General features: G+C 47.6%; 2 protein-coding genes across 2 annotated transcripts; both read left to right on the forward strand.

Annotated features, from left to right (window-relative positions):
- The first annotated feature begins 40,754 nt into the window (after positions 1-40,754).
- Positions 40,755-112,133, forward strand: LOC144164091 (venom metalloproteinase antarease-like TtrivMP_A). Its single transcript, XM_077694654.1, has 9 exons — positions 40,755-40,918; positions 41,910-41,999; positions 46,798-46,921; positions 61,652-61,711; positions 61,783-61,901; positions 98,246-98,317; positions 98,412-98,551; positions 98,633-98,685; positions 111,959-112,133. The coding sequence occupies exons 1-9, from the start codon at positions 40,904-40,906 to the stop codon at positions 112,069-112,071; spliced, it is 786 nt and encodes a 261-aa protein (XP_077550780.1). The 5' UTR covers positions 40,755-40,903; the 3' UTR covers positions 112,072-112,133.
- A 25,171-nt stretch (positions 112,134-137,304) lies between these two features.
- LOC144163887 (uncharacterized) lies at positions 137,305-143,455 on the forward strand. The gene is made up of 5 exons (XM_077694557.1): positions 137,305-137,470; positions 137,680-137,839; positions 141,106-141,244; positions 141,390-141,527; positions 142,541-143,455. The coding sequence occupies exons 1-5, from the start codon at positions 137,305-137,307 to the stop codon at positions 143,453-143,455; spliced, it is 1,518 nt and encodes a 505-aa protein (XP_077550683.1).
- The last annotated feature ends 724 nt before the right edge of the window (positions 143,456-144,179 follow it).

Consider the following 144,179-nt stretch of genomic DNA (forward strand, 5'->3'; position numbering starts at 1 on the left):
TCTAATCGCAGTTACGTCATTCCCTACGCAGTTATCCGGTTAGTAGAAGTAGTAAACATTTATTGACAGAAGGTTGAGAGTTAGGGGATGTGTTCCGCCTACTATTCCAGGAGGCAGTGGGCCTGCGCAGCTTCCAGGTCCCGAGCGATTGTTTCTACGGCGGTGATTAGGTCAGTTTGGTGTTCCATTGGTCAAGGGGGAATTTGGTGAAGGATATCGGTTGTGTGGGAGAGACAACACGAAGTGAAAGTGAGGAGGGGGAAGCTACAGTTCTGGCATAAATGATTGTAAAGGGAGGAGCAAATGTGGGTGGTGATGGTGGAGTTCTATTAGCTTCTGGTTAGGATCCTGCGCCAGATTCATGCCTCGTACGGGGGAGAGGAAAGGGTGCAGGAGTGTCTAACGTGGGCTTGAGCCGGATGTTTCTTGAGTACGACGATGGCAGTTCCATGAGGGCATTGTGCTTGAAGAAGCAAAGCGGCTGAGGTATCGATGGGGTGGATTGAGTTTGTTGAAAAGAGCTGCGGCCTCGGTAGAGCAGGTGTGGCTTCCAATATATATTGCTTGCGCGCAGGACCGGCTAGAAGAGAGAGCGGCGATGACTAGCGACCGCTCAGGATCGCATACATGTTTGATCTCCGTGGCGTAGCGGGTGGCGTCGCTGACGCTAGAAGCAACGCACTGTTGATGACGGTCGTGGAATGATTAAGATGATGATGATAGTTGCGGCGAATGCGGATGGTATTGACGTTATTACAGGGCTTCCCGAATAGCGCGCAACGCGATAACGCAAAAAACAAAAGCAGAAACATTACAGCCCTATGCAGATAATAAGCCAGGTATATCTACATTCAAGTTCTGTACATGGTCTAGTTGAAACCGTGTTTAAACGACAGTAGTCCTAGTCAGCCCATCGAGGGGCTGTGGAGCATAGATTGGCCTCGGTAACCTTGGCCTTGGAGTGCAAGATGGCGCGAGCTTTTGTGTGTGCGGTGTAAAATCCCGAAGTGAAAAAAGGCCCGAACCACCCACGTTGTAGACATGGGCATGCCGGTTAAACTGGCGATTCACGCACAGCCTGTTGTGATGCGTTCACACTGGCATTCGGCTGCCGTTATGAGGAGGCTTGCGTCCTTCACGAGGAATTTTGGAGCGTGGTTTCAGGTACAGCAGCGTGCCGCAGGCTCGAATTGAAACCGGGGTATGGCGTCTATGCTGTCCGCAAGTGCAGCAGGATGCCGATGTCCCGGCACGCTGACACGAAGTGCTAGGAGCTGGAATCGTCAACAACGTGCATGCCAAGAACGTTGGGCTAGGCAGTATTGACGGCTCATTGGCGTGCGTCGCTTTTGAGTCAGTGACGAAGCTCGCCTTCGTAATGGGTAAATGCGACATCGATGGCGGTGTCGGCGCCTAATGGCGCAAGCATACTGAATTGGTTGCGTCATCGAGCATTCATGAAGGTTGACGTGTTTCTGGCGTGTCTGGCTGCGACAGCTCTGGTGGGAATACGTACAGTGCAGTAGTGATGGATGGTTTGTCGAAGTCCTCATCAGTGCCTATTTTGGGGCATATATCTGGTGGTTGTGAGGACCGAATTTAGTTGGCATGGTTAGTAGTTTCATGCGCTCGAGAATTCAGGTGCAGTGTGGACAGCAACAGGATGGGAGACTTTGGTCGTGAGAGGTCGCGCTGGGCGGTGGCAAGGCGGGGACGCAGTGGAGCTCAACAGGAAGCGTGTCCCAGGGGATGGAGTGCTTGAGAAGCGGTATTGTAGCGTGGTTGAGCCTCGAGCTTGCAAAACTAACCTCTGATGTTGCGTGGTTTGAAGTCCAATAATGGCGGGTCCCAAGTCGTCATGCCGGTGTACCGCTCGCAGGGCCAGAGACGCGGAACCTCCTGGTCACCACTTGTAGGAAAGAGCCTTGGACTCGGTTGAGCGAGTTTGGCTTCCTAAATTTATAGGTGGTGCACACGTCCGGCCAGAGCCGGGAGCGCCGATGACAAGCGACCGCCCAGGCTCGGAGACATGGTCTATCTCCGTGACGTGGCGCATGGCACCGTTGATGCCAGAAGCCACGCACCGCTGATGATGATCGAGGAAGGGTGCGGACGATGATTATGATAGTGCAGCTGAATGTGGATGATATTGACGCCACTGCAAATAATTTGGGGGCCAGTGCATCTGGAGTGTAGGTACGATGTAAAAGCTTAGCTCATGCTCGTTGTTGAAAGAGCGGAAGTTCGATTGCGAGACTGCGATGACGTTACTCGGGGAGGGAGGATGACGTTAATTTCATGTGGGCAAGGCCGGGTGGCTGGAGATATGATTGTATGGGAGTGCCGTTTCAGCTTTTTTTTTGCAGTGCCCGTATCGTTTTTTCGAGCTCAACTATTCGCAGTACGTGTTCCTGGCCTGCTGAAGATAGCTCGCCTACTGTGGTTTCCAGTCAGACGATGCGGGTGGTTATCAGTTCGAGTAGGCGGTAAAGGGTCACGGTCACCGCAGCAGTGATCACCGGAAATGGGGCACGTGAAATCGGTGTGTTTTAGCCATATTTTGGCCCCTGGTTAAGCTTTCCCGCATCAGCACGAGCGCTGTTCGGAGGAAGTGGTGCACGGAGGGACAGAACACATGCGCGTCTAAGTGGTTGACGATTGGAGATTTTACGGCAGCTTGTACGCCGAATAACCTGAAACTTCAATCAGCTCAGTCCGTCTTCGCCAATCTTGGTAGAAACAGCTCAAACCGACGTAGCACAAGAAGAACGAGACAGAAGACACGGCGCTGGTCCAGGGCCGTGCGCTGTGCCTCCTTCTTCCCTACATCGTCGGTTTGTGTTGTTTCTACCAAGATGAGCCCTTGCCGACTTGTCCAGTATCGCGTTCTTTTGCAAATAACCTCTTCGCCAATTTTTGTACTGATGACGGGTGAACTTGCTGTTTGTATATGACTTTTTTTCGTTTCAGATGTCTCTTGTTGACTGCTTTTTCTTGTCCTAAAAGTATAGCGCCAAACATTCTCAAAATTACTTCACTGGGCTAAAACGAATTCGCCATCTGGGCACGTGTGTGTTAAACAGCTGCGCCGATGAACGGCCGGTAATTCCTGTTTATTAAGACGGTAATCCTCGAGCCGTCTATATCTTTCTTTTTATCATGCAATGTCGGAGAAAAAATGCGGCACAAGGCATTAGCTGTGCTGCACAAGTCTGCAGCCTGCAAGAAAGTTCGCTGCATAGACGTCTGCTCCTGAAAGGCACAGCGCAAAAACTTGAATTAGAAAACGGAAACTTGTCTTATGCGTGTCTTTCGTTGTTGTGGGCGAGATGCCCGTAAATAGAACGCACTTTCTGCCGGCGGCGGAAGGCCGAGCGAGACATATCTTTGTGAAGTCCAAGTAAAAGTTTGTTGTTCAGCGTTTTTACTTGCAACGGTATGTGATTTTTGTGAAGTGCATAAGCGAAAATGTACACGTGAGTGATTTATTTTTATTCTTTTGTCCTGAATAGTTTCTGTTCATAGTCCTTGCAAACATAACATACGCTCGGCCAAATTCGGCATTAGACTTTCTTCCGAGAGTTGACCTTTGTCTGGGTCAACTCGGTTTCTTAGTCTATTGACGTACGGTTGTCGGGCGAATGGACGTTAATGTCGTTTCCACTTTCTGCGAAGACCTCATGTTCATGTCTTGAAGTACAAGAGCGTTTCTTCAGCTTGGCTGACTTGATACCATTGCGAAAATTTCGTTGCAGTACTAAATACCTGGGAAGCTCAAAGCATATGCGGAAACGTAAGTGCTTAACACAACGCAGGATTTGAACCTAGGATTTTATGTCTCAGTGCGAAAGCGCGTCGAAACGTACGCACGAGCAGACCAACGTAGAAATGCCAGATGCCACGCAACCTGATATTGCGCGCAATAAAATTAAGCGGACAGCTACTGACTCCTATTGAGAATGTCATATTGATGTTGCGCCTAGTATGTATAATTAGTTGTTTAGGAGTAGTCTGAACACTTGTTGGCATCTCTACGTGATGATACATAGAGAGTTGAGAGAAAAGTTTCAGAAGTGCATGCAAGCTGTTCTGTGGTAGTCATGGCCGAATCACATTACCTCCTCGTTTTCCGTTTCCAGTCACCGAAACATCATTCCCACTTTAAAAACTAAGAACTCCTTAAAATCTGCAGCGCTCCTGTTTCTATTTTTACAATGGTAGCATGTAACCTAAGCAATTGGTTTCCCTCTTAACGGGTTGACCTTAACAGAAAGGTGTACGTGGTACCCTTGTGGAACCAGTTCAAACAACCATGAATCGCAATGACTCTTAACATTTAGTACAATGCTGCCGGAAATGCCAGCAATTGCTGTTTAAAGACGTGTATTCTCTCTTTCTTTCTCTAGAGGGTGTACAATTATACATTGAGTCTACGCAACCGCTCTTTGACCATATTTTACAACCTTTATTTAAACATCAGTTCATGTTTTAAATTTATAGCGCCCAGCTGATTCCTCGGCGTTGTTAGGGTCTGTACGCATATAGTTAGTGGTTATGGATTAAAAGCAACACCAAAAACCTGAAAGGCTTTTCACATTACAAGTGCAAACAAAGACGAAAACACCGATTTCACGATCACTAGTCGACCCTTTGATGCGCGGCATTCCGTTACATACGGGCCGCCACGAAGTCCAGACTGCTAGCTCGTTCTAAAACTCGCATGCAAGAACCGGCGTGCAAGACTGCTTCTTTCTTCTCATCTGTACTGCTTACCTCAAAGCGCAGCCGGTGATGTTAAGGCCAGCGCGGACGTCCGACGCTCGATACGATAACACGTGCGCCCTCCCCCCCCCCCCCCCGCAACGTAAATGGGGTGCTGTTGGAGAATAAATTAAGCACTTTCCCTCTGCCATGATTCTTCGTACGTTGTTCACCCCGAGCACTGCGGGACCGTGTTTAATATTGACAAAATTGTCTATTTCGCAGCAAAGAAACAACAATACCCGAAAATAACTATGCTCTTGCTACCCACAGTAATGCCAAATAATCACCCATGATGTCCCTACATGCGCCAGCCTGTATGAAATCCGCAAGGCACCCGGCGCCGTGGCTCAGTGGCTAAGGCGTTGCGCTGCTGAGCACGAGGCCGCGGGTTCGATTAACGGCCGCTGTGGCCGCTTTTCTGATGGAGGCGCATAGCAAGAGCACCCATGTGTACGAAACTTCGGCGCACGTTAGAGATCTCCAGGTGGTCAAAATTAATCCGGAACCCTCCACTATGGCGCCCCTCATCGCCTGCGTTGCGTCGGCGCGTTAAAACCCTATAATCAATCAATTCGGCAAGGCCTATTTGTCCACAGCTCATGCCCATGTAAGCGCACATAGTTCAAAGGGAGGCTGGCGAGTTGGAGGCCTTATTGGCGAGGGCTTGACACATTGCATGATGACTTTTTTTTCTTGCTCTTTGGCTTCCTAGGTAACGCTATTGGAAGGTTTCGTCCCACGTCATAATCGACGAAGACATCCTCGAAAGATGAACTGCCATTTCTGTGGCGTTTAGGACTACAAGAGGACAAACGACGCGTGTTTGGTTGCTCCGCGACGTTGACCAGTCATTGACTGCGCCAAGTTATATTACTGACAGCTGCAGTGAAATTAATGTATGCCAACGTTTTTGCTTTTTTACGTGTGCTTGAAATTGAATTTTATATTGCTACCTGGTAAAGGTGCTCCCAAAATGTGTTCTACCCCCGAGAAAAGTTTATCCACCTCCACAAAATATCAAGACATTCTGAAAACGAAAGACATATCTCTCAGCTGGAAAGAGGGAGCCCAGCAGCTTGACTTTAAAGGCCAGCCACCGTGCAAGTTAGTTGCGATTCCTTAAAGAGCGTGTTACGTTTGACAGACGCGTAGGAATATGAAGTTCCATGGCCTAACGTTTGGATAAGTGTATCACTTTTCCTACTAAACGCTAGATTTTCGATACTGATTTTATTCTTGATCGCCTTCGGCAGCCTGTGCTGATCTTGTTATGATACCCATAAGGAATAAGTTTACTGCGGCCATTTTCTGCTTCAAACTTTTATGTGCATTAAGTTGGGCAAAACGTAAGTACTGAATCGGCATTACTAAAACATCATAACACGCGAAATTTATCACCTGTCAGAGAACAGTGGCAACAACCATAGTAACGGTTGAATACTTTCCTGGTGTAGAAATGTTCTGTGTGGATTGAGTGCGGGGTAGTAGCCAGCGCCAGAGGGTGGTAGCCAGAGGGTTCAACACTGGTCGACGACTCTCGACATGTCGTAGACACTCGAGTCACGGCCCGGCGGTTAAAAAGAAGGTCCCCTTCACCCCGAGTAGTCCGAGTGGCGCTGGCTACCACCCCCCAGCGCAGGAAACAAAAATACCTAACATAAATATTCGAGAAAGCGGAGGGGAAAATATCCCCGCCGGAAGCGTTGTGGTCGTCGCACCAGGCAGGTATTCTTGAGGTCGTGGGCTCGGATCCTACCCGGCGGGAATTTTTTCTCCTCTTTCTTTCTATCATTCTTTCCAAATTCTGGATACTTCCTTCTAAGAGTGCTTCCTCGTCAGGAAACCTGTCCACTTGCACCAGCAAGAAAACACAGGCCCGCGAAGGCAGCTTCATGTGCTCCTGTAACACCCTGGCCGAGGCAAAACTTGGCGCGGAGTGTCTCCGTGGTGCACCCGGCATCCGCAGCGTGAGGCTCTTTGTGTTCAGGTCACTGAGGGCACCATACTCGTACAGGAAGTCTACATCTGGAATGACGTATCGGGAGCATTTCTCCAGAGCGACAAACTTCACAGGGCATGGTTCTCTGTGGATCGCGACGCGGGCAATGCACAGTCCAACAGGCGCCACCAGGTGTCCTCCGGTGGTACGTATATCAGGGCCATCCCACGCTGTAATCACTTTACGTAGGTGACCGGAAAGCCCACCGCTCAAAACGGGGTAATCAGCGCCAGTGTCAATGAGCGCCGTCGCGTCGTAGCCGTCTATAGTGATCGACAGGTTGTTCAACGTCTTAGCAGTACGGATGAAGGGGTTGCTAGAGTCGGAGTGGGAGCGTCGAGGCGCTTGTGGAAGTTCTCGATGGCTTTCGTCGTCGGCAACACCACCTCCAGGCGTTGCCGTACTTATCTTTCCCGGCGAGGCACGGATGAAAGGTTTTCTGGGCGAGACGAGTGAAGTGGCGAAGGTGGGCGACGGGGCGACGGCGAACGAGGTCCACGAGGAGCGGCTGGGAGCGCGGCATTGAGCAAAGAAAATATTCTTCGATTTTATGGGGTTTATTAACGTAACATGGGCAGGGGTCGCTTGGACGGAACCCAGGAAGTCCAAGCTCACTGTAGGGGCAGCGAAGAATCGTATGGTCGGCCTCTCTATAGTGGAAGTAGAGTGGCCGGTTATCCGGTGTTCGTCAGACATCCGTTTTTCGCGGGCTACGCTCTGTGGCCCCGTTGGTGGAATATTCGGTGACTCACCGGCCACCCGCTGTGGTACCAGGTTTGAGTAAGGAGCGGCGACTGACGAGGGTGGCTGGGAAGCCGGCGCGACGTACGTCACAGAGGGACGTTGGGGCCAACGTCGCCAGGAATTCTCTGACAGCCTCCGGAACTGATACTGAAGCAGGCCGTCCGCGCGTTGAAAACAGCTTTTTTAGCTCCTCGTGGAGCCCACCGCGTATGATATCGCGGAGACAACTATCATAGGTGCTGTTCAGTTCAAGGCGAGATGTAGTAGTGCAAGCAGCAATTGTGGGGGAAGCCACTAACCTGTGGTAATGGCTACTCCTCGCCGCTAGCACCTGTTCAATGTTTGTGGTTTCCGTCACAAACTCATCAACGGTCGTCTGCGGATGGCGAACGAGCCCTCCTAAAATGTCGCCCCTTACGTCCCTCATAAGGGCCCGCACCTTGGTTTCCTCAGTGGCCAGCGGATACGCTCGTGTGCTCAACTGCAGAAAGTCTTTCACGAAGCTCGTCCCGCTTTCGGTAGGCCCTTGGGCCCGGTTCCGTAAGAGTTTTGTGGCCCTTCGACGTCGAAATCTGTTAGGAAAGGCTCGGCAAAGGCCCTCCTTGAAGGACTCCCATGACGTGAGACGCGCCTCGTGGTTACTGAACCAGATGCGAGCAGTTATCTCCAAAGAGAAGTAGACGCTCTTGCGGCACAGGTCCTCATCTAACCATTCTGGCGAGCTACACGCTCGTAATGCTTAATCCAGCCTTCTACGTCCTCCAAGTCTTCGCCATAGAACGGAGCAGGATTGCGGGGTGCGGTCGGCCAGGACATAATCGGAGACCCAAAAACTTCAGTTTTCTGCGACTGAAACGTCACACTAACTGCACGTGTCACCTGTGTCCTTTTGGGATCCGTGGTCAACTCCAAGAATTCCGGTGCTTGGCATTGGAGACGTCGACTGGTGCGAACCCCGGGCTCATCGAGGAGGGCTCCGTGGCCAAGACTCAGTATCGGGCTGGGTTTACGGGGCCTTGATGGGGTACTCAGCATGACTGGGGTGGATTCAGCTCCTCCGCAACTTCCGCGAATTACCCTTGGTACTTCCAGAGATGAAAGCCATAAAGAAGATTTAATGGGTCTAAACTCAAAGCTGCAGCCCAGAGTCCGTGAGGACAAGCGCTTGCCCCCGAGCGTTCTTGTCGTATTCTTGTATCCCTCGCTGATAGTGATAGTGATGATAGTGGCGGCATATATATATATATATATATATATATATATATATATATATATATATATATATATATATATATATATAATATATATATATATATATATATATATATATATATATATGTAGCGAATCAGCAAAGGAAATGAGGGGCTCGTTGAACTAACACAGAAATAAGAGTTGGCATTCAAGAAAACCTCGGAAAGCAAAGAGGAGGATGTGGTAGGTCATTGAAACAGATAAAGAATTTGAAAAGAAAGAAAGTCGAGACAAAATGCCCGCCAGGTGGGATCCGAACCCACGACCTCCAGAATACCGGTCTGGTGCGATAATCACTACGCTACCGGCGGGGCGATCTTCCCCTCCACTTTCTGGGGTATTTATGTTTAGGTGTTTTGGTTTCCTGTGCTTGTGGGTGGTATTCAGCGCCACTCGGACTACCCGGGGTGAAGGGGACCTTCTTTTTAACCCCCGGGCCGTGAATCGAGTGTCTACGACATGTCGAGAGTGGTCGACCAGTGTTGAACCGTCTTAAGCTTCCTATGGCACGAACAGAGGCCCTCGCTATGCATGTAGCTAATCAGAATAGGAAATGAGGGGCTTGTTGAAATAACACAGAAATAAAAGTTGGCAGTTAAGAAAACCTCGGAAAGCAACGGGGAGGATGGGGTAGGTCATTGAGACAGATAAAGAATTTGGAAAGAAATTGGAAAGAAGGAATTTGGAATTTTTTCTCCACTTTGTTTCTTTCTTTCCAAATTCTTTATCTGTTTCAATGACCTTCCACATCCTCCCCTTTGTTTCCGAGGTTTATATATATATATATATATATATATATATATATATATATATATATATATATATATATATATATATATATATATATATATATATATATATTTCAGTGTTTCGAGCTGAAAATAATACCGGTTCGGTTACTGTTCTGATTCAGGCGAAATCTTTTATCATTTCGTTCCGGTTAAGTTCTGGTTCGACAAAATCACGTACCGAAATGGTTCACAAACCAGTTCGATGACTTGAATTATCACTGAAATTAGAAAAAATACAGTAATTAATAGTTTAAAACGACAGTGAAATTAAAATAAAAAAAAATTCCAAGTGCTGCTGTTACCCAAGGGCAGTGGCGCAATTGCAAAGCAAACTCTAAACAATTACAGGATATGAGAATAAGAGATGAAGTGGCGACGATTTCAAACCTACTTTGTCGCCCAAATTTTATGTTCTCCTTGCGCCTATTCATAAAGTCACCGCCGAGAGATATGACGGTGGAATATACATTTACTGCCCTTCCTTTTTTGTTGAAATCGCAATCGTCGCTATGGAATCGTCCATCACGCTAACCTTCATGCCTTAAATTCGAGCAGCGTATTGGCGCGTTCAAATACCAGTGCTTAATACCAATGGCGCACATTTTTATATTTGTAACAACACAGAAAAATCCTGCAACAGGCGCATAAATACTACCAATGAAATATTTTTTTTGGTCACCCTGAATAATTTGTTAGCTATCACCTTATCGAATGTGTTAGCCACACTTTTGTTAAACGTAAGCTTTAGTTAACGCTGAGTCACTGCATTGTTGCTCTGCCCACTGCAATTCCTTTTGCAATAGCCATAACGGATGTGTTCATTACAATCAGTATGTCACCGAACCGGCTGACCTGCGGCGATCGTTCCGTGTGCTACATTGAGGAATTATTATAACGGATTATGCTGTTACAAAATGAAAGGGAAATTTGACGCGCGGACTTTGAAATGGGAGTTTTTGGGTAGACACTCGTTAATTCGTCAACTAAAGAGGAGACCTGAAAGAGGCAAAACTGCCGACCATGCAGAAAAGATGATCGCTGGGGGAATGGGACAGTGTGAGGTATCGCCATGCCTTTCAGCACGTTTCATCTACTTTATTACTGTTTCTGCTTCCAAGACAAGGTCGAGGGCTGCTGTTTCTTACCAAAGGATTAAGTGCGCACCTTAACAGTTTTCCCTGACATATCTGTTGTTATTTGTATCTGTAAAAAACGGAACTTGTCCACTGTACTGTCCTGAAAAACTGGCCACGCAACTCACTTCCTTCGCATTGATGACATGTTTGGTTGTGAAAGGCAGGACAAAAAAAGTATAGAGCAATATCCACGTTTTGGTGTTTTTTTTTTACTTATGCGGTTTTACTTACTTTTTGCGTAATATTTTAAAACAATGCGATTTCCCTTTTCGTTTTTGTTGTTTTTCGTGCAAACACATTAAATAAAAAAAACTGGCGCATTTGATGCCACGTGCTACATCTCTGCTCTGAGGCGTATCTTATGTTGCATTGAACCAGCTAGTGATAATAAACATGGATCAAAATCTCGGTGCATGGATGTCCTCGATTTCTATTTTCTTCTGTAAAATGGTCGTGGGGAAGGGAGATCGAGGCCACTTGTGGTCAGCAGCAAACGACGTAGCCACTGATTAGCTCCTGCGGTCACACTTGTCAAGTATCAACAATTTGCAGGTGTCGGACCTTTTAAACAAATTATGAAATGCAAAACGTTTGCACACATCGGGTGTTGGGTTTCGCTGTGGCGCAGTGGAGCACTCCTGGAGCCTGATTGCTCCAATAAATTCGTAGCTAGGGAAAGGGAAAGTCGTTTTATTTCCTCTGCAACCTGCCGAGAATGCCCTTTGGGATGGTCAGTTTGCACTACTCTCGCGCTTCCACCATCAACAAACCATTGCTACAGTGCTGCTCATTCATTTCTCCTGTTGTTACACGAAGCATGATAGTGTTCAGTTATCTGGAGGGGAAAGTGCGTGAACGGGTACGAAGTTGATGGTACGTGAACGAAAAAAATCCCTGAATTGCATTGACTGCAATATGAACAACGGAGGGTCGAACCGTTCTGGAATGGACCGGTAACCGTTATTTATTTTTTCGGTTCAGTTCCGGGTTTTCGGTTCGGTGACGGTTTGACACCCTGATATATATATATATATAGCGATGAATAAGTTCCGGGATTCGGTTTCAAAAATACACGAGAGGGTAGACACACGTATGAAAACGATGATCGAACTAACGTTTCGACCGGGGTCCGGTCTTCGTCCGGACCCTGGTCGAAACGTTAGTTCGATCATCGTTTTCATACGTGTGTGTACCCTCTCGTGTATCTATATATATATATATATATATATATATATATATATATATATATATATATATATATATATATATATATATATATATATATATATATATATATATATAAATATATATATATATATATATATATATATATATATATATATATTGAAAGGCAAAGTCACAGGGAAGCACAGACCGTTTATTCCGGCTTCGCGGAAGGAACAACCCGCAGAGACTCCAACGAAGACGACGGTCGCACGAGGCACGGGATATCAGGGTGGCAGCCGGTGGCGCGTGAATGAAGATGATGCTGATGATGGGAGTGTTTCTCGATGCTATGAATGGGGAGAATGACCACTGTAGCGATCGGTATGAAAACATCGGTCACACTATCTTCCCCGGCGGTCGAAGCGGCCAACCTGGCCGCAAGTCAGAGGGATGGCGATCGACGAAGAAAGCGTTTTAGACGCGAAACATGCACAGTCTCAACGCCACGGCACCGACGGTCAGTGACACCACACGTAGGAGTAACTAAGTAGTTCACTGGAGAGGTACGCTGAAGGACTGTGTACGGGCCAATGAATCATGGCATAAACGTTTCACATAGTCTTGGAGCACGTAGAGGTGTGGAAAGCATCACTTCGTCTCCTGGTTCGAAGGTGACGTCCCGGCGATCTGTATCGTATCGAGACTTCCGGTCATTCTGGCAGGACTCGGTGTTCAATCGGGCGAGGTTCCGGCAATGCGCGACACGAGAAACAAATTGATCTGTCATGGTAACTGTTGGAGAAACCGGGCAGGAAAAGAAAGATGCGTCCAGAACAGATGGTGGATGCCGACCATACACGGGGAAAAACGGTGAAAATCCAGTGGTACTTTGAACAGCAGTGTTGTAGGCGTATGTTAGGAAGAATGGCGGCCCAGTTTCTGTGGTCGGGGTTGATATAGACAGAAATCATATCAGACAGAGTACGATGAAAGCGTTCTGTCAGGCCATTTGTCTGAGCATGATAGCTTGACGTGGTCTGGTGAATGGTACCGGCCGCCCGAAGAACTTCCGCAAGGACTGCTGAGAGGAATGTGCGTCCTCGGTCACTTGAAAGAGTGCGAGGTTGACCGTGACGTAAAAAGATGGCTTGCAGAAAAAATCTGCGACTTCGGAAGCGGAGCCGGTACGCAGAGGAGCAGTTTCGGCGAATCGAGTCAAATGATCTACAGCAGTCACAATCCAGCGATGGCCAGTCGAAGTTGAAGGCAAAGGTCCATATAGGTCGATGCCAATGACTTCGAATGGAGCAGGAGGGCAAGGCAGGGGCTGTAGCATCCCTGCAGGGGCTGAGGTTGAGCGTTTACGACGCTGACAGGCAGGACATGACGCAACATATTTTGCGACGCTGGTGGAAAGGCCTGGCCAAAAGAACCGGCTCCTAATGCGGTCGTAAGTTTTGTTGAACGCAAGATGGCCAGCCATGGCGTCATCGTGAAAGACTTCCAGGATTCGGTTCCGAAGACAGCGAGGGATGTCTGGAACCCACCTGTCACCGGTAGGGTGATAATTGTGACGATAAAGCGCTCCACCATTCAAGAGGCGAAATTTGCTTAGTTGGAGGCGGGAACGGCCATTAGGTGGTGAAGCAGAACCATCGAGTTGTTCTATGAGGTGTCGGCAGTACGAGTCGGTTCGTTGAAGAGATACAAGGTTTGATGGAATATCTTGCTCTGCTGTGCGCAAAGGCGCCATTGTCAGCGTGGGTGAAGAGATGGCAGGGGCCGTGGTATCCTCGGGGGACGGCTGTGGGCAACGGGACAGGGCGTCAGCATCATTGTGAGTCTTGCCCGACTTATCGTCTTCCTGTAAACGGAGACCCCAGCGGCCAAGGCGTCCCGATAAAGTTTTGAGCGAGGATAACCAACAAAGCGCATAGTGGTCTGTCTGTCACTACGGAGAAGTGGCGCCCGTACAAATAAAGACGAAATTTTTGCACGGCCCAGACAACCGCGAGGCATTCTTTCTGAGTAATTGTGTAGTTCCGCTCAGCGGGTGTCAAAGTGCGGCTGGCGTAGGCGATGCCGCGCTCCAATGACGAATCATTGCGCTGCAGAAGGACCGCACCAAGACCATGCCCACTGGCATCAGTGTGGAGAATTGTCGGTGCCGACTCATCGAAATGGCCGAGGACAGGTCCAGATGTGAGAGCTTGTTTGAGGGTTTTGAAAGCTGTTTCTTAGTCTTCCGTCCAGAAGAATGGGATTCCGGATGTCAATAGTTTGTTCAGGGGCGAGGCTATTGTTGCGAAATTGCGAATGAAGCGACGGAAATAAGAAGCCAATCCAAGAAAACCGCTTAGTTCCTTTTGACTGAGAGGCCGAGAGAAGTTAAGAACCGCGTTGATCTTGTCCGAATCCGGGCGTATTCCATCCTTGCTTACAACGTGGCCCAGGACTTTGATGGAGGTACTGGCAAATCGACACTTTGTGGTGTTGAGCTGAAGACCAGCGTTGCGGAGGCAGGTTAATACTTCGTCAACACGTTGAAGGTGCTCATCGAACGTGGACGAGAAGATAACGATGTCGTCAAGGTAACAAAGACAGATCTTCCATATTAATCCACACAGGACGGTGTCAATCATGCGCTCGAAGGTGGCTGGAGCATTGCACAGTCCGAATGGCATGACGTTAAACTCGTAAAGGCCACCGGGTGTGGCGACAGCTGTTTTTTCTTTGATTCATTCATAGGGATTTGCCGATATCCAAATCGAAGATCAAGGCTCGAGAAGTATTCGGCGCCGTGCAAAGTGTCCAGAGCGTCATCAATCCGGGGCATGGGGTAAACTTCTTTTCTAGTAATTTTGTTAAGCGCCCGATAGTCCACACAAAAGCGCACGGAGCCGTCTTTCTTGCGGACCAAAACAACCGGTGATGACCAGGAGCTTCCAGAAGGGCGAATAATGTCCCGCTGAAGCATATCGTCAGCATTGTCCTAAATAATTTTGCGCTCTGAGGCCGAAACGCGGTAGGGACGACGGCGAATTATACACGAACTGTTTGTATACGATGAGTTGCCGCTGATGTCCGTCCAAGAGTGGAAGAGTGGCAGTCGAATAAGGCCTTGTGTTCCGTATGCAGAGCGAGGAGCGCTTCCCTTTTTTCCAAGCTGAGCTCAGGGCTGATGGTAGAAGTAAGGCACGAGACCGTAAGCTCTGGATAACAGGCACACTGCACTGACGCAAGATGGCAAAGTGCTGGAGAGGTAACGTCGTCCTGGGAAATACTGGCAACGGTAATGCCTTGTGGAAGGACAATCGGCTCAGAGGCAACATTCAATGCGGCGATTAGAGCTAATCCCCGCGAAAAGCGAATGAGACATGGGGGTATTATCGCTCCTTTACAAGCGAAGCTGCCAGCTGGTGTGACAAAGACATCCCCGTCGGCGATATTGTCGCAGGCCACAAAAAATAGTTTCTTCACCGGGAGGCAGAACACAATCTTCGGTAGCTACAAACGCTGTATTGGCGCATCTGACACACTGGCAATGGCTGTCTCGGTGAGGTGAATAGCCGGTTGTCGGCAGGAAATTACCGCGGACGATGCAGATAAAAAGTCCCAACCCAGAATGATTTCATAAGCACATAGAGTCAGCACCGCAGACTGAATGTGATGTAGAAGCCCGTCAATCATAACACGCACTGTACAGCATCCAGAGGGGCGAATCTTATTATCATTTGCTCCTCGTAAAGACGGACCAGTATAGGGAGTTCTAATTTTTCTCAGGCGGGAACTCAACTGTGCGCTAATAACCGAAACACTGGCTCCCGTATCCACAAGCGCATCAATACACACCCCTTCCACTTCTACGGATAAAATGTTCGACGGACGGTCCGGAGGAGTTCTGGTTTCTCGGGGCAATGCAGTTTCCCCTCCAAAAACTGCAGGCGCTAGTTTTCCGAAGCCTGGTCAGTGGGACGGGAAGCAGGTCGAAGAGGCGACAGTGAGCGGCGATACGGCGAGGGTGATCGACGTCGTGCCGCGCGATTATAAGAAATATCGGTCGAGTCTCGGGGAGGCGAAACGTACCCATTACGACGAGCCCCGTAGACAAAGTGGGTGTCATCCCGTTCATCATGCGCGTAACCTTGTCGCTCGTCCTGTTGGCATCGCCGGCAAAAGCGAGAAATGTGGCCCCGAATACCACAGTAGTAGCCGACGGGGCGGTCCCGCGGGAAAAGTTGACGGTCGGGACGGCCGTGCGAGTAGTATGGCTGAGGATACGGACCGGTTGAAATTGCTGTCAGATGTCCGTGAGAAGGTGGTAGTGGAGGAGCTTCCACTCGCATGGGTGCTTTCGAAGCGGCATCGCAGTATGACATGGCGTGGATGGTAGAAGGGGCGGGGTTAACAGATGGTACCGCCGTCATGGACGCAAGCTCCTCCTTGATGAGGTCCCGCAAGTAAAACGCGTTCGTGCTACAGTTGTCACGTGGGGGGCACGATGAGGTACGGTTTTCTAGCTCCTCACGGATGATACTACGTATCAGGGTACGTAAGTCCATGTCCCCATCCATGCAAGTTGACGAAGGCTGAGGTTGCAAGCGAAGAGACTGCAACTGGTCGAGACGTAGGCAGGTTGTTCGCACATCATTTACGCTTATGGGGTTCTGAAGAGCAAGGGCGTTAAATGCGAAAGGAGCAATTCCCTTCAAGATGTGGCGCACCTTGTCAGCCTCGGGCATGCTTTGGTCCACCCTGCGGCATAAGGCAAGAACGTCCTCGATGTAAGAAATGTATGTTTCTTCGGGATGTTGCACGCGAGAGTTCAGCTTTTCTTGCACAATCTGAGCGAAGAGACGGGGTGCCGAAGGCCTGGCGTATCTCATCCGTAAAGGTGGTCCAATCAGCGAAGCGTCCTTTGTTGTTGTAGAACCGCGTCTTCGCCACCTCGTTTAGAGAGAAGGGGACAATGTTCAGCTTGCAAACGTCATCCCACCTGTTAAACTGGCTGACGCGGTTGAACTCGTCGAGCCAGTCGTTGACATCGCCCCCGCGAAGACCAGCGAAGGAGGGAGGGTCACGCTGGGGGCTTGTTAGCAACCACGTCGACGCCGTTTGAGCGGCGGACTCCGACCTGGCTTCTCGCTGCATCGGCGGAGCTGGTAGCAGGATGCGTCGACCGGAACGGAGCTCCAGGGGTGTAACTGGGAGCGGCGGAGGACGGGGTCAAAAGGCAACTCCGCCACTTGAAAGGCAAAGTCACGGGGAAGCGCAGACCGTTTATTCCGGCTTCGCGAAAGGAACAACCCGCAGAGACTCCGACGACGACGACGGTCGCACGAGGCACGGGATATCAGGGTGGCAGCCCGTGGCGCGTGAATGAAGATGATGCTGATGATGGGAGTGTTTCTAGATGCTATGAATGGGGAGAATGACCACTGTAGCGATCGGTATGAAAACATCGCTTAGAATATATATATATATATATATATATATATATATATATATATATATATATATATATATATATATATATATATATATATATATATATATATAGGGTTTGGAAATGCGGGGTCGTTAGGAAATACAAAAAGAAATGCCGGCCGTCTACAACCCCAAAGAAGGCATAGGGGAATGGTTAGACTATTTTTTACCGTTAGTGACGTTACATTATTATTATGTTTTTAATTATTACCTGAGAAAGAAAGAAAAGCACGCGCCCAGAGTGGGGACCGAACCCATGCCTTTCGATTAGATTTCGAATGCCTTACCAAGGTAAGGCATTCGAGATCTAATCTCGAGCACACGAAAGCGTCGATTAAGACCATGGTCGTGCCATTCCTACTGTGCCCACTGAAGTTAAAGCTGTGAACAAATTTATTTATATGAAGAACAGTGGATAACGTCACACTCCCTGTGGTTGTAGATGGCATCATCGGCATGATGACGTACGGGGCGAAGCGGCATGTGGCAGTAACTCATTGATGGATGATAGTGGAAACAAGACTGGGGGGTTGACACCAAGCGGCGATTAGCAGTGTAGAGCCAAACTTGCTCCTCCGAGTGTATCGTGCGTGAAGAATACAAAGTAGTTGATTACGTACATGTTCGCAACAGACCCACCGTGCCCACACAGTTACTCGAAGTCTGGTGCCCATATGCCAGCCTCACTAGAGATAAAACTGTTCTACCGACGGAGCCACAGGGCCCAAAGGGGACCAGAGCAGGATTAGCTAAGGAGGAAGCGGTGGCTTGCAACTGCGCCTATCGGACCGAGTCTTCTTTATAAGGTTCACTGGCCAACACAAGCCAGATTACGGGCTTCGTCGGCACCACAAATAGCAACAGAAGCATACTAATTTGACTCGCAGGAAGCAGGGTATGCGAAGGAAAAGCCGAATAACAGCGAAATACTAGATATAGTGATGCAAGCTGAACATGCACTGGCTGCTGGTGTAGCAGAAAAGTTACATACAATAACCCATTGTGGAGTACTGTTTTCCAGACTGTACGTAAACGCAGAACGTGTCTGTTAGCTTGCAGTTTAAGTGCTTTGTGAATTCATTACTTTGTGCTTGATAAGCTCTAAGAATGCTGTAAAGGCATACAGGGCGTTGTAAATAATTTTTGTAAAATGTTCTTCCTTTCGCCTGTCAAATGCTGCATGGGTGCGCCAATGGGCCAAGAGACGTCGTACTGAGGAAAATCGATACGTATATTACACTACTACATGTAAGGGCTCGTGTGATTGTGCCTTTAGTTATCTAAAAAGAGGCAATGGTGATCAATCTGCCTCCCAAAAAAAGCCGTAGGAAAGAACCAAGTAAATTCAAGCCAGGACGTAAGAATGGTTCTCGGGTAGCCTTGAGAGTGCAGATCTCCACAAGAAATCTGGGCGGGCTTTTTCCGAGATTTTATAATGTACCCATTTACACGTCGCTGAAAACCAGGTCTTTGAAAATGGCAGATCCAGTGCATATATTAGAATCTTCGTAAAACCAAGCAGTGCGCCAAGAAATGCGAGACGGTACTTGAAACGTGACACCAATGTGAAAACGAATGGTGTCGTCTTGTCGAGGGTGAGGTAACCAGGAAGCACAGCACCTTCCGCCCTCATAACTGCGTGCACGGTGAAGAAGTCTGTAATCTGCGTTTGCGTTGCTTCCGCACTCTTTTATAAGTAGGCCAATCGCGATACTCACATCGTCAATCCTGTCTGGCGCAACCGCTCGCCGCCCGCAGGGTGCGCAAAAATCAGCTTTGCTTCTTTCTTGGCTGGCACCATCAGACCTACGCCTGCGGCGGCGGTGAGGATCCGCAATGAGAGGAGTCGGCACCATCTGGTAATGAGAGTTTTAGCATAGCGGATAGCGTATGCCCACGCTATGGCGGCGGACGCCGAGACTCCACTGGGAAGGTGCGAATGTGTTCCGCGGGGATGGGCACCCGTGCTTGGCCGAGCCCCTGCATTTGTTCCGGTGTGGGGCGACCTCCTGGCAGGACCCGCGCGCGCATGCACAGTCAGGTCTCGCCAACCCGCAGCAATAGGCGTTGCACATACTAGCCGTTATGCTAAAACTATGTTATGCATAAAATTCGGCAGTGGGTCAATACATAACACATTAGGAGCAGCAGCACCTAAAACGAATAAAACATAATAAATAATGTCCACTTTCAAAATCGCTTTGCAGATGATTGAAACTTCGTGCTACTTTGAGACAGCCAACTGTGTGTTGGTCCTGTAGTTGTAACGACACAGGGCAACGCAAGTGTCGTGCAACAAGTAAGCGGCCAGGACCCTCTGATCGGAACCTGTGATGACATTAAACGTCGGAACGGAGAACGGATCCAGCAGGGCTTGGTGTGGTCATGCATAGCTTCGACTGACTTGAGTGATGAAGCAATTTGTTACAGCACTGTTTAAAAGGAATGTTAATCGAAATATGGAGATCATGAAGACGCAGGCAACATCGTCAGGCGATGTGCTCTTCGTAGAACAACAGGTAAAGTGAAAGATAGTCGGAGGCCTTATTCATTCGGCCCAACCTGGAAGTATTGATTGTGTGGGGCTTAACACGCCGAAGCTACACGTGGGTCATGAGAGGCGCCGTAGTGTAAGGCTCCGAATTAATTATGGCCACGTGGGAATCTTTAAGGTGTACCGAAATCGGCACACGCGGGCGTTTTCGCATCTTGCCTTCTTCAGAAACGCAGCCACCGCTCCGGGATCAAACCCGCGTTTTTAGGTTCAGCAGCACAACGACGTAGCCACTACTCTACCGTGGCCGGAGGATTCCAACTTGTAAGAAACAGAAAGCATAATTTAGCATAAAATCCAGGGGAAGCCGTCTATTAGTACATTTCTAGGTGGGCACCAGCACCAGGCATGATAATAGGTGATAACAGTTGTGGTACCGGGGTTCTTGCACCCGGCCGCGGTTCCCCAGAAAGACACTGAGCTCCCTCGATCACACCTTTACTTGGAGTCCCGCTCCGCCAAGGTCCACTGCTCAGGCGATCCGGCTGCACACACGTAGCCCAGCCCAGTCCGCCATGTTCCATCCTATCTCATCTCGCGCCACATCTTCATACTCCGCCGGAACATCTCCATCGCGCGGGATTGTCCACCGCCACTATTGCCGGATTACCACACTCTCCCCCCCCCCCCCTCCGAAGGAAAGGCCGACGCACATTTCTCGAGCGAACCGACAGTTAAAGAGTAACTCGAAGCATCCGCATCGGAGCCCCAAGATGACGTCACAGTCCACGAAAGAGATGTCTACAGCAATCTTGGAACTCGGGACATCCTCCGGGACAGCAGCCACAGGATCAAATCAGCCCAGGAACAGCCATGGACGCCGCTGGATCGCTGGCGCCACTGGAGGAATCCCATGAACCGATGACGGTCTGTTCAACAGTACCAGAGGTAGCAGATAGGGCCTTCCGGCGAGAGGTACGCAGCGCCGGAGTGGAACCGAGAGCACCACCCAAACGTCCGGTTCAAGACCCACAGCACACACGCCAAGGTAGCACAGTGGAGAGTAGAGAGCAGGCACGGCCCGGAGCAAGAGCCGTGGAGCCAAGAAGGTAGCCCCAAGGTCAGGGAGTCAGGAACTCAGAATGCCACCGGGTCATGCACCACGCACATGTGGATGTGGCAGTGGGGAAAGTCCTCCACACGGGTCGGCGGTGAATGCGGGCGCAGCAGGAGCGAATGCCAAAATGGATTCTGGACGCGAAAGAAGCAAAAATTAACGCCCGGAAAGAAACACAATTCTAGCAGGGGGAAAAATAAAAAAACAAAGAAGCGCATCACGTGGTACTGATCAATCATCAAATTCAGGACCAAGAATAGGTAATCCGAAACAAAAAAAAATGCCTAAAAAGGATACTCTAGATACATCCCATAGAAAGTTAACATGACGGGTGCGCAGACGCCATTGAGAAACAAGAGGCGTTGCGGCCAAAAGCAGATCACTCCACGTGGTACTGTTTAAGGTCTGCTATATTAACCGGGCCTGCATGTTCACCTGTACTGCTGTGGCGTAAAAGATACGTTATGGAACACAGCTTCTCGCTTACGGTAAAAGGGCCCTCCCATTTAGGGGCTAGCGATGCGGCAAACTTGCGTGAGGCATCGCTCAGTGGATAAGTGCGCCGGAGAACCATGTCGCCAACCGCAAACTGAACACCTCGACGACACCGGTTGTACTGCTCCGCCTGCTGGAGACGAGCGACGTCAAGCTGCTCCCGGGCAGCCTGTATCGCGTCGCGCAGGCGCTGGCGGACGGCCACAGCATGGGGCGACAGACCAGAACCCGCCTCCGTTTCTGGAAGTGTCCTGTCAAGAGGAAATGGCATTTCCCGACCGTAGTTCAAATAAGCCGGCGTAAACCCGGTTGAGCGATTCACCGTGGTGCGAGTGGCAAATGCAATCTCAGGCAGCTTAGCATCCCAATCCTTGTGTTGCTCCGTATGAGCAATTAGTATCGCCTTGAGATTGCGATTCACCCGCTCAGTTATGTTTGCCTGAGGGTGATAGGTGGTCGTACGATTGTGTTTCACGCCTACAGCTCGGCAGTTGTCCTGAAAAAATTTGCTCGTAAAATACGTAGCATTATCCGTTATGAGCTGTGCGGGGAGCCCAAAGCGCGAAAACTCTTCCATTAGGCACCTCCATACATTCGGTGCATTGACGGTACGTAGCGGGAACAGCTCTATTCACTTCGTGAAATGGTCCGTCACCACAAACAAATAACAATTTCCACGCGGGCTGCGGGGGTAAGGGCCCATGATATCGCAAGCAACGATTTGCCAGGGGCTCTTACTCTCAACAAACTGCATCAATCCGGGCGGGCAACCGACTCGGGGTTTCGCTGTCTGACACACGTGACAGCTCCTGGCGTACCGCAGCACATCCTGCCTCATTCCCGGCCACGTGACAGTCCGACATAACTTCTCATAAGTTTTGCTGCCAGAGCTGTGTCCAGCCAGAGCTGAGTCATGAAAGTAACGGATGAAAGCCCTTCGAAGCTTACGCGGTACAACAGCGCGGAATGGGGAATTAGCTTCGTCATCGTCCTGCGGGATATACCGTAGCAGGAGACCGTCTTCCGCCAACACATATGTATCAAACTCACCGCTTTTGCTGGTGGGAGCTGCGCCCTGTGCCCCGACGTGCTCAATGATCTTACGGCAGAGTCCGTCGGCACGTTGCGCCGCGAGAAGATCTGCCCTGCTCACCAGCGTACCCCAGCGTGCGTCAGCATCCACTGCAGCCACCAGCGCCGGCGCTTCCGCGTCCGAGGATGGTGGCAGGGGCGCGCGCGATAGCGCGTCAGCGACTTGGTTCTGCGAACCCTTCCTGTGCTGGATAGTAAAATCGTAGCGCTGAAGGGCAAGCACCCAGCGCGCAAGACGACCAGCAGGGTTCTGCGAACGATACAGCCACGTTAATGCCATGTGGTCTGTCTGAATGGTGAAAGAGGCACCGTCAAGATACATGTCAAATTTCTTTAGTGCAAACACAATTGCTAGACACTCACGTTCTGTGACCGTGTAATTGCGCTCAGCTGGAGTGAGCGTATGGCTAGCAAATGCGACCGGACGGAGAACGCCCTCAAACTCCTGCATCAGCACTGCGCCCAGTCCATAGTCGCTAGCATCGGTCTGCAAGACAACTTGTTTGTTAAGGTCCGGTATCCTTAACGCCGCTGTTGCTGCGATTGCGCGAGACAGTGCTTCAAAAGCTTGCTGTTCAGCCTCTTCCCATTGCCATTTCACGCCTTTCCGTAGTAGCTGGTTTAGCGGACGTGATAGCTCCGCACAATGAGGGATGAGGCTGCGCTAAAAGGCTATCATGCCCAAGACACGCTGCAAGCTCTTAACGTCACGCGGGCACGGATACTCTGTAATTGCTTTCAGTTTGGCATCGTTAGGACGAAGCTCTCCCTTGTCCACGACAAAGCCGAGCAATTCAACTTTGCTTGTCGCGAGTTGGACCTTTTTAGGATTGATGGTGAGGCCGGCGCGTTTCATGCGGTCAAGCACATCTCTGAGATGCATGAGATGCTCCTCAAAGGTGCGCGAAAAGACGACGACGTCATCCATATAGGCCATCGCGTACTTATAACGTACATCGTCAAGGACGATGTCCATTAATCTTTGAAACGAGCTCAGGGAGTTCTTCAGCCCAAACGGCATGCGCACAAACTCGAAAAGACCCCTGTAGCATGTGAAGGCGGTTTTAGGAATATCATCAGGGTGCATTTCAATTTGCAAAAAGCCGCGTGAGCAATCTAGAGTGGTAAACACGCGGGCACCACCAAGCGAGGAAATGATAGATTCTACGGCAGGAAAAGGATATGCGTCTCTTACAGTTACGTCGTTGAGACGACGGCAGTCCACGCAGAGACGCACACTGCCGTCTTTTTTTGGCGCCAACACGACTGGAGATGCATGGGCGCTCTGCGACGGCCGCACAACCCCCGTGTTCAGCATCTCGTCAAGGGCGACATCCAGTTTCGCCTTCTTCTGGATGCTGAGCGGCCGTGGATTGCAGCTCCAAGGAGGGGCGTCTGCCGTGTCAATGCGATGTTGAAGGACGGTTGTCCGCCCAGGGGCCTCCGTGAACATTTCGGCAAACGGCTCCAGCACATAGGCGAGCTGCTCCCTCTCATAGTCACTGCAAGGACACTCCTCAAGCAACTGCCTGATTCGCTCAGGCAACACCGATTACGTTGCGACTGCGGCTGACCTTGGCACGGTACAGATATGCGTTGACGCCACAAAAGGTATCAGTTCTGCGTCATTGCCCAATCTGTAACCACCACCCGCCAAGTCAAGCAGGAGGCCCTCACGAATAATGAAATCCCTGCCCAAAATCATGGGCACCGCCAAACCCGGGCAGTACGTAAAGCGCTGCCGACACCTTCTGCTTGCGTAAGAAATGCGCAAGCGCACAACACCACGTGCTTGAACAACAGCACCATTGGCCACTTGCAAACGGGTGCTGCATTTGCGCAACTTGACACCACGTGGTCGGCAAAGTTCAAACACTGTATCGCCAATTAGCGACAAACTGCCGCCAGTGTCAATCAAGGCGTCAATGTCCGCTCCAACTACGTAAACAGAAACATGCGGTGCTATGGGCTGTGCCGGCGCTTCAACACGACAAGCAGAGGGTAAAAACACAAGTCCTCGCCACCAGCCAATTCTGGGCCACTCAGTGATGGGTTAGTCACCATCATCTGGGGAATACCCCAGACACCAGCGACGCGAACAGCGAACGCTCTAGAACAAAGAGGAAGGAGACCACAATGTCTTTCCCGAGAACCAACGGCCGGCCCCACGTTCAGGGCGCCAAATGTGGTACCGGGGTTCTTGCACCCGGCCGCGGTTCCCCAGAAAGACACTGAGCCCCCTCGATCACACCTTTACTTGGAGTCCCGCTCCGCCAAGGTCCACTGCTCAGCCGATCCGGCTGCACACACGTACCCCAGCCCAGTCCGCTATGTTCCATCCTATCTCATCTCGTGCCACATCTTCAAACTCCGCCGGAACATGTCCATCGCGCGGGATTGTCCACCGCGACTATTGCCGGATTACCACACTGTGAAGCGACTAGAAAACAGGGGCGGTCACAATTCTGCCATGCTTGCAAGAACGTGAGGTACTCCGAATTTGTAATGCAGGTAACGTCTGGTGTACTTGATGCCTGGTCAGCTTTCGGGTGATTGGAATGTCGGGAAAGTAGTTCCAATTTTTAAAAGAAGCAGTACGCTCATTTTAAAACGCTCTAGCCATGTCTCTCACGTGTACGTCTTGCAAATTGCTGGGGCATTTCGGTCCCTTGCTGCCTGTCACCTCGAGTCAAACTTTTCGTTCCCACCAGCGTGGTTTCAGAAAATGCTTTTCGAGTGATGAGTAATTGTCTGAATTAACAGCCGATCTAAATTTAGTATGGATGAAAACAAACTGATTACATATTAATTCGTTTTTTATTGCTTTTGACCGCGTCGCACTTTGCCGCCTATTATCAAAATTATCCCTTAACGCTTTCATGGATCCGCCGATATCTTTCTTTTCGCGAGCAATTCAGTATAATTCCTAACTGGTCTCACATTTCCTGTGATGTCACCTCCGTTGTTCCCCAGGAAGGTGTTCTTGGCCTTCTATTATTTAGAAGGGTTTTTATGAATAAATCCTTAAAAATACAAACATTCGCTCATAATACTATAACATATCGAGCTAATAACATCGATGACTATCAACGTAGTCTTCAAACAGCCGTTAATTTAATTAGTAGCTGCTGTGATGCATGGCAAATGACCATTAATGCTTCCAAGTGTCATGCAATGAATCTTAGTTGAAACAATAACTGTAATTGTTTCACCCCTATAAAAATGATATAATCGTTCAGTGCTCTTCGAAGTATTTAGGCGTCAATCCAACAAAAAAAATTTATTGTCTACTCACATTAGTTTTATTAGCGGCAAGCATCAGAGACATCAGTATGACTTCTTCAAAATTTACACAACTCTCCAAATATCATCCGCAATGTGGCCGATTTCACAAACGTGCGCCCTGAGCTGAAATTTCATGTTCAGTATGGTCCCCTACCAGGATTACGGCAGCACAATGATGGAATCCATAAATAATAAAGCAGCGCAGTTGGTATTTCGTAATTATATCACCCAATACAGCGTGCAGGACTAGAACAAGAACCATCAATTCCGCTATTACACGCTCGCCGCTGAATTGAACTGCCATGCTTGCTACCTGGATATATTCCGAGCCCCAGGATTTTTCGCTACACTTAACAACACCTATACGCATTCCAACACGTCTACACATCCCCATAAATTCACTGGCATCTACGGCGAAAGAAGGACATTCAACTCCTCAGGGCTTCCTAGTCCCGTATTATTGTAGAGCGATCTTCGCGACTGTATCGATTCTATCAGTGATTCGGTTTCATTTCGTGAATATGTGTGCAACCGTTTTTGATTACGCTAACGTCTACTTTATTTCACTCATGTTTCATCAGCAGTGTCAATTTGACTAAATTCACGGTTGTTCATTTGGTTTTTGAATCAGATTAAATGGAATGGAAATAAGTGGTCAGGGATAGCAAATCAAATTTTTTAACTGGTTTCATTATTGACAACACTTCGCTAGTGTCCACGTCGTAAGGGGACTCATACAGAATGCTTCACAATATTCTCGCGTAGATACCAGGATAATCTCCTTCGTGGGCATGTACAGCACGCAATGTCAGCATTCAGCAGTCCCACTGTTGAGGCTACGTGCCATGTGTGGTAGGCAGCCCTTCGGACTGAAGGCGTTGACTTTAACGGACCCGGCGTTCGTGTCTCGTGCCGGAGTCAGTCTGCCATCTTCGCTGAGGCCCGCCGTTGGAGTACCCCTCTTACGTCGTCTTTTTCAGTCAAGCGTCCCGCCTGATAAATAGGTGCATCGCCAACCTTCTGTTTACGCATGCTTCTACCAAGACGCAACACTAGCGGAGAAGGCGGGTGTTCTAATGTCTAGACCCCTGTCAGGCGCCAACACCTAAATACCGCGTCTTGTTTCCAAATAACAGCTATGTGTGTTTTGGCAAGCGGGCAAGTTAGCCTTTCAAAGCTGCTGACTCGGGGCGGTTCCCCCGCCCCCCCCCCCCCTCCGCCCCAGTAGGTATAGGCTCCAAAAATGGAACGACAACGACTACTACAACACTTGTTTTACAACTGAAAACTTGCGGAGAAAGCACACTGGTGGTGTATTGGGCGGCTAAGGTGCATAAAGAAATAAAATATCAACCAATATTTCTGAAAAGTGGGGGTGGAGGTGAAAGAAAGCGGGCAAGGGCAGCCATCGTAATTTGGTAGGCCACGTGTCACGGCCGCTGAAAGAGCCTGTGAGATCAGGGCAGCCTGGTCCTTGAGGTGACCGCTCCGGAGCACGCCCTAGAACCTAAAACTGCTTGTAGGCTGTAGGGGTGGGGGTGAGGGTGAGGGGTTAGTTTGGCCGCGCCCCACTAAATGCACTGTTGAAAATAGGTAGTTGCAGGGTTTGCCATTCGAGGATTAGGTGGTGGGATATATGTGGTGTAGATGTTGGTGGTTGTTGACAGTGTTGGTCTGTAGATGTCACTAGATCGTTCACAATCACAAGGGAAGGAGGTGGTGCTATAGAGGTGGCGGGACTGACGGTAGTGCTAGAATACAGCGGCATAGGTGGGGGTAAAGGCTTGAGGGTAGGAGTGTATGGTTGTGCAGGGTGGTTCATCCCCTGAGGGACTGCCCATCAGGTTAACGCGCAGGTGGTTCTAAGCATAGATGATTGCTTGGGATACCGATGTCCATATCTTACCGTATCATACATGCTTTTAAGCACTATAATCCCTCCCTGGTACTTAAATACATTAATTTTGATCTGTCTGTCTGTCTGTCTGTCTGTCTGTCTGTCTGTCTGTCTGTCTGTCGGTCCGTCCGTCCGTCCGTCCGTCCTCCATTCAATCTCCCGGTCAAAAGTTACAGTTATTGAAAAACGTTATATAGCCGACATTTTTCCAAACTTCTAGATGGGGTACCATGGTTCATAGTAGTCGACATTGTTGTGCAAAAGAAATGGAAAAAGGTAGTCTTATTTGAAGCAAAACATGAAGATATAGCATGAAGCACCAGCGTTATTTCAATTTAACCCTTTCGGCCCTGACTTTTTAATTTCAAGCAAAACAGTATTTTCTGTGTGTTTTGCTAAATTTTAGTCTCGCATAAGCTCACAAACGAAAAATAGAGCTGGAAGACAAACTAATAACACACTTATTATTGAGGCAATTAATTAAGACGTCTGGCAATTAAAATTTTGCGTAGAGCAATGAGATCACTTTTGCACAGTTTCGTAAACGTTATGACTACATGAACCTACAAACAAAATTTTAGCTTCGTAGTGAACGCATTTAAAGGAGCCATGAAGAGAAAACACAAGTTTGGTTCATTCGAAAGATTGCCTCGTTAGAACCATAACGACACCACTTATAACGCTAACTTCGCTCAAATAAGCTACATAATTAGGAAAAAAGGAAATTACCATGCCGCCCACCAGCTAATTTTCCGCAACAGAACCTATGATGTCACTCGAGAATGCTCTGCGATTGGCGGAGGCCGGCAAAAGCAAACGCATGTTAGGCAGGGCTTACAGTTTGCATAGCGATCTAAATGCCCGTGAAAGATACTGCACATTCTTTTTATGACAAAGAACGGTGGAGTAAACGGTTGAAGGTCCGAACGAACACGCAAGCGTGTGCGCCAATGCGTACGAAACTACCGCCGGCCGAGCTCGACATCTCGCCGTCGCGCAGACGAATTTTCGGGTTCCAGGCTCTTAGGGGCCAACGAACCGTTCCAGCACCTACAGCGGCGACCTTGCTTGGTATCTTAATCCCTTGACAGGCGGTTGGCCGTTATATCGCGAACCAGCAAAGGTAAAAATAGAAACGAGGGGAGTAAGGAACAGCAAGAAGCGACGAGATAGTGCCAGTCGTCGCAGAAGTTTCGAATGGTGTTGGCTTGCTGCTGTTGTTACGAGCTCGTTTCCAGTTTACAACCACTGAAAACTTCAGTTTGTTCGAGTACTTTACAATGAAATTTTGAATGCAGAGCATTTCAGAAACTCACGAAGTCACCCGCGTTGACGTCCGTAGTCCGCACGATCGTTGTCCCGACTATATATATAAAAAAATGCTATCCGGCGCCCGGTTTCGATCCCTCGACCCTGCGGGCGGAACGCAATGTACATGGTGCTCTACCCACTGCGCCACAAAGCCGACACAGAATGGGACGCTACGAACGCGCCTTATATCGTTGACTCATTGAAATTACTGCTGACGAGCGCTTTCTCATCAGCAGTTGCCACAAGTGCAACAACATTAAAGTAACGCAAACTACTTAACGTCGTGCGCCCCCGGAAATGCTCTGCATTTGATCGTGCCCCTCGCGAGGGGGATGTTTCACTGCGTCTTCTCTCGGTCGCGGGACCCGTGGCGCCATCTGGCGGAGGCACGGCACAACTCGTAGCACTTTGAAAAGATGCGCCGCCAGCCAGCTGTGTGTGTGCGTGCCGCACTCGTACAAATGGCGAGTGCATTGGCTGTCCACAGAGCAAAGCATTCCTGCAAGTAAGCCGTTGCAGTCAGTCAGTCAGTCAGTCAGTCAGTCGGTCAGTCAGTCAGTTAGTTAGTTAGTTAGTTAACAACTCCGCAAGCATTTGCGTTTCTTGCTTTGTAAACAAAGCGAAACACGCAAGGATGAAGAAATTTTCTTGACTCATTCAAACTACGTCAAGAAGCTGCTGATACACGCATTCACTACAACCAACTCCCTAAACACTTTTCGATTAATCGCGGGGTAAGGCAGGAATGTGCTCTTAGCCCTGTCCTGTATGTTTTGGGTATTGAACCGCTCCTACAGAGACTCGCGTCCGATCCGCGTATAGGTAGTTTTCCTCGGCAGCCGGGTCCCCAGGGCGTCCCCATTTTCGCCTAGGCCGATGACCGAACGATCATCGTGCCAGACGAGGGCTCTCTTTGCTCCGCGCTGGACGTCATCGACAGGTATTGCCGGGCCAGTGGGGCGCTGCTTAACACCGCCAAGTGTTCGGTGATGTATCTTCGGGACGCACCAGCGCTACCAAAACACGGGAAACCGATGGCTTCGGAGGTTAAGATCCTTAATTTTCGCTTTTCCCCTTCTGGCCATCAGCAACTGGCATGGCGCGTTAACGAATCTCCAATTGAAGGCCCGTAATTGTGAAAGCCTGCGGTGCCCAGTGACCGCCCGCGCCACGATCGCGCGGACTTTGCTGTTTACGCGGTTGAGTTACGTCGCCGCAGTCATGACCTTGCCCACGCGAACCAAACTGGAGGCGGAGCGCATCGTGTCCCGTTTCCTCTGGGGCGACAAGCCGGGCAGGGTCAAGAGGCAGATAGTACAACTGCCCAGAGACAAGGGAGGCCTCGGCTTCACCGATGTGGAAGTTCTAGCGACAGCACTGCACGTGAAGTGGACGCGGGTGGGGCTGCGCTGTGACATTCCGCTAACCAGCTGTCTCGCGTCCTACTTTCTTAGCACTTGTCTCGGCTTGGTTATGCAGAGATCCGTCCACAACAACGTCGTTCGCGCTGGTACTCATTCAATGTTTTTTTAATGGGGCAGCGAACGCCCTGTTTCGCCTCCAACAAACGGTTCCGGATATCGACTTTTCGCGTCCCCACTGAAGGAACTGGCAGAGATACTGTCCCCCAGCCTCCCGCCTCATTTAGAACAGTACACGCTCTTAAACTGGAATCCGTAATGGAAATTAATCCTTGCAGATTTTCTAGAACCCGCAGGGCATCCTTCCAATGGCTTTTGGCGGGCGGGAGCCTCTTTTTCTACACCAGACGCAATTGTGCACCTGTGGAATTGGTTCCGGCGCACCGCAGGGAACTTTGCTTGTTCTGTGGGGTGGCCCAGTCTACGATGCACATCTTTTGTTGCTGCGTTTTGAAATGCCCATGTAGTACGGGCAAATCTTCGAGGGAGTGCGACATCCCCGCCGGTGAGGAGATCTCCTTTCATGTGCTGCCCAACGACGAACCTCGGCGAAGCAAGTGGCTACGTTTTGTGAACTTTGCAAACGGAGGAGAAAGAGAGCTAAAGGAAGTACGAGTGTGCTCGCTTCCTTTCCGAGGAAGTGATTACGGCAGGGACCCTTACGTTAGATCACTCCTGGTACATGCTGGCGCTCGTCGCCGACTTCGTCAAATCGCCGTCAAAGCGCTCTAACCTTGGGGGAAAAAATGCCGTACACACCGCGCATTGACGCTCGTATCTTTCTGGTCGAAGCAGAGAGCTCGCGTGAACGGCTTTCCATACACGACACCGGCCAACCGGCATAAGCGATACTGCTACTGAAATTGAACTATTATTAACCGTAATAAAAATACGGCACATACGTACCACTCTGTATTCGCCCATCGAGACGGGCTGACGAGGCAGCGGTGCCGACGGCAGGGCGTTCGTCTGTTGTGGCTATCGCGGAATGGTCGCTTTCCCGTCCACCGCGTATCCCACAACTCTTGCCGCTCGTGCACTTAGAAGCATTGAGCGTTCAAGTGGTGTGAGGTTGTTAAATGCTAGCCCGAGCTCCTCGGCGAGAGTTTTGTTCTCCGGATCAGGCGATTCCATGAATAGGGCTGCAGGTGCACTAGGTTTTACTAGTATTTTTAAAATGGCCGCCATCTCGGTCGACTCCCGCGTGTGGGTGCTATACGCCTCGAGCGCGGCCTGTAGGGGCGCCACTGAAATCCCCCTAGCGGCCCGTTTCGAAAGCAGGCGCGGGAGTCCGCACTTCGCTCCCCAGTGCCACCGCTGCTTTTGCGGCACGTTCACGACTGAGATTTACCGTTTGTGGGCGTTTGAAATTCATTTTTGTGTGGAGCAGTTACTCTGTTTGCAAATGGGGTGGCTTTACGAGAGTGTAAATGTTTCCGACGCGATCTTAGTGTGGTAGTTTCGGTCTGTATAAGCGCCAGGTGTGTGTCACACGCCAGCGTCGTGGAACCGGCGTATGATGGAGCCGATTGTAGTTACATTGACCTGAATTTACTAGGCGTGTCTCCGTGACCACCGGTTCCTCAGATGTTCATGCTACGACTATACACTACTATTTAAATCGGTTTTGTGCGCTTACATAATCAGCGGAGCACTCATACCTGACAGCACACCAGTTACGTTTGCCAATAATATACCTCAGATATTGATCACCACCATTTACAAGCCAGAGTGTGTTAATTTCGGGAATATTCAACAAAAGTACGATGGACAATGCATAATTATACTCGGGGATCAGCACACGACAGAGTCGTCTTGTCGTGAGGTGCGCGCCCGCAGACCTTCATTTGCTACATATATCATCTGCGAGCACCGCGGAGACGGGCTTACAATATAACCCGCGTCCGCGACTAAATGCTTCTTCGAAATATCGTCATATGGCACAGGGAGCCTGCAGAATAAACCAGAAACTGAAATCAGAGGGCCTCATCACATACCAAACTCTTCCAACGATACATTTCATCGCATGTTGAACAGCCTACCCTGTATACTTCCAAAAATGCGCCCGCCGTACGATCAGCTCTTCGTTGAAGTAGAAAAACAAAAGGAAAGTGAATGCGAGATTTATGTGTCGGATTACTAAAACGTTCATTGCTTGATTCCGCTCCGCATTTGTACACGGCGTCCCCCTCCTCGCCCCCCCCCCCCCCCCCCCACCGATTTCTCGCGAAATAGCAGTGCATTTCGCGTATAGTTGGTCTCGTGAAACCTCCCTTGCTTACGTTTATATGAACGTCTTTAGCATGCCAGAAGATGCACTGTTTTTTTTTATTTCCGTTAGAGCTATTATGTTTCTAAATTCCGCATTGGCACAGCATTTATTTTTCTGTGGTTTCATTTTCTTGGTTCTTGCTATATGTCTTGTGTGGGCACATATTTAACGACGCACAGGCTTGGAATACACTTAACATTTTCGCATGGTTTATATTCTTATAAAAGGCATAAGTCATTGTCCGGGATTGGGTAATCACATCCCCGAAACATATTTTTCTGCGGCGTATATATGCGAAACGAAGCCGCATTCGTTGTCAACGCTGCAAAATGAAGCCAACCTCTCATTGTGCCAGTATCAGGTCTAAACGAGGCGTCAGTAGAATTCGTTTGTGCCTGATGTTTTGGAGGTGACATGGGTGATATGTTGCTGCCGTCACCGACGCCCGGAAGAGCGGCGACGAAGCGCGCAGAACCGCGTCCCCGGGTAGCTATTGCAGGCGATCGCGTACTCTACGAAGACGCAGCTGCTTTTTAAGTGACCTAAACGTACTCTTTGCCTATAGTCGTCACCATAACAAGTTTTTTTAAGGCGCGGAAAGGCGAAAAGAAGGGAAATAGGACCAAAACACTGCACGAGCCCCTATCAGTCACACAGCGCGAATCCCGTCAACGCCACGGAGAAGCGGCGGCAGGCGGCGCAGCGATCGCGAAGCTCGAGGCGTATATAGAGTCGACATACTAAGTATCTCTTTCATGGACCGGCTCGTATGACGCTATTGTTCACGTCACGAAATGTGCAATTTTAGCGGGAGATTTAAAATTTTGGCTTAAATTGCCTTATTTCTCAGTGAATAAAGCATCATTTGCTTCCTAGAAAGCGCTTGGGGTACTATGAAACACCTAATCTTTCGAATAAAACAAACTTTTGTTTTCTCTTCACGGCTCCTTTAAAGATTTACAAGCTTGGGAATAGAACTAAGCCCGCCTGTTTTTTAAGCCTAAGTGTCGTAATTTCGACTCCACCGGAAAGAGAGAGAGAAGAAAGGTTTAATAGAGCAAACGCTGGTGGTTGAGCCGTCACTCGTCTCGGTGGGGTGGGTTTGTGTCAGTCCAGGTACCCTTGGGCCTTGGCTACAGCCCTGGCACGGGTGATCAGAAAGATCTGGTCAGCGTGACGGGAGCTGGTCAGCAGGCCCTCCCACTGCTCTGGGGAAGGTCGGGGATTTGGGAGGTAAGCGATGGGGTGTTTTGACAGGCCCAAACCATGTGGTAGGTAGTATTACGAGAGGGGCAGAATTGGCAGGTGAGGGTGTATTGGGTAGGGGAGATAGCGTGGAGGATGGGTGCATTGTAATAGGTGTTTGTTTGTAATCGATGCCAGATGATGTCTGCTTCCTCCTTGGTTAGTTGAGGGTGAGGTTGAGGCAAAGTGAGGCGAAGGTTGCTATAATGGTGCAGGATATCGTGGTAGCGTGATAGAACAGTGGGAGGTGGAGGAGGCTGGACCTTGGGTTCTGTTCCTGAGGGAAATGCCCGGTGTGGAAGGGCGCGGGCAGCGGCGTGAGCCGCCTCATTTCCCTCGAGGGACGAGTGGCCAGGGGTCCAGACGATGTACAGCTCGGGGAGGGGATTGATTGATGCGAGTATGCGTAATGCGGGAAGTGAGATGCGTCCACGTTGAATGTTACGGCAGGCTTGCTGGGAATCTGTTATAATTGTAAGGTATTCGGAGCCAGTTGTAGCGGCGATGGCTATGGCAATTTCTTCGGCAGTGGTGGTTGATGTCGAGAGAGTTGTGAGGGAGGTTAGAAGTGTGCTTTCTGAGTTTACAACCACCCGAGCATGAGCCTGGCGTGCAGGGTAGAGGGTGGCGTCGGTGTAGCGAGTATCGGGGTGAAAGTGGAATTGTGATCGAAGATGCTTAACCCGGGAGAGCCTTCTACCTTGGTTGAATTCTGGGTGCATATTGTTAGGAATTTTGGATACAGTAATGTGGGACCGGATTGAAGATGGAATGCGCTGAAGGGCTTGTGAAGCAGGTGGGGTCGGGTATCCGAGAACCTGGAGGACGTGTCTGCCGGTAGTGGTAAGGCGGAGTCTGGTGAGTTGGCTGTTGCGTTGAGCTTCGAGGAGTTCTTCGAGTGTGTTGTGGATTACGAGTTGGAAGAAACGACATGTAGAGGTTTGAGCGGGGCGGACAAGTACAATTTTGAAAGCTTTTTGAATTAGTATATCGGCTTTCTCCCGTTCTTTGTTTTTGAGGGCAATGTATGGGGTGGAATATGGGATGCGACTAATTAAAAGTGGTTGAATTAATCGTATTCTATCGTCTTCTTTGAGGCCCTGAGGTTGGTTTGTGATGCGTTTGATGAGATGGGTAAATTGGGAGACAGTGGCTTGAAAGTGGGGCAGAACTGGAGCGCCCGAGCCATCTTGATGGAATTGGACTCCGAGTATACGAATGGTGTGTACTTTTGGAATGGGTGTGGAACCAATTGTTGGAGCAGGATCGGGTGTGGCAACTGGACATCGCCCACGAGTTCGGGAACGGAGGATGAGGAGTGCTGATTTGCTGGGGGCACACGTGAGGCCTCGAGGGCGGAGATGAGCGAGAATGGTGTCGATGGCTTGTTGTAGGGTATCTTGTGTGCCAGGAGATCCGGGGGTCGTCGGAGCTTTTTCTTTTTTGTAGCGAGTAGCGGCACTAAAATGAAACAACAGTGATATATATCGCAATAGGCATCATGGAAGGACAATGCCTCCCAACACTAGAAGTTTTGCTTTCGTTCTCTAGGCGCTTGTCGAACTATAATGCCTTAGTGTCAACTGATGTCACCAGGGCCGAAAAGGCTAATAAAACTAATGTGTATTTCAATTTTGTGAGAGCAAAAAAAAAAAAAACATCGAAAGGACGTAGAAGCGGCCAGTCGGTGATGCTACATATTAATTTGCGCTTCGTGTACTATTTCTACTATTTGTCTTTGTATACGTAGCGCAATTCAATATGAAGCATGCCAAAAAATGTTTCGGCCGCAACCGCACACGTGGCTTGCACATCAGTTAGACGTTGAGGCGGAATTCTAAGTCCAGTGCCGTAGCTGTACGAACGCAGAAAAAATATAAGTGACTTGAACAAAGCTGCACCGTATTTATCGTGGGAGCATCGAAATGGGAGCGGCAGAACGTGAGAGGAGGGGAGTGGAGTTGAGAGGCATTTACGAGGCAAAGTCGCCAGAAAAAAATATGCCCCCCTGGCTAAAGAAGAGGACGGTTGAACGTGACGTTTTCTTGTGATGAATTTGTAGGCACCGATGTAGTCGTGCGGCAGGGCCTACATTTATTAACAGAGGAGATTCGGTGGCAGCAGAAGCTCGCGACCCGAGGAGCGCCCGTAGATTGCAACTGGGAAGAGCAGATGCGTGGGTGTTCATTCTGTCGCATGGTTCGTCCTGCGTGCCTAAGCCGCGCGCTGCTGCTGATGGTACCGGCCCATTATGATAATGGCTGGCGCTTGTTCTCGAGGATGAAGTGGCCGCTACAGGGCTCCCCCGTAGCTCGTAGCGCGATAAAAGGAAAACGAACATGAGCAACTAGCGCTGGAAGCTATATACACAGGGTAGCACGAGCGTGACGAAGGCAGCATAAGTAATGTACACGGTTTGTCCACGGTCAAGGTCCTCGAACAGTCCACGCCAAAGGTGATCTAAGATATCAAAGGGGTCACTTTCGTAAGGTCTCCCGGTTATAGGCCAAGTCGTCGTCACCTTGAGAGCTTCGGGTGCGGATTGTTGTTACCGGTGGCCGGGGATGGGTGTGGTGCAGCGCTCGAGCTTGATTAGAAGTCGGCCGGCCCCATCTCCAGCTGCCGCTTGTATGTACACAGTTACAGATTAGGCGGTTGTGGAAGGGCGGGCACTGTAAGCGCAGCGTTTTACACTGCGAATGTGGCGGTGTAATAGCAGCACGATCGCAACGCTGAAAATGCTGCGGACGGAATAGAGTCTGGCGCAGCGTCGGTTCGCATGGTTGACGCGGAAGCGGGAAGTGACGCCGATGTAGGCCCCAATTAATTAATGTAGGCACCGATGTAGTCCTGCGGCAGAGACTACATTTATTCACAGACGAGATTCGGTGGCAGCACGACCCCGCGACCCGAGGAGCACCCGTAGATTGCGACCGGGCAGAGCAAATGCCTGGGTGTTTCTGTCGCGTGGCTCGTTCTGCGTGTCCAAGCCACGCGCTGCTGCCTATGGTGCCGGCCCATGATGATGATGGCAGGCGTTCTGGTCGATGATGAATTGGCCGCTACAAATTCCTTTCTTAGCCGATCGCACACTGTGATTATATGCTGCACTGGAGCTATGCAGACATTTTCTAGAATAACCAAAGCAACTCTGTAGTATGCACTTCGTAGGCTTAAATGGGCCATGCATGCAGACAAAATGCAAGTTTGTTTTATTCGAAATGCTTTCGCTTTTATAGTGCCCCCAGTGATTGTCCAGGAGCAAAAGATGATTCATTAACAAAGTAACCAATTTAAGTTAAAATTTTCATTCTTCCGGCAAATAGTGTGTTTCCATGACGTCTGCAATGAAATTACAAGAGCAGGTGTTTAAGCTGCCTCGGAGCCTTTTTTACTCCTAGTCAAACTAAATAGCGCCTTCACACTGCAGAGGCGGTTTTCTGCCTCTGCTTTGTTCTTTGACGCTATTTGCGCCTGGCTTGTTTTTGTTAAGGTAGAAAATATTCGTTTCATGAAACATGATGTTCGCTCGACAAATATGGACCCCTAAGACACCATCGCTTACGCCAATCGGCCAGTGCCGTCCGAGAACACCCCAAAACGCCGGAGTGCCGTAAAGCCAAAATAAGCATAGTGCGCGCTGTACCAACATCAGTACCCATTGGTACTTCTATTTTTACGTGTACTTTCGTAATTTACACTGTTTATCCACCATTCGTACTAGTAATAAAACGAATGTGTCCTAAATGTAAGAGCAAATAGCTCATTCGTAAATGTTATAAGCCCTGCCTAATTTGCGTTTGTTTTTGCCAGCCTCAGCACACCACAGAGCTGGCACGTACGACAGAATAGTTTCTGTTGTGGGAAATTAGTTATACTCGGTTACAACTTAAGAACAGCAACAGAAGTTGCCGCTGTGCCTCATCAGCGCAACCGGATGTTACTCCGCGCTCAGCAAGTAGTGCGTTACTGGGATTATTTTGAACATCGCAAGAGCCCTTTCCGTAATTTCCTGTACGTACGTAATATGCTTATAAAGTACTGCAGCGACGGCAGACAAACTACACCAGGACAGGCAGATGATATCACGCATTTATAGCATCTCCGTTCAAAACGCGCGCGCGCATTGACATCGGGTTCGTCGATTAGGCGGAGTGATACTGTATATGAGCTGTTGCCGTTCTTAACTTGTTCCCGAGTGTAGTGGGTCACATAGCCATTCCCTTTTTTCTTAATTATATAACCTATTTGAGCGAAGTTGAAGTTAACAGTGGTGTAAGTATGATATTAACGAGGCAATCATTTCGAATGAAGCAGAGCTGTGTTTTGTCTGCCCAGCGCCTTTAAGGTTTGGGTTTGGGGCCTACGGCGGGAATCGTACCTTTGTCTTGGCGTGCAGGAGTACTTTTATCAGCGGGCGGCGGTGTTTAACCTTGACTTCCTTTGTGCCTAGCGTCGCTGAAGAATCGGCGAAGCAAAGTGTAGAGGAGGGAAGCCCTGGGACTGTGAGAGAGAGTGGTCAGGATGGAAGGGGCCGGGGAGCAGGTCTAGGGAGTGCACGTCGCGGCATTCGGGTGTGGAGGCGCTTGTGGGGGTTGGCTGCGCCTAGTGATGACCTAACACAGCCGTTCAGGTATTCTCCTGGTTGAGAAAGACGGTGTGGGCTCGTAGAAATCATAGTCCGACCCACCGATAAGGCGGGCAGACCGAAGAAAACCCAAGTTAAATCTGGTGGAGAACACCAGCTGCGCAGTTTCCTCAGACGTCACATCTCAGTTGTGAAGGTGGCCGAGTATTTTTCGAGTGGATGCCGGTTCGAGGTGGGAAACCTCAAAAGGTGACCTTAGGCCTTGCGTCCTAAACCTCATAATGCGAGAGTCAGGTCTACCATCCTGCGGCTAACAGCCCTACGGCATCCCGCACAACGTCGTTCTCATCGTACGTCGATCTGTGGGTAACAGTAGTCGATGTTCTCTTCACAGCATAACGTTAGGACCATATACGCCGCGCCGTCACCCGCCCGCGTCACTGCGTCCGTCTGCTGCATATCAACGTTTAAAGGAGGGAGCCTAACAGAGCCACACTTCCCCTATGATCGTCATCATGGTCAGAGAGTGTTGGCCCTTTGTAGTGCGTTTTCGACGTGACATGCGCCATTAGTGAGACATACAAAGGTCCCCTTTAAAAATAACGTATTTCAATGACATATGCAGCTAAGTGAGCAGGTACGCGGCCAATTTTTGTTTGCTGTTCACAGCGGCCATTTTCTTGACCAAACAACTAAAACAACTACGATGACCGTCTTTCGCATAATGGGGCACACTCTTTTCGCCTTAAAGAGGTTCCCTGCTGTCAGCACGCGCTACGCATGCGCAGTAGAGCTAGCGCACGGTACATCCGGGCCGGGCTCGTAGCGTCGCTGTGTTTATGCATATATCTGCTTTGCCTCCGCGATCAGCAGCGTGTCATTGTGTAAAAGAGCACCAAGCCAAAAGTGGGAGCAGGGATACGCATAGAGAGGCAACAATGTGATGAACTTATGTTCAATGGAACACGCACGAGTCATTTGGACGAAGTTGCGGAAATTGACTAAAACAGGTCTTTTTTCCAACCTATCTTCATCACAGAAAAGTGGCTTCCGCCGCCAAGTTCGAACTCCATTCAGCACATTAGCAGCACAATGACATGGCAATGCCATTAGCAGCACAATGGCATAGCAAATTAGCCACCATGGCGGGTGCATGTATTAGGTCTGTCACCACGTTGCTTCTTTTCCCAATGAACGTCTTTTACGACCAGTGTAAGGACACTTCCAACAATCAGATTAACGACTACTTTAACGACCAATCACAGGCGCATTTCCAACGGCTCACTCGGGCAAATTAGCTGGATGCGGGGTGTTATAAGCGCCATGAATCATGGCTTTGTAACGGCGTATCAACAACGCAATCGTGTGTAACACCTGTGATGGGGAATAAATGAGGCATGGAAAATTGCAGCATTAGCACATTACGGCAGTGTTTTAACATAACGTGAATGCCGAACTCCAATTTACGAGGCTCCTAAAACTTCTTTAAAGGTCATAACCTTAGTGTCGGGGCTATACGCTCAAAAGCTGTAATAAACTTACTACGAAAAAACGAGAACGCACAAGCCGTTACAACTAATTGGGATATTGCTAGTAATCTAAGATCTATACTTTTGGCGGTTGTAGTCTTTAGCCCTAACTTTATTTGTTAAAGAATGAATCAAGTAGGCATGAATGAATGAATGAATGAATGAATGAATGAATGAATGAATGAATGAATGAATGAATGAAGCCATCTATTTATCGGAATAGAGAAACAAGAAACGCTGGTGTAGAAGTAATTTGCGCATTTCTGAGATTGGTCGTTGTTAGGTATTAATCCCCAGCTCTCCAATGCAACACGTCGGGGCGCTGCGGTGTAGCATAGCGCGTAAAACCCTCAAAGGTAGCACTTTTTACTGCGTATAGATCAGGAGATTACGCTGATTGACAGTCCAGACAATGTGCGACCGCAAAGCGCAGAAACTCATTGGAAAAACTGCCTTATTTTTATGGCCCAGGGTTTTAATGTGTGGAAACCCAATCTTCTCCACAATTTATTTTCCCCTTTCTTCTTTTTCTGTGTATATTTGCGTGTGGGCAACGGCGAATTTGGGAAGCTTCGTTTTGTAATGCCTTCTGCTAATATCGCACTATGGATCAATAAATATTAATGCTCGCTGTTCCGCAATGTTTTTCCTCCTAACAGAACCTGAAAAAGAAGCCGTTGTTTTCCCTGAGCTTGTTCAAAGTCGAGAGCAAAATGGTTTAAAGCTACTTAAAATAAATCAATACATAGAGCTTAGCCTCGAAAAAAGTTCAGTTGTGGGAGAAGAATTTCTGCTGCGAACATACCAAGGGCCTGTGATGGAGCACAGATACGTAAGGATACCAACATTCACTTTTTTATTTTGTTGTCTCTTAGCCGTTTACCTTTACTAGACTTTTTGCATCGGTTACTGGGATCCACATTTTGTTTCAATTCTTTGCATAACACAACTTCGCAGGAGGAATGAATATTTACTTAGCTCAAGCCCATATCAGCTCACGGTAAGGGTCCGTTCAGCACCGATGTTTAGAATTTCACTTAGGCAACATCTTAAAGTAATTTTGCAAGTGTATCGAAGTCACACGCCGCAGCTGGTGCTGATACACCGTTTAGAGCAAGCCTAGGGCAATGCGATTCAGAGGTGTCTTAAGAAAGTCAATTGATATTTTAAAGGTGCATCAACAATTTCGCACAGAAATAAATTGGAGTTTTCTAGCGAAGCTGATTGCGGCTATGTTCTTGTACATTTTTGTTCAGCGTAAACATTTCTACCTCAACACAAGCGCTTTTCGGCGAATCTAACATTATCCAAAAATCAGTGGAAAGCTGCTGTAACTCAAAATTTTTGAAATCTGTTTATGAAAACACCTATAGGACTAGCCGCTGAGTCATCGAACTATGTATACCATCACCATAAGTTTAATTTGCTTCTTAAAAATACTTCACAGTAAAATTGCAAACGTTACCGAATTCCCCTCCGCTCTCAATAAGTAGTCTTCGGCGGTATCGAAATAGCACCATGCTTGCTCAAGGATAGTAATTAATTTCTCCCAAATCCTACTAGTCATCTGGATGCTATATTCAGTGTCATTACCAAAAGACGAGTGAAATAAATGCAGGTAGATTCTCAACCCTTAGGGTATTTATATATAAATATAAAAACAAATGTTTTAAAAAAGGAATAATATGCGTAAGGAGAACAAAAACCCTTCCTCTGAATTGTGTAAAAGCGTCCAGAGGAGCTTGATTTCAGAGATTTCGGACCACAATTCCTTGTGAGCATAAAAGGGTTGCAGCTGCATTTCTACGTTTTTTCTTCTGCAGCTTGACGGCAAAGCACTGGAAGAGGAACTCTACCACGACGCCAGGTCCCTGGCTTCAGTGATGATTTCAGAAGAAAACGGCTTAGTAGTGGTAGGTCACTCTGCGCTACGCGTGTTCAACATGATGTTTTATTGGTTGAAACAGAATATACAAAGCTAGACGACATTGTGGGGCCTACTTCTAAAATCTGGCTTCTATGCTTGGATTAAAAAGAAATGTCTGTACTATTCTGAATTATCACCCACCATTCATACAGATATCACCCACCATCCATACAGACACACTATCTGTACATAATAAACGCTCCACAGTCACATCGGTTGAAGAGCTGCGACGCTGCCACTAACGCCCCTACACCGACTTTATTTTACATTTCATGGGTACAGGCAGAATTAAAAAAATGCTTTGGGTATTAGGAGCAGGCAAATAAAAAAAATGCGTGAAAAGAAACACCATACATGGGCAGATAGGAACAACGTCCACCAGGCAATCAGAATAACGGGGAGCAAAAATAAAGGAATGTGCGAAAATCCACAAAATGAACAGACGGTATTATCAGTATCTGTAAAACAATCCGTCGAACCAACAAAAGCAAGTCACGTGATCCTATGCGAGACGTACACTGATAGCTTGGTTAATAATATGGAAGACATCATTGGGAAAAACAGGAGCAGAGAAATTTTACACTGAAAGGTACAATTAAATTCGTAGACCTCAAAAAAAGGAACATAGCTAGAGTTTCAACAAAAAAAAACAGCAAAGCAGAGCGATAATATTGGTTTAAAATTACATGTGAATTGCTACGGTCACACTACTACGAACGCATTTCTACCTGTAAATAGGTTTTTCATGCAAGCGGGCATTCTATCGCAAATAAAAAAAAAATCAACGGATTTGTACGCTGCATATGCAAAACAAATACTCTTATGCAAGCAAATGCAATGATTATACAAACAAATATTCTTACAATGACACTCCAGTATGCTGCAATCAATTACTTAGGGTTGGAGTCAACTCCATCCGCGAGTTCTGGGGAAACGTTTTCAAACGTGTCCTCGGTACAGCTGAAATGTTTTCTTTTTTTAGTGTTGCAACCGTGTTTAGCGCCAAATTATTCTTGTCTATGTCTATCCTATCAGGGTAAAAAAAACATCAGCCGTTCACGCTGGCGTCTCGTTTGGAATGCATCCAGTGCTCATTTATTCGAAAGCAAAGGTACAGACGATTGTCGACTACAGCAGATATGGACAAATCTTCTGGCTTTACTTAGAATTATTTATAGTTTACCAATATTGGTCCTTGGGTATTCTCGATTGATTGATTGTAGGGTTTAATGCACCGACGCAGCGCAGGCGATGAGGCGCGCCGTAGTGGAGGGCTCCGGAATAAATTTGACCACCTGGGGATCTTTAACGTGCGCCGAAATCTCTTATACGCAGGGGTTTTTGCTCTTCGGCTCCATCAGAAAAGCCTTGCGTAGTCTTCCCATTGACGTTTGCATTGTTATAATGCGTAGCTTGATGCATTTTAAAAAAACGGAATATTACAGAAGGAGATCCCATAAAGAACTCCGACAGGGGGACGTATCCCTCAACACCCCAAAAGATACACAATAATCCCTCGTTAACTCCTACTCTGTTATGTCAAAATATTGGTTAAGTCGATACTCTTTCTTGGCGTGTATTTATCTGCCACATCTGTTGTGTACTTTGTCCCCTTTTATTTCGAAATGTTCCTTCGGGGGACGATAGGTATATGAAAATTTAAAGAGGTGACACATGCAAATGCACGCCGCAGCCAGCCGATAAGGTCTCGTTCGAATGCTCAGCTCCCAATGCGCGGAGAACGAGGTCGTGAACGACGCATTTTCGGAGAGTACGGTGTGTATGAAGCAGATCTCCCCGTCATAAGAAGGCTGTCCTACGCTTACATCTTTGACATAGCTGTGGACGACGCAGTTTTTAATGCGGATGGCGAGAAGCCTTGAGAAGTGCCTGCAGCGGCGCAAACCAGAAACACGCCTCGCCTGCTTCGCAAAAAGGTAGAATGTAGCGATGGCGATCTACGATTGATAGAATGCGTTGCGCATCTCGAGAACGCCTTTGTGGGGCAAAGGGTGAACGCAAAACAGCTAGTCCCACGCAGATCTTTCTTCCACATTGATAAAATTTGTTTTCTTGCGGATTACTTTTTCTTTATTTCTAAAGCGCGCATGTGCAGTTGAGCGTTTTTTACCAGCACTAGCTCATATATCAGTGACCTGGCCGCAGACCGGGCCCCACTCAAAACTCCACGTATTCTGTCACCGCAGTTTATGACTTCGAACTAACATGGGATTACTATATTTCATAAGGCAGTATATAGAATGAGTAAAACATAACAGACAGAAAGAAATTCGTTATAAACAGTTCTAATTTGGTAGTATGATCCAAAAAAATGTTCGGGATATGTGCAGTAAGTACTTCAGAAACTTATGCGGTAGACATTTTTTCTCGTACAGTTAGAAAAAAGTAGGGAATCTCAAATTGAGAGGGGAAAGAAACTGACATCAGAGTAGAATTAAGAAAGGTGCACCAAGTGAAGGTTTTCACACACCTATTAAAAGTGCTGGTTGGGGTACCATTGCATTCAGGAGATAGGGAATTCAAGATTCAAGCAGCAAAAAATTGTAGTGTGTGTTCCATCGTTGGTTCGGAACTCTCGAAATAATTTGTTACGATGAACTGAAAATCGGATGTTATTTTTGTTCAACAAAGGTATTATATCAAAGCAGGTAACTTGGTCTGTTATTTATTCGCCAATGTAATCCTTATTGTATATAGATAACATGTGCATTGTAGCAGTTGTGTATAAATGTGAGAAATAGGGGTGGCGCCAATTTTCGAGTAGTTATTTCGCCCCTCTGTGAGCATTAAAATTAGCAGGTGAGCTGCTGCGAAAGTAATTCGAGTCATGGGTCACATCTGAGTACAATTTGCGGCAGATATATTTACAGCATTTAATGTGGCAGCGATGTTATTGCATCCATTTTCTTCCAAGATAGCCAATATTGGCAAAAGGGCAATTGTGGAAAATAAAACCATGCGCAGGATATCACCAGAAAGGCAACGCGAATCTGTGGGCGATGATTTACAAGGCGTGACTTTTCTCCAACGCAGCGTGTTTTGCGACGGTGACGCGATCACTGAACACGAACTGTTGCGCAAGTGCAACCTTATACAGCTACGTTCATGCGTCTAACACTCGAGGGCAGCGACATAAGTTTATTGCTCCTAGACAACAAACGATGTTTCCAAAAGGAGTCGATCCTCAGCTTGACCAAACAACCGGTCTCAGAATGTTGGTGAAAATCGCATCTAATTTATTCCAAATGAGACCTTCTAAGAAGACCTTCTCCAGATGCACTTTTGCTTTATTGGTAACTGGGGCTGTTTAAACGAGTCGTATTAGCTGGGAGAACATAACATAATATCAGGCACTCACTTAAAAATTGGATATTTACTGACAACTACACTGTAAATCTAGGCTAAGGCTCTAACGTGACGTGAACCAGCTCATCATTGCAATTTTGTCTTCATTGTGGAAACCACCCTAGATCTATTATTCATGTCTATGGCACATGGCTTCTAACTAAGGCGTAGTCTATAAGGTCATGATACAGGCATTTGATATTGTAGCAGGAGAATTTTTGACATTTTGCCTGTGTTCAGAGTGGGTACGGAGTGGTGTTCGCCGTAGCTTTGGGCACTATTCCACGTTGTTACCTCAATGTTCCTTAAAGGAGTACTCCAGGAAATTTGAAAGCTGGCTATCTTAAAAGGTTCCTTTGTATATGGAAATATATTCCATGATGGTTCAACAATAAAAGTCTTTAGAATAATATTTTAAATAAATTTTCTTCTCCGAATGCACTAAAAACCCAAGGCGGATACTTTTTCGCAATCCGCATCGGCATGCCGTATAGAAGCCCTCGTTATGCGCCTCTGACACAACAGCATAGCCATAAACTACCGATATCAGGGCTCCCGTGCCGTAGCCAAGACGCTGTCGGGTGTTGATGCGAAAATCTCCGCCTTCTGTTTCCCGAGACAGTTTTGGGACTGATGCCATGCTGCCTGGGCTCGTGAGACCACGGGCTGTCTGGACATGCTCGCTCACTATAGCGCGCGCGTCCGTACCGGCTGCAACAGCTAGCGACGCCAAGAGCGCCGTTAGGTCATCGCGACCGCATCGGTGTTCGTTTCGTCAAGACCAAAACTGACACGAATACAAGAGGTAGTAAAAATTCAAGCCCCTTTTACATAACAAATAATATGGTTGAGACATGAAGCGTTCTCCCGTGCAACCACAGTCGAAGCTAAATGTAACATTCCAAGCTGCTTCCACCTTGTCGGAATGGTGAAATCGGACAGACGTCGGCTACATAACGCGAAGACCCCTGGTTTGATTTCGACGCGGGAAGCGTTTCGTACCCGAGGCGCTTGATGTTCCCTCGCCTATCATCATCATCGTTGCCCAAAACTCTTTGTGTAAAGCTGGCTTTCTTGAAATGCGCTTTGGTGCAACTTGAACCCCACCAGTTAAACATTACTAGACTGCGTTCGATTATCTAATGTGTCATTCTCTTATTACTGGGCTGTTAGCCTCCGATAGCAGCGAAAAAATGTAACAAACCAATTTCGTGTCAGTTCTGTTAAATTTACCATTTTTGATTAAGACCGATGCTCTGCTTTTTTGAGATTTACGAAATGAAGTCCAATTTTTTTTAATCGGGTGTACGGGTTTGGGGTGAAAGTTTTCAAGATATTTCTTATTATAAACACCGCATGCCTTTGTGGATTAGTAGAGTGCACGATGACAACGAGGGAAGTATATTCCTACCTTTCAGGAGGGGATTATATCACCAACGCTTCGCATAAAGCCGCTGAGAGAGCAAGAACGGACACCCGAAGGGAAGGTACCACATCTTGTCTACGAGTATCATGACGACTCGGCTCAGAGTGGTGGCAGAGGTAAGAGTTGTTGTGAGAGGGCGGATGCGGACTCTGGAGGCACAATTTTACGCCTGGTATATTGAGAAGGCGTGATAAACCTTAATAAGGGGAGCGAAGGTCCAAAGGGTGTCGCGATTGAACCTCCCCCAAACTAGACTCTTATGCGATTGACAGTGTTTCTTATTGCTGTGTACTCTGCAATTAGAATATATTGAACCAATGTTCTAGATTGTTTACAGAATGCACTCCTCTCCATACTCAAGGTAAAATAATAGCTTGCTATTTCAGAGCCATGTCTGCTTTGTATTGAACACGGAAAAATGGCCCCAGTTTAAAGTTCGCTTCTGAGAGATTAGATAACATTGTCCTTAATCCCAAGTTTGCAATAGAAACCGATTCAGCCGGACGGATCATGACTTGTTTATTATACACCATGCACTTGAAGGGTAGAATGCAAAAGTTAAATATCTGGCAAACAAACTTTGCATACCTAAATTGGACTTTAAAAAGTAACCTGGCCATAGCATAAACGAGCTGATAGTGCATTGCCACACCGGCGTTTGTCATGAAAGAACTATAAAATCCACACTCCACCACAAACTTTGGAGCTAAATGTCACCCTATAGTAACCCGCGAAGAAGATATGCAGAACAGCTTCTAAGTAACTTTGGACGTTGGCCTCTGGTGCCCGACAGATGCCGCTTGGGCCACGAAGACGTTCGTGGTGCACCTAAGATGACGATGCCGATGCGAAATAGGCCCGTCCCCAGGCTCGGATGGCATGGTCGGTGGCCTGGCCGCGTCCCCCTTGTTTGTTCCTTGAAGCGCACGTGCTCCTACCACCTCCTGGTTTCTTGTCTTCGCCCTCTCTTTGTGCGGCCCTCTTTGATCCCCTCTGGGCTCTCTCGTGGCGCACTCTCATTGGCTCCTTGCGGCTTTTTGTGATTGCATGACCTCTGCGCTGCCATATTTGCCCATGATGTCTCTGTGTTTCGGCGCTGCGTTCGCTCATTGGTGCGCTCCTGGCGTGCACTTCAAATTTCCGTTCCTTTGTTCTTTTTTTTTCACTTTTTTGGGTGTTTATGGTGCATCCTCTCTCCGGGGGTGACCTCACACATGACAACTACCCTCCGCTCTAAGGAATTTTTCTCAAAAAAACTGCTTCATCTTGTCCGCCGAGGTCCTCTTGTTCCACAACCCCTACTCAATTCTCACGAGTCCACTGTTCACAACTACTGCTCACTTCTCCTGTCGCACTTTTATCTTCACACTACACCTTACCGTCACTATTTTCACACTTCGCTGTAGTTCAGTCATGTCTACGGAACACACACACTTGGTTCACCCCCGCTCCCATTCTATCACCAATACACCACTTTCTCGAGCCCCGAGACACTCCAACTCTTCTCTGACACATCGCTGCAATCTGGCACTTAAATGTTGTCTTATTCGACAACACTGTTTCCCAATCCGCACCAAATTTTGTTTTCCTCCACTAGCTCCTCAACCCGCACTTGGCCACGACTTCTTTTACATCGACAGTTCATACACTTACACCACCCTACTCATACAGTATGCTCTACCAGCACCAAAATCAAACACTTCAATAAATCTCACATTTGACACCACTATTTTTTCATTCCAAACATCGACCCTAATTCATTCATATCCCCATTGTATACATCTACACCAAGCTTGTATTTTCACTATACTACAACATGTATGTTCTACCACAATACACAACTTATTCGTCACCATTATGGGTCCTATTGCATGGAAGATGTTGCATGGAAGATGTCGGTCTTGCGCTAAATTCAAGGAAATGCCGCATCGGCGAGCGCGAGACGGTTCATGTTCACGGACAAAGTGTCTTTGGACACCTAGTCGACAAAGGTGGGGTGAGACCTCATCCACAAACGATTGCAGCCGCCAGTCATTTCCAGCAGCCGCAGTCCGTGTACGACCTGCGAAGCTTCTTGTTTCTATGCTCCTACTTTGGTTCGTTTGGCCTACATTTGGGGAGCTGTCTGCTCCATTGTTTTACCCGCCAGGCAAAAATGTTCCTTTCACTCCAAACCGAGGCCTCTGTTTCCCAACTGAAATTTCATCCGACATCTAAGCCAATACTTCGCCATTTCGATGACTGCTTCTACACGGTCTTCCACACGATCTTCGACCTGAGGGCTTCCGCACGGATGCCAGCGGCGTCAGAACCAGAGCACTGCTTGAGCAGAGGCATCATGGGGATCAACACGCAATCGTGTATGCCGGACGCCCACATAGCAAATCCGAAATAAATCTTAAAGTTACTCAGCAGAATTGTTTTTCTTTTATCTTCGCTGCGCATAAGTTTCGCCCTTATATCTACGTACGTCCTTTTACAATTGTCACGGGCCATCATTCCGAATGTTCGCTCATTGGACTCACCGATCCATCCGAGCCGCTCACTGTTGCAGTGATGATCAGGGGACTAAGGGTTGGAAGCAGGGTTTATTCACAAGACTTTCAGGGGCACACCAGACAACGTAGAATGCGAGCCTCCCGTGGTGGTGGTGGTACCAATTAAATGGCTTTCACCAACTGGCCCGGAAATGGGTGCTTTACCGAAAGAAACTATTCAGGTTTTGGGGGAAAAGAAAAAAACAATTTAAATATTACAATGCATTAGTAGCACAGGTTTACAGAAATATTAGAGTGAAAAAGTACGAAGTAAAAACGACAATTGCAAGAAAATCAGGTTGTATCAGGAAAAGAAACTGCAGACGAAGCTGTGGTAAAGACGCGCGTAGGTTTGACAGGAGAATCCAGCAGGGTGGGTCCGAAAAGAGGTTCGTTCTCCTCTCTGTCTTCCGGGCTGCTTGCGGTTAAGAATTTCTCATCAAGTAGCTCATACCAGCTACAGCGCCGGAAAATTACTGTAGATGTATTGTTGTCGTGTAACATTATTATTTTTTTTCTTGTCAGACCGTGAGTAAAAAGATTCAAGGCTTACTTCTGCAGCATTTGATACCAATGGGAAAGCAAAAAAACTGCTGAAAGTAATGAGTGCTACAGTGAGGGTAGAGGTCCCAGATACTTAAAATGTATCACTTTAATACGACAATCCTAATCGTGTTTTCACACTGCCTGGCTCTTGTCAGTGAACATAGACTTCAATTTCGCAAAGATAGAAGCCTTAGCAAATACTTGCCTGGAACACTAAACACTTAAAAATATTCTTAGGAGAGGGCCATTGTCCCGGAGGGCTCATTTACATTACATCCGCTTCAGTTAAATTTTTGTAATTTATGTTGCTGGCTGACTCGTTTGTCTGATGTTAAAACGTGGTCCTGCTTTATCTTATGTTTTCTTTTAATTTCGCGAAGGAACTCGTTCCACCTGCAAAGAACTAGTGAAATATCGGTACTGTTTGATTATTTCAGGGCATTCAACCGAAAAATAACCCGATTTGCTTAAAATTCGGGTTCGGGTGAATTGATTTTGTACCGGAGCAGTTCCGGTTTGTTAAAGCGCGTGCCAAACCGGCTCGCGCGCTGGTTCAAATAATTTAATTGTAAGTGAACTGAAAACGAAAGTTCCACAGTAGAAAACGACTACAAAAGAGTTAAGGTAAACAAAACTGCAAGGTAATGCGGTTTCTTATTCAGAGTGGCGTAATTTTAAAGAGTTTTTACAATTGGTCCACTTATTAGAAAACAAACGACGATCCACAAGCCACTTTCTCGTCTATTCTTTCGTACAAGAATCTTGTTAGGGGTGTTTTCACGAGAGATGGGATATATGTATTTCGCCGACGTTACTAATATCGACACACATGCACACGCACACGCACACACACACGCACGCACGCACGCACAGACACACGCACACGCACGCACGTACGCACACCTACACACGCGCACATACGCGCGCACGCACGCACGCACGCATATATATATATATATATATATATATATATATATATATATATATATATATATATATATATATAGATACTCACACACACATATCTGTGCACAACAGGGAATGAGATATCTGAAAGTAGTTAGATGGAAAAAGATCATCGCTTCTGGAAATATCAAAAAGCTGGGTAGGGTCAAAGGGGATTTGGACGCATCGCGAAATTCCAAGCTTTTACCTTTTTAAACCTCAAACAATTGGAGCTATTGCCGTATACTTTTTCCCTCGAGTCTATTCATACCTTTAAATGAGTTACCTTTTTTTATTTCATGGTTCGTTGAACGAATTTTATCCTATAAAAAATACAAGCGTGACTCATGCTGGAAAATTACCGAAACGTCGGGACCACAAGCTAGGATGGTCAATTTTTTTCAGTATTGTTCATCCGCCATTTTATCTTGCTGCCAATGTTATATTTCGTCGAAAGAAAGGCTCAATTTAAATAGCAAAAGAGGGCATTGTAGGTCGGCAATATTTCTAAACTTTAAAAACCAGTATAAAGGGGCCACCCTCGATTTTTTCGAGCTTTCATATATCGATGCCTGCGTTGATCTTTATTAAATTCGCCAAGACGTTCTACAAATATTTCTGTAGTTTTAAAGCTTTAGAACACAAAATGTGCCACTGCTAGATGTATTGTCGAGACCTACTAGAATGGTTCGTAACAAACTTCTAACATGAATGCAAGACGCACAATGGAGTATTTAACAAAGTCTTTGACAAATTAGGTGCAAAATTATTACGTGATGAGCTAATTACAATGCCATTAGGAGGACGGTTCAATTCTCTTATCACGCTAATAATAAGAGTATTTAAAGGACTTATTGCGGAAACTGAACACTACAAGCTGTTTGTCATGTTTCGTTCTTGTATGCCTGTTAACAGATGAAGTATTAATTTTTATATGGTAAATTTAAGCAGCCATGTATTAGATCAAACAAAAAATTCAGGCGTCAAATTTCGGCGTGTAGATTTATTGCAGATAGTTCAGCTAGTTTGAGTGATTTTGTTGGGGAGTCATAATTTTTATATATATTACAGTCGAACACGGATATATCGAACACGGGTATATCGAATTATTGTCTATATCGAACTCATAAATTATCCCCTTGAAAATTCTGTGTAAAAGTATAGGAATTCGTACGTTTATATCGAACCGTATTTTTCCCGACATCGGGTATATCGAACGCCGCGGGAGCTGGTAGGTGCTCTTCGGCGGTCGCTGCACCCCCGATTGAGGTTGAGGAGGATGTGGACGAATGCGCGGGCATGGCGAAGGTCGGGTACAGGAGCCGACTCCTCGATAGGCTTTTGATGAACCTCCGCGTGGGCATCGAACTTAAGGTTGACCTGTTGGGAGCCATACGTATGATGACAAGCGCTTGGAACGGCGTGAAGAAGGATACCGTGGCCAACTGCTTCCGGAAGGCAGGCTTTGTGACGGCCGAACTTTCAGAAGCTTGCGAAGACGGCGACGACGACGACGAGAGCATGGGCGACACGTTTCGTGAGTTGTCGTCCTTTTTCCCGGCTGCTGTTCCAGCTGGAGTGTCTGCCGACGACTTCGTGAACGCTGACACCAATGATCAGGCTGTTTCGAGCCTCGGTGACGAGGATATTGTAGCTGCGGTCGTACGAACCCAGGCCGATAGCTCGAGTGGTGAAGATCGTCCGGACGAGGAGGCGGCTACACGATCGTACTCCGCGGGTGAAGTGGCCGCTGCGTTCAGCTTGATTCCCCGTTGTTGCGGCGACATGGAAGGAACTGGGCTGTCGCACCTGGACGGCCTCGAGAATATTGAGACCGGCGTCTTTAATTTCATTTCCAGGACGAAGAAGCAGGCCAATATCAGCGATTTTTTTTTCACGGAAATAAAGCGTCCTGTTGCGTCGTGAGTGCGGAATTAGTTGTCATTCTCGAATGCGCCCATCGGTAAGTGATCGTTCGCCATATGTGACGTCTCAGAGCCCATATTTTTTATATCGAATTTTTCATATATCGAACTATTTCGCGACCCCCTTGCAGTTCGATATATCCGTGTTCGACTGTATAGATAAAACAAATCGCACTCCGCTGAATATTTTACAGGTTAGGAATATGATGTTTTGTATTGGGGAATCAGCAGATTATACTATATTCATGGATCGGTCATACAAGCGATTTGCATGCAATTTACTATTAGGTGAGGACATACAAAATGGCTAATTAAAGAATATAGCGAAGCAAAATCTGTGTTGGTTGCAAGTGCGACTTGTCTATCCCATTTTAAGTCGCAGACATGATTATAGCGCGGTATTTATATTCCTGAACCTTATCTAATTGCGTTTGCTGAATCTCATAAGGGGTAATTTGTGGTGAGTTTTTTCCACTCACTGTGATGGTAACGGCTTTTTGTGCGTTAACATATATTGGCCATTCCTGGAACCAGCACGTTATTTTGGAGAGGGCTTCGGTAAATGAAATATGATCGTCTTTGTTGTTATTACTTAAGAAATAATAGCGTCGTCAGAAAACATGTGGACTGCAACTTTATCATTGTAAGCAATATCATAGATACGGAGAAGAAACGGAACGGGTGCTACTGCTGTGCATTGAGGCCCTGCCGAGGTTATTTATAAGATGTCTGATGGTTGATTAGGAAATGAACAAACTGTTGATGACCTGAAAGGTATGAAGCAAGCTATTTAAAAACCATTGAGTACCCAAAATCTGTATAATTGAAAAAGTAGCTTATATAGGATACGCGATCGAACGCTTTCGATAAATCAAGAAATAAGGCGTCTATTTCTCCGTGGTTGTCAAGAATCAAAGCTGGATAGTGTAAAGTTTCAGCCAGTTAAGCTACCGCCAATAAGCCTTTTAGAAAGCCATGTTGATTTCAAATATTTAAACCATGTTTTTCAAAATAAGCAATTACGTGTTTAAGGATTATGTGCGCGAAGAGTTTCCAGCTGCACAAGTTAACAAAATGGATGTCTAGTTTGAGGTATGCGAGCTACTACCAGACTTCGGTGGCGTCTTAACTTTCGCTAATTTCCCATCCTAAGCGACCATGAACAAACACAACCACCTCTTCTAACTTGAAAACAAATACTCTGAAGCCCATTCTACATACCTTTAAAGAAAAGCAATTCGGAGCATCGTATGGACCACAAGATTTATTAGGATATAGGTTAAGTAATGAAGGAAGCATTTCGGATTCAGTTAAAGGGACCCTGGAACACTCTTCATGGATTGAAAGTAAACCTGCGCGACATTTCGATTACGTGCCAGGAACACCCGAGATAAACACTACACGTGCACGTTAAGCGGTAAGCGCGCAAATCGCCGTGAAAGACGTGGAAAAACCAACCGCGCTCTCTTCGATTCTCCTCATTCTGCACCCCCTGGCATGGCTTCAGCGACTTCATTCGGGCCATGCCTGTCTAGGGTAACCTATTGGCTTTCGCTGGTAAACTTCGTGGCTAATTTCTCCCATTTCCTGTGACTATCCGTCGTCGGCGGCGCTGTGTACCAACCTCTTCTATGTCTGAACCTGCCCCCATACTTTTGGTGTTTCTTTTGTTTTGAGTGCACGCGGAGTTTGAGCGTCGAACTAAATATTCCGCTTTCACCGAACCCACTTGAAAACAAAAGTTTATTTCTTCAAACCCGCCCTACCAGCTTGAGCACTTGCTTGCGAGCAGGCCGCCATGCCTGCTTTTTTGTGGCACGAGACCGAAAATAGACCCCTATGTAAGGTCCACTTTGACATTAGCGGCCAGGATCCCGGGCTGCGCGTGAGAACGCGCCACTCTGTCTGGTGGCCCAGCACTGTGGACTCTACGCTGCATCCATCGCAAATTCGTCACGGCGCACACGCGAGACGGATTGTCTGGCCAATCGCATACCACAGGGATAATCCCCCATTGAGAAAGCAGACGGCGCCGCCGGATTCCGGGGACCGTCTGCGTGACGCGCGGAGGTGGTAGGATTACCGGCGTCGAAGCGCGCGCCGCGCGAGACACCATTGTCAACGCGCCCCGGCCGGCGCAGTACACTGTCGCCGTCTTTCGCTCTCACCCCGCGGGGTCCCGCGCACCTGCTCGTCCGCGAGCGTGCCGTTGACCCACACATAGCGGCGCCTCATTTAATATTCCGTGGCGTGCTGAGTGACAGCTGTCTACGTGTATTTGGGCACTCCCTTAGCCGAGTACGAACGCTACAGGGGCGTTCCCGAGAGATTGTGATCTCGAGGTTTTATAAGGCCGAACTTGGCCGTTGGAAATCGTTCTCGTCTGAGAGTCGAGCAGGGCAGTTCCCGGCGGGACAAGGAGTCTCGACCGTTAAAGCTAGGTTGGGATTTGTGAGCCCCCTAGGCTAGAGGTTCAGATCGCGTCGGAGGTTTAGGGTACAGCGCCGTACCGGGCAACTAGACGGATCTTGCGGCGAGAGGGAGTCTCTGCCGTCCTTTCTCGAGTGGTTTGTGTACGCTCCGAGAATAGGAGAGTTAGACGAAGTTGAGGAGCTCGAGTGATTTGTGCGCACTCGGAGCTAGCGTCTAGCTGAAGTTCGAATTTTTGCCTTTTTCTACTCATGTACCCAGTTTTGCTACTGTAAATAGCTGTACATAAACTCCTGGTTTCATTTAATCAACCTCAACGCCTCGAGTTCGTCAATGAGACCGCCGTCTCCAAGAACTTCAACACCATCGCCCTGCAGCCTCCTGCCAAATCAACCGGAGCCCGGGCGATTGCGGTCCTGATTGACACCGGACTTCGTGGAAAGGAAGCACAGGACCATCTTTACTGGCGCAGCCAACAGGATTTGACAGAAGAAATCACCAGGCCACAACCAGGGGCAGCAAGCGAACGCAAGCCCGCCTTCATCAGCAGCAGCAGAGCTCCGCGCAGGTGGAGCGGCAGAGCCAGGCCAGCGCACGGGGCCAACGACGCGGCAGCCAACCACCGGAGGTGCGGGTGACTGGGATTTCTTGCGCTTCGTTGTGGCGGTGTAGGCTGAGTCTGGGGTTGCATGGTGGTCACGCGGAGCATGCGGGCGAACATGGCGGAGAGGGACGGAAATGGTCAGACGCATGAGGCGCCACCTCAAGGAGGAGCAGCGGCAGGAGGGCTGGTCCAAGCGGAGTCCGAAACAATATTATTAGATGAATGGAATTGGAGTTTCCAGAGCGAGAGGAGGAAAGACCGCGAGAGGCGGCGGAGCGAGAGAGAAAATCAGCGCGCGAAGCGGAGGAAAGAGCGCGAGAGGCGGCGAAGCGCGAGAGAAGAGAGGCGCGAGAATCGAAGGAGCGCATGCAAAAACTGAAGCTCGAATCTGAAGAGGGGTTGCGAAGGTATGAGTTGGAACTGGAGCGGAGAAGGCAGACGCCCTTGCGCTTGGACATCCGCGAGCAGAAACAATGGGGCACAGATCCAGCCAGTTGAATGGCGACAGCGAAGTGTAATGGTTCCGGCCAATGTTTGGAAGTTGAACATTGCGATGACAAAGTAAGCAGCCGTGAATCCCTACACGAGGCTAGCATTTCCGTCGGTGTCGAACGCGTGGAGACCGAGATTGGGATGAAGAGCGACGAGGTAAGCGCGTCTGGTGATACTGTAGAGCGGTGTAATGAAGCAAGGTTCGAACATGACGAGCAGCCTCGCGGGCAAAGTTTGGGGATGGAGCTGCAGCGCATAAGGCAGAACCCGTCGAGCGGGCCCAGTTATGCACTGACAGCAAAGTTGAATGTGGGCAGCCCGTTTTTCAACTTGAAGCCGCGCAAGAACGAGATCAGCGGCCGTGGTTGCGCTCAGGTGGCGAGTGGCTCAGGCGGGAACTTCTGCATGGAAAGGGAAGCGAGCGCGCGGAGTGTTCCAGCGAGTGCGTCCGTTATAAGAGCAGAGTCGAGGGGTAGCCCCGTTGTCGTGAGTGCAGGGCCGCCAGTTACCTTTGCACCCGAAAAAGAGCTAATGCATGCTGACCTTGCTAGCACGGGCAGAACCCAAATTCTAATCGGTGGAGCGCAGGAGACTGGAGTCGCGCAGGAAAGTCGTGGGGCCCGCCGCGCACCCAATTCCGCTCGAAAGTTGCACGAGAAAGCGAACTCTATGTCGGGCGCTCAGGAGCTCGCCCAGAAGAGAAAGGAGATAGAAGACGAGAAAGCATGTGACGAGACGGAGCGAAAAAGAGACGGAGTTGACGATCAGGCTGAGAAAAAGGAGGAGTTAAAGGCGGATAAGGGAGCTGAGAAGGTGGACTGGGTTGAACATGTAGAAAATGGCCGAGGAAGTGAGAGAGAACGCTAGAAGATGGGGGATGAGGAGCTCAGAACCTTTGAGGAGGGTAGGAACGATACGGAGATGTAGCGTGGGTTTGGTAGTCTTGATGCTGAGAGTGTAACCGAAGAGGCCGATGGAGAACACGGAAACGCATGCGTGAGGACTGCGAAACAAAGCATGAGAGCTCCCGGGGAGGTTGCGAAGGATAGGGAAAAACCATGTGAGGAGGCAGCTACAGTCCAAACAGAGGAACGAGACGCAATCGGCGACCTCGCGAAACCGCTGTCTGAGGTAGAGCTTCGTAGCTTTAGTGTTGGTTGCGGCCATTACCGAGATTCAGTCTGGAGCCACGATGGATGGGTTGACGCACTAAGTTCTGCGACCAGGCAGTGTGTCACAGGCCCTAGTTCTGAGTTGTACCAGGATGAGTGCGTGCTGGGACAGCCGAAAAACTGTCTTCGTCAGGCCGCTGCTCAGAATGCACCTAGCGTGCACGAGCGGTTTTTGGTAATGACAGGCGCTTGTGAGGTTGTTGTTATGGGGCAGTCTGTGCGTAGGAGAAAGAATGATCCCGAGAAGGTCGTCACGCTCGCGGGCCGCCATTCCGCTCCAGCATCAACCCTGCGCTCACGCTGCCAGCGCGCAGCAGTGCCTTATGTTCGGGCACTGGAAAGGCATGGCCACTTGGCCTATGGGACAGGAAGCGAAGTCGCATTTTGCGCCACCACTCCGTCTTCCCCGAAGTTGTGTTCGCCTCATGGGGTTAAATTGCCGAGACTTGCGTTGACATTGCAGCCCTCCACGGTCGGGGCCATGTGCAGAGGGTTTGGAAATACGCGGATGCACTGTCCCGCCTTCACAATGTTGCTTGGGGGGGGGCCACCATTGAATTGCCTCCCAGCCTTAACACCGCCACGACGGACGTGAACGTTCCCGTTCACCCGTCCTTTTTTGTTGGTGGTGTGTGTGTGTGTGTGTGTGTGTGTGTGTGCCGTGGCTGTGCACGACGAGAGGCCTTGGGGGCTTGATCCGTGCACCGAATTGATCGATCCGCGCACCGAAGTGAACTTTCTGTGCACAGCAAGTGAGCGGAAGCACAGCCGGACATTCCTGAAGGGACGTTGTCAGGCTACGCCGTCAAGGAGGACATTTGCGTGGGTGCGCACAGTGACAATGCAAACTTTCTTAACGTTTTATTTTTGTTGACTGCGAAATTGTGCGTGTTCTTTGCCAGTTCTTATTCCTTTTGTTCTTGTTGTCGAGTGCCGGAACGTGTGTGCGTGTTTGCTGTTATAGGGCGCATTAGTGTTATAGGTTGAGTTGTCTCGTTGTTCGTGCCGTTTATGCGCCCCGGAGACACACCAAATTTCTTTTTAGTCGCACTTAGTATTTTTAGTTTTTTTGGTGTGTTGCGAGTTTGCTAGAGTATTCCCTCCCTGTTGAACGGCTAGTGAATAGGTTGTGTTTGTAGTGTAGGTGAGAGAGGGTTCGGATCTTCCGCAGAAATGGAAGGGGGATCATTTGTGTTTATACCTAGCTCCTTCCACGTGTTTTCTTTTGTTTGTTTGTTTTTTCGCTGTTATTGCTGAAGGAGAGATGGAACGAGTGGCCCTTTAAATTCTTTTCGGATTGACTGAACCAAGAGATCCAGTAACCCTCTTAAAGGGGGGAGTTGTAAGGTCCACATTGAGATTAGCGGCCAGGCTCCCAGGCTGCGTGTAAGAACCCGCCACTCTGTCCGGTGGCTCAGCACTGTAGACTCTACGCTGCAGCCGTCGCCAATTTGTCAAGGCGCGCACGAGAGACGGATTGTCTGGCCCACCGCATGCCACAGGGATAATCCCCCATTGAGAAAGCAGACGGCGCCGCCGGGTTCCGGGGACCGTCTGCGTGACGTGCGGAGGTGGTGGGATTACCGGCGTCAAAGCGCGCGCCACGCAAGACACCATTGTTACCGCGCCCCGGCCGGCACAGTACACTGTCGCCGTCTTTCGCTCTCACCCTGCCGGGTAACGCGCACCTGCTCGTCCGCGAGCGTGCCGTTGACCCACACATAGCGGCGCCTCATTTAATATTCCGTGGCGTGCTGAGTGACAGCTGTCTACGTGTATTTGGGCACTCCCTTAGCCGAGTACGAACGCTACAGGGGCGTTCCCGAGAGATTGTGATCTCGAGGTTTTATAAGGCCGAACTTGGCCGTTGGAAATCGTTCTCGTCTGAGAGTCGAGCAGGGAAGTTCCCGGCGGGACAAGGAGTCTCGACCGTTAAAGCTAGGTTGGGATTTGTGAGCCCCCTAGGCTAGAGGTTCAGATCGCGTCGGAGGTTTAGGTTACAGCGCCGTACCGGGCAACTAGACGGATCTTGCGGCGAGAGGGAGTCTCTGCCGTCCTTCCTCGAGCGGTTTGTGTACGCTCCGAGAATAGGAGAGTTAGACGAAGTTGAGGAACTCGAGTGATTTGTGCGCACTCGGAGCTAGCGTCTAGCTGAAGTTCGAATTTTTGCCTTTTTCTACTCATGTACCCATTTTCCTACTGTAAATAGCTGTATATAAACTCCTGGTTTCATTTAATCAACCTCAACGCCTCGAGTTCGTCAATTAGACCACCGTCTCCAAGAACTTCAACACCATCGCCCTGCAGCCTCCTGCCAAATCAACCGGAGCCCGGGCGATTGCGGTCCTGATTGACACCGGACTTCGGGGAAACGAACCACAAACCATCTTTACTCCCCTCCACGTTGCGGAGAAAAGGAGAAAACACCCTGGCCTATGACATATCGAAGGCCACCGAACAGAACGCCGTGAGCCGGCCTCTCCCCTCTCCGGGAGAGAGCGCGCAGCTTTCGTCACGTTGTCCGCGATCGAGTTGAGAGGAACAATTTCTGCGCGATTTCTCATCGCTCGTAGTTTCGGTGATAGTGAACGGATTTTCATAATTCTTGCGGGAGGAGATTGCTGCGACCATAGACTTTGCTCCATAGTACACTCCGAGTAGTCGATGGTAACGGTTCCAGGGTCCCTTTAAATGGAGGCCAGTTATGTGTCGGATTGTAGGTTGTAGCTGTCGTCTTACGTCTGGGCGGTTTCTGTTATCTGCGGTAAATACTGACTGGAAGAATTTATTAAACATGTTATCTTTATGTAAGGGTTCATGGGGGGGGGGGGGGGGGGGGTATTTTATTCTGAATATTTTTCATGGCATTTCCTAGTACTTTGTGCTTCGCTTGCCTGATCGAGCTGTTCAGGTGATAAAAAGTTCCTGGATTTTTGGCCCATGGCAAGGCAACGCACCTTTATTTTCCAACTTTCTCACTCGACTGATTTTACCCTTTAAATGAAAGATGTCTCGTGTAATCCAAGGGTAAATTGTTTCTGGTTCGTTTTATTGCTTTGCGACATTCGTCGATAAGCAGTGCTCCAGAGTACTTTTGAAGAATTTCCAAAGGTGATCCCGCGATACGCAAAGTTAAAAAACGTAGCTGGTGATTGCAAAATGATCTAATGTCTGGGAATCTATGATACTGACATCATCTAAACTCGCCCAATCGTAGACCCATGCTATCTCATTTTCTGTGCGCAATGCCTCATTCAAGACAAGAGAACGATTTTGTTTGCGTTTGGGCCTCATATACAATGCGTGGTCTTCTTCTTGACTTTGATGTTGCCTTACCTATAATTTTCTGATTTAAGTTGTACTACCCCCCCCCCACTGTAATGCCTCAGGCGCTGTGGGTACTGTGTAAATAAATAAAAATAAATAAATAATTACTTTTCCACTCTATTTTTGTGTTGGTGAAGTTAGAGCTCACGAACAATAAGGCGAGAATGCTCTGTCAGTAAGGGTCCTATGTACTTAAAGCTGAGGGAAGGTTCGCATTTAGCGAAGGTATTTTTTTGGTTCGAAATCTGATTTACGTGCCATGCTTTTCTTTTACCGTTTACCTGTCTGGTATTTCAAGCAGTGTGGTATCTACGTTCTATATATTGTCAAACATTTTGTAATCTTTAGGTGCGAAAATTTCACAAAGCCATTCCTTTCGGACCACATAAATAAGGATTAAGCTACACTTTCTCAATTGTGCAATGTATTACTCTACTTTTCATTTGTCGATATTTTGTGTGCTTACAGAAGGGCTTCAGACTTGCAGAGCGCTCTGATAAAAGAGCTGAGATATTTATCTGCATGTTGGTTCTGCCATATTTAGCAGGGAACACTGATTGCGTTCAACGTAAAATTGTGTTTTCCTAAGTGCATGAATGATATTGCAGTTTTAGTCTTGCGAATAGAGGTCGATTAAGATAACCAGCCAATCTGATTGAGATTCAGGTCAGGCCCATGGTGCTCACCCTAATTCGCATGATTCTTCGAAAGCGTTTGTTTTCGCTTGAAGGGAAAGGTTCAAAGGTGATGTGAATTTGAGCAACATGGAAGCTACTGAACTCGTTTGCCTGCCTCATACTGAAAATAATCTGTAAGCCATTCATTTTTCGGCCACTTGTATCTACATCGTACTTTTTTTAATTCGCAGGTATCGCAGTAAACAATACAGCGCACGAGGTTTCGGAGCGTCAGTACAATTTCGAACATCGTAAGTGCCCACATCATTTAGGCGCTCTTATGAAGTTTCTGCCATTCACTATGCCTTTTTTTTTCTTAAAGGTTATGATATTCCCCCTATAATTTATCCGGAATTTCTTGTTATGGCTGACGGCAAATTTCAAAAGCAGTTTTGCTCTGAAACAGAACTTTTACGCTACATCATCATTACCTTCAATGCCGTGAGTACTTTTTGTTTTATTTTCCAATAAAATGCTTTGTTGAGATTATTACTTTGACGGTGCTTTTTGTAACGAACGTTAAGTTCACTATGCCGTAAATACCATAGGGTGCAACTACCTTAAATCATGATACCTGTGGCGGCGAAGGTTAAGCCACCTGGCTTATCAGGAAAATCACTTCGCTTGTAATTTAAGGAATTTGAATGTTTTTCTGCGCTTGTGGTGAGATCGGTTTAACCGCTGTGCTCTGCCCGTTCTTAACCAAATTAGCATGCAGGTACAGTGGTGATTTTGGCCGTTGCTGTTTAGAGTAAACTTCATAAGAGCCTCGTTTTAGTTGACAGCATTAGTTGCCTACAAAACCCCTTACAAATGTTAGGCTAACATTTTGACCTCCAATGGGATCAATTTTCCCAAACAGCTATGACAAAAGCTGCGACTGCGGAAAAAGTGACGCGCAAACGAATACACGCGTCACAAACAACATACAATAAAAGCACTAAGTTTTTTCTACATGTAATTCGAAGCAATGACAAGTAACGTGGAAAGTATTTTTGCAAGCCAGAGAATGGTACCAATTTAAAAAAACTTTGCCTCACTTTTTTATACTCTTCTTTATCAAAATCCATTAGGACTACACATATAGAAAACTTCAAAAAGGGGGGCCACAAAGTACCTAAGCCAGAAATTGCTGCTTTATGCCCACTAGATAATTGAACACGTACATGCTCTGATGATTCTCCTCATTTCCCGAGTATCGGCGTTGGTTCTGCGCTGGAGTGACGTAATTGGACCGATGTCGCAGCTATTGGCCGGCTACCTTTCTGTTGCGGCAATACATGCATTCAAAAGCCCTTTAAAGGGAATCACATCAACAGCAAAGGAAAACTGCAAAGCAAATCAGCTGCCAGAAGCAAACCATCAAGTTCTCGTCATAACTAGAGCTGTCTCTGCTTCCAAGCGCGAAACAACATTGAAAGAATTAATTGGTCGTGCCGCCGTATCGATTTACAGACAGCCATTACTAATGGATTAGGTCTGTTTTTAACAGCAGAGCAGTTTAGGCCAAGCTTTGTCGGCCCGTCGCATTAGAAAACCTGGAAACCTCAAGAAAAAACCTGGTTAGGTTCCAGTAATCTAAACTGGTAGCTTTACGCCTTTAAACTGTCAAACTATCCACCGGCCTTTCCAAAAGTACCGAGGGGAATAAATATTGCAGCCTATGGGAAAAATATTCAAGGAGGTTTTCACTCAGGCACAAGACTTGAATGGCGAAGCTGTTGCACGGGATTATTGACGGACACAAAGTTGAGTTTCAGTATCGTTGTGGTGTGGTGGTTGACGTCGGTTGCATGGCATATACATGACCTTGTGGTAACCCAGGCCAGAGTGAGCTTGTCGTTTTGGTTGAACTTTCGTACGTCACTCTGCAAGCGCGTCTTATAAACTATACCGGATGCTTTGCACGCCAGCCTCTACAAGCGCGGCCTCTTCCTTAACCGTGCGAAAAATTCGCTGCCACGACATGTGAAGCCAAGGATCTCCTACAGCAGGTTCGGAATTCAAGTGGCGGCTCTTCTGCGGTACAGGGCAGGTTCGCGCGACGACACAATGACGAACGAATAAGGGGCGTACACTATGATGTGTCTATCTTGTTCAGAGAAAGTGTTGCCAGAAAACAGCGAAGGCTGGAGTTTGTTTTTGGCCAGTGTTGGCCAATGTCCCTACGTGGTAATATTTGGCTTGAAGCATGGGCGCTCGAAGCATGCTGTGAATGCTGAAGCTTTTTTTGGCCAAATTGTCCAATAACCCGAAGTGGGTATACTTGTCTTGTCGAGCCTGTGCTCGAGGCACGCTTGCATGAGCACTCCGCGTTTTCTTTGCATTTTTAACTGCGGTACTATACACAAACAATTTGCTACACAGCTTCGCTTTTAAAAAACAAAGTCACTATGTACACTGGTGCAAGCATGATGTCACAGCACAGCTGCGTTTGTTTCACTAAGCTAAACACGACGAGTGGCTTATACGTCACTCAGAACCATTTACCCTGCGTATATACAGCGTGATGTAAGTTAAGTCGACAGATTTGTTTTAAATATTGTTACGTGTGTAACCAGCAACAGAGCGCAGACGCCAATCGTCCAGAGCCGGTGTGCGCTGTTCTGGCGTGTCTCCATCATCCTCATCCTCATCATGGAAATCACAAGCATTATCATCACCTCCTGAGCCGCGAAGAAGACGAGAACGTGCCCCGTCGTGAGCGCGTGTTCTTGGTGCGACTGCTACCAGGCATCAGGCACAAGTTTCGCAAAATACACCCTCTTTTCTCTCTCCTGCTGGCCCTCATCAATTGTTGCACCGTGACACTGGTGGAGGAGCTGGGTACCGGAGCATCTGATGCCCAGGTCGTCCTCTGAAAGCCCTGAGCGACCTCCCAGCGTCTGCACGCCCGTACATCGCTGCAGCCGGCGCAAGCTAGGCCTACCTCCAGAACACGGCCTCCTGCTTGACACCGCACCAAGGCGCCAGGTTTCTGAACCAGAGGTAATGGCTCAAGCATCGCTGCCGCCTCAGCTGATGCTTCAGCAGCCCCGTACTCCCAGCAGCTTTTACGGAACCGATTCCGAGGACGTAGATGACTGGCTTGACCAATTCGAGCGCGTCGCCAGTTTCAACAAGTGGACACCTGCACAAAAGCTTGAGAATGTCTACTACTCGCTAGAAGACGGGGCGCGGATATGGTTTGAAAATCGCGAACGAAGGTTAGAGACATGGGACGACTTCCGCCGGGAAGTGCGCGACAGCGTCGCCAGCAGCGACCGTCGAGACCGTGCGCAAAGCCTTCTGGTAATACGGATACAAAAGCCAAATGAAAGCGTCGGGATGTTTGTCGAGGACATGGCCCGCCTGTTCCGGCGCGCGGATCTCGATATGTCCGAGCCCAAAAAGCTTCGGTATCTGATGCACGGCGTCAAAGAACAGCTCTTCGCAGGCCTTGTGCGCAACCCACCGCGTACTGTGCAAGAATTTATTAAGGAGGCAACTGCCATTGAGCGAGCTGTGCAGGAGCGGTGCCGCCAGTATGCCCGAACGTCGATCAAAACTCCGAGCCCGTCCGCGGCATCACTGTCCACCCCTATGGGCGACAATAACCTGCGCGAACTTGTCCGCTCGGTTGTTCGTGAGGAGTTGGCAAAGTGCGGAATAGGAATAGCGCCGTCACAGCCAGCTGTCATCTCGGTTGCGGATGTTGTGCGGCAAGAAATTCGCCAAGCAATTTCTGCTCCTGAGCCCCTTCGTCAAGCAATTTCCGCTCCTGAGCCGCCCCGAACCCAGCTTATGCCCCAAATGGATTACGCAACTGCTCTCCGCTGTCACATGGCCACAGCGCCAACCGTGGCGACTATGCCACCCCCGTCGTACTCCCCACCGCAACCTCCTGGCTCTTGGCCACAAAGGGAATTCCCGGCTCGTCCGCAAATCCGCAAGACCGACGTGTGGCGCACCGAGGACCACCAGCCATTGTGCTATCACTGTGGCGAGCCAGGGCATGTTTATCGACGGTGCCCCTACCGCGAGATCGGGCTACCAGGATTCCCGCCGACCGCCCACCGTCCTCGTTTTGGCGAACGGCCCGTCGCCATTTCTGTGTACCTCGCCACGCGTCAGTCTTCCGAGGAGAGTCGTCCGTCACGTTCGCCGTCGCCAGCCCGCTATGCTTCGCCCACCCGTCGCGATTAAATAGGCTCCCCGGCAAGGCGGTCTCCAAGTCCGCGGCGGGGAAACTAAAGGGAGCAACCTTAGGAGGCAAGGTTGCTAGCGGCGGAAGCACTGAAGACCTCCCAGTACCATCGACGGCTTACGATGTTACGGCGGCAAACAAGGACGTCGACGCTATCACGAGTGCCGATCTTTTAGTCGCCATCGACGGACCCGAGGTAACGGCACTTGTGGACACTGGAGCAAGTTATTCAATAGTGAGTCAGCAGCTCGTGGACCGAATAAGAAAAGTGAAGACACCATGGGACGGACCACAAATTCGAACAGCCAGCGGCCACTTGATGACACCCGTGGGTACATGCACCGCTAGAGTTAGAATAGGGGACAGTGATTACGTCGCGACCTTCGTAATCCTTCCTCAGTGTTGTAAGGACATGATCCTGCGAATGGACGTCCTTCAGGAGCACGATGCTGTGATAAAGATCCGCGAACAGTTCGTCAGCTTTTCGAGGAAGGAGATCACCCCGGAAGGTCATGAACAACGCATACCTCTGCGCACCATCGGCGACACTAGCGTGCCCCCACGGTCATGCGTGCTTGTTCGCGTTAAGCGCGACGACCTCTCCAGTGGCGATGGAATCGCGGAAGCTATCGGCCCGCTTCTACTTCAGCATGGAATCGCTATCGCTCGGGGATTGGTCACAATTACGCACGGTTTTACAGAGGTTCTGCTCACGAATTTCTCGAACGAGCGTCGCGAAATCGCCGAAGGAACTACCGTGGCAGTATTTGAGGACGTCCCCGACACGACGGATTGCTTCGTGCTTCAGACCGACCCGACTCCCAAGGCGACGAGCAAGCTTTCACTTTACGTTAACCCGCGCTTACCGCAAACAAAGCGAGAAAACCTCTTGGAACTGTTGCACAGCTTCACCGACTGTTTCTCGTCAACGTCACGCGTCCGACAAACTCCGCTCACAAAACACCGCATCATCACGGACGAATCTGAGCGCCCCGTTTACCAACATCCCTACCTCGTGTCACCAAAGGAGCGCGACGCGATACGGCGGCAGATGCAAGAGATGCTCGCTGATGACGTCATTCAGCCTTCGAAAAGCCCCTGGGCGTCGCCAGTTATGGTGAAAAAAAAAAGATGGCACCTTGCGATTCTGCGTCGACTATCGCAAACTTAATCAGGTGACGAAAAAGGACGTATATCCGTTGCCTCGGATAGATGACTCCTTTGACCGCCTGCAGCACGCTCATTACTTTTCGTCCATGGATTTGAAGAGCGGTTATTGGCAGATAGAGGTCGACGAGCGGGATCGTGAGAAGACCGCCTTCGTAACTCCCGATGGGCTGTACGAGTTTAAGGTTCTTCCTTTTGGCTTGTGCTCCGCACCCGCAACTTTTCAGCGTATGATGGACACTGTTCTATCTGGCCTGAAGTGGCAAACGTGCCTTGTTTACCTAGATGACGTCGTCGTATTCTCAAATACATTCGAGGAACACCTAGAGCGACTGTCATCCGTCCTCCAGGCCATACGATCTGCTTCGCTCACACTGAAGCCGGAAAAGTGTCATTTCCGCTATGAGGAGCTGCTCTTTCTCGGCCACGTCGTTAACAGCGCTGGAATTCGCGCCGACCCTGACAAGCTTTCAGCTGTTGCTCGTTTCGAAACACCTACTGACAAAAAGTCCGTCCGCCGTTTCCTGGGCCTCTGCTCATACTATCGGCGATTCATTGCCAATTTCGCCCACATTGCAGCCCCTCTCACGCGCCTTACTCGCAATGACGTCACTTTTGTCTGGTCCACTGAACAGCAAGAAGCTTTCGAGCAGCTACGGCGTTGCCTGCAGACCCCACCTGCTTTAGGCCACTTCGACGAGGAGGCCGCCACTATGGGGCACACTGATGCGAGCAATGTGGGGCTAGGCGCTGTCCTCGTCCAATGGCAAGATGGTGCCGAACGAGCCATTGCCTACACAAGCCGAACGCTATCAAGGGCCCAAAGAAATTACTCGGACACCGAAAAGGAGTGCTTAGCGGTTGTGTGGGCCGTCCTAAAATTTCGACCGTACCTGTATGGCCGTGCGTTCAAAGTTGCAAGCGACCATCACTCGCTGTGCTGGCTTACAAACCTGAGAAACCCGTCTGGCCGCTTGGCGCGCTGGAGCCTCAGACTCCAAGAGTTTGAAATGACCGTCGTCTACAAATCTGGTAAGCGACATTCAGATGCCGACTGCCTCTCGAGAGCGCCGGTCCGTAACGCGCCCGCTGATGACGATGGCGTCGACGATGGACCATTGATTGGAGTCCTCAGTGCGGCCACCATTTCGGAACAGCAGCAGGAAGACCAAGAACTGCTACCAGTGATCGACTTCTTGCAAGGCAAGGCCAACAGGCCACCTAAGTCTTTTATTAAAGGTCTGCCAACATTCTGCCTTCGCAGCGGCGTGTTATATAAACGAAACTTCGCCCCGACTGGCCGGCGTCATTTCCTCGTCGTTCCGTCACCCTTACGAAACGACATCTTGCAGGCTTGTCATGATGAGCCGTCCGCTGGCCACCTTTGTTACGCACGCACGCTTGCAAGAATCAAGAAGGCGTATTACTGGCCCAAGCTCTCGGCGAACGTGAGGCAGTACGTCCGAACTTGTCGCGACTGCCAGAGACGCAAGGCGCAGCCCGGCAGACCAGCCGGATTTCTCCAACCAGTTCAAATTCCCCAAGTGCCGTTCCAGCAAGTGGGAATGGACCTGCTGGGCCCCTTTCCCACCTCTACAACGGGAAACAGGTAGATAGCAGGCGCCACTGACTACTTGACCAAGTACGCCGAAACAAAAGCTCTTCCAAAGGCCACCGCGCTTGAAGTGGCACAGTTTTTCCTCACAAGGATAGTTCTTCGACATGGGGCTCCCAAAGTTGTTATTACGGACCGTGGAACCGCATTTACCGCAAAACTTCTGCACGAAGTACTCACACTCAGCGGCACGTCTCAACGAAAAGCCAGTGCGTACCACCCTCAGACGAACGGTTTGACGGAACAGTTCAACAAAACCATCGCCGACATGCTCAGTATGTACGCTGATGTTGAACACCGGACCTGGGAGGCAGTCCTCCCCTACATCACCTTTCCGTACAATACGGCCCAGCAGGAAACGACTCGAATGACACCGTTCACCCTCCTCTACGGCAGAGAAGCTACAACAATGCTCGATGCCATGCTTCTTCACGACATCACCGACGAACATGACATCTCTTCCCAGCAATTCATACAACGCGCTGAGGAAGCCCGGCAGCTTGCCCGCCTCCGCATCACCGAACACCCGCACCTGGACGCCTCCCGTTACGACCTTCGCCGCCATCACGCGGCATTTGCACCGGGTGACCTTGTTTGGGTTTGGATACCCGTTCGACGTCGGGGGTTATCGACGAAGCTTCTGCGCAATTATTTCGGGCCGTACAAGCTTCGTCAACTTAGCGAAGTAACTTACGAGGTGGTACCCGAGAATTCTGGTGTTGCCGGTCGTCGTCGATCTCGACCAGTGACTGTCATTGTAGTGCGTTTGAAACCATATGTTTCGCGCTAAGCCGACTTCACGACCATTCTGGCTTCGGACCCTGTTCACAGTGATCTTCAGCACCGGCACGATGCTATTCCGGGAGGGGGATAGTGTTACGTGTGCAACCAGCAACAGAGCGCAGACGCCAATCGTCCAGAGCCGGTGTGCGCCGTTCTGGCGTGTCTCCATCATCCTCATCCTCATCATGGAAATCACAAGCATGATCATCACCTCCTGAACCGCGAAGAAGACGAGAACGTGCCCCGTCGTGAGCGCGTGTTCTTGGTGCGACTGCTACCAGGCATCAGGCACAAGTTTCGCAAAATACACCCTCTTTTCTCTCTCCTGCTGGCCGTCACCAATTGTTGCACCGTGACAATATGCGCTTAGATTTACGCGAAGACCACTTCTACAGTGAGGTTATGCGCCCAGGGGACCACATGATTAGGAGGTAAAACTGATGTAGGCGTCCTAATTATCTAAAATTGGTTAATTAACTCACTAGTGGCCACAGTAACTCGGCATGTTTGTTTAGGAAAGTCAGACGCAATCGTGTTTCTACGCAGTTTCATCGGCAGAATTCTTCTAGTGTATCCGCACTCCGAGATACTGAAGTGCGAAGTTTAATTGCCGCTCGCGCAATTACGCATGCTAGAAGTCAAGGCCGGCTCATGGCTCCTCCTTTTTGTTCTGTGTTTCCATAACGGTTTCAAGTACAGCAGATTGCGATAACGCCAGCCAAGAATGAATGGGTTCCAGTCATCACTTTTGCCTATGCCTCCACCCCTTTGTAGAGCTTCACACCGTACGCAGCAGACACGTCACAGAAGGGAGCAGCTTTGCGCCAGTTCAGACTGTCTTGCATGCGTAATCATGCGAACGGCAATTAAACTTCGCCGTTTGATATATCTTACTACGGATGCGATAGAAGAATTCTGCCAATTCAAACTGCGTAGAAACACGATGGCTTCTAACTTTCCAATGCAAACATGCCTGGTTACTGCAGCCACTGAAAAGTTAATTAATAAATTTGAGTTAACTAAGCCTGCGAAATTTATAATAACATCCTATTTATATGTCCCCCTGGGCGCATAACCTCACTGTAGAGGTGGTTTTCGCGTAAATCTAAGTGCCCATTTTTTACAAAGGCTGTGGCTAGCGTTCCGTCCAGACGGAACGATGTACAAGTGCTAAAGTTCCGTCCAGACGGAACAGAGCGTTGCGGGTTATCCTTCCGTCCAGACGGAATACAACTGAGAGCTCAGTGTTCCGTATAGACGGAGCCGGCGTGAAATTTGTACAGTTCCGTCCAGACGGAAGCAAAACCGGCTGATTAGATGTCGTGCTCAATCTTCAGATTTTGTGTTGAGGTTGCGCCTCGGATAATGGCGCTAATGTACCGGGTTCGATTACCCCAGGTCATAATTTTTTTTGCGTGGTTGTGCCAGCGTTTTCTAACAGCTAATTTCGTGCCCACTTCACAACTGACGCGGTGAGAGCAGTAGGCCTTGATTTTGCACTCAACCGGCCGCTCCGGTATACCGCTCACTAGAGCCAAGGCCGAAGTATCCATCGCCAGAGTTCCGATCATGTGTAGTTCGTAATGGTGATCACTATAACGGCTATTCTGGCTTTAGCAGTTTTAGCAGCCCATCCGTTCCGTCCTGTACGTAGCTGGTGTGTTGACAGGGACCCGTCTTGGCACACGGGCATTCGTCACGGTAGGGGGATAAGTTCCGCTGGCCTGCCTTCGCCATGTCCGCGCCTCCTCGCCCCTACTCCCCGCCCTTCCGCGCACGCAGGCGCAGACGAGTCCCGGCAACCCGGTAGCAACGTACGTTGCTAACAGCGGTTAGACAAAACCGCAGTTTTCTGCATTACACGACAGACGAAACTGCGGTTACCCCGCTAACCGGGGTTAATGCACACTGAGCTTGGCCACCTGAGTTCGGTCACGCTGACCGCAGTTCCCGCAGCCACAGTGTTCAAAATCGCACAAGTCAGTTTGGACACAACGGGTGGTGCATCAGGGAAGGCGAAAAAAAATTCACCTGGCATTCGGAGGAGACGAAGGTTCTCAAATAGCGGGCGCCCCAAAGCTGCCCCCAAGAGGCGCTTGCGTTCTTTGCGTCGCTCTCGCAGTCAGCGCGACTGCCCGTCAGCAGCGGCTCGTTTCCCGATCTATGACAAAAGCCGTGCTACATTTGTAAATTCCGGGCGTCGTTCGACAAAGCAGGCAATAATGGTGCATTTTCAGCACTCGGAAACGATCGGCGCGCACGTCGGCCGTGCCTGAAAACATGCCGGCGCGCTTGCCAGCACGGCACTGAAAGCAGCTCGAACCAGCCCAGACCATGGCAGCTACAGCTTAACGACGCCCTTCGAAATCAATCTGATCGCGGAAAAGAACTTCCACGTGCGAGAAAGTGAAGGTTAGTGTGGTGAAAAATTGTGCTATAGATTGCAATTCGCAGTTGTTGAGATAGCTACGGTCAAATATCCAACGCGAAGCTAAGACTAAAGTTCCCTACACCGAGCAGACGCGAGAAAAGCTAGCCGGTTGCGAACTGTTGTGGAAGCCCCCTCACCTAAATCTCACCGAGCGCGAGTGCGTTGCGTTTGGGTCTGAAGCGACTGTTTTAACGATATTTTCTTTTGTTTACATTGCCTCTCTTTTGTATTTTATAGTGAAGTTAAAAGTGTGTTAATTTATTTTTGTTACGCTCACAACCAAGTGACCGCGGCCACCACACTTAAACTTTCGCGTGTAACAGCCAAAACCTCAGTTTGCGATAACCGCGGTTAAAGGACAGTAACCACGGGTCACCTTTTCTGTCACGGCATCGTCACGTCAAGAAACCGCGGCGGAGACGCAAACGGAGTGGCTTTCGTACTGCAGCTCTCCGTCAGAGTACAGGGTCGTCTGCCCAGTGATCAGTTTAGCTTAGAATTGACCGTGTTTAATCTGAAAACTTGAGAGAATGGCGTGTCTAACTTTTCGCTAAATTTAGCCCAAAAAACCGTCGCCTATGACGGAAGATGGTGACGTGATGGTGACGTGACGGGGTGAAAAACAGCTGTGTGGATGAGGGCTAACTCGAACTACAACAAACTAACTCTAACTCCGTCAAACGGAACTCCAAGCCGCTACCTCGACCACGCCCGCTTCACAACAAGCAGCGAGAGCAGTCTTTCTTGATATTTATCCAGTCAAACGAACCGCTTCCGCTCATTGACTAGCCAGAATAACTGTTCATTAGTGATCACCATTACGAACTACAGGTGATCGCAAATATGGCGATGGATACGTCGGCCTTGGCTCTAGTGAGCGGTAGCGGAGCGGCCGGTTGAGTGCAAAATCAAAGCCTACTGCTCTCACCACGTCAATTGTGAAGTGGGCGCGAAGTAATCTGTAACAAAACACTGGCGCAACTACGCAAAAAAAAAGCATGTGAGGCGCAGCCTCTACACCAAATCTGAAGACTGAAGATGGCGTCTAATCGGCCGGTTGTGCTTCCGTCTGTACCTAATTGTATAAATTTTCACGCCGGCTTCATCTGGACGGAACACTAAGCTCTCAGTTGTATTCCGTCTGGACGGAAGGATAACCCGCAGAGCTCCGTTCCGTCTGGACGGAACTTCAGCACTTGTATATCCTTCCGTCTGTACCGAACACTAGCCATAGGCTTTTAAAAAACCTGTCGACTTAACTTTGATCATCCTGTATATGGCGCTGCTGAGCAGAAAACAAAAGAAATGCAAAGTCAGGTATATAAGGGCTTTATTTGTGCAGTGCCTTCCTCAGTATTCGTAGACTTGAAAATGCGCCGCCACAAAGCCTTTGCGAGTGCCCCTTCGCCGTCGAAGACTTGCAGTACTACTTATTCTTGTTCTTCTCACCAAATGCATTCTCGCGTTACAGCGCGGGCCGCTTCCTCATGAGCCGCCACTTCTTTAGTGGTCCGGATCTCCTTTGGTCGCCCCGTCCCCATTTGCACTGCACGGTGTTGGAGAGCGTTGCCCAGCCACAACACGTCCGGGTTTTATGAGTGCAGGTAGTTGCCCCTGGCAACGCCGAGCGAGTGACGTCGGGAGCAGGCACAACCGCTCGGTGGCGACACTCCACAAACGGTGACTGGCACGTGCGCTCGGTATTTTTTCATGCGCATTCCTGCATGACGCCGGGCGCTACTCACGAGGTGCGCTCTCAAAAGCGCTTGGGATTTCCCTGGTGTTTTTTTTTCAGTTTACCGATGGCGGAACGACGAGCATAAACAGCTCTTGTGTTAAAAAATGACTCCAATCCACGCAGTGAAGGTGGCTGGAAAGCAAAGCTTTGAACGACGCCCACAACAATTGCCCAAACGACGTCTGTTGAATTTCCACACGTGGCTCTACTAAGAGTGAAATCAGGGATTCTGCCAGCCGTTACTTGGGATTCGCGGGAGCGTCATCCCGAACGCAGTAGCGTCGGCGATGGCCGGGCTAAAGCGGTGGACGCCGCCGCTGTTTCCTGGGCGTGCGTCGGCAAAAATAAAACGGAGAGGAGCCTCTCTCGAAGGGTGAGACAGCGGAACCTAGCCATACTGATGTGCGACCTCGAGGCGACCCCACTGCGCGACACAAGCGCAGACACCGAAACGATTCCGCATGTGAGCTTAGTGATTCCCATTTATCCCGACTTAAACTAGTAGTTAGTTTAGTGAGTTTGAGAATTACGAGAAAGCTGAGGGAACTTTTATAGACACTATTTATCAGGTCCAGTTGCTCCTTTCGCGTTTTATAATGCCTCTTAAAACACATTGGAATTGGTATTCACCAATGTAGAACATTTCGGAGTCCTATTCGTGGTAAGCAGTGCGCAAAAGGTAGTGGGCAGCTTCCCAATAGCCCGAAGAAAGAAGACGTCGTGAAAACCACCATGATCAACGCAGGCACCATGCCCAACGCTTCCAATCCTGCCGTCGTTCTTCAACAACCCAGGGAGCCCCATCATTTAATGTTTCACCTTTGGAAGATCCTGAAGACTGGTTGGAGGAATTCGAACGGGACAGGCTTTTTAACCGATGGGATGAGGCGGACACACTCAGGCAAGTGTTGTTCTGCATGGAAGATTCAGCACGGGTATGGTTCAGAAACCATGAAAGCTTCTTATTGTATGGCACGAATTTATAACGTAATTTTTGATGACGCTCACCACTGTTATGCGAAGAGAGCGAGCCGGAGTCTTGCTGCAAACGCGGACACAATACCCTAGCGAAAACGTTGTTTTGTTTGTCGAAGAGATGAAGATGCTTTTCAGGCGTGCTGACCCTTGCATGGCCGAAGAAAATAAGATGCGCTTCTTAATACGTGGTGTGAATGAGGATCTGTCTGCTGGACGTGTCCGCAATCCGCCCAAAACCGTCACCGAATTCGTGACCGAAGGAAGCACAATTGGGAAGGCCATCGAAATGCGTGCTGAGCAGTATGACCACAATTTTGTTGGCACGGCCAATGCGAACTACGTCCACAGCATGCGGATTCTGGCAGACAGCCTACGCGATACTATCCGCGCAATAGTAAGGGAGGAGCTGCAGAAACTTCTCCCTACGCCGCCGCAGCCCCAAGTTGCTTCCCTTACCGACGTGTTTAGGGAAGAAGTGCACCGAGCGCTGGGAACTTCAACGACGCCAGAAGCACCCCGCGAGACGCAACCCATGTCCTACGCGTCTGATGCCTGCCGTCCTCGCCCACCTGCATCCTATCGTCACGAGGCTCCCTACCGTCGCCCCGTTTCGCCCGCCTGACCACCTGGAGTGAAACCCCCCTCCCCAAGGAAGACCGAAGTGTTGCGAACGGCCGAAAATCGTCCGCTGTGGCACCACTGCGGAGAGGGCGACCATATCTACCGTCGTTTCCCGTACAAGAGGCTCGGTTGAAGAGGCTTATCCATCGACGCGCCACGCCCCCCCCCCCCCGAGTCAGTATTGAAATCGAAGAATACCTATCCAACACCAACCGAGGACCAGCACGATTCAACCGTTCGCCATCACCCTACCCATACCGGTCGCCAACCCTCCGAACCAACGCAGACTTCGCCCGCGGGACGACCCCAGCCCACGTTGGGGAAACTAACAGCAGCAACTTCTGGAAGTGAAGTTGCACGATGGAGGGCAAATGAAAACCCTCCAATGGCGCAACGACTCGCCGAAAACCATGATTCACGATATGCCCTCAGCCCGACGACCCCATCTAATCCGGACTTGACTGCCGAACACCACGACAGCGACACGGCGCGACGCGAACCAGATAGGACTAAGCCCGCCGCTCAGAACACGGCGATAACGACGACGCATACTGCCCAACCGTCAAGACGCACAAGCCGAGATACGACCCCCCGAAGCATCCGGAATTCGAGGAAGGCGGCGTCCGACGTCGAGTTGTCTATCGGCGACTTTGATGTAGTCGCCCTCAGAGACACCGGAGCCGACCACTGAGTAATGAGCGGATCATTTGTGTCTAAGCTGAAGAAATTTACTATAAGATGGGGCAGTCCGCTCATACACACAGCAGGAGGCCATCTCGTAACTCCAAGTGGAAGGTGCACATCACTCGTCACCAGTGACGGCACCACGTCTGCCACGTTCGTCATTTTGCCTAGCTGCTCGCGGGACGTAATCCTTGGAATTGAATTTTTGACGGACAACGGTGCCATAATTGATCTACAGACCCAGTCTACACCTTTTTCCCCGATACCTCTATGACGCCCGAACCGAACTCCGAACACAGTGCTGCTTTAAGGATCGCCGATGATCATGTCACCCTGCCACCCCCCGCAAGCTTGATGATCACCGTCTACTGTAAAGATGCTGCACCTGATGTCGGCGCTATCGTATAAAGAGACGAAAGGTTGTTTCTCGTCCGCGGTGTCTCCATCGCAAGAGGCATTGCGTGCTTTAAGCAACGCCAATCTCACGTTTTGGTCACTAATTTCACTTAGGAGTACCAGGATTTAAACAAGGGCGATGCAATTGCGTTCCTCGAAGAAACGCAAGGAGCAAGTGACGTGATCGCGGTCCTCGACTTTCAACACACATCCGAAGATACCTTCAAGCTTCCACATCCCTTCGACGTGAATCCGGCACTACCACAAAAAATAAAACGGGACAAATTATTGGCTTTGCTGCGTCGCTAGAGCGAGCGTTTTTCGTCGAACTCAAAATTACGTCAGACACCTCTAGCGAAGAACCGAATAATAAACAAAGATGGAGCCCGACCTATCAAATAGTCACCGTACCGCGTATGTTCCCACGAGCGGGAAACCATCCGGACTCAAGTCGACGACACGCTCAGGGACGACACTATACGCCTCGAACGCGGCCTGTAGGGGCGCCACTGAAATCCCCCTAGCGGCCCGTTTCGAAAGCAGCCGCGGGAGTCCGCGTCCCGCTCCCCAGTGCCGCCGCTGCTTTTGCGGCACGTTCACGACTGAGATTTACCGTTTGCGGGCGTTTGAAATCCGTTTTTATGTGAAGCAGTCACTCTCTTCGCCAATGGGGTGTGTTTACGAGAGTGTAAATGTTTCTGACGCGATCTTAGAGTGGTATATTCGGCCTGTATAGGCTCCAGGTGTGTGTCACAGGCCAGCTTCGCGGAACCGGAGTATGATGGAGCCGATTGTAGTTACACGGACCTGAATTTACTAGCAGTTTCTCACCGGTTCCTCAGATGTTCATTCTACGGCTATACACTACGATTTAAATCGGTTTTGTGCGCTTACATAATCAGCGGAGCACTGATACCTGACAGCACACTGCAGTTACGTTTGCCAATATACCCCAAATATTGATCACCACCATTTACAAGCTGGTCTGGGTTAATTTCGGGAATATTCAACAAAAGCACGATGGACAATGCATAATTATACTCGGGGATCAGCACACGACAGAGTCGTCTTGTCGTGAGGTGAGCGCCCGCAAACATTCATCTGCTACATATATCCTCTGCGAGCAGCGCGGAGACGGGCTTGGAATATAATCCGCGACCACGACTAAATGTTTGTGATTTCGGTTTCTGCTTTATTCGAATAAAGCAGAAACTGAAATCAGAGCGCCTTATCACATACCACACTCTTCCAACGACACCTTTCATCGCTTGTTGAACAGCCTACCCTGTATACTTCCAAAAATGAATCCGCCGTACGATCAGCTGTTCGTTGCAGTATAAAAACAAGGAAAGTTAACGCGAGATTTGTGTGTGTGATCACTAAAACGTAGTTGCTTGATTCCGCTCCGCATTTGTACACAGCGTCCCCTTCCCCTCCCCCCCACCGATGTCTCGCGAAATAGCAGTGCATTTCGCGTATAGTTGGTCTAGTGAAGCCTACCTGGCTTAAGTTTCGACAAACGCCTTTAGCATGTCAGAAGCTCCACTGCTTTTTTTTGTTCATCTCCGTTAGAGCTATTATGTTTCTTAATTCCGCACTTTCACAGCATTTATTTTTTAGTGGTTTCATTAACTTGCCTTGGTTCTTGCTATATGGCGTGTGTGGGCACATATTTAACGACGCACAGGCTTCGAATATACTTAACCTTTTCGCATGGTTTATGTTCTTATAAAAGGCATAAGTTATTGCCCAGGATTGGGTAATCATATCCCCGAAACATATTTTTCTGCGACGTATATATACGAAACGAAGCCGCATTCGTTGTCCACGCTGCAAAATGAAGCCAACCGCTCATTGTGCCAGTATCAGGTCTAAACGAGGCGGCAGTAGAATTAATTTGTGCCTGATGTTTTGGAGGTGACAGGGGTGATATGTTGCTACCAACGTTTTAAGATTACGTTGGTTGCTACCGTCGCCGACGCCTGGAAGAGCGGCGACGAAGCGCGCAGAACCGCGTCCGCGGGTAGCTCTTGCAGGCGATCGCGTACTCTACGAAGACGCAGCTGCTTTTTAAGTGACCTAAACGTACTCTTTGCCTAAAGACGTCATCACAACGAGTTTTTTTAGGGCGCAGAAAGGCGAAAAGAAGCGAAACAGAACCAAAACACAGCACGAACCCCTATCAGCCACGCAGCGCAAATCCCGTCAGCGCCGCGGAGAAACGGCGGCAGGCGGCGCAGCGGTCGCGAAGCTCGAGGCGTATACAGCCATCGAAAAGCCCCTGAGCTGCACCGGTTGTACTCGTGAAGAAAAAAATACGGCCCATTAAGTTCTGCGTTGAATACCGGATACTGAACAAAATCACCAAAAAGGACGTGTACCCCCTGCCACGAATTGACGACGCCCTCCACCACCTCTGCCACGCGAAGTACTTCTCATCGATGGATCTCAAGACCAGTTACTGGCAAATTGAAGTGGACGAGAGAGACCGAGAGATCAATCCATTTATAACACCGGACAGCCTATACGAGTTTAAGGTTATGCCGTTTGGGCTGTGCACGGCGAAAGCAACGTTTCAAAGAGTCATGGAGACTGTGCTAGCTGGCCTGAAGTGGCACACCTGCATCGTATAACTCGGCGACATTGCGGTATCCGCCTCGACTTTTGATGAACACCTTGCAAGGTTGGAGACTGTACTCGAGGCTATTTGCTCGTCTGGGTTAACGCTGAAGCATGAAAAGTGCCGCTTTGCTTACGAGGAACTTACGCTTTTGGGCCATGTCGTCAACCCCATGGGAATCCTGCCTGACCCGGCTAAAACTTCCGCGATAGCGAACTTGAAAAGACCGAAAGGCAAAAATGGCGCGCGAAGATTTCTCAGAATGCGCGCATACTACCGGCGCTTCGTCGAAACTTCGCACGCATTGCAGAGCCACTCACGAGCCTGCAAATGATAGCACCCCTTTCAGCTCTGAAAGCGCCCAAGAAAAAGCATTCGGCGAGCTGCAACAACGCCTACAAAATCAGCCCGTGCTCACTCATTTCGACAAAAAACGCCCAAACGAAAAGGCACACGGACGCCAGAGATATAGGCTTGGGTGCCGTCCTCGTCCAAAAGCAAAGCGGTTACCAAAAAGTGACACCTTTGACAGCCGTTGTCTATCAAAGGAGGAGAAAAACTGCTGATCCTCTGAGAAAGAGTGCTTCGCAATTATTTGGGCCATTTCTAAATTTCGCCCATACGTGTATGGTAGACCATTCAAGGTTGTGACAGACCACCATGGGCTGTGTTGGCTTGCCAATATGAAGGAGCACTTTGGCCGTCTCGGGCGGCGGAGCTTGCGCCTGCAAGAGTTAGACTGGTTTCTTGGGCGAGTTGGTCATTCATCGTGTAAGTAAGCGCAAAATGGACAAGGACGAACGAAGTGAACGGGACACGGCGCCGTGTCCCGTTCACTTCGTTCGTCCTTGTCCATTTTGCGCTTACTTACACGAAGAGTTAGACGTTACAATCGTCTACAAATTCGACAGAAAACCCTCCGACGCCGACTGCCTCTCCCGCGCCCCCGTCGCCCCACAACCACAAGACTTCAATGAAGACAACGCGTTTTTTGGTGTCGTGACGGAATGTGGCCCAGCCGCCAAGCAGTGTGCTGACCCCGACTTACGCGTCGGAGTCAGCACCCGAAGCAGTGTGCTGACCCCGAAACGTCGCATTAAATATTGTTATGTTTTTCGTGGTGACTCTAATTTAATATACTATTCAGCTGCCAACCCCTGCACTGTTATATATATATATATATATATATATATATATATATATATATATATACTTTGATTGCGAGAAGGGCTGTCTTTTATTGCCGTAGCAAATAGTAAAAAATGGGTATAGTTTCTAACAAAACTGTTTATTGGTCGACGTTTCAATCGGATGCCGATCTTTCTTAAGACCGGCATCCGAGAAAGATCGGCATCCGATCGAAACGTCGACCAATAAATAGTTTTGTTAGAAGCTATACCCATTTTTTACTATATATATATATATATATATATATATATATATATATATAACCCACGCCTTTCGATCGAAAGGCGTGGGTTCGGTCCCCACTCTGGGCGCGTGTTTTTCTTCCTTTCTTCTGTATAAATAAAAAAAATGTTTACCTAATTAACCGTAGTGATAAAGAAAAGAGCCTAACCACACCCCTATGCCTGCTTTGGCGTTGTAGACTGCTGACCTATCTTTCTGTATATATATATATATATATATATATATATATATATATATATATATACGTATATATATAGAGAGAGCTATCTAGATATATAGGTGGAGACAGAGACACACTAGGAAGACGTTAAAAGTAAAATAAATATAAAAGTTTAGTGACGTTTCAGGAAGAGGACTTCCTTTCTTCAATTACTCGAAAGAAAGGAAGTCCTCTTCCTGAAACGTCAGTAAACTTTAAGTTTTATTTTAATGTCTTTCTCGTGTGTCTCTGTCTCTACTTACATTTTTTTTTCACGCTGTGTGTAAGATATGTTAAGCGACTATAGATACAAATACACAGTATATATATATATATATATATATATATATATATATATATTGTCACGAAGACAAGGACGATGCAGTTGTGTTGAAGGAGAAACACGTTTATTGGAGCGAACTTGTGCTCCCCTAACAACTCAAAAGAATACAGAGGCGGCGAAGAAGCAGCGGTCAACAAAGTGACTTGCACAGGCGAGTGTCGTCGAATCGAATGCCCCGGCGTCCGCACTGCAGGCTTTTTATCTTTCGGCGCGCGTGGTTCTCGAAACATCGATTCACATCGAGAACACAGTAGATCCAAGAAGATTATTCTGGGCTGTTCACGTTAGATCGGAATGCTCTCCCTATCACGACAGATAACACATGCGGCACAGAAAGAAAGAATGGAACACGCGCTTCCCTTGGCGCAGAGATAACACAGACCGGCGCAGCTGGGCGGTAAAAGCAAAACACAAATAAACAACCCCAATGTATGGTTCGCGGCAATATATATATATATATATATATATATATACAGTTAAACCTGGATGTAACGAAATTGAAAAAAGTTCGCAAATTTTCGTTACATCCAGGTTTTCGTTACATGCAGTTTTCAAGTAAACACCAGGGAAATCATCACGAACACCAAAAAAAACATGCGGCAGATGCCGATTTAGCGCAACTTACCTCAAATGTTTATTTAACACAAAAAAACTGCGTTAATTTCGCCTGTGTGTTTCGCGTCAAAGACGACGCAACGCGGCGGTCCAGAGAAACGAACTCCTCCAAAGCTTCCGCATCATCCTGCGAGCCGACGTGACGGCGCAGCACGTCCAGCGCATCCAAGACCTCCTTTGCTCTAGGCAACGGGAATGTATCCGCCTCTGACGAACCTTCATCATCGCCGCGATCTCTAACAGTTTCTACAAGTGCCACATCCGACATTTCTTCTGTAGACACAGCATCACTGTCAGCGTACAAAAAGTCATCGAGTGCAACGTCGTCGGGTGCTCCACCATTCGCGCGAAGTGCATCCCACGCTTCGGTGACGTCGGGTGGGTTTGAAGGTTCCTGGGGTTCTTCTTCATCGACTTCAGTTTCTGTTACCGCGGACACCCGGGCGTTCCTGAAGCAATTTGCGACTGTGTGCGCTTTTACTTCCTGCCAGGAAGCAGCAAGCATCTCAATCGCTTGGTAAATGTCGATTTTTGTCGGTCGTTCCAAGCGTATATCCAAGAGGATCTTCTGTATGATGCGACGACGATAGCAACACTTGAAGCTGTTTATGACCCCTTTATCTAACGGCTGTATTTGGGAAGTGCAATTCGCAGGGAAGTACTGCAGCTCGATGTTGGATAGCTGAAGGTCTTCGATGTGGTGCGCGGAGCAGTTGTCAAGCAATAGGCATATTTGGCGACCCTGACGCTTGACATCTTCGTTGAATGCCTTCAGCCATTCGCTAAAGATTTGTCGGGTCATCCAGGCCTTCGAATTGGCCACGTACTTGACAGGCATCCGCTTCGTGCCTTTGAAACACCTTGGCCGGGCATTTCTTCCAATAACTAATGGCATCCTTTTGTCGCTGCCATCACTGTTAGCACAAAGCGAAACCGTTACACGGAGTTTGCTCTGCTTGCCGCCTCGACAATCGTCCCCTTTGAGCGCCAGCGTGCGATTCGGCAACATCTGGTAGAACAACGCAGTTTCATCGGCGTTGTACAAGTCCGCTGCATCATAGCGCTTCAAGATGTCAGGCAGCTTCTCGACCACCCACGAGGCAGAGGCATCGCTGTCAGCGGATGCGGACTCACCGCTAATCACTCTACCGACGACACCGTGCCGGCTCTTGATTCCTTGCAACCAGCCGTTACTTGCCTTGAAATCGTCATGGCCAAGAATACACGCAAAATCCTTGGGTTTCTGTTGCAGGATTGCACCACTTATGGGCACGTTTCGCGCCCGTGTGTCCAGAAACCAGGTAAAGACAGCCTTGTCCACATCAGCGTAAGTTGACGTCTTGAGCCTTTTCTTCTTCGAACTCGTTCCCGACTCCACAGCGTCGCGGATGCTGTCTTTCGAATGCAATATCGTCGACAGGGAACTGGCTGGGATATTAACTCGAGCAGCAACGTCCTTCTTCTTCTCACCCGCGGAAACCGCATTTACAATCGCAAGTTTGTCTTCAAGAGACAAAACCTTGCGCTTCCTCGGCACGGAGCTCATTTTCACAGCGAGCGCTCACAACGATACCCACGACGTCGCCGCGCTGAGAATGCGCTACGCCTAACAACAGAACACCTACCGGACCAGCCTAACCAGAGTGCGCTCGCCCGTTCGGCACGGCAGCGCCACCAGACGTCACAAAACATCGATGCTCGCATGGATGGCACGCACTTGCTTGCTGCAATCGTATGCGTTCTACCCGCCATCTTGCCCCATATTTTTTCCCCTATTATATAGAACTTGCGCGTTGTATTTACCAATTTTTAGTAGTGTTACGGCTCAAAATCATAAATGATCAGTGCCGCGAATTCGTTACATTCAGGTCGATTACCGCAACACCTTCGTTACGTGGAGGTCACAAATACATGGACTTCTATGGAGATGGAGTTGGGGATTGGAAAAAATTTGTTAAATCCAGGAATTCGTTACATGGAGGTTCGTTACATCCAGGTTTAACTGTATATATATATATATATATATATATATATATATATATATATATATATATATATATATATATAGCGAGTAAGAATAGGAAATGAGGGGCTCGTTGAAATAAGACCAAAATAATGGTTGGCGCTCAAGAAAACCTCGGAAAGCAAAGGAGAGGATGGGGTAGGTCATTGAAACAGATAAATAATTTGGAAAGAAAGAAAGTGGAGAAAAAACGGCTGCCGGGTGGGATCCGAACCCACGAATCCACGACTTCTGGAGGTCGTGGGTTCGGATCCCACCCGGCGGGCATTTTTTCTACTTTTTTCCAATATTGTCAGCGCGTAATTGTGCACCTGTGAACTGCCCCACACCGTGCCCGTCCACCATCGACCGGTGTGGTCAACCTCTCACCTGTCCATAACCATTACAATTATCAATTTTACATAATCATCATCACAAATCGCTTGGTTGAGGAATCGCGATCTGCATAGTAAAGGACGGAACCGTTCGCTTTGCTGCCTCCCTGAGAGAAGCGTCCTGTCTCCTTACAATATTCTTTCGTTTCAATGACCTACCACATCCTCCCCTTTGCTTTCCGAGGTTTTCTTGGCTGCCAACCCTTAGTTTTGTCTTATATATATATATATATATATATATATATATATATATATATATATATATATATATGTAACACAGAAATAAGAATTGGCACTCAAGAAAAACTCGGATGTTAAAGGAGAGGATGTAGTATGTCACTGAAACAGATAAAGAATTTGGAAAGAAAGAAAGTGGAGAAAAAATGCCCGCCAGGTGGGATCCGAAACCACGACCTCCAGAATACCGGTCTGGTGCTACAACCACTACGCCACCGGAGTAGTGGTTATCCCCTCCACTTCCCCTCCACTTTCTGGGGTACTTATGTTTAGGTATTTTTGTTTCCCGTGCTTCGGGGTGGTAGCCAGCGCCACTTGGACTACTCGGGGTGAAGGGGACCTTCTTTTTAACCCCCGGGCCGTGACTCGAGTGTTTACGACGTGTCGAGAGTGGTCGACCAGCGTTGAACCCTCTTAAACTTCCTATGGCACTAAGACTGCCAGAACAGCGGCCTTCGCTATGCATGTAGCGAATCAGAATAGGAAATGAGGGGCTCGTTGAAAACAACACAGAAATAAGAGTTGGCAGTCAAAAAAACCTCGGAAAGCAAAGGGGAGGATGTAGTAGGTCATTGAAACAGATATAGAATTTGGAAAGAAAGGAAGTGGAGAAAAATGCCCGCCAGGTGGGATCCGAAATTTCTTTCTTTCTGCGTAGTGCAAGGATGTTCTAGTCCTATATTCTCAGCGACACCGATGCCATAGCGACAGTCAAATAATGCGGCTGGCACTTTCCGCTGAGATGAAGGAGACGGCCATGGTTGCAGAGGCGCTTTTAAGTTTAGGAAAGTGTCGTTGAGGGGCTCATTTTCAGCGTGAAGTTAATTCTGGATTGATTGTATGTAGGGCACTCCAGTAAGATATCGCCGGCTGTTTTCGGTTAACTGCAGTCGTCGCAATACGGATAGGAGGTTACGCCAAGGCGATACCATTAGGTGTTTGTGAGAGCTCGTTATGACGTAATCGATGGAACAATTCTCTATCCGACGTGGAATTCACTCCGGTAGTCTCAGGGCCATGGTAGGATCTTCACGATGAGGAAGTAGTGCTGGTTTTCTGGGAGAGACCAGAAGGTACTTCTTTCACGGAAAACAAGCGCCTTCCATCGGGCTTCTTCAAGAAAATATTTCTCCCTTTCACAGTTGCAATCCCCTTTTGGCGGCTACATCTTATTTTTTTTGCCTATGATACCACAGTGTGCAGGGATCCACTGCAGTATCACGCGGTGCCCGGCGACGCAGACTAGATAATTCACGTAGGAGACCTCACGGAATATATGTTGGCGAATTCTTTAGCAGCTGGGACGTTGCAGAGTTTGAAGCACTGTCTTCGAATCTGTTAAGATTACCCGCTGTGCTGGCTGCAGGCGGAAAACGTAGCGAAGTTCTTGGTTAATGGCATAAAGCTCCGCACATGTGGATGGCGTTGGGTGCTTAAGACGGTATGAGAGTGCTTGGCCGGTTGATGAAATGAAGAGACCGGAAGAACTGCAGTCAGGCGTAGATGAGCCATCAGTAAAAATGTGTGTCATATGAGAGTATTGGCTACCTATATGGGCAAGTGTTAATTGAAAGAGGCAAAGTTGAGCCGTAACCTTCTTTTGAGGTGAGTCCAGGCATGTTAAATTTTATGCACAAGGGGGATAGATTCCAAGGCGGTAAAACAGATGGCATGATTTCTCGTCGTTGGGTAGGTATGGAGATATATATATTCTTTATAGTTTCTGCGAAGCTCGAATATTTGTTGCACTGTACAATACCTGCCCGAAAATCGGCGTTTGTACGCGGCATATGCCTAAAGCGTATTCGAAATGTTTCCTGCATTCTACGAATATCTCAAGGCAAGCAACCAGCCTCTGCAAGTGCGCCAGTACGCGATTAGACCGTAGGGAGGCCGAGACAGGTACGCATACAGTTATTCCTGGCCGCAGTGAGCTGCTTTTTACATTCTAGCGAGAGCAGTTTCAGAACAGGCAGGCTGTAGCCGAGTAAGCCGTCTACATATGCTTTGCAGAGTAGCACCATGTATCTCCATTCGCAACCCCATCGACCTCCGGCAATGTACCCAATAATTTGTGCCACTGCAGAGATGTTTGTACGTAATCTCTGGACTTCTGGCACCCAGGATAGGTTTCGATCCACAACGATACCTAGGTATTTTTGCGTTCATATGTATTGCAGACAACGACCGCCAAGGATTATATGGTATTTTGTTATCCGCTTGCGGGTGAACGCCATAGCAACTCTTTTCTTGGAATAAAGGCGGAGACCCTTGAACGCAAGGCGCGCTGATATATTTCTCAAAGCTTTGTGTAGTCGCGGTTGCGTTGTACAGCATAACTTGCCGCACTCCAAATGCAGATGTCATCCCTATAAAGTGTGACCTTCACGCCAGGAGGGAGAACACGCTTTAGGTGGATAAGGGTAAGGTTGAATAACAACGGAATTAAGGCGGCTCATTGAGGCAGTCCTTTCTGTATGCTGTGACGGGAAGCAGGTCCTTCTGGCCTGCACTTGATAATTTCACGTCTTTTTAGCTAGCTCGCTATCCAGGAGTACTGCCTTCCACAAATACTAAAAGCATCTAGGCACTCTAGAACTGAAGTGTGCAAGACTGAATCAAATGCTGACTTTCTTAAGAAATACTACAGTCGGTATGTGTCCAAAATGCAGTTCTCCTTTCAGTGACGCGACGAGAGCAATTATGTTGACGATAGCGTATCTATTATCCCGAAGCGACTCATTTCAGGTGGGTAAAAGTTTCTGCTTTCAAAGTACCGGGCCGTTCTCTTAAATATCATTTTTTTAAGGATTTTGGCTACGCAGCTTAGTAAGGCTATAGGCCTAAATGACTGGGATGTTGTCGGTGGCTTCCCAGTTTTAAGATTGCTGTAATTTCAGCAAGTTTCCATTCTGCAGGAATACTACCACATAGCCAGGTTAAGCTGTGGTAGTACAGAACAGGGTGTCGAACCGGAACTTTTGCGGGTTCGGTTCGGGTTCGGGTTCAAGCCCTTCGGGTTCGGTTCGGGTTCAGTTCCAGAGCACCATTCCGTTCCGGTTCGAACCGGTTCGAACCGGTTCAAACGGGTTCAAACGGGTTCGAAGAAAAAAAGCAGGCGTGATTTTTCTGTTAATTTTTTTTGCTCGTTTTTCGTTTCCTTATAAAGTCGGCATAAAAACAGTCATAATGAAGGTTTCTTTGTCCAAATATTTTGTCTTCGCCAAACTAATGCGACCCTGCAACACTTTTTTCAACTTTTTTCTAAATCTTGAGTGCTTGCAGAAAGTAGCCAACCAACACATTAGATTATGGGGTCGCAATGTGCCTCAGCCAAAAATTACTGCTACCTCCTCGTCAGATAACTTTGAAACTTGCTCAAAATATTTTTCTCTCCTTCCCGGTCTTCGCATTCTTCGACCGCTGAATTACGTCATTACAACGGTGTAGTGGCTGTTTGCCGTCTTTCATTAAGTTGCAGAATAGAACGCATTTGATAGCCACTTAAAAAAAGCCACAAATGTGGAGCAGAAAAGGAAGGTGTATATGCAGCGACGAGCAAATCACGCACTGTTGCTCTGTGTTGGCTATCGCGAAACTTTTCGCAGTGCTTCCACATGCGAAAAAGAGTTGAAGCGTTTATTGAAAGTGTTGATTTACTTATTCACTGCTTTTTTATTTATTTATTTATTTATTTATTTATTTATTTATTTATTTATTTATTTATTTATTTATTTATTTATTTGTTTATTTATTTATTTATTTGTTTGTTTGTTTGTTTGTTTGTTTGTTTGTTTGTTTGTTTGTTTGTTTGTTTGTTTGTTTGTTTGTTGGGTTTAACGCGCCCACGCAACGCCGACGGCGAGGCGCACTATAGTGAAGGGCTCCGGAATAATTTTGACCACCTGGGGATCTTTACGTGCGCCGAAATTTCGGACACACGAACGTTTTCGCTTTTCGCTTCCATCAGAAAAGTGGCCGCCGCGGCCGGGAATCTAAATCGCGTCTGTGTGCTCAGCAGCAACGCCTTAGCTACTGAGCCACCGCGGCGAGTTTATCTAAAGTGTTGAAGAGCTCCTTTAACTGTACCTGCAAAATGTTTTCTATGGTAGTGGGACGTGTATGTGGCGCCGACTGCCAAGCGTGGGATGTGGCATTTAGAGAAATTTCGTTCTGCTCCACTTTTATCTGCTAACAGAACTGTTAGAAAGAAAGAATGGATACAAAGACTCATTGGACGGCGTGTATAGGACGGCATTGGATAGGGAAGCACCGGAGATAGGAACTTGCTAATGGCCCTTGAGCGACTGGTGACAGCAATTGGGCTCTCGGAAAGATGATAGCCAAGTGAAGTCACAGAGAGAGAGAGAGAGAGAGAGAGAGAGAGAGAGAGAGAGAGAGAGAGAGAGAGAGAGAGAGAGAGAGAGAGAGAGAGAGAGAATGAAGTTTAATTCAATCGAGGCAAAGTTTCAGAGAGGCGACTTTATTCGAGGGGGCTGAATCGACCGCCGTTTCCATCAAGAGCAACTGATCTTCCAGGCCGGAGCTGGCCATGGCTGTCTCCCAATTCTCTATGAAAACGGGGAGGTTGGATGGATCTACGGCACACTTGTCGCAGCCGCCTACTATGTGTATGATGTTCCCAGGCTCTCCACAGAAGCAACAAAATGGAGAGAGTTGTGTCCCGTCAAAGAGGTGAAGTCTGGTGTTGTGTGGGAAGGTGTATACCCACAGGGTGCGGAGTAATCTTTCCTGGTTAATCGGTAGCAATTTGTGCTGGGAGGAATACGTTCTATGGAAGAGGCCATAGTGCTGAGTAACTTCCTGGTCTATGACTGCAGGATGCATGCACTCGGGCCGGGCTTCATCAGCGCTGGCTAAGCGAGTCAAATCTCGACCCACGAGGTTGGTGATCTTGTTTGCCGGGGATGCCAGTATGAGCTGGTGCTCATACAATCGTGACTGGTCACGTTGGTGGTTTCTAATTTATCATCGGAAGTGTTGTAACATGCAATCGACCGTTGGCAAAGTTGGGCCATGCCTGCTAAGAGTCTGTTATGAGAGTTTTGGCGCCGCTTTGGCTAAGCGCACGTGCTATCGCCGCTTCCTCAGCTTAGAGGGGGCTGTGTTCGGGGGTTGAGATGCTACACGTGTGGGAGGCTGCAGAACGGTTACACAAAGAGAAGGTATTAAAGACTGCTATCGGGTGTCTTTGCATCAAACCAGTAGATCGTCCCTCCCTTTTTTTCTTGCAGTTTAGTTTCTTTCCAACTGTCTCCCCTCATATATACACACGTTTCGAAAACCATTTAATGAATATAAAATATGCATTAAGCAATTAGTTAGTAACTTTAGTCCGAGATGTCAATGTTAATATAGCAAAAACCTAATAGCGCAATACGGGCATAAAGAAAGACTTTTATAGCATTCAGGCGTCGTCACATAACTTTGCGGATACTTTGTGTGTGACAAAATTTCCTGATTTGTCGAGAAGGAGAACGCTGCAAAATTTCTAAATGCCAAGGACCCCAAAGATATCATGTTTGGTCCGACCGTCGAATCCGCCTTAACTGACCCGCTAATTCCTTTATTCCAAATTAATCAACACACCAGTCCCACTAATTCACATTAGCTCATTCACTCACCTAATTCACCCCAGTCTACCCGCTAACCCACACTAATCGACTTCAATCCGTCCGCCTCGTAAGTTTAAGGTTGAGCAGATTCAAGATAACATGAAAATGCTATCAAATATACTTTAAAAGTGGAAATTAGGATTCCCCATTTTTTTATATCTCATGTTCTCTTAGAGCAGTAACCAAGGGACACAACGGCTCTGTATACAAGAAAAAGTGACGTTAATTTTGAGAACTGCGAGTGTTGGTGTCTCAGTGCTGTTTGTATATAACGGCCCATTCAAACTAGAATAAGTGGAAGATATGGATTTATTGTTGACGGTGTCCCTGAAGGCCTTCACAAGCGGACAGGTATGCCTGCGAATTAACAACACATTGAAAACTTTACACGATTTTAAACACCATGTAGATAGAAACCATGAAGAATATTTCATGATATGTTGCCTCGCAATATGCGTTGTAACTTAAGTTATGCTAAATGTAAAAGATAATTGGGAGAGATGGGCAGTACCTAACGCAAAGTGATTGTATATACGGACAACTTTACATTAAATTGAGCGCAATACCGTAATTACCCGATTCTAACGCGCACCCGATTTTCCTGGGAAAAAAAACAAAAACTTGCACCTTCGATTGTAATGAGCACGGAACTTTGTGAGCAAGAAAAACGAATGCGAGAGAAACGGGCGATTTATTTTCCGAAGTAATCTCACTCATCTCACTCCTCGCCGCTCTCCGCTGACCACAACATCTTGTCCTCGGTGCCGTCAAGCGCGTTCGCGACTCTGAACGAACGTTCAACCATGGTCGATGGGATCGTGGCCCCCGCCTCGCACGCCCATCCCGCGAGCTTCTCCAGAGGCGCACGCTTCAGCCGACCGCTCGTTTTAAACGCGTGAGAGCCGCTTCTGCCATTGCTGTTATCAAGCGCGCAAGTGGAACGATTTGACGATTTGTGTGAACGCCGATAGAAAAGCTTAGGCGCCTATGCTTCCTGCGTCCGAAAAATCGCTGCTAAAAGTAGCTTTGGCGCCATCTTGATATGGCGATGGCGATGGGTGGGAAAAAATTTCCGCTGTTTTGGCAGTTTCGGTTTCGTATCCGATTCTAACGCGCATGCGATTTTTCGACCTATTTTTCCGGAAAAAAAGTGCGCGTTAGAATCGGGTAATTACGGTAATTAGAAGAGAACATGATGGGCCTTGGGAAGTGCAGACTACGCAAAATATTTCATGGTTCTGTCTAGCGAATGGCAAAATATCTTCAGACGCAAGGTAGGGTACCGAAATGGAAAACTAGAAATCGCATTTTTGAGGCCCCGGAACCGGTTCGGAACGGTTCCTTCGATTCGTTCCGGTTCGGGTTCAGTTCCAAAATGGCGGAAAAAATACGGTTCCGGTTCAGTTCCGGTTCCGGGCAAAAATTCGGGTTCGGTTCCGGTTTTTGGTTCGGTTCCGGTTCCGGTTCGACACCCTGGTACAGAAGGCGTAGGCTTGAATGATGAGACAGCTGGAAAATCACTTCGCATGGTATGTCATCATAAGCTGTAGAAGAACGTTTATTGACATTTAAGATGGCCGTGTCGAGCTCTTGAACAGAAAATGAAGGTCGATTGCGGCTACAGAGTTTTGTGGCGCCGCGTCAGGGACACATTGAAGAGATACTGTAGATATGAGCCGACAATACTCTTCGGCGGTTAATTTTTCGGATATCCCTTCGTGCAACGACAGCGCCTTGAAAGGGTACCGTTGCTGGTTGTCGTTGCGGATACCTTTTATAATGCGCCATACCCTCGATATTGGTTTCTGGTCATCTAATTTAGCTCACAAATCACGCCACCGTTGCGGTTTATTTTTCTATATAACGCCTAACGTGCCTTTGCGGTTTTCCAGCCCGCCGGAATGTCGCTAAGTTGATAGTGCGCCGCGCCTTACGCTCAGCGCGTCCACGAATGGCACGCGGCCTTTCATGTTCGGGTTCGGTCTGAATATCTAGACGCTTCCTCACGACGACCAGTGAATCTGTCAGGCAATTAACCATAGTTGTTATTGTGTCATTGTCAAGAGTTACCTCGGTTATTCCCACATCAGTAACGATTTTTGAAGGTTTTCAAGCCTGTGGCCTCACATTACTTTGACGTCGACGCGCAGCTGCACCTTGATAAGATATTAAAATTGGAAAGTGATCGCTGCCTCTAGTTTTCAAATGTCTACAGGAAGTAAATTTTTCATTCAAGCTGTTTGAAACGAATGTCAGGTAGACACAGCTGGTGATTGTTGTATTTTTATATAGGTGATGCTGCCGTCATTGAAAGGTTGCATGTTGCGATTTATAAGTAGGTCAGCAAGCCTTGCTCTACGAGAATTGGTATGTGCCCGTCCCATATTTTATTTTGTGCATTGAAACCACAACATATGAAGTGAGATGGCCGCGTGCCTGCCATTATATTTTCAAGCCTTCGAGCATCAAATGCAGCTCCTTGTTTCAAGTAGGCGTCCCGAGCATAGTGGTAGCACACACATATTGCTCAATGTCATGAGGTTCGACGGGTACGCCTGCAGCTTCTACCTCTCTCCGAAACGAATGGGCAAACGACCTACTCCAGTTATGAGGTGTGACTGAAGGAAATATTAATTCCATAGTCAAAAGTTATCTTGAACGCTGGATTCTGAGATTACGAGGACTGGGAATTGATATGCCCGCGCAACTTGACGAAAATCTGCAAGTTTTGAGCGCAGGCCACGGCATTCCATTGGAAGATTGTGCAGCCCCTGAGGTTAGTGTTTTAAGACACTTTCGGAGAAGTGATTACCACTTGGGTCGTCATTGCTGTGCTCCGAAATTCCGCTGCAGCGCCTTTAATGAGGACTTCACAAGCGCTCCAACGCCAGTACAGCCTCCACTTCAGGGAGACATTGGGAGGAGTGTTTAGCGTGTAGCAGAGCCATGAGAGCCATGAAAACGATGGCGATGAGAAGATTCACAACATATGGCGGTGTGCGTTGATATGCCGTTTCATCGTGGTTCTTACGATGACGTCGCAGTGAAAACGAGGTTGGGGCTTTAGTGGCAGCTCACAGTTGCGCAGAAGTCGGTGGTGCTACTGCATATGACTTCTTCTGTAGTGGACCTTGAAGTGGTGTGTCGTTCTATGAGGATGTCACCGTGGTAAAAACAACCTCTGGGTTCGGCGGAGGCTCACGTAGATTGGTAGTTTTGTTCTGGATTCGCTCGACAATGCGAGCAAGGGTAGCAGCCTTTTTGTGTGGGCAAGCTCCATATGACGCGGGATGTGGGCCTCCGAAATTCACACATTGATGTTTCGTGCGGGAGGTGCAGTCCTTGGGCGACTAAGCACCAGAGAATATTTTACAACGCACTGTTCCTCTTTAGTTTTTGGCGATATGACTACGTCTTTGACATTTAAAGCTTTTCGTTGCTAACCCAACTTATTATGTCACTGGAAAACTGCAGAAGCCAAGGAACATACGTTCCGGGAGGGGTGACGCTGATTTAGACACCACAATCACTAGTTCGGCGAGATTAAGTAACGACGCCGTCATGATTAGGGTGATAAGAAACTTGCCTGCGGGGGGATATTGCACCTAGGTCGCGTATGTCGTTTCCAAGGTCCTGGTCGGTGTACTCGAGGGGGACACCTTAGATTTTCCCGTAGGTAGCCATGTAAGACTGGGTACATGAACATCCACAGCCATGGCAGCGAGAGTAGAGATCTGAAGAAGGCGGTTCATCGCGACAAAAAATGATACGGTGACAATGACAATACCGTCCTTGTCCAATCAGTGACTTGAGACTTTCTACTGTGCCGTCGCCAAGACGTTTCTATTGACTTTCCACAGGGTACATCCAGCATCTCTCGGTTAGAACACGACCGGAATTTCGGTGGTTCTTTCGTTCTTGTTAGTGACAGGAGCGAACAGTACTTGGTCCATTTGAATCACGTCGGAATCAGGTTATGCATGGTCGCCTGAGGTTGATCTACACTGCACATTTTAAGGGCTGAGGTGCTCGGTGATTCTCCAGGAGTGTTGTGGAGAATGGTGTGGAAGGCGCCTGTCTTTGTTCTCCATGATGGTGGCATGGAGCGCAGCCGATGGCGGCACCCCGCTGTGCAAGAGGGCCCCCTCACTGCTTCCTGCGAGCCAATTGATGCGGTGGGTCCTCTTACTGGGGTGGTGGCAGTGCAAAAGAGGAGACAGTGCACAGAAAGGTGGCCCTGAAGGGCAAATACAGGCAAACAAAACGAAATATTTGGAGAGCGGCTACGCCAACCGGCCTTACAAGCAGATCTTCATCTTCCTAGAAGGCAGGTGTATTAGGTATTGATTAGACGTGTCTTTCTTACCTGTGCCTTTCTCGGGAGAGTGGATGTTACCGTTCGGTAGTGCTTTCACTACGATGTGTGCCATGTCTACACATACCTGTACAATTATTTGGTATTTCTGCGCAGTGATGAGCCGAAGTTTAACTTGCATAATACCTTGAATGTTTTCGACAAATGTCGGATGGGTCTGAAATTTGTCTTCGAGCAACCAGTTGAAGGCTGCCTACAGTTTTTGGATTTGAAACATGGACTCTCGAAGCAGCACCCTTGTTGGTGTTATCACCCTCGTTCTGAAGAGCCTTTTCTATACGACTCATCTGGCCATTCGAGCATTGCAAAAAGAAGAATTGGTATGTCATGTCTCGAATTGGCTGTGAATAAGTCTTGTTAACATCTGGCGGGAGAGAGTTTTCTGTGGTATTCTCTACTAATGTGTAGTCCGGAGGGTGTGCCAGCCTTGTGCGCCAAATTAAGGACAACTCAAATGACAAAGGGAAGGGTGGGCGTGACCGTAAATGGGATGTGATCTTGTATGCACATAAAATGGCGCGCGGTTTGCCGAAAGCCAGGTCCCCGTAAGGTGTAAAGGTGTTGTTTTCCGCCAAAACTAAAGTGGCGATTCTTGCTTCGTTGTCAACAACAGTCCGAGGAAATTGAAGACGAAGTGCGACGCGAGCCATTGCAACCTTTGGCTTCTTGTGCGATGGATGTAGTCTATGGAATACCGTTGTCATGGAAGTTCGTGAACGTGGTCCAGACAGGAGGCTGTGTAAACGTCCTCTTGCGAGAGAAGTTGTCTACTATAGTGAATTGTACGAGCCCTTACCTTCCTCCGCTTTGCAAAAAGTGTCGTTGCAACACTTTGTACAAAGAAAAGAAACTATGCTGTTGCACCGGCATAATGATCAAACTGTTAGGGAACTTGTGGAGATCTTTTATATCAGTGTACATGAAGACAGGAAGACTTTCAGTCACTCTGCAGGGTAAGAAGCACCTGCGAATTGGCACTATGTTTCTTTAATCTATATTTTGTCCTTGTGTATATATTGTCGCGTGCTTTGTTAACTGAGCAGCTGCGAGGAAGCACTTGTTTGTTTATGTCCTCTCTTTCTGTCGCCGTTATTTTTGCGCTTTCAATTGTTTTTACGTTATGCACTAGCTAGCCCTACTTGCGGTATTCCTTCAGTTCACAGAAATGGTATGTGATTTCAGTGGGCACGGCGCCTGCGCAATGAAGTTTGTTCTATGCCCCCTCGGTAGCCGCCTCCTCGACAGGTACGGTCGCAGCCACTCCCGTGCCTTAAGCCACTACAACAAATCTTTTCTCCCATCCAAACTTATGCTGGCGCAAGCACTGTGTTAATAAACTAAAACGGTGGCAAAGAAGAAATACCACACCCTCAAAACCGAAGAAAAGACGGGAACAAAACAAATTTGGGGGTTCAATGCGGCGCAGCTACGCCTGGCTTATACAGCACGCCCTTGTAGAGGGCTACAGATATTATTTTTGTACCACCTACGTATATCTAACGGGCGCTGAAATCTCCACGCCCCTGCGTTTTCGCTTTTCGGCTCCACCTGAAAGGCAGCTGCCTGACATAAACGAATTCAAATGTGTGCTATTTATAAAGAATACCGAACATACAGTGTCTAATTTCACAAATGTTTAAATTAAGCCTAAAAGTTTTCACAGCCCTTTCATTGCCGCAAGCTTCTTGCTATACACGGTGGATTCCGCCACCCGGCTTATCTAAAAACTCACCGCCAAAATTGGTCACTATGCATTACAGAGAACGGTCCCGTTAGAAAGCAAGGCCGCAGCTGAGCACACACCACGCAAACTCGCGTGACGTTCTTCTTGCGACGATGACTACCTTACTCAGGTACCCGACAAGAATAGAGAACGTCTCCTTGTCATACACCCGGGAACACAATTCTTCCTATTGCCAGACGGGGACGTTAACGCCGTGGAATCACAAAGTGCCTGCAGTATGGAAACCCCCCGGAAACCTACACGGGAGACGAATTGTGCTTGGAAACGCACCAGATTGCCATAAAACGGGGCTAAATACGAGAAAACAAAAAGCTTCTTCAACGCAACAAGGCCATATTGAAGGGCACGCTATCCAGACAGCGTCTGAAACATTAAAAATACAACTTCCATAGAGACATGTCTGTCACCCGTGACCAGCTTTAACGCTAATCAGTACACAGTGCAATAAACGTGGTAACCCCGTTTCGGAAAGCCTCCTTGAAGTCGAGGTAAAAAGTTCCAGATGCATCTGCAACTTTTTTTAGGTACCCTTTCAATCTATTCGCCACCCCTAGGCTGAAAAAATATACACAAAAAAAGATTAGCCGAATGAGTGAATTTCGAGCCGGAACTCTCAAGTGTTTAATCATAGGTCTCTTTTTTTTGCCTGCTCAGAGCAGCTTTGAGCAGTTCCAGGCAGCCCAAAACTGCTCCCGCCATAGATGTTCTATGGGCAAATAAAATACGGAGCTGCTTGGAGGTGCTCAGAGCTGCTTTGAGCAGGCAAAAAACAGAGACCAGATATTGCACTGAGAGGCCTTAATAGTTTGAAATTCCTCGTTACGCTTTATTTTTTCCAGGGATCTGGGGTTCCAGGGATCTGGGGGATTCAACCGAGACGAATGTTTTCGTGTGCTTTTTTTGTGTGTAATGGATGCTGGAGCCAGCAGGAAGCAGCATCGTTTGTTGGTTCTATTTTCGGTTCACTTTGTTTTTACTGTTTTGTATTACTTTTGGAAAGCAGGTCCGCAGGAATTGTGAATAAATGACACCGTCTTACCGCGAAGCTGCATACGACTAATACCCTAGGTCTACCGGGGGTGTGAAAGTTTGGCTGGGGGCCTGACTACATGCTATAAGGCTCCCATAGTAACGCTCGTTCACTCGTTTCACTTTCTCCTAGCTTGTTCTTTGTTACCTGGCTCGCCCGCCTGTTCGTTCGTTCGCTGGTTCACTTGCTCCCTCACTCGTTCGTTCGTTCCTTCATTCGCTGGCTCGCTTGCCAACCGACGGACCAACCGAAGCCATTGAATTGTCCCGAGCCCGGGGAATTCAATGGCGTCCTCCAAGAAATTTTAGACGGATAATGAAAGTCGTCAGGCTGGTGTTATTTTCCATTGGTACTGAAAAGACACAAACGAATAATTACAAGGAATATATTAACCCGATTCCATTAATGTATGGTTGTTATCGCTTGTGCAACCGTGTAAGCCAAGCGAAGCGTATACCATTTTGTTCGCTTTGTATGTAGTGATACTAGTTTAAAACATCGGCTGGGCTTTGCCAATAGCGCGAAGTTGCTACTTAGGCGACTGCGAGAAAACTTGAAGTTTATCTCGCCGGTGTGATTTTTAATCCAGATATACAGCAGACTCTCCATAAACGGAACTTAAAGGGACCGAAAAAAAAAAGTTACGTTTAACAGGAGTTCCGTTTACTGAGATAGATGTGTGAAAGCGCACATTTGTGTGCGTAAACACTCTTAATACCATTTCATAAAACTCTAAGCATTAGAAGGGGAACGTATCTGATAGTTTTTTCAGAAAGCAAGGAAACAACAAGATGTTTAGGCACAGCATTCACGAAGTTGATTTGGCAACAATAAATTGCTGTGCACTACAACATGCATACATACAACACGCAAACATATAACATGTTTGTTTGAGTCCTTGCCACTGCATCTTTACGGAGGCTAGAGGCCTGCTCTTCGCAAGGGCTTACGAGCCAGCGAATTTGGAAGACGGCAATGCGGTAATGAAGGGCGAATAGCACCACGCAGGCACGATCGAGGCGGCAGGAGCTGAGCCCTGTAACCTCGGGGTCTTGAATCGAGACCGAACGATTGGAACAAGTGCGATGTTGCATTCGTCTCGCTAACAGGGCTGACCACTAACGAGGCGACCTTTACGAGGCCAACGAGGCTAAAAAACAGACGAAGAAAAGAAAAACGAAACACTCGGAACCTTAAAAAACTGATTCTCATTCGAGTGGGCTTCACAAGTCGCATTTGTATTTCCGTTTACACAGTGACGCGGAAGTTACAGTTCCGATTACCCAGAGTTTTTTTTACGTTATCTCAATACAAAACCAACCAACTTACAGGCTATTGTTCCGTTTAAGCGGCCATTCCGTTTAAGCGATTTCCTCTTATCGAGATTCAACTGTACCCGCCTTCTGAAAAAATCCCGTGGGTGAGTCCCCTCGCTTTAGTAAAAAAAGTGTATTGAGTGGACTGCTAATTTTGGAAATACAGTGTATGAATTTCCTCTTGAAACTACAAATTTTGTACGCTCACCCACCTATACTGTTAATTTTGTTCTTTCAATACAGGCTAACCTAAGGTATCTGACGGTATCAAAACCAGCTGTGAAGCTCCGGATATGTGCCCTTGAACTTCTCAGTGTAAGGGCACTTATTTTATCCAAAGTTTTGTTTAAAAAAAGATGCTATGCCATTATCCTAAATTGTTCCCGCCTACGGCTTCACGTTTTCCCAGGCTGATCAAGAGGCTTTCATGGAACGGACTGAAGAGGGATATGTCGAAGGATATACCACTCTTATGGGACTACAGAACTACGTCTTTCGGTACAATTACAAAAAGTACAAGGGATATGATGCTGTATTTCTTTTTACAGGGTAAGGCCTGTTATGCTGCGCAGTTCTATGGTATAGGGCATGAAGAATGTGTTAACCCGTACAAAATTCTTTGTTTTACAGTTCAGACATGGTTGAGTATGCCGGTCGCAACAAGTGGTACCACGGGTTATCAGGTGAGAATATGGAAAACACGCTTCCACCAAGAATATTCAACAAAACGTTTGCACACGATGCCATAAGTTATCGAAATGCTTATCATGTACATAGCTAAAATAGCAGTACAAATGTTACAAAAAGTGACTTTTCGTCCATTCCATCAAATGGTTCGTCGATAATTCAGCATGATAATTTTTCTGAGACCGCGATATGCTTGGCCTTTTTGCACTTTTAGGAAAAGGCGCATTGTGTTTGTTTCGAAAATACTTGAACGGAAGGCAGGCGGTAAAGTTTAACTACCTCAGTTATTCAAAGAAGCCCGACGGCAGAGAAGTTATTAATACATACCTTGTACAGCTGCCGCGATTTGCTGAGGAGGTGCTTCTGGCCATTCTTCGCTTTTGGGGAAGTCCATGGTGTCGCATATTTATGCGCACACAGGCGGACAGCCCCACCTTTGTTATCTTGCCGGTGAAAGGGTGCGAGAGTATAAAAAGGTTTTTTGCTGTTTTCCCAGCAATCCCCCCGGTGCCCTCACCTTGAGTATTTATGTGGGGTTCATATTAACCCGAGTGGGTTGGAGGAACCCTGTACCTCCATTCTACTCAACCCTCCCTCTTGGAGTCCATGCATCCTTGACTAGAGTTGCTTTTAGTTGGGAAATTTTTATTAGTGTTGTTTTTTTGTTCTCATGAATACAACGGAGTTTACGATTGAGAGTGAGAGACTGGGTCTCATGATTGTATTTGCACCCAAACCTAGGACTGTTTGTTGTTAAGGTCAATCAGCGGCCTAGTGTACGTGAATTATAAGATGCTTTTTATTGTCTGTTGGGACACGCCCTTGTAGGCGGGATTTTTGCGTAATAAAACTGAACTGCTTGATCTTTTGGATTGACGCTGATGGGAAGCCAATGAGGAGGGTCAGTCGACCAAACGCGGGCGAACGAGGGCAGAGGACGAGAGTTAGATATGCTTAGATAAGCCTGTTTATGTGTTCCTCAGTTTTCATGTAAATAGTGCCTATTCTTCCATTCGTGTGACGTGAGTTCTAACTAAATGTCATCGTGAGTAGATTAAAAAGAGTTAACACCAGGGCTTCAACCGCCATAAAATCACTTCACCGCCTTACCGAACAAGCTGTCCTAGCGACAGAACAAAACTAGCCGCTAACATAACGTGCGCATCTTAATGACAGAATTATGGTTTGGGACCACTAAAAATAGGATAAATGGCATGGGCCCCTGGGATGTTGAACTAACAAAACTTTCTTTTGAACATTTGTCGCAATGTTTTGGCTGTAGCGCTTGGGCTAATGTTGGGCCAGGTTTAGGTGGGTTTGCCTGCTGAATAGCTGTTTGCTACCGCTCAGCCGATCGTTAGGTCAGCCATAGTGCCCTTGTACAAGACAAAATGGATCCTTCAAGCTTGTCCCGGGCAGTGTATACTAAAAATTAACTAAAGAAGGTTTGCTCGAAAAGTCGCAGTAAATAAAACTATCGTCTTTATTTGTAAACGGGAGTTCTTAGTGGAACAAATGTGAAATGTATATTCTCAGAAACTACAAGAATGTAGCACTGAACAATTATACACTCTTAATAAAAAAGGATTTAAAATTGTAGTAACGGCCGTTTTTACTAACACCTCACGAGCCTTACTACCCCGCGGTACGGTACGTAAGCTCTGCCAATAGCAACTGCATGGTTAGCAAATTAACTGGATCCAGGGAGTAGTGTACACTAGATTAAGGCCTACGTACACTAGATTAAGGCCTACTACGTTATATATGGCCAGTTAGCAAACGCAGGTAGCTCAAAAGGCGTTATTGCTAGGACTTTATTAGTGAATTATAGTGTAGCTTACTGACTGCCTAATTTGGTAACCCTAACTAGTGCTACATTTACTACCTCCAGTTCCTAACTGCCTAATGCACACTGGTACAAGTAACTTGTTAGTGTTCCGCTAGTGAATGACACAACCTTTTTCTAAGAGTGTAGCGCGTCTAACAGGATCAATAACTCGTTTTAGAATGACCTATCCATGTTACAGTAAAAATCACACTGGCACGACACACGTTTTTTAGAGACGTGGTCTGTTCTTATTTCGTGAAACAACTATGCTTTTCAATCGACAACTTATGCACTGTACCATCTATTACACAAATTTACAGAGAACACTACAGATATATGTCGCCTGCCAAACAACCATTTAGAAAGTGTTTTTCTGTCGCCTGACTGTGTCATTTCTGATTGATTGTGATCCCTTTTATTGTTATTATTTGTATTGATGTTCACTTGTAAAATGCTTTTGTCCAGGAACTGTTTTTTTCCTGCCGTATGTGTAAAACACGAAACGCGTATGTGACTATGCGACTATCCATGTGGACAACGTTGTTTTTTTTGTGGGGACAAGTAGCTTTCTTTTATTTACCATAAATTTGTGCACAGTTGCTGATCTAAAAGCTGCAATAGCAGCTTGACGAGGCCCAGCAAACCGTTACATGGCAATAACGACCGACATCAAAGCTCTAGGCGGTTTCGTAACATAACTGAACAAGATATACATAAATCCAATCTACGGAATTTACAAACAACCAAACCGTAAATCTGATTAAGCCGTCTTTTAATTCAATGGCAGGATACATATATTGGTAGGCACGATTTGCTTTCGGATATAAATTATACAAAATCAATCCCAAACAGCAGAACATTAGACAAGGAATAAAAACCAAGCAGCACAAACATTTAAAACTTGCAGAGAGCAAAAAATGAAAACAAAGTCTGGAACTTTCATGATAATTACAAATTTGTCTACGAGATAACAAAATATTTTCTTAATTCCCGAAAATTCACTCGTGTACAACAATGCTTTCTTTTTCTGCCCTGTGTACAATTTTTTCTCGTCTAAGAGGACGTTTTCATAGTAGGTATTAGTGTTTCTTGGTGTTTTCAACGTGAAAGACGTGGTGATGGAATGTATTCCATGGTGTGTCTTCCAATGCTGTCAATACAGGGGCAACCGCCTGGTCGAGCTACTTCTCACCGTAGCTTTTTGCGGCTGCTCTATCCTCTTTGTAAAAAAGAAAAATACAGATTTGATTTCATTTTACTTTGGTTTTTACAATTGCACTTCCGAATGCTTAAGCACCCGAATACTGTATAACGATTGAAATGAATTTAGGGATAGAGAAGGGAGATTAAACGCGTACTGACACGAAATTTAAAAGCAGAGATAAATATGTACAGAGATTCCGTTGTATATATGGGGTTATATTAAGGATCGTAGGATGTCTGTGATGTCGTGAGATTTTCAAGTGAGACGGATGATGGGTTATACGCGTTAGACGGTATGAGCGGCGCCAGGTTGTAGGAAGGGTAAAAAAAAAATTCCCTCGCACTTCCCCGAGGGGGAGAGTGTGTAAGTGCGAATGCACGGTTATTGATTGCGCGATTACGGTGGATATCCTGATCTTGGAGTGGAGAGGAGGCGCCCAACACCCGCAGTCACTGAGCGGAGAGAGGAGGAGGAGAGTAGCGCCCGCCGTTACGGCGAGGGCTACACGAGCGCCCTCACGCGTCGGAATGCGGAGCGCCCGCTACGCGAGCGAGAGCTCTCCCGCCCGAAGTGGAGAGGAGGCGCCCAACACCCGCAGTCACTGAGCGGAGAGAGGAGGAGGAGAGTAGCGCGCGCCCATCTCCCCCCGTTGCTAGGGAAGACGAGGAGGAAGACGAGGAGCGCGCGCACCCGCAGCTGTTGCTATGCGGACGACGGCGGCGGACGATTTTGGCTCGCTTATGAAGTGCATTCGCACTTAAAACGTCCTCGCAGTTTCTTCGGGAGGGCACGGTCCTGGTCGCAGATGGTAGCGGTGTTCGAGAGCAGGCAGCGCAACAGCGACGGAGCAGCAGCAGACGGTGCCAGTGAAGGGGCTGAAGTTCAGAACCTGACGACGGCAGAAATTCTTTCCGAATGAGTTCATCTTGTCACTTGCCAGTACGGTCGACTTCCGCAGTGTACCTGGTCCCTCGAAACGGCCATCCAGCGGAGCAAAACTCCTACGCTTTTTTTTTTTCAGCCATGTTCGAGACTCCCTATTAAAATCCCCTTGGTGTGCCCTACATTGTCTCTCTTTATCGGCTGCAATGCCTTCGCCTCTGAGGTATGAATAACTTCTTGATCTTCGCCATCTTCTTTCCTAATGCCGACGCTTTTGTTTGTGTCCTCTCTGCTGCCGCTTGTGGTTGGCGCCATAGCCACCCTCTCCGTGCCCTTTCTCCCTCACAAGAAAGCGGCATGGGCGAGAGCCCGACGCTTAACTAACAGAAAAAAGTAAGTATTAAACCATAGCTGAAGAAAATGCAGACAAACACACGCGCAAAACGGACGAAAGGCAGTTAACTGTCAGGTCCTATAAAGGTACTTTTACACACGGCTGACAAAGTCCGCACCAACCTTTTCATTTTACTTGATGTATTGCACTCGGCATGACGACTCTTTCAAGAAGAAACTCCATTTGAGGACTAGATTGTTAATGTGTTTTGCTGTTTGCAAGTATTGAACAGGCAAATGGTAAGTTTGGTGGTAGAACTCTATCCTATATAGGCACAGGTGATGCTCGCTGACGGCCCAAACAAGCCCCAAGCATTCCTGTTCATCCTTTGATTGTCGGGTTTTTCGTGGTGAAATGGCTCTGCTCGCATACAAAACCAGATACACCTGACCAGAGCTCCTTTGAAGTAGGATAGCGCCCAGGCGTTCGTCGGGAGAATCTTTCCGAACCACAAAGTCTTTGTTGACATCAGCTGCTTGAAAGGTTGGAGGTGATGACAACGTCCATTGCAAGATGTGAAAGGCTTGTTCGGTTTCCCCAGTCCATTCAATATGGTTTGTGGAATGGGTTCGCCTCAGCTTTCGTAAAGGCTTTTTCATATTGAGATAACTCGGGATAAATTTGCCTTTGTAATCCGTGAGTACACGAAAAGACAAAATCTCAGTCTTAATTTGTGGGTGTATTGCACAGGGACACGTATCGTTGTCTCGTTTCCTGACGAGGAGCAAAGGAGTGTGGTACGGTGACCATTACCTTTCGGTTACACCCAACCGTAGCATCTGTTGTACTTCTGCTGGATAACTTCCCAGCCTCAGATGGTACGGGGTATTGCCGCATGTAAACAGGACTCGCTATAGTAAGCTCTAACAGACACTGAACAGGGTCGGTTTTGCGAGGTATACTGCTGATAATGTCCAGGTATTCTTCGCAGAGATGTCGCACCTCCTTTGGATGTACTGGTGGCAACTCTGGCGAAACACATACGTCTTTGGATTTCTGCTTTTTTTATTTATAGTAAAGAATAGCATCTCTTCTCCGTCAATTCTATCTTCGAGTGCGCTGGCAGCAGGTGCACAAGCAAACGCCTGGTGTCGCTCCTAATATTTTTTCACCATATTTATATCGTATACTTTTCTGTGTCCAAATCAACCTGACAGTGAACTTCATTTTGCTTACGTAGAATGAAGAAATGTTCATTCTACGGCATGGTCATCTTGTTGGCCTGTGGGAAAGCAAGATAAGGACACGGTGACCAGGTTTGAGCCGTCGTAAAACGGCTGTTCGCCGTAATACAATTTCTGCTTATTTTGGCCTTTGCAGTTCTTCGTGTGCTGCCTTACATTTATCCTTGAGGCACTTTCGCAATTCAACGAGAAAGGTGCAGGCGGCACACGAAGGTTCGTCGAATTTTTCATCGGTTCCGGGCTCCCCCAGGACATCCACTGGGACACGGGCGTAACGGCTATATATCAATTAAAATGATGAGAAACCCAGGCTTAATTGTGTTACCACCTCTGTATGCAAAAAAAGGAGGGGGCAGGTAGTGCTCCCAATATCTCGGTTTCTTATGGCACATCACGCGCTGCATCGTATCAGCGTTCCGCTATATATTTTGACGAACCCGTTGCTCAAAGGGGCGCAGAAAGTTGTCTGCAGGAATGTTTTTGCACGTAGTCGGTTGACTTCTGGCATCAGTCCTGACGAAATACTGGGAGCCGCGGTCAGTAATTATTTCTTTCGGCAGACCGACAAGGGAAAACATTTCCAAAATGATTCTAGGATTTGGACGCAAGGCTACGCTATCAGCGAGCCAGGTAGCAAACTCAGCCATTGTTAAAATAATATTGTTTTACTTTTCTAAGGTTGGATGAGTAGTCCGATAATATCTACAGAAAATCTCTGAAGTTTTGTTCTAAATATTGGCATACTGCCCAATGTTGTGACAACTAGTTTTTTTGTGTGCGGTCCACTAGCAAACGTCGCAAGATTAACAAATCTTTCGACCTGATATCAAGTAATCAAGAAATCATTTGATATTCTTCGAATAACCTTGTGGCTACCGATGAGGCTGTCGTGAGTGACAGTATTCTCAAAGAACGAGGAACATCACTTCTTTGAAGAACCTCCTGGATGACAGCTTGTAAGTCCGGTACAGCAACCAGTTGTCTAGGGTAAAGTGGTAGCTGTAGCCGCTTCTTGTGAACTTGTTCCCTTGCGTATGAAAACATTCGGTCAGCGTTCCCTTTTTCTCTTGTAATATCTTCAGCTCCGCTTTGGTACACAGTGTTCATCGCGGTTTCTCTTCTTGGTAGTCCGCGGCTCTTGACAGCGGACACTACCTAACTCTCTTCGTTGGTTTCGGGAGTGCCTCCGCTGTCATCCAAAGCTTCTATAATAGGCACTGTGGCAGTGGTTTCCACCGGAACGGCTGCGTTCCCGCGCGGGCTGCTGGGCGCTCATGTCTCGCCTTCTGGGTTGCCGGGATCCAGGTTCACTAATGTTCCTTACTCGTGGGTGTTTCCCAGCACTACGTCGTAGAACTGGTTTCGCATGAGCTTTGCTGGACCTTCCCAGAAAAGAACGGCGTAATCATTTCGATGTACGCCTCCTCAAGCAGTAGCGACACGTGGTCTAAGAACATCATGCTTGTCCTTTGGCCAGCAAGACATATGGGGAGCCAGGGTCCAACTTACAACAAGGGTATTGTTACCAAGGCCTCGTAGCACTGTTACTGGTTTCCAGTAGAGCTTTTCAACTACCACAGGTACATTTCCGAGTAGGAAGGGCGCTTTTAGGTGCGGGGAACCTTAGGACCACACAGTGTCCGTCCGCGTCCATGCGCATAGCATTTACAATTGCAAACAATCAAACAGGCACCGGCAGGATTCGAGCCTGTGTCTGGTAGACCAGGCAGAGTTAGTGTTCGTCGTCTTACCCATTTGGCTACGACCGTGAGTTAGCACCCGAGGGTCAAACAGCTTACTCCCTCGCCTGTAACGGTGCGGACTACCTTATGACCTCCCAATGTCCGTCCACGTCCATACGCGCGCACACCACCATCAAGCGAAAACCAAGGAAAATTTCATTTGAGCCGTGAGTTGCAGTTTCATTTAGGGAATATTCAAGGTGCAACTCCCGGCTCAAATAGAATGACGGTCAGGGTGCAAATCGGATGTCACTCGGGGCGAAACTTGGATGTCATTTAGAGTTCCTGTACTCCGAACCCTCGCCATCATCCACGGAGTGGAGATGCTGCCATTTGTTTCCTTGCTATTGGCGGGCGCATTCTCCTGTTCGTCGAATTTGCCATGGTCCCCTTGAGAATCTGACATCAGTACTTCCGCATGATTACGTTTCGCAAGCGTGCAAGCTTTAACCTGTCTTGTATCTATTATTCAGTTTGGTGTTTATCAGTTTCATGGCCATTTCTAGCACTCCTGGAGCAAGTCACGGACTACCCGACAGTCAGATACACGGTGCCCTACTTTTCCTCACATAGAACGTGTTTACCCTTTCGTACTGGTGAATACCTTCGGTTCGACACTTGCTCTTTGCCGTTTTCGCTTTTAAGTGCAATGCACTTTAGCATCTCACAAATTCGGTGCCGTCGTCTGGAGTTGTCCGTGCGCACAGCGATACAGTCACCCACAGCATTGTAAGCCATCTATCGAGAGCGGCACACACTATTGTGCCATCCGCGCGCCATCTAGGATGAGCGCCGCGAACTACAGTAGCAATGAGCGCAAATTGAAATCTATCGAAAGCGACGCACACTATAGTACCATACGCGGCCATCTGGGGGGAGCGGCGCAAACTGCAGTAGCAAAGAGCGGGAATTTCAAAAGGTACAAAACGCGACTTTTGTCCGGTGCTTTGCATGTTCGGCATCGTTTACGGCGTGGAGATGTGTGATTTTTTTTTTCTTTGCGAAGGTTGGTCATTCTCTGTGCCTCGAAAAAATGGTAAGGTGTCTCCGTCATTTATCTCGCAATTTTGCAGTTCCCTTCCTTAATGAACGTAACAAGTTTTGGATAGCAGAACTTTAGAAATTCCATACCTACCATTTTGTTTTGTAGGCCCTTTCATGTTTTTGGTACTTGAAAAATCTATATTTACCGGTCGAAGTATCCTGAGAGACGTGAAAGGAATTGTACCCCCGTTTCGCCACCTTTTGCTAGCACATCTCTAAATTTGTCATTGTAGCATAGAATCGTAAATCATAAGCATTCCAATAGCGCAAGTTTGATACTCTTGTTGTTTAACGAGTTCTCGGGTGTCATGCTTCCAACTATGATGAGGGACTAGCCGGTCAGACACATTACGGAGCAACGGGCAATTTTTATTGTGGACGAATTTTGGCAACGAGGGACACTTTCACATCTTACTAGATAGGCATCTAGATCATCTATTCGTTCCTCTAACGGAAGGATTACTTTATGCGATGTGATCATCTTGCCGGTTGTCGCTTCAGCTATCGAATCTTGCTGATGGCTGCTGTTAAGTTCGGGCTCCACATGTAATTAATTAAGGTCGCCGGGGGCTCATGTATCCGCGTCGCCTCCGCTGGTAGCTGCTTTCCCGTGGCCCTTTCATGTAGCCGCACGAACGCGAAGTTCGGAGACGCGGATAGCGCGTGTGCCCGTCCTTTTGTGTGTCAAAGGACGGGTGCGATTAGCCTGAGTATCTCTGTGGCGTCGGAGGTGGCTGGGTCATTCGGCATAACAAGTTGACGGGAAGCCAGATTATGGTATCTCTTAGTGTTGAAAGCGCGCGCGGTGTAAGTTTGGAAAATCTTCGACTCCGGCGGCGGCGTTGGTCATTGACGGGTCAATCGCCTCGGAGACCACCGAGTGGGCCTGAAGCGCGTCTTCCGGTGGGACTGGCGGCAGGCGGCGGCGCCCTTCGTCTGGGAGGGAATTAGCAACCCTCATTGTCCCGCCGCGCGCACAGACGCACGGCGTCGCGGGAGGCGCCGCGCGGAGGGAGGTCAGCCGCGCGAGGACCGCTCCGGGCCCTCGGCTTGGCTTTTGTGCAGATGCCGCCCGCTAAACGTAATGGTTGGTTCACTTTAGGCCGCAGATGTCCTGTATTTGCTGGCCGGGTGCAACAGCGTGCGTGGGAAACGCACTTTGAGTGCATAAAAGAGAGGGTTGGGTCACGGGACCACAGGTGGGGACACATGTGTGATTGGCTGCTTCCTGTGGCCAATCAATGGTCTCTATTAATTGTTTAAAAGGTTTTTTCTCTCTTTCTTGTACGCCCCCTTTTTGGAGGCGGGTTTTTTGTTATCCAAACCGGAGTGTTGGGTTTTCTCGGGGGTCGGTCGAGAGGGGATCTAGTTGAGTATAAATCTCGGTCGAACAGGCTGCTGCTGGCAGAGTGACAATGTAGCCGTCACTCTGACCTGATGTAAACTTGGAGTAATGTAAATAGTGTAAATAAACCTAATATCCAGCAAGGAAGGCAGTCCTCATCCCTCACCCGCTCCAATCATCGGTCGTCGGTCATCGGAGCGAGTCGAGATCGTCCTCTCGGCTCGCGCATCAAAAGAACATCACTATTTCGTCTCCATCAGTTCGCCAAGAAGATGGAGAGGCGAAATTTAACTGCTCCCACTGTTCTCCTAAAGTCCCATGTTCAGCTAGAGAATCTCCAGCTCACGCTTTGCTGCATCGTTTGCGGAATTTTCGGCGTCCTCCACTGCTAGTCTGCTCGCTTCCCATCAAGCCATTTTGTCTTGTCCCAATCTGGCTTGCTCGCCTTTAACCGTTTACGTAGTTCAACATACCTAAGGCCTAGAAAACTTCTAGCTGCAATCGGCTTCTCAACGTCCATGCTGTCACTTCACACTTGCAGACCGCACAGGGCGTATTCCCCTGGATGTTAACTAAGAGCCCTGTAGCAGACAGCAGTTGAGTGTTACAGGCGAGATCTTGAGGTTTGTGAAGTTCTTTGATGTTCACGTGATGCACGCAATTGACTAGACGTGATAAAAAGTTTATATTGCGCCAAACGTATGGAAGGGGTAAAACAAACAGCCTCGCAGTTTTTTGCGGAAGGGCATGGACATGGTCGGTGATGGTACCGGCGTTCGAGAGCAGTCAGCGGAACAGCCGCAGTAGGCGGCAGCAAGGGCGCTTCACCGCAGGTGCACAATATATAAATATGTCCAAGAAAGTTTAAAAAGTAACTGTTCTATATAACATATATTTAAGCAATTGCAATCTTAGGTCACATGAGAAAGCTCTCTACAAATACACTTTTGTCATCGACATCATCACGCGTTGAGAACCTCTACCCAAAGTGCCAATGTCTGGAACCCCATTCCGTAGCGAAAGCGCTGGCTGCTGTTGGTGTGCGCTGCTCCGTCCTGTGCACACGTCACAGCTTTGGGACTGGCGTGAGGCTGCCCGAGCGCGTGCAACCACTGCGGGTCTGGACGCGCACGCGCGCACTCGCTTTTTCCTGCGTGCGCGTCCATGGTGCGACACTAACAGCGATGTCATAGACGCTCTCCTGTCATTTCGAGCGCCTGGAGAGGTCTTGTCGAAACCGAAGCTGGCACAAAAAATGAGGCTGTATATAACTATTAACCTTTCGATCAGTTATCTCTAGTGCAATTCTGTGATTAATAGGCTGGTAGTCACTGATGACAGGGAAAAAACCATAGCCCGGAAATTTCGTGAAGAAGCTCGGTCGTAAGCTGCCTTGTATTTTGCCTCTTCTTTTTACTGTAATTTTGCGAGTTTTGCAATCAATTCGGACCGAACACTTGCCTCGTTACAGACGCTTTCTCCTTATACCCGTCGCGAGTTCTCCTCAGATCCCGCCTCCCATGAAAGGCCCTCGCAGAACGAGTGACACCGCTACCAGAGATTCTGACATGGTTATCCCTGAGGAGAAGCACATTGCGGCATTATTGGAGCCTTCACCTTTTGTAATCGTTGGCCAAGAGAATACCAGTGGCGCTACTTATAAAGGAGAGAATACCAGTTGTGCTACTTCTAAAGGAGACGATGAAACGATTGTCGGTGGCAGTGAACTTGGCCTAGGGATGACTGACTGACGTTAGCGAGAAAGGCTTTAAGGTCGTGAGTCATAGCAAGGCACTACCCGTAGCAAGGAATCAAGGCAAGGTATTACTGGCCCCGCCTTACCTCTGATGTCACCCACTACGCCCGCAGCAACCGTGACTGCCAGAGACGAAAAACGCCGCCGATGAGACTCGCCGGCCTTCTGCAGCCAATCGCCGTCCCATCGAGGCCCTTCCAATAGATTGTAATGGATCTTCGTGGCCCGTTCTCTACTTCACGATCTGAGAACAAGTGGATTGTCGTAGCGACTGACTACATGACGCGCTACGCAGAGACGGTCGCTCTTCCGAGGGAGACTGCACAAGAAGTCACGACGTTCTTTATTAACCAAGTCGTGCTGCGACATGGAGCCCCTGAAGTCCTAATCATGGACCGCGGAACGGCCTTCACTGCGGATCTTATGCAAGGAATCTTACGCTACAGCAACACGGATCACCGAAGAACGACGGTGTACCACCCTCAAACGAACGGACTTACGGAACGTCTGAACAAGACGATCGCGGATATGCTGTCTATGTACGTCGACGTTTAACATAAGACTTGGGATGAAGTCCTTCCGTATGTCACGTTTGCGTACAACACAGCGACCCAGGAAACTACGCCGATGACACCGTTCCACCTTGTCTACGGGAGGCGGCCCACTACGATGCTAGACGCCATGCTTCCGCACGTAGAGGGCGACGACCTCAACGCAGACGTCAAAGGGTACCCAAACGTGCGGAGGAGGCCCGCCAGCTCGCTCGAGTTGGTCAGCAGCTGCTAGACCCCGGACCAGCAGCTGCTACATGCCGGACGCTACAATCTCCAACGCCGAGACGCCGAGTACCATCCTGGGGATCATGTGTGGGTTTGGACTCCCATCCGACGACGTGGACTCAGTAAGAAGCTTCTACGACGGTATTTCGGACTCTACCGGATTCTACAACGTGTTGGCCAACTTACCTACGAGGTAATCCCCGATGGTGATTCCGGAACATCCCGACGACGCACGCGGCCCGAAGTCATCCACGTCGTTCGCTTAAAACCTTTCTACGCACAATGACGGACTTTTATTTTTTATTTGTACGGACTGTCACTTATGTTAGTTAGCATCGGGCCGATGCACTCTTATTTATTTATTTTATTTATTTATTATACCTCAAAGGCCCCGTTAAGGGCGTTACATGAGGGGGTAAACAAGTCACTGAAGGATGATTTGTGCGATGGCTTCTTTGAAATGAGTGATGCAGGAGTGGTGCACGGCGTCAGAAGGCAGATCATTCCAGTCCCTAGATGTTTGAAGAAAAAATGAAGAATGGTGGGCGGCAGTATGCGCACGAGCAGGATAAACATCTTTCGAATGGCTTAGTCGACATGAAAGGCGATGAGCAGGAATGAAACTCTTAGAGGGGGTAATGTCGTGAACCATGCAATGGGTTTGTTTATTTGTGTTTTGCTTTTACCGCCCAGCTGCGCCGGTCTGTGTTATCTGTGTTATCTGTGTGCCAAGGGAAGCGCGTGTTCCATCCTTTCTTTCCATGCCTTATGCATTATCTCTTCTGATAGGCACAGCGTTCCGAACTAACGTGAACAGCCTAGAATAATCTTCGTTGTTCTGGATGTAATACGACGGTTTCAAAAATATTCGAACCTAAAGATAAGTTCTTGCGGAGCAGACGCCGCGGCATTCGATTCATCGACGCCCGCTACGCAGGTCACTTGGTTGAGTGCTGCTTCGCCGCCTAGACAGGCGGCGAAGCAGCACTCAACAAAGTGACCTTTGAGTTGTTAGGGGAGCACAAGTTCGCTCCAACATACTTGCTATCCTTGAAGACAACTGCGTCGTCTTTGCTTCGTGACAATATATGCCCACTTTTTATCAATGCAGGTATCGCCTACATTGCCGGCGTGTGTGGAAGCTTGAAAGTTGCCTTGGGAGAGGATGCCGCTGGAACATATAAGGGAGTGCGGGTATTTGCTCATGAAGCAGGGCACTTGTAAGCGTTTCTAACCATCACATTTTCTTTCGACATTTTAATGCGATAGCCTTATTAGCGTCATTTCCTGATTTTGCCGTGCCCGCTAACTGTCCGCTATAAGCCGTGCTCATCAAGTGTCCACGGAAGTACGTCACCTCTGCAAACCGGAAACTATGACTGAGGCAGCCAGATGCAAAAGTTAACTGGAGGGTGGGAAGCAGGGCAATGATGCTACGATGGATGCTATGGCAAAAATGGTGCGTGGTGATTTTTCAAGTGTATGCGCCTATAAGCCACTTTTGGCGTGATACTGTCAAGACCGTTACTGGGCTCATTCGGCGACTTTCCGTAAAGGCTAACGGTCTGCCATCAGCCGTGGTCCTGAAGCGACCACGAAGACAGTGTCACCATTGGTCGGTGACTTTGGCTAGTTTCGGTTTCCGAAATTGTGGCGATCCTAGCGGCACGGTGCTGCTGCGTGGCCCTTCCCTTTCCGTCAGCGTTTCTTTCTTTCCACACCGTCAACGCTTCCGCGCCTATTCACGCATGCGCAACAGCTCACCAGCGCCAATATTTTTTTTTCTTTCTCTTGGTGCGCACGGCGGGCCAGTTCGGTACCGTCGCGTGCGATTTGAAGGTAATCGCGCGAGCTTCAACCTATAAAGACGATAACGCCCCTGCGCGACAGTTTTCGGTGCGCCTGGGACCTAGTCTCTGCATTCTCCTCTCCCTCGGTCGCTATTCCTTCGAGCAGTCATCACTCCCGCTGCTAGTAAACTACCCTTTCCGATTTGTGGCGATTGTGTGTTGTTGTAATCACTTGTGCGTTTTCTTCTTGGTTACCGTAAACAGCGATAACAGCCATTGTTATGAATACCCAGTATTCGAGAACCCAGTATTTTCGAGAACAGCTGTAAGATACAAGAGGAACGTCGTCGCTGCGTGCGCAATAAAAAAAGAAGAAGGGGTACTGGTGTTGCCGCGGTAGTGATGACTGCTTGATTAAACAGCTACCGAGGGAGAGAAAAATGCGTAAACTAGGAACCAGGTGCAGTAAAACAAGCCGCGCGGGGACGGTATCGTTTTGGCTGGTCGATGCTCGCGCGATTACCTTCAAATCGCACGTGACTGTACGTGCGCGAGCGAGCCGGCCTGCGAAGGGTTGCGCGGGTTGCCTACACGCCTCCACGGGCTGAAAGTTTTGCTGCATTATAAAATACATTCGAATGTATTCTAAATATGGGGCAGCGTAGAAAGGAGCGTTACCACTCCTGCGCAGCTCTGTGGTGCAGCAACAAAGGGAGGTAAAGTTCGGCCAAGTTTCTCATCTTCTCCAAAGACGACAGGTAAGCAATTTAGCTTTGTACAAGTTATAGTGAATGCCTTAAAAGCCGACCGATTGCACTCTTCTGTTTTCAAAATATTTCGCGCGTGTAACGTGAAGTTAATCAGACGTGTCACTCTTCTTGGAGTGGAAACTAATGTGCAAATATATCCCAGCTGTGAAGGTACGCAAAGTTTTAGTAGAAGTAAACGCGTCGTTGGCACGAACACTCTTGCCCGCAAGATCAATTTGTGGTGGCATTGCCGTTTTTTGATTGCCTTAGTAACTGCTGGAACGTCGATTCAGTATACTTATCAAGGTATTTGTTGTTGTTTCGTGCAGCAGGTATGAGTCTGGGTTTGGGCCCCAAGTCGAGGACGGTTTAGGACTTCATTGGACGTTTCCTCCGGTGACTCTCCTCAATGTCTCCAATGACATCATAACGCACCTGCTCACAAAGAAGGCAAGCTCAACTGCGCGCGCTTCTTGCCTTTCACGGCGTACCTACTACCACAGAGATTGGTGGCGTGGAAGTGCTGCGCATTAAGCATTTTTTCTTCCGCCGTCTTGCTCCAAAACGTATATTTGCGGAGAAACTACTGCCAAGCGTTGCTTCAGTGCTCCCAAAAATCTGACGTAACACCGCGGTGTTCAATGCAAGTCCATTTTCCCATGAAGCAGTGGAAGGCCAAACCGAAATACATGCGTTGTCTGCAGCCGCCATTGCAAGCGTTTCCCTCATTAAAAAATAAATAAATAAAACCAAGTATCATTGCCGGCTTTGCTGTTCAATCTAAACTGCGCGCCCGCGCCTTGTCATCTTATCGCGAGTGGGTTTGGTGTTCCATAGTTCTGCAGTTAAAACGGTCATGCTTTATCAGACAGGATGAGATAAGAGGTACTGCCCAGACACGAGCTAGATGGTAGCTTGTAACAACCTGGCCGATATCTGCGGCTTACAATACAGGAAAGATTTTTTTCTAGGTGTCTTCTCCCCCCCCCCCCTCCCCCATCTTCCATCCTACCCCCGGTAAGCAGACTGTTCTACGACGTGCACTTTGTTGCGCATTGTTTTTGTACGTAGATATAATCCAGCAATGAGTGTCTACAGGGCGGTCATTGTGTCGCAACAGTTTTTTTATGGCGGCATTTTGTTGGTGTGAACATGATTTCTCGGAAGTGTATGCAGGTTAATGGGCGGGTCAACGCTTTCTTTCGGAGTTTGCGTTAACTCGCCCGAAAGGCAGGCTTTGAAGCTAATTATAAAGGTGTCCCATTATTGTGTCTCTGAACTGAAACAAATTTTTTTAATGTTTAAAGAACATTCCCGTCTCGTGGTGAGCCCAAGAAATAAGTATACATTGAGTGGAACTTTCAAGTTCTTTTCTTCTCCCGTCGAGGTGTGCGCGAAAAAAAGTCTGTGTAGGGACTAGAACTTTCGAAGTTCTTCCGTAATCAAGTATTGTGTACCTAAATGTGTATTCATGGCTGTAACTTTAGCGCAATTTTAGACGGAGACAGATACAAAAAGGGACACGAAGACCTGTATCTGTCTTCGTCTAAAGTTGCGCAAAAGTTACAGCCATGAATTCCGAATACCAACTAGCCCGCCTAACCGTGTTATTCTAAATGTGTATGTAGCACGTTTTTTTTACATTGTACAATATGTTATGCCTAAATTTGCATGTAATATTTTTGCTTAGTCCAAAATCGCGTACACACGCCCAATTTTTTACCAGTATCATGGGACCGTCGACCGTTCCGTCGATCAGCGGCGTACGATGGGGTGATACGACAAACTCGGCAAGAGTAACCGCATGCGCACTAAGCGAAGGCCGCAGCTGCCGTCGTCTGCTAGGCTTTTCCAAGAGCAGACAGCCACCCCTGATTTTTTTATTCGCGTATCACATTACCCTCCAACCCGCCGTTAACGGGGCGAAGAGGGCAAGTGAAAGCAAGCGGCAACAGCAGTACGGGGTGGCTGTCTGCTCTTGGAACAGCCTAGCAGACGACGGCAGCTGCGGCCTTCGCTTAGGGCGCATGCGGTTACTCTCGCCGAGTTTGTCGTATCACCCCATCATACGGCGCTGATCGACGGAACGGTTGACACTCCCGTGATATTGGTAAACAATTTGGCGGGTGTACATAAAATGTATGTGCAATATATGTCTGTAGTACATGTGTTTTCATGACTTCGAATCAAAGACGTCATCATATGAATTTTGAATAAACCCAAAGCGAAAAGAATGTTTGTGTAACACTCCAATTAATATCGCCACAAAGACAAGAATTCGACACCAGAAAACATACTATTACCTACATGTTTTCGTTTGTTCAATTATTAAACACGTTACTGCACACGTAACAAACGACGGGCGGCAGCCATTTCGAGTCACCGCCGCCGCTGGTCCAACTTTCGCACCTGGTGCCATTGCCGAGCGGCCAATGAGGCAGCGATCGGCGGCAGCCGCGAGAGTCTGGCGAGCGTCGGTTTCAGGGGCCGGGGCGCGACGGCCCGGCCTGGCTGCCACGGGAAAAATGACGTCAGCAGCGTCCGCGACGTCATTAACCTCCTTTCTCCCCTCACCACTTGTTGCCATGACGATAAGTGCAATATTTTCAGACACCATGTACCACTAAAGGAATATTTAGCGCTGTTGTTGCGAATTACGCGGGACCACGCTGGATGTTACAGAGGCCGCCCCGTGGTGTCACCGTCAACCGGAAAGTACAGGTGTTGTGAGAAGTAACTGGAGCACGGGAGCTGTGGCCGAACAACATCGGAGCGCCGTGTAGCTTTACAGGTGGTAATCTAAAGTAGCAGAACACGCATGCCTGACTGCCGACGCCGATAGTCCCTCTGCACCTGTCAACCCACTTTATTGCGGCTTAGAGCGTTGTTCGCAGCATACTGGTCTCAGCGATGGCGCTGATACCACACCCACATAAAATGTTAGAAAAGAAAAATTGTCACTTCAGATCCCTGCGATTGCGACGCTTCTCCAGCACCTCACGTGCGCTGAAAGTGTGTGAGCGATACTTCCAGATCCCGCCTGTGCTATCAGCGCCACCCCTGAGACCAGTAGTATGCTGCGAATAATGCTCGAAGGCGCGTTAAAGGAAGTGGGTTCAGAATTATACATGAGCTATCACCGTCGGCCGGCACGCATGCGTGTTCTGCTCCTTTCGTTTACCGCCGGTGTGGCTACGCGGCGCTCCTATGCGGTTGGGCGACAACTCCCGGGCTCCAATTACTTCTGAAGGCACCTGTACGTCTGCGCACCAAAAACAGAGCTCGTGCCTGAAACTGCAATCAGGCGTAGTTGCTTAAAACTGAATCTCGAAAGGAGAGGGCAAGCCCGTAGGCTTTTTGATAATGATACTGCTGCGCAGAAGACAGAAAACATACGTTGTTTCATGGATTTCCGCTGGTGCGCAGTGAAGCTCCTGCTCGCACACAAAGCCGTTGTAGCTAGTTTCGTTAGGTTAACCTTCAGCGCTCGAGGAACATGAATGGCGATTCCAAGCAGCTCCGTTTGAAGCTCTCCCTTGACGACGAGGTAACGCTATCGCGGATTACATCTTAAGTCCTAAACGTAGATGTCCCCTGCAACTTTTTTTCTTCGGAAATACAATCTTTATTTAACTCCACACGAAATAAGCGGGAAAGTGACGGAGTGCTTACGAAGCTTTGCGAGAGATGTTCGAAGCCGGATTCACACGTAAATTCCATTATCAATGTACGAGTGCCGCGAAAATTTCAATGTTGCCTTTACGGCAGACTTTAAAACACTATCCTACACTAAGTCGTCTGTACGCTGTCAGGGGGAGACGGCCGTACGAAGGAATCCCACACACTTAGGATTTCACACTTGGCCGCACCGGATCCTGATGCGTTCACACGGCTTTCACAGTAACAAGCACGCGGATATGTATCCATGCACAGGCACTTGCGAAGGACTTAACAATGTGCCTGGAGAGAGGGTGAGAGACAGAATAAAACTTCTTAATGAGAGATAAGAGCTATAGTGAGAATGTCCGTTGTCGGGGTCTTGAGACCGAGACTTTATTGGTATGGCCGGCCACCGTTGCCCTTTCCGCTCCCAATAGCTGAATGTCGGGCAAGAGCTGCTTAGCTGGCTTTCCGACGGCTCGCGTGAGAGGTTGTGGGGAAAATATGTAGGTTTAGCTCGCGTTAGCTCAGAGCACGAGGACAAGGACAGTTTTATAACAGACTTGCTGAAGATGGTGATTACAATGGTTCTTTTGATGTTAAATCGCGAACATAAGAGGGTGACATTGTTGGACACGATGACTAAGCTGTGACAGGAGCAGGCAAGGGGTCCACGCAGACATGCTGGGGCGGATTACTGTAATTGCTGTGGATTTTGGGAATGCCAGAAGTGCAGGCGAGAAATTCCGTTGATGCAACCGTGCCGCACATAGAGAAATGCGAGTGATTAGTGATCTGCCTGTCGCACAGCAAGCACCTCCTCAAGGGTCTGCTGCCAGAGAACGGAGCCGTGAGGTACCCGATCGAACCCGTTCAATGGCGACGACTGAAACAAATGTAGAATGAGGAAGAACGTGTGATGTTGCAGAAGCCGCATATTCTTCCTCTACAATTCGCAACATACTTCCGGCCACAAAAAATCTGCAAAAACATCAAAATCCGGCAAAACGCTACTGGCGAAAACATACCACTCTAGTTTTAGCTAAACACTCAACAACATGCAGTGCAATTCACAATAGATCTTCCTTTCGGCCCCTGTAGATTACTTCTTTTTTAGTCCGTGATACCTCCACCCACATCTTCCTACCGTTCACGGAGATTGAATGCTGGTTTCCTTGAACTGGTCCGTCGAGGTGTGAAATTGTTTGATGGATGCACCGTCGATTGACATCTTTCAAAGGTTTTGTCATAAAGCTTTCTCACATACGCATCTGTTTTCCAGACACCTTTTGGGATCTTTAATGGGTCACTGTCACAAAAATACACCCAAGAGGAATTGTGAGTTCACTGGGGCAGTACAATGACGATGCGAACCATGGTTGATTGGGAACCACAGCTTGAAATGGGGCTAGTTGGTTTTTCACTCGGAACATCGCTGGCGCTAGGCGGGACAAGGACGAGGATTTTCGCTTCATTTGTGTGCGCTTCATTTGTGAGTGTAAATTCTCGTCTTGTCCCGACTAGCGCCAGCAATGTTCCGAGTTGATGGTGAAGCCATGTATTGATACGATTTACACGTTGTGCAAGTGAGACCCCGCGTAGGCTGCGTGCCGCTCACAGCTTCTTCTTTGGACGTTAGGATCATGACACTACGTTTCTACTCGTGTAATCGTCGCCTTCAGACAATATTTTCATTTAATAACTTCACGATACGCCTTCCGTGAAAGGGCGTCTAACCTTCTATTAGATTACCTCAACGAACGCCAACAGATAATACTAATGAACAACGTTGTATCTTCATCGCAATACTTAAAAGCAGGGTTCTCGGGGGGATCATTTCTCCAGCATTTGCTGTTCTCGCAATATGTCAATGAGTTACTGTTAGCGCATCACCCTGCTGAACTCCTGATGGATTCCGACGATACCTGTGCCACAATTACTGCTTATTCTCTTAATAAACTTTAAACCGTGCGCTGAAAGAATAGGACTAGGTGTTCAAGTGGACGGTGATTAATAATTTGACTAATAATGTAAAAAAAACCAAGTAAATCATTTTTCACTGCGGAAAAGCCTTTTGAAGCGAGAAACTTTGAACTGTGAACAAATATTCCTAAATAAGAACAAACTGCATCCATTCCATATATTTAAATTACTTTTGACAATTTTTACGCTGCTGGTGTCATACATATTCCATCCCTGCTGCATGTTCGACATATTTTCGGCAAACCATACTTCGTATGTTGTATTTGACTTTTAACCAGAGTTATATTTCGTATTTATTGAATCTTTGAGAGGGCCGTACAAAACCTATTTAGATCCTGTCAGGCAACTAGTAAAACGATTGCTGAAATTTTGTCATTTTATTCCAGCAAACCGTATATCCGAAAGTTGGAAACCCTCTTTTTCGAACGCTTGATGCGTTCAAAAATATCTATCTCTGTGTGCAACTTTTTACGGTAAAATTAGCCCTCTGATATGTCAATGGGTAATGGCTATATTTTACTATCCCTTACGTAGCCCAGAGGTCTTTCTCTGGAGACTTCAACCTTCAGCCAGTGCTTACTGTCTCCGGAGAGCCGTTACTGTAGTTTAGTGGCGTTAAGACATAGAATGGCGCAAAGTATTTTTTCAAACAACCACCTCCTTTTTCTCGGACTGCGAAAACAAATTGTTTGATGAATCACAAGGACTCCGTGGATTCCACTGTCATTTTGGTCGTTTTGAGATGTTTCTCTGCAATTTGTTTACTTGTTCGGTAGTGTGTAAGCGACCTTTAGTGCATATGCGAAAATGTAGAGTCTGAACAATAAGTATTTTCCGTAATGTGTACCATTTTATCTTGATCTATTGCTTTGTGGTAATTGGTGCTAATATTTTTGCATCACAATTTGTGTCAGCACTCTTCCACGAAGGACACCTGTATGTGTTCATCTCATTGTACACACGTATAGCGTTTGGCTAAGAGCCCGCCCAGTCTTTTGCGTATTTTCGCGATACTCTTTACGGAATAAAGTGAAATAAAATAAAAAGGTGTTGCGCCTAGGCAGGTATACGGCTTACAATAACACACCCAGTAAATGTACAGTTTTCTGCTAGCTCCCTGAGTAAATTTTAGGTCATAATTCTTCGTAAATGCGCCATTTTCAAGTTAACATAGTGTTGTAAAGCGCACTCAGCTAATTCCGGACACCACCCCACTAAGGACACCACATATGACCTAAGGGAATTTTTTTAGGGTGCACCATCAAAAGTCTCATAATTCCCATCGATACGAAACCTTTACCTAATCTTGTGTTTCACTTACGGATAAACTCAATTCTGTGGTGCGCCGGCCACAGCGGCTCAGTGGTTCCCTTGTTTTGCTTCTGTACACAAAGACGTCCGTTCGATCCCGGCCGTGTTGGCCGCTTTTCAGACAGAGGCGTGAACAGTACAAAAACGTGTGCCGCAGTTTCAGGCCAGGGTAGAGACCCCCAGACTGTCGAATTTGACAAGGAGCTCTCCACAACGGTGCGCCCAAGGGGACTCAAGCTACAGTTCAGTAAAATACACACAAAGACAAGAAAGGGACATACGTAGCACTGGGGTTTTACGCTCCGAAAATGTAGTTTTCGCCCGTAAAGCCACATAACTTGAAATGTTGTAATTGAATGCGCGGTAGCGGCAGTATTAGTATGCTTGCTTAAACGTTTAGTAGATTCTGCTATTACTTCTTTTCATTCCTACCCGCCGCTGTGGCTCAGTGGGTAAGGCGTTGTGCTGCTTGGCACGAGAACGCGTGTTCGATTCCCGGCCGTGGCGGGCGCTTTTCTGAGGGAGGCGAAAAGCAAAAACGCCCATGCGTACGAGATTCCGGCGCCAGTTAAAGATCCCCGGGGGGTCCAAATTAATCCGGATCTCTCCACTACGGCGCGCCTCATCCCCTGCTTTGCGTCGGCGCGTTAAGCCTTATATACACCAACTTTTTTATTCCTTTTAAAATGCCTTGAAGCTCTGAGTATACATAAATGGAACGAAATAGTATAGACCTCCGTCTCAAAAAGAGCACGTATCCCTATTTAATGTGAAACACTACAATAATTGAGGTAAAAAGGACTGGTCTCGACCCTGTTGCCAGTGGTTACCTCAGCGCGATCTCAAAATTTGTTTTTCTCAAGTCGCACGAGACCAGTTCAGCATTGTAGGGCCCACACCTAACTCCAGATCCAAAGCATGTTCGTTCTCCTGTAGCGTCGTTTACTGAATGTAAACAGGCTCCTTATAATTGATTTATCAGTCGTCTAGGTATAACACTATTTATAATGAGCTTTTGCACTTCGATTTGCGCAAGTAGTTTTTAAATGGGCAAGCACACATGTGATGATAAATCGTTTCGTTTTTATGCCCTATTTTTTATTACGATGATTGAAATTCGCGCTCACCTATTTATTTAACAATTTCCGCTTTTGTAACTATATTTTTAGTGTCCGGCAAAAATTGTTTTCTGGATACAATTGAAATTAAATTTCAATTACCTTGCGGTCAGTCTCACACAAATCACCTAACTGTATGTGGTGCGCGCTATGCAGGGGATTCGTTTTTCGCCCTTCTAAAGCTACACGCAGCCTAATGTGGTATTGACGTTCCGCCATTTTCCGCCATTTTTCTTCTCAGTCGAATTTTACCGGACCTTTTGAAATTTCCTCTTGAGCACAATAACAAGGGCCAAGATTCACGTAAAGGCGTAGTATTTTGTATTCATTTGCTTATTAGGCGAGAAAAATAGAGTGACCGGTTTGCCGATGTTGTACATTTCATCCATCTTGTAAAAAACGTTCCCAGTAGCATTATGTTTACGCCTGCCAGATAAGCTATCTTGTAGCGAGCATGTAGCAGCCGAGAAGAAACTCAAACTACGCAGACGAAAAATACAAAATAGAGAGATGAAGGAAGAGGATAAGGTGTATGAGGAAAGACGTTTAATCCAGTGAATGTCAGCGCGAAACGGGCTGGATAAGATTGGCTCCCTCTTCACGGGATTCTATACGCTGCCTTGGCCAGCTGGCCCCTACTAAGCAGCTGCAGGTGATCCTCCAAAGTGCGGCTGGCAGCAAGATCTCCCATTGCTGGCTAACATCAACCACCCGTGTGCCACCAACGAAACATTGATGCCCAGCTTGCATTGCTACAGCACCGGCGCTCAAATAATACCCAACCCAATCGCTACCCTACCCAATCAGCTGACGTCGAAAGCAAAGAATACGCACTTCAGAGTAACGAATCTTAAAGCAGAGACCATGTCCCTACCATGCCGTCTTGCGCACCGACAGAAAGAATACTATCACCCATTTAACGGCGCGGCTTCCCTATGAATCGTACTGAAAACATTGTGAAAAGTAAAACACGCTGTTTTACTGTCCTCATTTAGTGGAACTGTACGGCAGTGAAGAACAAGAAACACGACCTTCGATAACACATAGCAAATCAGCATGGCCCACCTAAACATAATAAAGAAATCGCCAATGGCGACCATACTTTCTGACCGATGTACGCACAGACAGCGAAAGCGGCCAAGACGTCTGAGCCTAATTGGGAAATACACCTGTGCAAATCAGAACCAACAATCCACAAACCGCTACTATCGCGTCCTTACGGTACAGGTTCCGCAAAAATTGAAATGCTTGATCAGTCTTCATCTTTTTTTGTGTGTGTGTTAAGCCCGGTTGTGTGCACTGCAGGACAAATGCCTCTCCCCAAGATCACCAGCCACGCCTACCTAGTGCCTGAAGGCCGATAGTGTGATTGTATAATCATTGGGACGTTTTTTGGCAACTGTACTCAACCAGGGTTGCGAAATCCTTGTGTTGTGAGGAAATTCCATTTGTGTCCCAGGGATCCTCAACTAGCATGGCTGAAGCTATCTAGTACATCCTCTCGTGGTGTCCAGCGGCGTTATTTATCAGACCAGCAGCATTTCGGAACTGGTACAGTTCCCCCCTGACACTATTTTCCAAAGCGCCGAAAGCCTAACATGCCAGTACCACTTTCTCGAAAGCCGCTTAACTTGTGCCCTCACTGTGGCGCAAATATTTCAGCAAACCAATATTTGTGGAGTAGCGAGAGATGGGTGGAGTGGAAGATGCGTTGCTTTTTCAGTCTATTTATCTTTCAATATACTCCTGTTCTAAAAACAAACCGCTGGGACTAGGAGACAAGCGCCTAGCCGGTTTTACTCCCTTTGTAGTTGTGGGCGACTTCAAAACTGCTCACTTTGGATAGTGGCACACATACATCAACAAAAGGGCAAAGAACTGTAGGCCGTAGGAGAAAACTATTACCCCACGCTCCACACAGAGCCAAATGCCCCAATCTGAATCACGAGCACGGCGTCGGATATCAGCATGAAACACTCATGGCACACTCTCCAAACGCTCCCTGGAGCAATACGGGAGGCAGCGTTGAATGTGGCAGCGTTATTTTTCAGACTAACCCCTTGGGGCCTTAGCCACTGAAGGCTGTAGTGGGAGGGAAACGCAGCACTAGGCACCCAAACGTAGGGTAAGAATGAAGAATGCAGACATCTCGACAAGGCAGAAATTTTTGGCTGGTTGGTACATCTTCAAAGAAAGCAGAAACATCACAATGAACGGGACAAGGAAGGACAACAGGACGATGCGCTGACATCAACCAAATGCCTTATTTCCCTCAACGGCTTACATACGTGACGACGGGACCACAAAGAAAAAGCTTACATGCTTTACCAAGCGAGAAAATCTGTAGATAGATCATTTCGCGGCCAACAGCTCCCACAGCTAAGTTCTGCTCTCGCTGTTTTAGATACCATCGCCTCGTGCCGCTGATTGCTGTCCGGCCGCTCTCGTCACCGAGGATTGGAGCCGTTTTATTCCGTTCCTGCATCATCGTTGTTCCCGTGACTTCATCCACTGACGTCACAACAAGAGCAGCGCCGCTGTGGGCTACAAAAGGAGTACCGGCCATCACCACTCTGGGATTCGCGGCCAACGGCTCCCACGGCTAAGTTCTGCTCTCGCTGTTTTAGATACCATCGCCTCGTGCCGCTGATTGCTGTCCGGCCGCTCTCGTCACCGAGGATTGGAGCCGTTTTATTCCGTTCCTGCATCATCGTTGTTCCCGTGTCTTCATCCACTGACGTCACAACAAGAGCAGCGCCGCTGTGGGCTACAAAAGGAGTACCGGCCATCACCACTCTGGGATTCGCGGCCAACGGCTCCCACGGCTAAGTTCTGCTCTCGCTGTTTTAGGTAGGCATGTAGTTTGCCACACGTTGCTGTTTCATACGTTCCCTCGAGTTTATGGCCGCTGATCCCACTCTGTTGTATCTTTTTTTGTGGGAAGTGTGATGGGTGTTGACGTGTTGACCTACCGCGTGAGGATTGGCTCATTTGTTCCTTGCCGGCAACCTAGGAACTCCCGCAATGCTCGCTTTAGCTTTGCATCCGCTTTTGTTAGACCCCTGTGCCCCAGACCAACCTTCCTGCTTCTAGGTTCGGTTATTTCACTCATCCTGCTCTGCTGTGGTGACGTGGAATCAAACCCTGGCCCTAAGATCGACGATGTTCTCGCCTTAATGAAAGATTTTCACGTTGAAACCATGGCTACTCTGACCACAATAAAACAGGAAATCAATAGTATTAGTTCAAGAATCTGTGCAATAGAAAACAATCTGAGCAAAATGCCACAAATCGAAACAAAGTGTGAGAATGTAGGCGACTCTGTACGCGAGGTGAAGACAAGCATCGCAAAGGTAAATGAGGAATTATTTGACGTAGTTGATGATATCAATAACAGGATGCGAAGGAACAACTTAATTGTCAAGGGCATAGCAGAAACAGAAAAGGAGGGGTACGAAGAGTCAGAAGCAATCGTGAAAGAATTCTTTGCAACTCACCTCGGCGTACAAGCTGGTGACATCGAACGGGCTCACCGATTGGGTCAGCGGCGCGCGAACGTCGACCGGCCCATAATCGTAAAATTTCTCAACTTTAAATCCAAGATGGACGTTTTACGCAATGCCCCTAAACTTAAACAGCTAGAAAACCCGAAAGTTTGGCTTCACGAAGATTTCTCTCCTAAAGTACAATTGGCGCGCAAAAAGCTTCGCGACTTCGTCAAAGCTACCCGTAATAATAACGAAAGCTATTCACTCCGCTTCAACCTCCTTTACATCCGTAAAAACATTTATAGGTATGAATCTAGCACAGATAGTATCGTCCAAGTACCCGCCAGATACGAACACTTCGCAAATAATACTACAGAGGAACAGAACAGCGCAGGCGTAGCCACAAACCATGAACCTGTAACGGCCTGACACAACCTATCCGCCAGACCATCATCCGCTAAGAAATCAACTGCGAATAAAAAGCTATCAATAATCCTTGCGAACTTTCACAGCATATATAGCAAACTTGATGAACTTAAAGCCCTTATACACACGTGCAATGCTGATGTTATTCTTGGCACGGAGACGTGGCTAAATTCTGACACGAAAAACAGTGAACTTAGCTTCCGTGCGCAGTACGCGATATTTCTACAAGACAGAGCCGCTTGTCGTGGTGGAGGGGTGCTTATTGCCATTAGGAAAGAATTTCGTCCTTCGGTCATAGTTTGCGACTCGCCCCTTGAAATTACGTGGGTTGCGGCACGCTTGGGGCATGTACCGTGCGTCATAGGCGTGTGCTACAGACCACCAGATAGTGGCCCAGAGTTCATTGAACACTTCAGCGATTCTCTTGATCACGTCTTAAACAAGCATCCAAACTCTGTTGCCATTCTTGGCGGGGATTTCAACTACCCCGACATAGACTGGTCCTCTTCCACTGTTAGCTGTGCCAGCCGTCGTCAAGAAAGCCTTCACTTTATAAACCTAACACATGTGCACAACATGTCTAAGGTCGTGGCGGAACCAACGCGCGGAAACAACATTTTGGACCTCATACTCACTAATCAACCCGATAATGCGTTACTCATGTCCTGGAGGAAATCAGTGATCACCGCGCCGTACATTGCTCCTTATCTATCCCACTGCCCGATAAAACCATAACTGCCAAGCACATACTCAATTACGCAAGCACAAATGTCGAGAAAATGAATCGTATGCTGGAAGAGTTTACACCCCATTTCGAAGCCAGTTTTGAAAATGCACTGCAAATGAAAACTGGATTAAATTTCGTGACATGTTAAAACAAATCGAAGGTAGTTGTGTACCAAAAATGACTATTAGATCAACGAAAAACGATCCGTGGTTCACACAGGATGTGAAAAGAAGTCTTAATAAAAAGAAGCGAGCATTTAGGAAGGCGTCACGGACAAAATTGACAGTAGACTGGGATAACTATAAGGATGTATCAAGGAAAACCGAAGCCATCATTAAAGAAGCCAAACATAAATTTTTCAATTGCACACTGCCTAACCTCCTGAAAAGTGACCCTAAAAAATTCTGGCTAGTGGTAAACCCTAAAAACACTGATTCCCCGACGTTGCTAGACGGTGAACATGGTGATTCTCCGTCGGCTGAGGAAACCGCGGAAATATTCAGCGATCAGTTTGCATCGGTATTTTCAAATGAGCTTCCATTAGATTCGCAAGACCTACCAGAGACCGTCATTCATGATACTTTTATCCCAATTGTAATCACCGAAAATGGCGTAGCACGTGCCATTGAGCGACTTGAGTACAAGACGAGTCCAGGGCCTGATGACATTAGCTCCAAACTTCTGAAATTAACCGCCCAAAAATCATCATACCTATTGAAACTAATATTTCAGCAGTCACTGGACACAGGTTGCGTCCCAGATGATTGGAAGTCAGCGTTAGTGTTACCTATATTCAAATCTGGCTTAAAATCATGTGCTAATAATTACCGGCCAATCTCTCTTACTTCTATTCCGTGCAAAATACTCGAGCATATTCTGTTTACGCACATCGTATCACACCTCAATAAAAATAACTTGCTAATAGATAACCAACATGGCTTCCGCAATAACCGATCTTGCGAAACTCAGCTCTTCGAATTGGTAACTGACCTTAATAATTCTCTGAAAAACTCCCGCTACATTGACGCAATTTTTATAGATTTCTGTAAAGCATTTGACCGCGTGCAACACCAAAGGTTGATGACTAAAATCTGTAATCTACAGCTAGACGATAAAACAACCCAGTGGATAAGCGGTTTTCTTACTAACAGGGTTCAGTCAGTTAAACTTAACAACGTTATCTCTAGACCCAGACCCGTCAAGTCCGGAGTGCCCCAGGGTTCCGTACTAGGCCCCCTATTGTTTCTAGTCTATATTAATGATATTGGATCCAACATTAACTCATCACTGCGTCTCTTTGCTGACGATTGCGTAATTTACAAGGAAATCACCGAACCAAACGAAGTAAACATCTTGCAGTCCGACTTGACGAAATTAACAGAATGGTGCCGTTTAAGGCAAATGGAAATAAATGTAAACAAAACCAAACACGTACGCTTTTCATCTGTTGCACATCCTTCGCCAAATGAGTATGTCATAAACAAGTTAGTAATTCAAACAGTTCCATCTATCAAATATCTAGGTATTTTATTCCACTTTGATCTAACCTGGTCTAGCTACGTAGAATACATTACTGCGAAAGCATTACGGAAACTTGGTTTTCTTAAGCGCCGCCTGAAACTTGCAAACAAGGACACCAAACTTCACGCATACAATACTGTAATCCGGCCAACCCTAGAATATGCTTCCATAGTATGGCACCCCCACACAGCAATCCTTACTGATACACTCGAATCTGTTCAAAACAAAGCCGCGCGATTTATTTTGTTATGTTATTCTCGCTATGAAAGTGTGTCATTCATTAAGAAAAACGTAAATCTCCCACCTCTTGCCATGCGCAGAAAATATTTCCGCTTATCTTTCTTCCACAAATTATATCACAGTGATTCGCCGTTCCGCCGTACGTTCATTCACCCTGCTTTGTACATTTCCGCACGCGTTGACCATGATCATAAAATTGAACCTATATTTTCTTGCACAAAAAAGCACCAATACTCACCCCTTGTATTATCAATAACGGAGTGGAATGCTCTGCCTGCCAGCATTGTAACGCATGCACAGCAATCAACTTTCCAGTCTGCATTATTTGCGTTCCTTGAATGTGATCCACAATGTTAGTCATTGCCACTTTTTTTGCTGCTGTATAACGTGTCGTGCAGCTTTTTGAATGTGCTCGCCTGTGAAAACCTTGCTGTTTTCTTTTTTTGCTTATTTTGGTTGACCGTCTGTGTATCCTGCGCATGTTTTCTTGTCTTCTTCTTTTCTTGCTAAAAAATTGCTGTTGTCACTGATTACTGTATAAACCCCCCTTATGTAATGCCCTAGAGGCCCTTAAGGTATATAAATAAATAAATAAATAAATAAATAAATTTCTAGGACCAAGGACGAGCGCTTCACACCCGTGTCCCCACGTTCAGGAATGCCGTGCTCTTCGCAAATTAAATGAATTCATGAACTCCTGATTTTCTTTATCATTTGTTCCTTGATGAACACAGGTGTTCTTCCGTTTTTTTTTTTACAGTGAGCCGGAAGATGGCTGTTTGAAGTTCCTTTTAGTGTGTTCGCATCTTCGGCCAGGCGATCATAATTTCATCTGCCGGTTTTGCCTATATAACTTCGCTTACAAGAAAAAGTGATTTCATGGACAGCATTTATACCACACTTAAGAAAATCGCGAGCGTGTTTCTCGGTGGATTGGGGCTTTTTGTTGCCTTCTTCTTGACCTGCTTAGAAAGATGGGCAAGAAAACCACCTTACCGCCCGCTCTCGCGCCACTCTTTTCACATTTTGCGGAACCTATTGAATCTACGGTATAGCGCCGAATTTCGCTTTTGGCTTCTGTTAAGGCTGGTCCGGATCTACATCTGGCTTCTTTGTCAGTTCATGGTCAAGCCTTCCTGAAACACTAACAATGACGTCTGTAGGAAGCCCTGCTTCATTTATTCGGTCGACTTCCGTAGAAAAACTGTGCTTGCGAATTAAAATTTGGCATCCACCTCAATGCAGCCGTAAGGGTACAAAGGAAAGCTGCACAGCTTTCTTGGAAACATCGAAGCTGAAGAAAAATTCGTCCTCCAAAACCAATCCTGAGTGGACGAACTTTTTTCGTGATCTCCAAAAGTTAGGAGTGCCCCATGCTACGTCGGAGGACATTATTGTTCCTACGGACCAGTGGATTGTGCGAAGAGAGGTGTCTCATCTCCTACTCGGATGATTTCAGTCCACAGGACTAAGTGAGGTGTGGTAACATAGTGTGTCTGTTATTTTAGGACTAAGTGAAGTGTGATGACTTTGAGAGTCTCTGATATTGTATTAGGAACGATTAGGCGGAGCAAATGCCGGCAGCTATGCCAGGCTAAGTCCGCCTCCTTCAGCAATACTTACTACTACTATTACTACTCCTCGTCTGGGATTGAGGTGGATGTCAAATTTTCTTTCGAGGAAACTTATTCCACCTTAGGGATTTCCCCGAAATCTGGTCAATTGACACCTCTCTTTCATTACGGGTCGTTGGTCAATACACTTACGCGCTGCAAACGGCTAGCCTTCTGGTTAGGTCGGTTGGTAGAGAGACTTCTTCGGTACGCGGTGGTCCCGGATTCGAATCCTGGAGCAGGACAAATTTTTCTTCAACATTAAAGTTTCTGAGAAAGCTGCGCAGCCTTCCTTTGTAGCCGTGAAGCCGCCTTAAGGTGGATGTCAAATTTGCCTTCGCAGAAACCTGCTCCGCCTTGGGGATTTCCCTTAAACCTGGTACAATTAAAAACTGGATTCTACTACATGCTCCCAAGAACTCGCGATAGCTGCTTTTAAAAAGGCGTTTGCAATAGCCTGTTTGACAAGTTTTTATTGTTCCGAGGAGTTGGGTAAACATGGCTTCTTGGGCCGTGGCTCATAAGACGAGCCAACATGACGTGGGTTAAAGGAAATGTGCCTGTCTAAAAATCTTATTCTGAAATTGAGCGGGAGTTCATTCGTCAAGCTAAGTGCTTGTACTTGACGTTTTAAAGTGCGAAATAGTATTTCCAAAAGTGGGCGCGGGCGACGGTTCCCGTTTATTGTTAAAGTTCTGCGTGGGCAGAGCTCAATCTTACACAGCTCCCCTTTTAAAATATTGATACCGGTGGCTAATATATATGTTGACGAGACCTTGTCGAGATACTCCTGGCACGTCACGTGATACACTCGTGAGTTTCAGTTTTCCTCGGCAGAATGTTTCCACAGGATACAAAAAAAATATTTTGCATTTTTCCGTGTTTGGCATGGATTGCCTTGCTGCGAACGATCTCTTTCCCTGGGCTCGTTCGTGTTCTTATTTACGTACTTGGGGTCACTACTATCAAAACCAAGGGCTCGTGCATTAAACTTATCCTTCTTCGCATGCTGCAAGAATTGTCGCCTTTGATTATACAAATACAAAATACCAATAAAAACACAAAATACAAATACAGACACAAAAACGATGCAGGAAATTGGAATATCTCATTATGTGGACCAGGTTAAAGCATGGGCACTAGATGAATGACGTCTACATCTGCCATAGACACGTCTGTCTCGAGGCGGAATGCCATTGTAGTGAGAATTGCGTCAAGGCTCTCATTGTCGTTCATTAAAATGCCGTATATTTCTAGCTTGGCCATCCTCCTGTACCGTTTTAGTTTCACCAGCTTCATTTTTTATTTCCTCATCACTCTTGTGTTTTTCCGTACCTATAGACTCGATTTTGTAGCTTCCCAGAGTTCTCGGCGGAATTCGTGGGAGTCTTGTCTAAATTCTGGAATATAGTAATCCTGCGTTATAACGAAATTGATTTACTCGAAATATCACTTTATTCGAAATTTTTTCTGGTCCCAACCAAAGCCATGCATTTGAAGTTGAAGTTGAAGTTGAAAGTTTATTGCGACAACATGTACAAGATGTACAAGACTGGCTATACAGTTGTCGAGGGGGACGGTCAAAAAGGCTACAGGAAAAAAAAAAAAAAAAAACAGCCTGACAAGGTGACGTCCCCCTTCCCCCCCCCCCACGTGTTGGCGCGACTCTGCGGGAAACGGCACGTACTTTGTGACAATAAAAATTAACAAAATAATGCACACAACTAACACATAGAAAATCAGCTTTCAGTTTACAGAAAGACAATAATTACAATGACAATTCCACTAGGAAAAAAACATACACATCAGCTCTCGGATTTCAGGAAACAATGAGTAGAATTCAAGAATTCACAGCAAGAAAGAACAAAAAAAAGACAGTTCTCAGTTTTCATAAACAAACAATAATACAGTAAAAATATTTCATACAGCGGAAAAAAAAATACCTCAAAGTTTCTTAAAGAAACAAAAGTTGAAATACACGTTTTTTACTGCAATTCCAAAAGGTACATGTCTAATTTCCTCTTAAATCCTTGTTCAGATTTAGCATCTTGTGCCATGGTTAAAATTGCGGGGTGACTGTTTAAAATGTTAGGAATCTGGTAGCTCACTTTCTGGTGCCCGTAGTTTGTGCGAGTTTTTGGCTTTGTATATATTACCTGCCTAAACCCATATTCATGTGTTCGTGACGTGTATTTTCTGTAAAAGTCATTAGAGTCTGTCTTTATCTGGTGATAAATAGTTAAAGAGAGTTTTTTATTTAGAATGTTCATAATTGTCAATACCCGATGTTTCTTAAATAATGGAGAACTGTGGCTGAAGTAGGGTGCATTTTCAATTATGCGTAAGACTTTTTTTTGGAGCCGGTATAGGTTTTCTATGTTTGTTTTCCCTGTTGAACCCCACACTAGAAGGCAGTAGTTAAGGCGAGAATGTACTAGACTGTAGTACAGTTGCCTTTTTAACCAAGCTGGTAGTAAATATTTCATCTTATAAATAATACCAATGCACCGGGATATATCCGTTCTAAGTTTGTCAATATGTGGAGACCAACTCAAATTTTCATTGAACACAATGCCAAGAAATTTGTGTGAAGTAACTTGTTCAATACATTCGCCTCTGAAATTGAGGAGAACCTGTTGCCCTAAACGTTTGTTGTAAGCTCGAAAAATCATATATTTTGTTTTTCTTGTGTTTAAATTCAGTGTATTTGTATTCAGCCAAATTGACAAATTTTCAAGCCATAAATTTGTTTGTCTTTCTAGCAGAGCCAGGTCTCTGCCAGAAAAAAAGACGTTTGTATCATCTGCATACAGTATTATATCCGGGGTGAAAGGCAAGTTAACAATGTCATTTATATATAATAAAAATAATAGCGGGCCGAGAATAGATCCTTGTGGAACACCGTACTTAATTTGTCCAAAGTTGGACCTGGCGTGACTAATTTCTGTGTATTGAAGGCGATTATGTAAGTAACTCTTGATTAGACTGAGACAGGTTCCCCTGATTCCGTATGTCTCAAGTTTCTGAAACAAAATATCGTGTTTAATAGAATCGAAAGCCTTTTTAAAATCTAGAAACACTCCTATAGTAAATAATTTTTGTTCAATGTTATCAATAATTTTATCTTTTATATTTAGTATTGCCATTTCAGTTGATTTTTGTTTTTGGAAGCCATACTGTTGTTCGGCGATGATATGGTTAGTTTTACAGAAGCTTAAGATTCGAGTATTGATTACCTGTTCTATTACTTTTGAAAAAATGGGTAGAACTGAAATCGGTCGGTAATTGTTCATATCATTTGGATCCCCACTTTTGAAAATTACGGAAACTTTGGCAATTTTCAAAACATCAGGAAAATCACCAGAATTGAGGATCAGGTTGCATATAGGTGAAAGTGGCTGACATATATATTGCGCGACTGCTTTTATCGGCTGTATTTTAAATTCATCAATCCCACATGCCCGGCTGTTGTTTAGTTTTTTAATTAAGCTCAGAATTTCTGATTCCGTAACGGGAAACAAAAATATTGAACCTGCAGTACTAGATGGAATACAATGTTTTTTACTAGGACTAGCTGTGTTTGTGACCGTAGCAGCACCCGATTGTAAAAAATGATTGTTAAACTTATCTGCAAGCAAACTTCCCGTGCATTGCTCTCCGTCAATAATAATCTCGGAAATAACTCGTCTCTCGCCTTTCGCCATGAGGTTATTAATACTGTTCCAGATTTTCCTGGGGTCGTTATAAATGGCTGCAAATTTATTTTCAAAGTATGCATTACGCGCGTTTTTAATATCTGAATTTAATTTGTTCCGCACTTTTTTAAACTGAGTAAAAACAACATGATTTCTAGTTTTTATAAACGAAGCAAACAGTTTATTTTTTTCTTTGATTCTCTTAAGGATACTGCGGTCAATCCATGGTTTCCTTATTTTTTTGTTTCTCTTTAACTCCACATTTGGAAATGCTAAGTTATAATTGTAACGAATTTTGTCTGCGAACATGTTGTAAGCATCTTCAGGATTGGTTGCAAGCAAGACTGGGTCCCATTCGGTCACGGCCATTAATCTCTGAAATATCGTAATATTATTACCATTTATTAATATTTGCATAGTGGGTGTATTTGTTGCAGTTTGTTTGTATCGACTTGAAAATGGTGTGAAAAAAAGGAAGATTGGCATATGATCACTAACATCTGAAATTATTACACCTGCTTGCAAACTGCTTGTTTCGTAGTTCGTGAAACATAAATCAATCAATGTCTGAGATACCGCTGTCACTCGCGTCGCGATATCAATGACGTTTTCATACCCACAGGGAAGAAAGATGTCCAGCAGATTTTGTGAAGAAGAGTCTCGGGATAATAAATCGACATTAAAATCCCCAGTTACGATTACCGGCGTACGGAGAGATTCGCAGTATTGCAAAACATTTTCTAAGAATTCCAAAAACACAGTCAATGTACCAGAAGGGGGTCTGTACACAACCAAAAATATAGTGTTCAAACATTTGATCATGATAGATTCGTAGTGAGGATTAACAGTAGAAAATTCTCTGACAATAGTAAAATGTACATTTTCTTTGACGTAAATGGCTACGCCCCCTCCCCTCATATTGCTCCGACACATTGATGCACATCTGTACCCGGTAAAGTGCACAGTATCCCGATCATCTAAAAACCAAGTCTCAGTAAAAGCTAACAGATCGAAATTATGATTAAGCTCTTGAAGGAGCATATCAACAGAATCCTTTTTATTTTTTAGGCTTTGAGCATTCAAGTGAAACAAGGAAGACTGCTGTTTGTGACGTATCGCGTAACAGCGATTGAAAGAATCAGGATCAAGATAACTGTTTTGCACCGGACAACTAGACATTAGAAAGGTTTCTGCACTGTCTAAAACCGATAACGAGTTACGTGCTCATGTTATTTTTGCAAGATCCGCCAGCTCTCTTATTCTGATTATCCGATCCCGAGGGCCGCGACGGACAAACAGTTTTCCGCTTCTGTGCCAGGCGAATTGGTATTCCTTTTCCTCAGCCTTCGCCTTCATCTCCAAGAACAGCTTCTTATTTTGTGCGGTCAGATTTTCGTTGAAGAAAATCGTAGACTTTTCTTGTCTTAGTTGTGCTTTCTTTCCTAGCCATGCTTCTTTCGTTACGCGCGACGAAAATCGTACGAGGACCGTGGGCACCTTGCTCCCTCCGTTTTTGTCAGATTTCGAAGGCAGTCGGTGGACGGCCTCTAGATCAGTTTCAGAAAGTTGGGGTAGCTCGAGATGAGTTGCCAAGGTGTTAAGCTTCTCCAGAAGGTTTTCATCGCTATGTTGGGGAAGGCCATGTATTTCTAAATTTTGTCGCCTACTGTACTGCTCCAGATCGTTGATCTCTTTTTTCAGAGATGCAACATCTTCGGTCTTACTCTTTTCTTCTAGCCTTACGACGCGTTTTTTTAGCCCTGCTATTTCCGCGGTTTGCTGCTTCATTTCAGCGAGAACTTCATCGTATTTGCTAGACATCTCTTTCATGGAAGCTTCAATGGCGTCAACCGTTGACTTAATGCCCGCGAAGGCATCGACTTGGGATTTCATTGTGAGCAGTAAAGAAAGCTTGCGATTAATTTCTGCGATTTCGTCTGCGAGATGCGTTGCTGCGGCTTCAGCCGGTTTGCTATCTTTCTGACCATTTTTGGCGTTGGCGCATGCTCCGCACCTCCAAGATTCCTTCGCGGTCTTGTTTTTTTTTTGGTACGACTTGACCGTTACTCCGGAGCAAGTGCCAATGTGGAAACTATTTTTACAGATAGCACAAGTCAAATAGAATTCCTCATCATCAAATAATTCACTGCATAAATGACATGCGTCCGACATCGCGCCAAGGCTCGCTCAGCAGCAGCGACAACCAAACCTTCTAAGAAGTAACTTAAATAGCAAAAACCAGCAACATCAGGAGCGATGCTTAGGTTGCAGCGTGACCATGCGTTGCCACTGCCGCTGAGCGAGTGCTCCAGGGCGACGAAGCGCAGAGTCCTTTGGCCTGTGGGCCTGTTCCAACGGCCGCACAGGGACCGCTGCAGAGGTGCGAGGCGACGACCGCGCTGGAAGCGCGCACAGACAAGCGGGCACACAGACACACGCTCGGGGGGCACCGCGACGGTGAAATTCAAATGCGGGCCTGTTCCAACGGCCGAGTAGAAACAGGGACCGCTGCAGAGGTGCGAGGCGACGACCGCGCAGGAGCGCGCACCGACAAGCGCGCACACAGACACACGCTCGGGGGGCGCCGCGACGGTGAAATTCAAATGCGGGCCTGTTCCAACGGCCGAGTAGAAACAGGGACCGCTGCAGAGGTGCGAGGCGACGACCGCGCAGGAGCGCGCACCGACAAGCGCGCACACAGACACACGCTCGGGGGGCGCCGCGACGGTGAAATTCAAATGCGGGCCTGTTCCAACGGCCGAGTAGAAACAGGGACCGCTGCAGAGGTGCGAGGCGACGACCGCGCAGGAGCGCGCACCGACAAGCGCGCACACAGACACACGCTCGGGGGGCGCCGCGACGGTGAAATAGGTGAGGGGTACTCAGCGATTATCGCAAAGGCTCATGGGTAAGTCGTCTGCTTCTGGCATTTCCGGTTCGGAGCCCCCGAGGCCCCGAGCACCATACCGAGCAGTTGCGGCTTGTATCGGGCCGTCGCCGTGGTAAACTGCGTGCGTTGTTTCAATCTCTTGCCATCAACGCTTCGAACAGTCAGCGAGGGATCATCGGCGCATGACCGGAGACGGTAAGCACCTGCTGTTTTATCAGCAGATCACAGTAACTACTCGATGTGCACACTTTGGGCAAAGCTTGTGCCCAGCTTGCACGCTGCGCCTCTGATTGCTCGTTTTATTTGGCGTTATGCATCTACTTTATCTCGGACGCCGTGATTCGTGCGTGTTTTACGTGGCAGACAGCGAGGGTAGCGGCAACTGCTTTAAGCAATATCTGCTTTCAATGCTTTGGTGATGCAGCTGCTGACAACTTGCATGATCAGTTCCATCTAGCTGTTACACAGACACCGTAGAGATAAGCAAATTATGCCTAATGCACACTATCATAATGAGAAAAAAAACAATCATAACAATCTGATTATAAGGTTTAATGCGCCGACGCTACACAGGCGATGAGGCGTGCCGTAGTGGATTGCTCCGGATGAATTTTGACCGCCTGGGTTTAACGTGCGCCGAAATCTCTAACACACGGGCGTTCTTACTTTTCGCCTCCACCCGAAAAGCGGCCGCCAAGAAAAATAATTTGCGGTATCAGTGTTTGTCAACCCGACCTCATGTTTGGTGATCGATCGCAACCCCGTCATTTTACAAACACGGTTAAAACGAAGCCCAATGAACAGTTGTAACACACAGGGAAACAAGCCTTTATACACCTCTCGTGTTATTTTACTTGCTGTTTCCAGTGACAATCGGCCCAATTTTTTTTCCTGCTGCTGTGTGCTTGCACAAGTTAAACACGCCCCGTGTAATAAGCTTATTAAAGACCATGTTTCACCTTGCTACCTCTAAGCAAAGCTACCGTTAAGCATAGTGTTGGTGGGAATTTTCAATAGCAGGGGAGGCAGCACTGCATGACACAACTTCAACACCAAGGTAGTGGTTGAACATAAATGATGAAAGCTGATTGCTGTACTCTTCATCACCACATACATTGGCCACTCTGCTGTGGCTATGATAGACCGGCAATTCTCAACTACAAGGACGTGAAGTGTGCATGCCGCACAGGCGTATCCTTATTCGAAGGCACAACTGCCCACATTTCATGGTTCCAGGTGCAGCGCGATGTCTTACAACCTGGACAGACTGGAGCTGCTCGACTACGAGCAAGGAGAACACTTGTGGCCTGCGATTACCTCGGTCACCAACTACTTTTTACACAAACCGTGCCATGATGGGGAAGCTACAAAAGCCTACAAGTCTGCTGATGCGTATCAGTATGTCAAGTCAGGTATGTGCCTACCAGCCGCTGAACAGTGTGCAGTAATGAGGTTTTCTTACTGTGCAAGAGTGCAAATCTTGAGTGAAGCTGGCATTTTATTCCACATAAATTGGCTTTTTGACTTGTGACAACATTCTGAAGGAAATGCAAAGATCTGCACGCACCCAAAATCTGTACACGGTTTCTCTTTCTCTTATGCAAACAAAATGTTTGTGCAGGCAAGGTGCACAACCTGCGGACGGCAAAACCACGGCCTGGCCTGTGCATCCTGAATGGCTACGTTGGCCCTTCACAGAAGTCAGGCCCTGTGTACGAATGCTGGGTGCTGGCAACCGAGGAAGGGGAAATTCAGGATGCAAGATGCACATGCATGGCAGGGTAAGCATCATTCGCAGTGTACAGTCGTGTGCAATTTGAAGGTAATCACGCGAGCGTCGATCGACCACGACGATAACGCCCCCGCGCAACTTGTTTTGCTACGCCTGGTTCCTTGTTGACGCATTCTCCTCTCCCTCGGGCACTGTTTATTCAAGCAACCATCACTCCCACGGCAAAATAAGTAATTGATTTGATTGATTGTGGGGTTTAACGCGCCGATGCAACGCAGGCGATGAGGCGCATTGTAGTGGAGGGCTCTGGAGTAATTTTGACCACCTGGGGATCTTTAACGTGCGCTGAAATCTTGTACACACGGACGTTTTTGCTTTTTGCCTCCATCAGAAAAGCGGCCGCCGCGGCCAGGAACCGAACCCGCGACCTCGTGCTCAGGCAACGCCTTAGCCACTGAGTCACCGTGGCGGGTGCGGCAAAATAAGTAACCCCTTCCACCTTTATCGCGCACGCAGCAACGACATCGCTGTTGTTGTACCTTATAGCAGTTTTCGAAAAGGTGCACCCAAGCACATCGCCGGGAAATAGTGGGCCTTTATAACAATGGGTGCTATCGCTGCTCACGCTAACCAAGAAGAAAGCCCACACGCGTATCCAACCACACAAAATCGCCACAAAGTGCAAATGGTGGTTCACTAGCCGCGGGAGTGATGACTGCTTGAAGGAACAGCAACCGAGTGCATAAACGGGTCCAAGGTGCGCCGAGAACTGTAAGGCGGAGGCGTTGTCTTTATCGGCCGAAGCTCGTGCAATCACCTTCAAACCGCGCGCGACTGTACAGTGCAGCTCAACCAAGAAGATGTGTCACACTCTGCCCACTTGCACTGACTGGAGGGACGGCTTCCCCTTCCAGTGTGCCTGCTGGAGCTGTGCTGAGGAAATGTGGCTATGGTTTTCTTGCTAGGTCGGTCGTCAGCCTGTGCAGATTGCTCATGCGACGAGGTTATGGAAACACGAAAGTTTAGGTGGGGCCAGGGTGGGCTAAAACAGTGCATTTATTAATTATCCCCAGAATGGTCATGGATAACGCAAGCAGAGATAACAGTACACATTAAGCTGACATGGACATTCAGACAACCAGCATAATATGTGTAACAAAGAAGAAAAGAAACGAATAAATGCAAGTGAGCGTATGAGTAATAAGACTATCTACAAATACTGCTGTCTCATGGCCAAAATATTGCAGGAGTGGGTACAGAAATTCAAAAGCAAGCAGTGCACACAATTGTAACTAACACATCCTAAATTCATCAGTGCTTAATTTATTCAAAGCACAGTCAAGTTTGTTCCAGTTCCATCGTGCATGGGAAAAAACTTGAAGCAAACTAAGCGATAACTGAAGGGTACAATGTTTACACCATCTGAGCTATGCAGTGTGTGCACTGGTGTGTCAGTAGAAGATAAAAGGGCTTGAACACAGGTCATTTGTGTACAAGCTTGTGAAACAAAATAACACTCTCACGTACGGTGGTGTTCTAGTGAATCAAGTGACAACAACGAGCATGCAGACATAAGGAAAAGTCTCTGTGAATCAAGTGACAACAATGAGCATGCAGGCATAAGGAAAAGTCTCTATCATAACGAATAAGTATGAACTGTATACCCTCTTTTTTTGTACAGATGCCGATCTATTTCAATCTTGCTCAAGATGATGTGACCAAATTACTGAGACGTACTCAAGCATCAGTCTCACTGAAGTCTTGTATGCAGATTGCTTGCAGTCTTTTGACAAATGTACTATATGCTGTCCAAGTTTACATGAGCTAGGGTTATAACCGAAACTGAGAAACTTTTTATTCAAGAAAGTCATAGCTACGGTGTTGTTGTAAGGTATGGGTATTTGCCATGTGTCACTCCAATTGCAAAATAGCAAGAATACATATGTAACTGCTGACTGGTCTGGGAAGTAGAAACAATTGTAGAACAGATCATCATCCGCATACCAATGTATGTTTACAAGTGTTCCAGAGAAGGTTTCACTATCATCATAATATAATAACTAAGAGAGGCCCGAGCATATATCCTTGTGGTCCACGAGACATTGTTTCAATGCTGGACGACTGCAGATGGTTGCAAATAATCCACGATTCAATCAAGTAATTTTGAGTCGTTTAAAAAGGGACTCAGATGCCACAGACAAAATCAACACAGAAAATCTCAAAGGCTCAATTCGGACTCCTTCGAAAACACAGGATCAAACTGTCTTCCCCTGCGTGCAGTAGATTGCTAACTCTGAACAACCACACAAAAAAAATCATGAGCCATTTCACTCTGTGATGACGGATGACTGCCGAAGCTGAGGCGACAGGAAATTTTGAGCAAAGGTACGAGTTCTTGACAAAAGTTGGGCTGCGGCTAGCCAATCCTGGACGTCATTCAATCTGGGTAGATGGTCTGGAATCAGGGTAGACGTATCCGTTTATGGTAGAGAATTTGGGGCACACCTATCGGCAGATTCTTTACTTGTCTCCCTCCTTCCACATTATGACGACAAAAGAGGCGTGCCTTTCTGTTTTTCGGTTCCATGTTCAGCCAGAAGACAAAGTAGCTGCCCCAGTAGATGTCTTTTTCAGTGGCAGCTGCCTAAAGAAAGCAAGTGCACAGGCACACAAAAGCCTCAACGATTAAAAGGCTCACGGATAAAATTAATTTCCTCCTGTGTACGAAAAGATCAATGACTACCAATGAAGTCTGCCAATGTACGCATGCGGCCTGTACCCAAATGGTCTGGGTTATACCAACCAAAGCCACCTCAGAAGGTCCTTGCTCACTTGTGAAGAGACTTATAGTCCATTAAGCAATTTTTAGCCTTTTGATAAAACATTGGGAGTATAATCAAAGTGCAATAAAAAAGCTGAAAAAAAATCGTACCTAATGAACATACATATGTAGTGGCATAACAATATGAATACAAAACATCACTGCAAGAGGCTTCAATGTGGTTTGACCTCAGCCAGCAAAAAAGGGGGGATAACCTTCTGGAATAAAAAATAATGTACATGAAGGATCAGTTTGGGGAAATCTGAAAACTATAACAAAGAAACCAAACTTAAGTGGTTTAGGAATGAAATCCCCACTGATGTGCAGTTGTGCACTTCACAAAACTGCCCAATTGATATTATTGGGCCTGAGTAAGAAAATGGTGTAACATTATGACTAGTGTTCACATTCCTATGCTCAGATGGGGCATGTTTCTGACAGTAGCACTAAACCATGGGAACAACTTTACTCAGAAAGGTTTTGCTGCTTTCCAGGCTGGGACGTGCGTGCAGTCATGCCGCAGCTATCTGCTTTGTAGTGGACTTTTGGATGCAAGTATCCACTACTGATCCTGATCCGGGGCCGGCTCCAACGGAGGTGCCATGCGAGTGGATCAAGCCTCGTCTGAAAAAGGTAAAGGAACATTGCATCGATCATTATGAACCAGCTCTAACAGCTAGCAGCATGGCAGAAACACCAATTGTGCTGCTAGAACGGCTGCCTCTATCTGTTTGAAAGTCCGTGCAGCTTCATAGAACGAGTGTTCGAATCTTTCCAGGTTGACCTTGTGGAATCCAAGGACTTTTCCTACACCCGGCACAAATGTGACCCGGAACCAACAGTGCCAAGAAAGCGGAAGGTCGAAGAAATAAGAGCTCTGCCTGACACGGCTGGCTTTTTGAAGAGAGTGCAGGAGGTGAATGCTTTATCTTTTTGCTATATAATCGTTCCAGAGAAAGACTCAGTGGGAAGTAAAACTTGATTTGTAGACACCCTGCACAGGAGAAAGCACTTTCCCTTGTACTTTTTGTGAGGGATATTTATTAGCGATATTTCTTTTACTGCACTTGCCTCGATATTATGGAAACAGTTTGTAAGGGTAATTTCCGTTAAAGCGCGAGACACATGGACGATTGGTGCATGCAAATCGCATGCGACTGATCGTTACGACTGTCGCCACGATTAGTTGTACGCGTGAATTTGAGACACATGGCCCGATGTGTGCGTGCAATGCATTGTCGGCATTGCTCCCCCAATGTTTTTGCTCCATGGTCAACTACGACGATCGCTGAGCTGAATTTGTAGATTCCGCGCGGCATTCGCAAGAAATGGATAAAGCAGGCAATCGTAAAGCGTTTCCTGCCCTCGAAAACAGTCTGCACGCATGCCGGCCACGTCTGCCAGCTCGGCACACTCAGCGGCTCGAACCTGCGCAGACCACGGTAGCAACCGCTTGTCGCTGCTCTTCCAAATCAATCTGATCCCTAAAAAGAAGTTCCAGAGAAACAATTGTGCTAGGGGATTGTTGTCGGGGCTTATTTTAAAAACGGCGATCAAATATCCGCCAGGATGCTAAGCCTAAGGTTCCCACCACCCGAGCCGACCCGAGCAACGCAAGCCCGTTGCAGGCTCAGTGGGCTCTCATTAGCTGTGGCCTCATGACGATCGCAACGATGGCACGACTGCATCTGGCTTGCCAGTCGCATGTCGTGAGGCTCCTCTGACCAGCAATCGACGCCAAAAGCGGTCCTAACGATCAATCGTAACGATGTATCCGAATCGCGTGCAGCAGTCGCCCATGTGTCTATGTGTCTCACGGCTAAAGGTAAATGAGGTGCACGAGATTTCAGAATTTGGTGCTCATTCATTCAGTTTTTTTATGCTGACGTCGAGCAAAATCCCTGTTAACTTTTTTTGTGCATTTTCCAGGTTGCCCCTAATGCGAGGGTTTTTACCCTGAGCACATGCGGCCCACAGGCAAACAAACCAGCCAGCCCAGAAGCAGTGGACGCCACCCCCACACAAGATACACCAGACTGGCTAGATGTTTCGCTCGGTGCACCCCTGACCTCGTTCACCGCTACGTACCTAGCTAAGAAAGGTTTTCAGAATGAAAACGTTAGTGAGCTCTCAGAGTTGGTAATGGAGAAGGTGCGCATTACTGACCAGGAGTCCAGGGCGATAGAGGTGGCTACAAGAGATCAGGCGGGCAGCCCCCTTTGGTTTCTACACAGGAAAGGGAGGGTGACTGCGTCCCTGTTTAAGGATGTGTGCCGCTCCAAGAGGGTACGCTGCACTACCCTCATCAACAAAATTTTCACCCACCGCCAACTGAATGTGCCGGCAATTCAGTACGGCATCGACAATGAAGGTGTGGCGAAGGAGAGGCTGTTGGCCTTCCTTCAGGGCCATCATAACAACGCGCGGATTGAACCATGTGGGCTCATGATCAATCCTAAGTACCCCCTACTCGGCTGCAGCCCCGACGGGGTTTTCCGATGCGACTGTCACGAGCCCGTACTGGTGGAAATAAAGTGCCTCTACAGCCTGCGGGAATGCAATCCCCAGGAGCTCATGGCTGAAGGGGAGAGGCTGAAGGGGTTTTGCCTAGCAGCCACAGGTGGCCTAAAAGAAAGCCACGCGTACTACTATCAGGTCCAGGCACAACTGCACCTTAACATCTTTAACATAACAAAGTGCTATTTTTATGTCCACGTTGATCAGGGTGGTAGAATGCTTGTTATTGAAAAAGACGACGACTTCATGCCAGACAACAGCACAAATGTACAGATGTTCTTGAGGGACATTGTGATGCCCAGGATCATCCTTGGAAACACAGTTTGAGCCATTTCTGCTTGTTGAATGACCCATTCATGTATGTCTATAGTTTTTCAATCTGTACAAGTATTCCTTTTGCATGTTGAATGTATTACTTATGTGTGTATAGTTTTTCATTCTGTACAAATATTCCTTTTGCATGTTGAGTGTATTACTTATGTGTGTATATAGTTTTTTTTTTCAAAAAGGCTAAAAAAGACGTTTCGGCTTCCATACGGAAGCCTTGTTCACTGCGCGGAAAGGTGCGAAGCTCGAAGCTTTTAAGAAGTGCGTCGAAGTAATCGCCCCAGGCATCTTGCATACGTAGGCGGGAGATTGCCTGCGTTGTGGTTCAGTGTTTTTTCCTCAAGATGCCGGTGTGACAGCAGTTTCCTTTCTCTGGCGATAACTGACGCTTCGTCCCAGTATATTTTGTGTGTCGTTGCTTCCACGTGTTCCGCAAGCGCATTCGATGCAATCTTCTTGTTTTTCATGTCATTCTGGTGTTCATAACTTCGAAAGTCGCAGTCGGCGCAGGGAATTTTGTACACCACCCCAGGGAACTTCTCTTTCTTGATTCCATCCTTGACAGCCACCAGCTCGTGCCTCAGCTTGCGCGCGGGGATGTGAGCGACGGGCACATCGTACGAGCGCAGAACCCTAGCCAAAGACTCGCTCACGCCCGGCACATAAGGTATCGGAGCTCGGCTTCGGCAAGGAGGACCAGCGGGTTCTGATGGGCGTGATGACT

This window comes from Haemaphysalis longicornis, unplaced genomic scaffold, assembly GCF_048455015.1.
Source record: "Haemaphysalis longicornis isolate Haplotype H1 unplaced genomic scaffold, Haemaphysalis longicornis Haplotype H1 scaffold_13, whole genome shotgun sequence".
In the NCBI taxonomy this organism is placed as follows: Eukaryota; Metazoa; Arthropoda; class Arachnida; order Ixodida; family Ixodidae; genus Haemaphysalis; species Haemaphysalis longicornis.

Coding starts and splice junctions, on each gene's coding strand:
- LOC144163887 (XM_077694557.1), top strand. CDS start 137,305: ATGTCTTACAACCTGGACAGACTGGAGCTGCTCGACTACGAGCAAGGA. Junction 137,840..141,105: donor AGATGCACATGCATGGCAGG/GTAAGCATCATT, acceptor GCTGCTTTCCAG/GCTGGGACGTGCGTGCAGTC. Junction 141,528..142,540: donor TTTTGAAGAGAGTGCAGGAG/GTGAATGCTTTA, acceptor TGCATTTTCCAG/GTTGCCCCTAATGCGAGGGT.
- LOC144164091 (XM_077694654.1), top strand. Junction 61,712..61,782: donor TCAGTACAATTTCGAACATC/GTAAGTGCCCAC, acceptor TTTTTCTTAAAG/GTTATGATATTCCCCCTATA. Junction 98,552..98,632: donor GCTGTATTTCTTTTTACAGG/GTAAGGCCTGTT, acceptor TTTGTTTTACAG/TTCAGACATGGTTGAGTATG.